Source organism: Argiope bruennichi, chromosome 7 (assembly GCF_947563725.1).
Source record: "Argiope bruennichi chromosome 7, qqArgBrue1.1, whole genome shotgun sequence".
Classification (NCBI taxonomy): Eukaryota; Metazoa; Arthropoda; class Arachnida; order Araneae; family Araneidae; genus Argiope; species Argiope bruennichi.
Window position 1 is genome coordinate 34342252 of NC_079157.1, and position 144179 is coordinate 34486430.

At 30.4% G+C, this 144179-nt stretch overlaps 2 protein-coding genes across 8 annotated transcripts; both read left to right on the plus strand.

Moving 5' to 3' along the window:
* The first annotated feature begins 10353 nt into the window (after positions 1-10353).
* LOC129974819 (alpha-tocopherol transfer protein-like) lies at positions 10354-35141 on the plus strand. Of its 4 annotated transcripts, none has more exons than XM_056087582.1 (7): positions 10354-10468; positions 16520-16586; positions 17636-17841; positions 20664-20906; positions 21785-21978; positions 30701-30811; positions 34906-35141. In XM_056087582.1, exons 3-7 carry the CDS (start codon positions 17694-17696, stop codon positions 35077-35079), a joined length of 870 nt encoding a protein of 289 aa, XP_055943557.1. In that variant the 5' UTR covers positions 10354-10468; positions 16520-16586; positions 17636-17693; the 3' UTR covers positions 35080-35141. The 4 variants fall into 4 exon arrangements, with proteins under 4 accessions (XP_055943557.1, XP_055943555.1, XP_055943558.1 ...); XM_056087580.1 differs by having other exon boundaries at positions 17684-17841; XM_056087583.1 differs by having other exon boundaries at positions 17687-17841.
* A 6538-nt stretch (positions 35142-41679) lies between these two features.
* Positions 41680-70272, plus strand: LOC129976463 (uncharacterized). 4 transcript variants are annotated; one of them, XM_056090058.1, is made up of 6 exons: positions 41680-41757; positions 49484-49681; positions 54361-54603; positions 58023-58216; positions 60704-60814; positions 70085-70272. In XM_056090058.1, exons 2-6 carry the CDS (start codon positions 49537-49539, stop codon positions 70250-70252), a joined length of 861 nt encoding a protein of 286 aa, XP_055946033.1. In that variant the 5' UTR covers positions 41680-41757; positions 49484-49536; the 3' UTR covers positions 70253-70272. The 4 variants fall into 4 exon arrangements, with proteins under 4 accessions (XP_055946033.1, XP_055946032.1, XP_055946035.1 ...); XM_056090057.1 differs by lacking the exon at positions 41680-41757 and adding an exon at positions 44880-44930; XM_056090059.1 differs by lacking the exon at positions 41680-41757 and adding an exon at positions 44934-44990.
* Positions 70273-144179: the final 73907 nt, after the last annotated feature.

Sequence of the window (144179 nt, forward strand, 5' to 3'; positions counted from 1 at the left end):
AAAATATTGCCTGTGTGTCGTTTTATTTGTGATTGTATGCAAAAGCAGGTGTTTAAAAGGAAGCACACGATTATTTAAAAAGCACAAAAAATAAATAAATCATGATGAACAGCTGCAATGAATGAAAACGATAAAGGTGAACGATTTTAAAATAAGGAAATTTATAGCAGCTACTTTACGAACCTAGAACATAGATAGAGATAAGGAAGTAATTTGTTAACACAATTATGTAAATAATAGAATTTATTCGAAAGGCATAATTTGATAATGTAATAACAAAATTCTTACACAACCATTATATTTTATGATAATCAACTTACTAATTATACATGATTAAATTTTTTTTTAAAAAATAATAAATAAAAAGGGAACTCGTGTTTTTAGTATTATTATTATTAGTAGTAATCTATATACTTATAATAAAGCTCAATGTGTGTGTGTGTGTGTGTGTGTGTGTGTGTGTGTGTGTGTGTGTGTGTGTGTTGGCGCTCTACAGGCCAGACCGTTTGACATACAGCTACCAAATTTGGTACATGTATAACTTGGAGGTTGGGAATGTGCACCTGGGGTTTCTTTTTTCGAATTTTTAATTAGAATTTTAATTATTAATTAAAAACTAACTTTCCCGCCAAAAAAATCTTTCATTATCCCCAGCGCCAAACGAGAAAGGCTTCAGTTTTTTTTTCTCCCAACAGTAATGAGGCTAGGGTTAAAATTTTTCGGCGGATTATTTCAATCGGTTCTGTTTATTTTCTTAATGTTTGATGCATTTAAAATGAAACATTTTTAATGAATCAATCTTTCAGATTCATTCTGAAGTACTTTTGAATTAAAATAAAACAGAATAAAGGAAATTAAAAATTTCTAATCCGCATAGCGTTACCCCAACTGGCGTAGAAAAAAACACGTATTTGCGTTACGTAACCGGCGAAGAAAATTCACGCATGCGCATTCTGTTCTGATTGTTGCCATGACAACGTTATCAATGGATGATTTAAATTATTTTTGGGTTAGTTGCATGCTTTTGTAAGTAAATTGTATTTATGTTAGTTATATATTTTTTGTATATTCTTATAGTTTTAAGTACATCGTTTTTTGAGTAGTTTTTTTAAAACCTGTTTTCAACCGTTTATTTTAAACGATTCGTTTTATTTTCTTAGTGTTTGATGCATTTAAATTTAAACATTGTTAATGAATCGATCTGCTCATAATTAATCGAAGAAAATTTTGTTGACCAACTCTTGAGATATTACATAAATTAAAAAAGATATTCTTTAGTGCCCATAAAGTTTAAACGCTGAGTGACTCTATTTTCAGTAATCAGATTATAAAAAAATGCTTTGTTTCAGTAAAAAATATTATTATATTAATTGAAGATAAATTCTTTCCACTTTAATTTAAAGCATAAATTCTACCGTTTTCAACCGTTTATTTTAAACGATTCGTTTTATTTTCTTAGTGTTTGATGCATTTAAATTTAAACATTGTTAATTAATCGATCTGCTCATAATGAATCTAAGAAAATTTTGTTGACCAACTCTTGAGATATTACATAAATTAAGAAAGATATTCTTTAGTGCCCATAAAGTTTAAACGCTCAGTGACTCTATTATCAGTAATCATATTATTAAAAAAAATGCTTTGTTTCAGTAAAAAATATTATTATATTAATTGCAGATTAATCCTTTACACTTTAATTTAAAGCATAAATTCTACGAGGGGTAACAGAAAATTAGAGAGATACATATCACGTTATGACTGAAGGCCTTTATAATATTATGAATGAATTATATGATAATCAAAATTTGAAGTTTTTAAATATTTTGATGAAGAAGCTATTAAAGTAGAAATTGCATAAAATATTTAATTATTAAAATTTTAACGAACATTAAGATTGGCGAACCGGCTGGTCGCCAAAGGCGGCTAGTAGAAAATAATTTGATAGAAGAACGAGTAAAGAAAAAGATTTATATTGAGGATTGACCTATGTTAATTTTGATATGTGTCCTCAATATAACATATGACCTATGTTATATTGAGGATTGACCTATGTTTTCGCAGCTGTTATTAGAAGAAATAAAGTCTGTTTTGACTTTCTCTTATACGTAATATAGAGAAAGTATAGTAATTGTCAAAAAATTCGAACTCGAGATTTTGACAAATCACCACGTTTCAGACCTTCCGGAGATCGAAAAACATATTATTAGAAAATATCTGTCTATCTGTGACAAAGATAACTTAAAAACGTTTCCAGCTAGACATTTGAAATTTGCAGATTTCTGTCAAGTGTTGAGTAAAATTTGATCAGTGGAAATCCGTCTGTCTTACTTTACGAGCACAATAATTACAAAATGAGGTTATCTAGATATATAAAATTCGATTCACATATTTAATAGCTACAGTTTAGATGTCAGACAAATTTGGAGCCAATCCAATAAAGAACTGACCGTTTGTTAGTCTGTAAGTTCAGAATCATTTAAAGGCGATAACTCGAAAATTCAATTACCAATATGAATCAAATATTATCAAAAACTCCCGTCAATTTTGTGCGGATGTTTTTAACTGCTAAACCTGCTTTTCATCGCTAAGCCTGTGTAAAATTTTGGTTTTATTCGGTTGAGAAAAGCTTGTATAAAACCCAAATTCGTTTCTTCTGTATTATTAACCGCATATTAAGGATTAGCCGCCAAATAACTCGCCAAGGATGACACGATAGATTCAGTCAAAATGCTAAATTCACGCCAAATGCTTATATTTCATATCAAATGTACGCCAATGCATGTAACGGATTCTCAGGGATGATATCTTTATGAGAGAGTAGGCGAGAAAGTTCAGATGATTTAAACCAAGTGCTATCAAATTTTGCATAGTTATAATTTGAGAGTTTAGAATGTGCATATAGGAGTGATATCTTTAAAAAATTCTAATGAGAAATTTATTTGATTAAAAATTAAGTGAAATGTTGAAATTTTTCCTTTATAACTTCTGAAAATATTACAGCACTAACAGAAATTTTACACCATCTTGCACTTTAAAGAAATTATCCTTCCAATGACTCAAATTTTTTACCGTGTAATGTCATTCAATTTTTAATCAATTGAATTATCGAGTTTATTTTTTCTGAAAATAGAGATCAACAGACAGTCAACCCGCTTTTGGCTTCGGCTCAAAATTTGACAGGTGTCTACTCTATAAATATTAAATCTATATACCGAATTTTATCTATCTAGCTCTTTTCATTTTCTAATAATCATGTTCATTTATATTCGAACAGCAAAATCGACAGACTTCCTAGGAACGGATTTTGCTCAAAATTTGAAAGAAATCTGCTCATTTGATGCAAAGATCATTTACCAAATTTCAACCATCTAGCTCAAATCAGTTTTGAGTTGTCTTTGTCACAGATAGACATACGGACATTTCCCAAAAATGGGTTTTTCGAACTCAGGGTGGTCTACAACGTCTAGATTCATCAAAATCTCGAGTTCGAATTTTTTTATGATTATTATACTTAAATAAATAAATAATAAAATAAATAAATAAATAAAATTCAGACTCAAGTATTGGAAAAAAGCCAATTTTTATATACTATTCCTTTTTCCATTAATATAATTTGATTTATAAAGATATAAACAATAAATTATGAAAACATAGCAAAATGAACAAAACGGCATAAGACTTCTAAAATATTATGCGTAATATGCCTATGAAAATTTGAAATTTATAATTATTGTTCCGAGAAAACCATTAAGACATTTTTTTATTCAATATATATTTTCCAAATTATTGGCAACCATTAATCATGGCAAACCAACAGCGTCGTTAAAGGCAGGTGGTTTTTCTTAAAACTAAAACAGGTGATTTTTCATAAAGCTAAAGACAATTTATCATTCAGATTTTAAAGCTCTATTAACATAATGTAAATTTATATTATTAAATATATTTCTGAAATATTTTTGATCAATCGGAGCTTTAAATAAATAACTGGAGAATGAACTGATAAATAATTTTTGTCGTTTGGTTTGGTAAAGGACATTTAAAATCTTTATAAAATATCCAAAGTAGAACAAAAGTGAGGTACAAAGATAATTGTAGCCCATCTCAAAGTTGAAATGGAAAACTGTGTTCCTTGTAAAAAAAGAATGAAAGGATGACACAGGAAAATAATAGTTTAATGGACAAAAAATTATATTACAAGAACGAAATAAACATATTTCGAAACTCCAATTCGAATCAACGCAGTATCATCATGCTGTCAAGTTAAAAAACATTACTTATTTTATCGTCTGCATTTTTATAATATTTTTACAATTTGCAAATTCATTACATTTTATTTAAAATATCTGAAAACCGAGCTTCGCTTGGCAGTTTTTTTTTTCTTTTGCAAAATCCTATTTTTTCGACATACTGATTATATATGACTAGTTTTCAATTTTGCATACATATTAACTGGTTATTTAAATAAAAATATAATTATGAATGCACTTAATTTAACATGTTATTCGAAAACATCCGCTATATTACAGTATTCATTCTACAGTTTATTTATCATTACTTATATGTTTGAACTTACACACAGTTTTACCATGGTGAAATCGGGTCCCAGATGGCGCTATATTCGTTTTAAAAGCACGTGACTATAAGCAAACTCATTCCATTTGTAACTACACAAACATCCAGCAGATTCAAAATTCAGCAAGCGATTCACAGTAAATAGAATTTAAGATATCAAATGGCAAATCAGCATTTTCATCTCGTCATAATAAACAGAGTAAGGCAAATTCAGAAATCAACTACTTTTTTTTTTTTTTTTGCAGAGCAATTGATGATTTACCATTAAAACAAACAAACATTACATGTACTATTCGTTTAAAAAACACGTGCATTCTTCTTTTAGTTATCATTTTTCTCCATGAAAGGAGTGATACTTAAAAAGTGCGAAAAGCGTTTTTTTTTAAATTTTTTTTTTAGAACAACTTAGTAGGGAATGGTTTGCAGTTATTTATTCGTTTCTTAATGGATATTCATTCTCTTTTTGAGTTGAACTCTGTTTAAATTTGAAAAATATATAATGTTGTAGAATGGTGTTTAGTAAACTGAAAATATGTTTTTCAAAATGTTTTTTTCGCCTCACATGGATTTTAATAATAACAAATCCAAAATCGAGCGCATAAAACAGACAATAAAGCGCAGCTGTTTTTTTTTGTTTTTGTTTTTTGTAATGATATAGGATCACGTGAATTTGTAATCAATTATAATTATTCTGTGTACACTTGTATTTAAGTACTTTTCTTTAAAAGTACTGAACTATTCTTATTCATTTAATGCAATTACTTTTTTAAATTTCAAGTGCACCAAATGCAAAAAAATCCTTGACCGCGGCTTTTATTTCTTAAATATTGATCACAGACATATACTGTCAGCTACAAATTTGCATAAAAAAAGGTGCAGAATGTTATGAAATCGATTAAAATTTTCAAGGGATTAAACTTTAAAAAATACAAAAAATTAAAATTTTACGGACCCCGTACAAAAAAAAAATCCCAATAAGTAAAATGTGCCCCATCCTCTAATAAGATAAAAAAAAATTATGAATTTTTTTGTGAAAACTCTCAAAGATATGTTAAAACAAAGTGGGTGAAGGGTCAATCCCAAATTAAAATTCAAATGTTTAAAGCTTCAGTGCAGATAACGCGAAGCAGGAATGCATCCTAAGGAAATAAAATATGCTTTATATCTTTAATTTAAATAGAAATTTTAAAATCTATGCTTCCTGAAAAATGCTTTAAAATTTTATATCATGAATTATAGAATATAACTTAAAAATAGCTCAGTCAATGAACTTGTAAAAAAGCTTATGTAATGTTTCCTTTAAGTAATCTTTCCTTATGTAATCTTTTCTTTATGTAATCTTTCCTTTAAGTTATTATTTCTACAAATTTTTAATACTTTTGAATCAATAAATAGCAAAATTATTATTTATTTATTCAATCATTACTTTCTTTGTTAATCTGTGTACTATCCCTAAAACACGAACATCCGACAAGATTTTTCCTTTTTGTAATCTCATATTCAGGCATCGAGAAGTATTTTAAGTCAGCATATATGTAGTTTCATATCTTTGAGACTTTTTGTGATAAATTGTAGAAATTTTGTACATGACCTTATTAGAGGATTGGGCACATTTTACTTATTGGTAATTGGTAATTTTTACTTATTGGTAAGTTTCATCCCCTGAAAATTTTAATCGATTTCATAATATTTAAAATCTTTTTTTAAGCAACTTTGTTATTTACAGTATATGTTTATGATCAATATTTAAGAAATAAAAGCCGCGCGTCAAGGTTTTTGAGACGCCCTGTATATTTCCAAAATTAACATCTGGAATATATATTTGCATAAAATGTTGATTGAAATCCGTCAAAAATTGACCTATTTTCGATATATACTATTTTAAGAATATAAACACAGTAACTCAAATGCGTTTGTGTTAAATTTTGATGTTAATTGGTCATGAAAAAAGTGTTTAAAATAATCTTTCGATTTCTTTCGGTGCTAGTATATTAAATGCCTCGCCAAAAATATCGCCAAAGATCGTGATTGAATAGGCTCTTTCGAAACTGTTTTCGCCAATGGTATACCATTAATAATAAATAATTACATTTATTAGAAAGTATGTAAGAAAGTTTCTGAACAACTGCTCCTGCTGGTTTAAAAATAAATATAGTTTTAAACAAGCTTACTTGAAGAGAAATAGATAGAAATGTATGTATATAGTCTTTATTTGTAATTATAAAATGTGTTTGCTATGTAGGATGAATAATTAGACATAACAACTACCAAATATTACATAATCCTATTTGGACATATAACTCCCAAACATGGGTAACAGTCCTTGCAAACAAAGCAAGGATCAGTATATTTCCATAAGCTCGTGTATCTATTTCAAAATAATGTGACTGTAATTATTTTACCATATAGTATTCATACGTTTACGTATTGTTTGATAAAAAGCACATCATTAATTATCGACAATAATTTTCCTCAGCATTTTGAGCACATTCATCTTGTAGAATATTGTTACGAATCTATAATGCTGCTTCCCATCATAGTTGGTTCCATCACCGGAAAGAATGTTTTACAGTCATCTGTATTGGACGGAGTCCGTGTGTCGCGTCGGAGGTCCCGGAGCTTAGCTACAAACTTGGCGACCCTTTGGCAACTTGGCGACGAATTTGGCGAATTTGGTGAATTTGGCCCCAAAATAGATTTTACCCGACACATCGAGAATTTTCCCGCTCCGTCCAGTAGGAACCGAGATACGCCTTGAACGTTCCTGATTGAGGGACTTCTACCTCCGCCCCCTGAGACCTATAAAAGGAGGCGGCCGACGGCTGCCAGGGTCGTCGTGGTAGTCGGAATCGACGGTGAAGAACTGTTCTTCCAGGGATTAGCGGAGCAGCGACGGAGTCAAGCTAGTGCTGAACTAAGCTGTGCGCTACTGTCTGCAGTTGTTGTATGCTGCTGTGTATGCTGTTGTATGCTGCATGTCTCGGCTGAAGATAATCGTCTTCTGTGCTGTATATAGTTGTCGTGATTGTGCTGTCCTATGTGACTTCGTGTAAATAAACGTCGTTGTTTTATTTTCTACTGCCACCTGCTGATTGAGCGTTCTCCACACCATATAACTTCCACTATCCAAATGAACCTCGGAAAATTTCGTAACAATATTAAATGTAGATTACTAAATGGACTGTATGCATTACTTTTTCTATAAAGTTTCGACGAGCGCTGGTTCGTTTCTTAAATGATGAAACTAATTTGTAATTAACAATATTTAATTAAGAGTTCCATACTATCCATGACTGAACGCTCACCATAGAACGCCAACCACGAAACGAGACGAAAAAGAATAATAAAGAACAAAAATCAGAATCTATACAGAAGAATGGTTGCCACAATTGGCGCAATATTATCAGACATGGCGATATTAACAACATTTTTGCTTGATATTTAAAACATCTAATAAATTTACTTACGTAAATTAACCTCATACCATTGACTAAAAATACATAGCAAAGAACCTGATAATTTAAGATAAATGTGGTTCCATTTAGCGATTAATTATTTTCTGGGATACAGTTAATATACAAGTAACATGTAAACCTAACATGTATTTCGGATGTCTTTTGTCCAGACAATTATAGCCAAAAATGGACGACTACAGCCAAATCATCACCAAGCATCCGATAACAGCCAAATCATCATCAAGCCAAAAAGAATCTACATGCTAATGGGGGCCGACAAATAATCCACCTTTTGAGGAATTTGGTTCTAAATTTTATACATATCTGCGCTTTAGATGCTACTTTTATACGCATAACAAAATTTATGCATTTTTCTCACATATTTTTGTAGTTATACTCGAATAGTTGGACAGACAGACTTCCCTTAAATGGATTTCGTTGAAAATTTGATGGGAATCTACAAATTCGAAGCAGAAACCAAATGCCATCCGTCTAGTTCAAAACGTTTTTAAGTACGTTATTGTGTATATAAACAGACAGACCGACATTAATCTAAAATTTTTTTTATAAAATTTATATATATTTTATATAAAAAATTTTTATAAAAATCTCTTTATATACTTCAAAATAAAAATGGTTTTAAATGTTAATCACAGCAGAATAATAAACCTATATTTACCACATTTAGTAGTAATTAATTATTTATTATTAGATACATTCTGAAAGGGTTGTTGTTGTTGTTGATGATGATGTCGTGTCCGAGTTACCACGGAAAGGGGGTGCAGTAGCTTCTGAGAGTAAAGACTCTTGAGCACGGAGGGCAAAAATCTGACTTCTAGTAGGGATGACGAATATTTTACGAGCGGTTATTACGTAACCAATATCAAAAAGTCACAAATATAAATGATCAATATTTTTCAAAGAGGGGTGTGATTCAAATCCTTGATACGATCTTACTGGTGATATTTCGATTACAGGTTTTGGATCACGATAGAAACTAACAATCGATACGATATCACTGAAATTTACCGGAGCGGTGACTTCAATAGAAAGTAACAATCGATACGATCTGTCCAATGGAAGTTCTCGAACGTAACAGAAAAGGAGAAATCTGAAAAGTGAACGAACCGGTTATTGGAATCATCGTATCACTGAATTGCATATCACTGAAATTTATCGGAGCGGTGATTTCACTGGAAAGTCGGAAGTCGCCGCTCCACTTCATGAGAGTAACTGGTCTTACTGGTATTCGTATGTGTTGATGCACTGTTCCATACAAATCGTTCTTAATTGCTTTTGATTTGACTTTGCATATATTTCATTTACTGCTGGCGCCATCTATTGGTAGAATATAGAACTAAAGTAAACAATGTAAAGAAATGACATTTATATTTAATTCAAATTTTTCAAAAAATGGTTTACTCCAATACAGAAATTAAGTAAATAGTTTTGAAAAAAAAATCAAATTTAAGAAGTAAGCTGAAATAGGTAAATCAATTCAATGACACGTTACTTAAATTAGTAAATTAAGTATTAATTACAATTAATAAATTTTATATTTAATATTAAATAATAATTTTAAAGTAATAATATGATTGAAATAACAGATATTTGGAACAAATATTTAAAAATAACAATAGCAAAATTATTTGTTATTCAAAAAATCGTGGATTATGCATCTCTAACATCTAGCTCGTACGAAGATGACATTCACACACTCGCTTGCACAACCCCTTTTTAAAGAGGGCTCTTTCACACACCTCACAGATAGAATAAAGGGAAAATAACAACCATGGCCGAACCAGGACTCGAATTCGGAACGCCCACTGAAAAGGGTTCCATTTTTCAATTTTACTCAAATTTCTAATTGCTAATTAAGAAAAAAAAAATATTTTTTCCTGTTTATTTTTGCAATATTTTCCCAATATATATTTTTTGTATTCTTGTTAATCATCACAAAAAAATTAAAAATTAATTTTATATATAAAGATAGTTGAACAACCCTGCAGCATTTTCTAGCATTGATGTTACGGATTGGAGTTCTGATATACTTTTAATTTTTTTTTATTTAATTTTATTTATCTGCCTATAAAAATGTATTAATAACTTACATCTTTCTACAGATTTTGCAAGGTTAACAAACCGCAAAAGTTGTTACCCTACACAAAATGAGGCCATAAGTTGATAACCCTTACTCCTTTAGTACGAGTATTATCAGCAATCTAACACGCACTCATTTCATAAACTTAGTCAGCATTTTTTGAGACATGTTTGTTATAATGAAAGCTGAAACATTTGGAGGTATCTTCTTTAGTGATTCATGCATTTTATTATTAGGATCTGCAATAATTCATTCTAATCTTCTTTAGTGATTCATTTCTTATTATTCGACGATCGCAGTTGTATTTGGATTTCGTCGCTCTTCTCAAGAGAAATTTAAGGTAAAATGACCATACTTATTTTTTGTGGTACTTAAAATTTAAAAATTTCTGAAATATCTTAGCCCTAATTATTAACAAATTTAAATGTCGATTTTTTTTTTAGTATAGTAAAAACTGCCCGATGGAGCGCTGATGTTTCAGCAATTTAGACGGTGATGAATTTAGAAACTTATCTAAATATGAAAAGTATAGTTTTTTAAATTTAAGAAACGATTTTCAGAACTTTGGCAATAATAATGAAAGATTCTATCGCAGATTACCTTTATGATGATATTTTTTTGGAATTCAGAATTTATGTTAAACTTTCGGAAAAAAGGGATATTGAATAGTAGTTTTTATCCCGTATTTTTAATGTTATATACTAGTATAAGAGCATTCATTCATTATATACTAGTATACTAGGTATATACTAGAATACATTCATTTTTCAGCCAGTAAAATGCATCATTTTTTAATTGTATATTTTGTTTAACTTAACATGTTTCATGTTTACAGCAATATAATTTAGTAATTGTTTAATTATCCAATTATTAAAGAACTCCAGTTCTAAAATTTTGTATTCTTGCTCATTTGGAAGTAAATATATAATTTTAATATTTAAAGTAATACATTTTTAGTTAATAGATAGTTTTAAATAAGAACTTTCTTTCATATAAATGGCGCGATTTTGAAATGTTAAGAGGGTACATTGATTTCATAATATTTAAAATCATGATAGTGATATATTAGAAGGAAGATTATATCATAAACATAGATTGATGTATGAAAATCAAAAAATGAGTTCTTAGAAGGTTGGGTTCGAGGTAAGATTTTTTGGTTTTCTCACTATAATAGGAAATTGAACAAATCAATACCATTATTTGTGTACCAACTTGAAATTCAATATATTAGCTTTATGGTGATATCCATTTCAGTATTATACATTTTTTGTTTTTAACCAATTTTTCAAATATAATTTAAACACAGTTTTTTTTATCTATTCTACTTTTGTTTGCAGAACTGTGAGCTGTACGAATTACAAACATTTGTATTTTTCTTTTTTTTATATGCTTGTTTTACACTCTTGTTTTTACATACGAAAAGACGCACTCGAAACCATAGTACAGGTGCTATTCTATAACTTGTATGTTATATTTATTTTTAAAACATAATAAACGTTTAACTTATTCGCTTATAAAATTTTCTTTTAAGAAATAGTTGTGTTAAATTTATTTTTGTACTAATATTGACGATTTTTTTTGAAATTTTATATTTTTTTGTGCATCTTTGAATCTGTAGTAAACACAATTAATAAGACGCTCGTTAGATAGATAATCATTGGCTCAAAGTAAATATTGATACACAGGATATTTACATATTTTTAGAGCGGTCCCGATAAAAAAATTAAGAAATACAAATGTTTTGGAATTAAAATATTTGACAATAATATTCGAAATTAGAATATTATCTATTTCTTTTAAATATATTCTTATTTCAAATTATTGTATAAAATACGCTCAGAATTTTGCACTTTTGGAATAACAATATTCCTATTTCATAATTTAAAAAATGCTGTGAAATGCGTGGTATCAAAGTTTCTAAGTACAAAATAAGCAACATTATTAATGTAAAATGGAAAATTTACATTATTTTTTACTTCTACATAGAATTACATACCCAAAATATTATTATTGTTTCAAATACTTGTTTCTGTTATTGTTAGTTATTTTCTGTAAAGAGAAATCTCCGGAAACAAGAGGTCATCCAACGATGCAGAAATCAATTCGAAAGTTTTAAAAATCATCTATAGCAACAATAAAGAAAATAATAAATCAAGATTTACAACTTTAAAAACTTTTACAAGAATAAAATTCACCAGCCGAAGCAATAGTTTAATCCTGAGCTGTCTGTAGAACTCTGTAAGAAAACTATTTAACAGAAAATAAATGGAAATATATTGTAAACCGTGATGAATAATGGGTAATACAAATGACTATAACTAAAAGAAGTCCATTTACTGCGGAAAATAAAAAGAAAAAAATGTATAGAAAACTCGTTTCTACTAAACTCTTAATTTTGAAATTAAAAATAAAAATAGTAGGAAAAATATTAAAACCAATTCAACATACCATTCAGAGAAAGTGTCATGTTAGATAGTTACAAAAAAAAAAAAATCATATCTTTAACAAAATAATTTTCAAAGAGGGAAAATTTGTCGATAAATTTACTCTCATACTTGGAAATATACCATGGGTTTCTAGACAAAATGCTGATAGAGGTATTGCTTTCATACCTTTTCAACATATTCCTGTAAAGTTCCACACAATTTCGTTAATGCACTGCTGCGATTTTGTTCTGTTGAAAAGAGCTACTCCTAAGCGTAATTCTAAGTGCACTTCTACTTTCATTGAGCACTCGGAAAAGTAGGGAAAATGGAATGCAAATTAATACCCCCAGAAATTTTTCAAAAAAACTCTTCTTTTATAGAATCGAAGATGTTAGCTTCCATTCCAGAAAAATAAGCTACCTATTTGTTGCAAATTTCAAACATTGATGAAACGGCACCGAGATTGTTCTAAAAATTTGGAAACGCTCTCTGTATTTCTTATTATTTCAATGAAATTCTAATTATTTTCGTTGTATTATCAGATATTTAATAGTGCAATTTTTATATTGTTCCAAGCGAAAGAAGATGACGAAACAAGATGAAATAATTTTACCCAAAAAAAAATACAATTTTGGGCTATATTATCCAAACATTTCAGTTTACAATATCACTGGTGTGTCATAGCACCTAGAGTCAATCGATCATGTATGCAATAAATAGAACAAATATAAGCTTGCAAACTTTTGGATCCATTATTGAATAAATTTATTTTCTTGAAATTCTTACATATCTACTGTAATAAATCACCATATTTTCATCTACCATAAGTATTTCATTCAGATATGAATCACAGGGCCTGTTAGAACAGGATATTGTACGATATTCCCACGATGTTAGCCGATGTTCTTAATGCCGGCCAATGTCGGAAAGATAACGTAACAATGTTGCTAGGCATTTTGTGATAATAGATGTACAATGCATCCTGAAACAAAAATGACAGCAAGAAGCAATTATTTATAATCAATCACAGGGTCAATACCACAGGATATTGTACGATATTCCCACAATGTTAGCCCATGTTTTTAATACCGGCCAATGTCGGAAAGATAACGTAACAATGTTGCTAGGCATTTTGTGATAATAGAGGTACAACGCATCCTGAAACAAAAATGACAGCAAGAAGCAATTATTTATGCAACGTTTAAGCCATCAACACACGCAAAGGATCTTTTTTACCCCACCATTTCTCTTTTATTTAGATATTCTAAGAATTATAAAAGTTTATGCATGTTACTTCTTATACCTTCATGGAGAAGCCAGAAAAAGAAGATTAGAACAACACAAATCAATGGAACAATGCATTTCATTTTTTACAAGAGGATTGGGGTCAAACTGATCCCTGCGTGTGCTAGCATTTCAGATTCTTTTAATATTATGAGTATGTCAGTTATCAACATAAATTCAAAGATCTTCTGGAAACTTTTACTACTTATAGACAGAATGGTGGGACTCAGATTCATCATATATTTATGCAATTTTGAAAAATAATCATGATATAGAAGTGAAACAAAACGCAGATTCTGAATACTTCAGAAAACCTGATCGATTTCTTTCCTGTGTAAAAATTTTAACACATCATTGTATAAATTTCATTCTTTTATATTATGAATAAATTATCCTGAAAATTATATTAACAATTAATTTTATTCTGAATGAGAAATAACAAAAGCATTTTTTCAGAATGCATATAAAATGGAAGACAAAAAAAAAAAAAATGTATGAATTTTCCAAGTGGTATGTTTAAGTTTCTTTTTCTATAAAATTTCAAATGTAAATAATATATAAACTGCAGATTCTCCTATTTTTCTAATATTTTTATACAGGAAAAAATATTTATCTTAAAAATAATTTTAATATAAATGGAAAGGGGAAAATGGAAATGAATACAGAAAAAAAAATGGGAAAAAGGGGTTAAGGTACAGTTTTGATTTTTCTCATTAAATATCGAATTTTAATCTTAAAAAAGAAAATATTCTGACTATTTTTTTATTTTTATACAAATATACAATAAGATAATGAGTAAGTGCCGGACTATTTGGGGTCAATTGACCCCGCTCGTGTGCTAATGTTCAAAAAAATGGGTGTACGTATGCTGAAGAGTTAAAATAAATTTGTCATATCCCATTTCAATCTCATGCCGGTCAGCTTGCTTAACACTCATTTACATTGCTTAAATACAATGCAATTATGAAAGAACCTTGTTATTTCAATAACAAAAATTGTTGGAAAAGCATCAATATTTTTAAACTGTTGTCAGACATTTGCTATATGTGCTAGTCTTTATCAAACTCATTCTCTGATAAGAGAAAGGATGAATTACATTGCCTCTGAGGTTTCGTCTTTCTTGAACATATACATTCAAAACAGGTGTTAAAGCAAATTTGCATCGATTAGAAGACGATTATAGCAGACAAGGAAGTTATGCAGTTCAGAAGCCAGATGTTTTTATTAGGCGATGTGGTTTGAATTAAAATGACAAGATACAATCATTAATTGAAGGACTTCCAACTCTGTGAGTATCTGAGGTTTTGAAAAAACAAATCTTTTATCTGTCTTGTTGAACAGAATTATATTTATTCTAGTTCAAATATTTCATCTAAATATGCAATTGAATATAATGATACGCTCGCGTGCTTGATCTCAATTTATTTTGTTCACGTGATCATGTTTAATCAGTTTATTTTAGCTTCACGTTCATGTTCAATAATGTTGAAATTATATCCATTTTACAGCAGTTTATTAAATACGGTTTGTAAAATCTGTAAGTAAATTGATTATATATAACCCAGTCGACATTTAGCTTTGTGTTTTTTATCAATATTAATTGGGAGATTAATTCATCAAACAACAAACAAATACTATATGCTCTTTTAAAAATTATTTTATTTATTTGTATTTTTTTTTTTAATTTCATAAACTGTTAGAAAATTTGAACCTCTTTTCCAGAACGTTGTATCATGATAATGTTATCATATTGTAAACCATAAATTATTTTTTTATTGTTCGCGTTTTGAAAAATATTATGTATTTTTCCTCTTCTAAATCTAGTCTACGAACAAAAGACTGTTTCAGAAGAATACAAAAGGTGATGTATTTATATTAAGGTGTACGTACACACTAGAAGATTTTTATTTAAATTTTAACTTTAAAAATCCAGTTTTTTTCACAGTAGGTTATTAATATATGTTTAAACTCATTTCAGTGAGAAAAGACCATATTACACTAATTACTAATTAATTAAATGATATTTAATGAGCTAATTAGCCTATTTTTTGAAACATGATATCTTAAATTCTAATTTGTAAAGACACACAATTCTAGTTGGAAATGATACCTAATATTAGTTTTCATGTTGTCTGCCTCAAACAAGTTATATAAAAATGTATAGTTTTTTTAAACAATTTTTTAATCAACGATGAATCGGAAAAGCGATATTTTTTCTGTCATTTTAACTTTTAAATAGCTATTAAAAACTTATTTCTAAAAATATAACTTTGATTGAGGCACAAAACATCCGCTATTTCATACAGATTATTTTGATATATAAATACCTGTATTTGGTTCATTTCTTGTTGAGTTATGATTGTTTGAATGAAGCAACCTAGTGGAAAAATATCATTCTTCATAAAATGAGTTTTAAAAACACCGTAACCAGAGTTTTTAATGAAAGCACCTCAAGAAAAATAATTATAACTCGAGAAATATTTCGAATATTAGCAACATCTTGGTATCGTTTGAAAGCTAAAGGATCAGAGAACATTATTAAGCAATAAAAAAAATATTCGATATTTTGAATGATTTTCGAAGTTTCAAGTGTGTACATACACCTTAAATTAAAAATAAACGTATGTTATGAAAATTAGATGCTCTTAAAAGGAAATTCACTTATTACTTTTGAATTTCAGGTTTTACTGCAATAGCCGATTCCATGATTAAGCAGATTGCTGGGAATTTCAAAAATAAATGATAAAGGTAAAATATATTGCATCAATATCTACATAATAACTGTTGAGTATTTATTAAAATTTATTATATTATGAATTTAACTAAATTATTCGAACGTTCAACAAACATTCAATTATCATTATCAGAATTTTTATTTATATTGAAGTCACATAGAAACATTATAAATCGATATAAAAATTAGGCTTAGTTAATAAAATACCTTATATAATCTTTGTAATCTGAATTAAATCAAAATGATATCATGTCCTCAAAAACCGATTTTGACATGTTATTGGAAAGTAAATACAAAACCCAGTTAAGTTTTTAAAAATAATGCAAATATTAAAACTGGTACTAATGAAAAACTATTTTTCCGAATAACAAACAAAATTTAAAATTTATTTTAATGTTTAATTGTTTAAAAATCTAATAAAAAATCTTTCTTTAGGAGTATTTCGTGTTTTTTTTACCACCCAAGAGGGTAACGAAATCTTAATAAGTTTAGTAATTTTTCATAGAACAAGATAATTTCAAAACAGGCTACATATTCAATTCAACCACTCTTTCATATCATTCAACAAAAGTTAACATGGCAAGATTTTTACATAAAGGAAATGCAATATCCATTATGTAATAGGACATCATGCAAGCCTTAATTTTTGCAAAAACATATTCACATTGCAGCTTGCAGATATATTTTTTTTATCTTTATTTGATTAATTAAATAAATAAAATTAAGTTGAAAGCGGTTTTAATGAAATCTATAATTATATTCCTAATTGATCTTAAATACAGTGTTTTCTTTTCTTGGTAGACCTTAATTTTAAATTAAATAAAATAGAAAAATTTAAATTCGGTTTTATAAAGAATTATATAATATTTTCTTATGCCAATTAAATAATTTATATTCAGTTATTACTTTGCAAATTAAATTTATGAAAAATAGAAAATAAAGTAAATTAAAAAAATATATGTATTTAGGAATTTTATATAAATTTATTTTTAAAAAGTTTGTTTTGTTTTTGAAATTGTTTTACATATGTACATTTCTTTTAAAATATTCTCATACTTTTGAGGGTTTTTTTAATTACATCCAAAATAAATTAAAATAATTCGATGTAAAGAAGAAAAAGGATGACTGATAACACTGACGATGAAGATTATTTGCCTTTCAAAATCGATTACGTTCCAGAGAAAATTCTAAGCAACATGATGCTTGATAAAAATCTTGCAATAGAAGAGAAAGAGAACTGTATGGAACGACTGAAGAAATTGTTGCAAGGTAATTTATATTTTTTCAATATTTCTATTAAATATATTTTAATAATTTGGCCTTGAGAGTATTAACTTTTGAGTGAATTTAGTAAAATTTCTTATAGAACAATCTCTACATAATATGAAATGAAATCACTTGAAAGCAAAAAACTCGAGAAATACTTAACTGATATTGGAGATATTTGTACCATTTTGTAAGGGATTTATTGGAGAACATTTTAGTGTATTGAATCTTATCAAAATAAAAAAAGTAGTTTTATAATTATGATTTTAATTATTTTCCTATTACGATTCACGCATGCGTGAACAGTCGTATCTGGGCTCTGCGGTTATCCGCGCATCTGCGAAAACTTCAAACTGCGCATGCGCAAATAGCAAAAGCTGTGGTATGCATATGTAAAACATTTGTTTTTTTACGTCTGATTTTAAACAGCTATTCAAAACTCATTGTGCTCTTAAAAAAGGAAATTCAAACTTGGCCGGAGTCAAGCTTCTTTTGTTGCGCGATAGAAATGTAGAGGAAAGAAACATTAGGTTTGCGAATATCAGAGAAAGAATGTCCACACTTAGGGATGTTATGTCACGGGCAATATTGTGCGGGTCCTGCTAGTATTTAATGAAACAAATTTATTACAAATGGAATCGGAATTAATGTAATAAATTCAAAGCTTTCACGAGATTGATTTATATATTTTTTGAAGATTTTTTATTCTAAATTTCTTTATTGCATTGAGGGACAAGAATATGTTTTTCAGACTGAGGGAGTCTGACACAAAAAGTTTCATTAAAGACTCGAGTTTGGATTTGTTGATGATCACAATGCTTTTTTTATGCTTCGTATACGATGTAAAAATAAATTATTACGTATTGAAGCAAAAAAGTAATGCTTACATTGCTAGAAGCAAAAAAGTAATGCTTATATTGCTATCGAAAAATTCAATATTTATAGAAAAATAAATAATATTATAGTAGAAAATATTATAAAAATTATATACAAATCTAGGCTTGTTAAAAAATTATATTATTATAAAACCTTACTTCCAAATCTATATTATAAAGCCTTGAGAGTTTTTAGCGATGATCGTACTTTACAGTCCACAAGACTTGGAATTTATCTCTGCATTTTAAACATATTAGAAGAAATTAACAATCGTTTGCAAATACTGTTATTTCAATTAAATGCAAACGATAACGTTTTTTGATAGAAAATACGAATTTATAGCTTGATTTTTCATTTATATTGAAGGAAAAAAATTGTCTTCTTTTCATGATTCATTTTGGTATGAAGAGCTTATCTGTCGCACGTTTAAATATTCCAATTACAATTATTATTTGAAGCACAAGGAAATTTATCATCAGTATTATTTTTTTTAAAAAATATTCTTCGGCATTTCCATATTAACTACATGACACTGCCAAGCTTTAGGTTTAATCGTATGTCATTGGCGAACATAGACAATAGATTAACTTGATAACAATATATATATATATATATATATATATATATATATATATATATATATATTGTAAAAATATATATAAATTATTTTCAGTGGCTACTTTCTATTCAAGTCTTATACATTGACGTAATATATATATATAGATAGATAGATAGATATAGAATAGAACGTAGCCACTTAAAATAATTAAATAATTTAATACAAATTAACGCTTCTTATGCGCGTCATTTTATATTTACTAAGTTCCTATTATATATTAGAATCTCATATTCATATAATTAAAATCTTATTGGTAAAAGAAAAAAATATATTCCACGTTTTGAGACAATTAAAAATGGAATCCATATATTTCCTGTTTATAACCCGCATTGACCCTTAGTAACTCAAATAAAGTTACAGATGCAAAATATAACATTAGGTACCTATGACAGAAACCTGTATCTACTACTTACGTTTTAAAATGTAATTATATTATAGAATACTTCATTAAGTCAAGATATATTTATTTTATTTTTGATATTTCTTGTATTTTCTAACACTGTAATATCTGTGCATGACAGACATGAATACTTTCACATTTTCCTTCTAGAGTTTATTATTAATGGTATATACATATGATTGAATATGAAATATATTATTTACAATCGTGGATTACCTTTGCTGTGATAAATAATTAATAGACTCAGAATTGCTACTAAACACGCAGACACTTCCTTCGTTGAAACTCCCTAATATTACTCATGGCTTCTACCCCGCGCAACTGTTCTTCCACTCTTCACTTCACATCCTTTTGAAGACGGCCGCAACAGTTCCGTGGTGGTTAGTGACATGACAAACACGTTGTATCGAATACTCGAAGAGTGACATAGAATTTTTCTGTAAGCTATGGTAAAAATGTTGAAAATATTAGAATTAAAAAAAAAAGACGAATTATGAAATTATTATGTTATTTCACTTTTTCAAACAAAGTATAATAATATATTTTTCTTAATATCTTAGATGTCAAATATCTAAAATATCATAATAATACCTTAGATGTCAAAGTAAGGCATTCTCATTCTACCCTTTTATAAAATAACAAAATTTCCTCATTACATTTCCGCATATTAATACCATCTATAAAACTGAGCATGTTACATTAATGCAGTTTTTTCTGCAAGATATGCTGGAGACATATCCTTGTAATTCATGACACAAATTTTCATTTCTTCTGTTTTATTATTATAATAATAGTTTAAACTTTTGATATGGTATAACTATTAAAAATAAATATCTGTATTCCATAAGGATAATATTCAGAATTATTTTGCAGTTAAATAATACTGCATTTTTTCTATGTTTTTGTGATTTTTTTTTCTTCTAAAAATAGGTGATACGTTATCTAAAGATGTAGCCTTCGAAGAAGATTTTCTTAATGCTTACTTTATTCACTGTAAATGCGATGAAAGAAGAGCCTTTGAGAAGCTTCTAAACTACCTGAATTTCAGAATAAATCACAGTTATTTGTATCAAAACGTCAAATTTGATCTTCCATCGCATCCATCTTGCAGATTTGCCACTTTTCTTCCACGAAGACTTTCAGATGGTTCTGTCGTTGTGCTACTAGAACCAGGTAAATAATGTTTTTTTGGTAGTAAAATCACAAAAAACAAGGAAAAAATGTGAATAGTGAAGGATATGTACCAAATACGGATAAGATATATTTATGGTAGCCATTTTGTTTTAACTTTCTTATCTGCAAACGTTTTATGTATACAGGGTGCCCATAATTAAAAGATTCAAAATATCCTACAGACAATTCAAAATGCAGATATGGTGATATATGTAATACAAGCGGAGAAATGTTGCTTTTGATTTGTTATTACACCAATCATGCAATGTTGCCACCGTAATTGCAATAGGGCAATTATAACAAAGACGGTATATTCAACAATTTTAAACTCATTTTCATGTTAAAAATTAGAATGGAAATGCGGGCAATCAAGAACTCTGTTAAATGCATTTATTTTACACAGCAACAGACATATTAAGACACTACACTAAATTAATTAAAAATATGGAAAATGTAAGGTTACAGACCAGAAGGTATCTAAAGATTAAGAACGAATACATGACGTAAAGGTGATCTTTCCAGCGATGCATGCACAACTTTAACAGCTTACATAGAAGTAGATTCTATTTTAAGCGCAAGGAAAAATGAACATTCATATCCAACAAACTTAAAAGAATGTTTAAATAAAAATCATTTGTTTTTCAAAAACTACAATTTAAATTTACTGGAACCTTTTGATAGATTATACAGTTTTCAGATAGATTATACAGTGTCAAATGCAATATCCTCATTCCAATTTAGCCATCAAATAACATATAAAAAGTTAAAATTAAAATGAACTAAAGTAATCGATTTTTTTAAAAGTCAAATTTTTTCTCTGAAGAGTTGATGTAGTTTCATTTGTAAATCTTACAAACAATCAAACAATTCATTTCTAGCCTACTGGGAGCCTGACGAACTGCCTTTTGAAACAGCGAAGACAATTTTCAACTTGATTTTTCAACAAGCAATACGAAATCCTGTAAATCAAATGAGTGGCTTCCACGTTATCACAGACGTGGCGAATACTGGATTCCGACAGTACAAATTCTGTACTCCATACAATGCATACTTATTGAACCATGCAGCATTCGTAAGTATAATTGATGATTTTAAAAGAATAAAACAAATTATGAGTTATTTTCCCTAAGGATTTCTAAAATGTCTCAAGTTTCTGTGCCTTAGAATATTAAAACTTGGAAATTTCTCTTTCATTCTCTAACCGCCTCAAAAGGTACAATGAGTGCTCTCTTTATTAAGGAGGTAATATAAAGACGAATACATCACTTAGCAACTAACTAGATAAAAATTAGAAAATTAATTAAGATTTTGTTTATATATTAAATAACTTTACTCACGTTCGCGTGAGTAAAGTTATTTAATATATAAACAAACACACACAGAAACACACGCATACACATACATATGCAATATATATATATATATATATATTGTAGAGCTGGTTGTGTGTATTTAAGCCAAGGAAACATGCCTTCTTGTCTCTTTTCTTATTTATTTTGCACACACACACACATATAACAACACATGGACGATGACTTCACACATATAAGGTAACACATAATACTATATACAATTAAAGTAGAAATTGCCGCTAACAAAGAGCGAACGAATACTTCTTTTTGCCGCTAACAAAAGAGCGAGCGGTGCCTACTTGCACCAGTTACACACAAACTCTCAGGGTCAAGTGTTTACAAAAAAACAGCTTAAGTGCGCCTCCCCCACATTCCAAACATACATATGGGTTAGCGCATACTGCGCCATCTATGTTCAGTATTAATCTTTACTGTATGAATAAATATACAAAGAAACAAAAATACAAATAAAGTAATTAAATAAAAACAAAATATTATAAATAATAAAATCACATAAACATACTCCCACCCATCAAGAAGTCATTCTTGATGCACAGGTAAGATACACAGTTTAACTATAGGCCTTTTAAAAAGCCCTTTCAAAAATTTTAATGTAACTACTCTTATGGCCCCATCCTTGCCAGGATGTATAGCTACAACCTTACCAAGAGGCCATGTTGCTGGGGTAATATTGTCTTCTTTAATAATTGCAATATCACCGATTTTAATGTTTGGATAACAATTTTTTCCATTTTCTCCTGTTTTGTTTTGACATATTACTTCAAAATCTACAACATACAACACAATTTAATACACATTTTTTAACTATTCTTTTAACATTTAATTTCTAAAATGTTTGGCGTAAAATACCCATTAACAAATTACCACATGCATGCAAATTTAAAATATGAAAATATTGTACAATCAAAATACTTAATTTATGCTGGTTAGGTAATATGATAGGATGTTTTGCGTTATATTGCAAAGATGCATTTTGAAGACGCCCTACCACTCTGAGCAACCCGTCCTTATCAATGAATGGACAAAGTGCTGATAGTGGGCTTTTCTTTGGCTTTGGTTGGTTTGACCTTATACAATCGATTTCAGCATCAAAAAATACAGTTTGAACATATTTTACAATAATATTACGAGCAAAAATTCTTTCCTTTGAAGTTATAGGTTCAATTATACCTGTAGAATTATTAACTTTACCAGTTTTACAATTATTTATAAATCTAATACAAAAACATAATACATTAATTAACTTAGTATATGACGAGTATTTTTCAATTAATGAATCTATTAAGTCATTTTTCAAAATTGCAGCAAATACACATGCAGTTTTTTTCTTTTCCTTAAGGACAGAGTCATTGTTTTTGAATACTGGTTGCTTTGGCCAGTCAGCCTCTGATGATGTTAGGAAAGTAGGGCCCTCCCACCATAGACGACAGTCTGGCAGATCCTTAGGAGACAAACCTCTGGATCCTATATCTGCTGGATTTTCCTTTGACGGCACATACCTCCATCTATTTTGAGGGATGAGGTCCAAGATCTTTGAAGTCCTGTTGGCAACAAAGGGCTTCCAATTTCGAGGAGGTGAAGACAACCAGGAAAGAACAACTTGAGAATCTGTCCAAGCATATATATTAATAACATGATCATTAAAAGTTTTAATTAGAACAGATAATAATCGGGCTAACAGGAAAGCTCCATTTAACTCCAGCCGTGGAATGGATACAGGCTTTAGCGGAGCTACTTTGCTTTTGGCTGCTAAAATAGTGACTTTAGTAACACCATTATCAGTTCTTTGAACCGCATAAATTACACAGGCATATGCTGATTCCGATGCATCCGAAAATCCATGAAGAGTAATTTCCTTTTCTGTAGTTAGAAGCCATCTCGGAATAGAAATGTGACATATTTGCTGAAATTCCTTTTTGAATTTACGCCACTTAACTGCAAAATGTTCCGGTAAGGCACTGTCCCAATCAAGTTTCAGCAACCATAACTGCTGATAAAAGATTTTTATTAATATTGTGCAGGGTGAAAGAAAACCCAAAGGATCAAATAGCCTTGCTGATTGTGACAGAAAAGATCTTTTGGTGATTTCATTCTCAAAATTAAAGTCAATTTTAAAAACAAAGCAATCAGTAGAAGAGTTCCAAATAAGTCCCAGAGTTTTAGAACAGTTTTCGGGATGAATTTCCACATTAGATTCATTAGCACTCAGGCATTCAGCTAAATTATTTAAGACATGTGGAGAATTAGAACGCCACTTTCTTAAGTGAAATCCTCGGACATCTAGAATTTCCGACAATTTTTGAATTAACGCGATTGCTTCTTCATTAGATTTTGCTCCAGCCATCAAGTCATCCATATAAAAGGAATTTTGAATTATTTTAGATATTTCAGGATTTATAATTTGTGAATCCAAGCCTATTTGATGTAAACATCTAGTAGCTAAAAATGGAGCGGATGAAGTTCCATAAGTTACAGTAGAAAGTTTGTATTCCTTAATAGTGGAATCAGGTGAATTTCTCCACACTATTTTTTGCAAATTTTGATCTTCTGAATCAATTAAAATTTGTCTATACATTTGCTTTATATCGGAAGTGAAAGCAACTTTATTTAGTCTGAATCTGACAAGAATAGTAAATATATCTGGTTGCAATAATTTTCCTACCCCCAAAACTGAATTCAACGAATTAAAGTTAGGCGGTTTGCAGGATCCATCAAACACAACTCGAAATTTGGTTGTAATGCTGTCTTTCTTTTGCACAGCATGATGAGGAAGAAAGCAATCCGGTTTAGAAGAATCAAAATCTTTATTAGGTGACATATGCCCCAATTCTTCATATTCACTCATAAAACTCTTGTATTCCATTTCAAATTCTGAGTCAAATTTAAACTTCTTTTCCATAGCTAGAAGCCTAGAAATAGCCATTCCCTTTGTATCTCCTAACTGATTAATGTCCTTATAAACAGGTAATCTTACAACAAATCGACCCTGATCATTTATTCTGTAAGTCGATTTAAAATGATTTTCACAAAATTCTTCTTCATCTGACATAAGAAACTTTTTATCCGGCAACTCTTCCATTTGCCAAAACTTTTGCAAAACAGATTCAATGTTACAATCACTTTCAACGGAAATCAGATGCGATTGTGTGTACGATGATGAAATAGAATCTCTTCGAATCTGACCTGCGACAACCCATCCAAATATTGTGCTTTGCGCAATTGGTTGTCCTTCAGACCCACTAATTTTTCCATTACGAAGGATTGAGAAAAAGCAATCAGAACCTAAAATTATATCACATACGGATTGCTTTGAAAAATCTTCATCTGACAGAGGGATGCCCTTCAAATAATCTAATTCTTTAATGTTAATATTCTCAACTGGGATTTGAGAAGTAACCTTATTTAAAATAAAAGCATTAACTGTCACACATTCTTCACTAAATCTTGACCCAATTTTTAAATTAACTGAGCCACGTGTGGTTCCTGCTTGAACCCCACTTATCCCACTTAGAGTCACTCTAGCATTCTTTCTTTTTAGTCCTAAAATATTTATTACATTTTCACTGACAAAACTGGACTCCGAACCACTATCTAGTAAAGCTCTGAATAAGAAAGAATCACCCCCACTATTATACAGTAAAACCTTTGCCGTGGGGAGGAAGGTTATAAATTTGGAGTTGTTTAGACATGTGCTAGAACTAACAGGCCTTTGAGGTTCCACTGATTTATTGCGTTGCGTTTCTCCCCCTGGGCGGATGTCGTCTTCGGAGGGGTGTTTTGGGGTTTGATCGTTAGGTTCGGGTTCGGATTCTGAAACACGTGCACTATTTACTACCCTTTTAACATCTTCATGCAAGAGTGAATTATGGTTTCCTTTACATATGGTACACTTTAAATGGCAATTAGTGCAATCCTTAATTTTATGAGAATTCAAACATAAAAAGCAAAGATAGTTTCGCTTTACAAAATTCTTCCGAGCATTCAAATCCATATTTCTAAATTTAATACACTTAAACAATTTATGCATTCCCGAACATTTCAAACAATTTTTATCACTTTTATTTCTTTGAATATTTTCACATGCAACAAAATTAGACTTAGTAGGAATTTTAGCATCAGATTCATTATAAACCATTAATTCAAGAGATGAACATCTGGTATTTAAAAATTCCAAGAATTCTTCCCACGTAGGAAATTCTATTTCTGAAGTTTTCACGGACCAAAGTCTTCTTGTTTCAGGATCTAATTTTTGCAATAACAAATGAATTAGCCATGGATCTCTGCTAGATGCCTCTTCTCCTAAAGATTTTAACCCTCTCAAAACCTCATCACTCGTGTCAACTATATTTCGCAAATTCGTTGAATTGGCTTGAGAGATGCCTTTTTGTTCCAAAAATGTTTTGATTAATGCATTAATAATTTTCTTCTTCTTATCATACCTGTCCATTAATTTTCCCCATGCTTCTTCATAGGAATCATTGGACAACGGTATGTGCTTAATTAAAGAAGCGGGTTCATCAGACAACAAACCCTTTAAATACTGAAATTTTTGGCTATTGCTTAGTGAAAGCTGTGAATGAACTGTGGATACAAATAAATCCTTAAAGTTCATCCAATCTTCAAATTTACCAGAAAACACTGGAATAGTAAGTTTTGGTAAACGAAAATTCGAAATAGATTGAACTGAAGGATTTTGTATTTGAGCAGAAGTAAATTGAGATGTATTAAAGGCATCAATTTTATTTTGAAACTTTAATTTCAAGGAAAAATATCTATTTTCGAATTCCTCTATTTCAGAATCCTCAATAGTTAATTCTGAATCTAATTTTTCGAATTCTTTCAAAAGTTCTTCTAACCTCTGCAAACGAATCACTACTTCATTTTTTGATTCTAATTCATCTGCAGAATGTTCTTATCTAGTTAAGGAGGCCTTAACCTTGCCTCTTGCTACTTTAATTTGCGTTATGTGTTCCTTATATCTTTTCGGATCGTCCATGTTGAAAAGAAATTATATAACAAATCGTTTGCGAAACGGAACCGAAACTAAAGAAAATTATGTTCGCTCGCAATTCGAGAACTTCTTATTAACTCTTCAGATGTTCTTCTCTTTAAAAACATCAAACTAATAATCAATAATAATAAGAAACAAATGAAAGAAACTTATCTGTTTCTCATGCTGAGATCTCGTCGGTGCCTCCAATTTTATATGTAGAGCTGGTTGTGTGTATTTAAGCCAAGGAAAGATGCCTTCTTGTCTCTTTTCTTATTTATTTTGCACACACACACACACATATAACAACACATGGACGATGACTTCACACATATAAGGTAACACATAATACTATATACAATTAAAGTAGAAATTGCCGCTAACAAAGAGCGAACGAATACTTCTTTTTGCCGCTAACAAAAGAGCGAGCGGTGCCTACTTGCACCAGTTTCACACCAACTCTCAGGGTCAAGTGTTTACAAAAAAACAGCTTAAGTGCGCCTCCCCCACATTCCAAACATACATATGGGTTAGCGCATACTGCGCCATCTATGTTCAGTATTAATCTTTACTGTATGAATAAATATACAAAGAAACAAAAATACAAATAAAGTAATTAAATAAAAACAAAATATTAAAAATAATAAAATCACATAAACACACATATATATATATATATATATATATATATATATATATATATATATATATATATATATATATATATATATATATATATATATATATATATATATATATATATATATATATATATATAATATTTTTTGAAAGTCATAGGCAGGAGTGTTCATACACGATATAAATTGTTTGATTTAAGTCAAAGCTAACATACAGATACCAAATATAGTTCAAGTATAATAGGTTGGCCTAATCTTCTTCTTTTACATCCTAAATATATATAGAAATCCTTTCCTTTGAAAAGTATGGCCTTTTATATCCCCTTAATATGAGGCCAAATTAGTAATATATTTTTTTTTGCTGCGTTTAATTATATGAGACTAAACCATAATATCATCTATTCAAATATGCAACTGTTTTTACTATTATTATTTAGGTTTAAACTAATTTTGCTTGCTTCCATTGAGTGTAATTGTTGATTATGATTAGCAATAAAAGGAAAACTTTGACCTATTTTAGCAGAAATAGGTAAAATTTAGGTATTTCTATCAAAGATATATTCGAAGTATAAAATATGCTTTCCCTGGCGCACATGCACATACACACACACACACACACACACACACACACACACACACACACACACACACACACACACACACACATATATATATATATATATATATATAAGAATCAGTTTGCTAAAAAGGAAATGTTTTTAATTTATTCATAGAATTGGAAGTGAAAATTTAATATATAGAATTTTTTTTATCAAACCTGTTCACCCGATATCTTATGGTAAATATTTATGCCAATCTATCTTGAAGCTTATAAGTAGGGATTGCAATACCGGTATACCGGGATACCGAATACCGGTATTTTGAGCCATTTGTACACTTTTGTAATACCGGTATTCACAAGTTTAAATACTGGTTTTTCGGTATTTACTAGAAATTTTTAAAATTGTCTCAGGTATCGCAAACATAGCAAAATAGTATAGTTTTTTGTTTTTATGTCTCCCTAACGGACGAAATTAATTAGCTAATTAATGGCTTAATTAATTGCTTAAATCTAAATGAGCGAAACATGAATTATCCCTGAAAGAAAATATTGTATCCTCAACGGCTGATGGAGCAACAATTATGAAAAAAGTTAGAAAGTTGATTGGTGAAAATCAGCAGTTGTGCTATGCACATGGAATTCAATTAGGAGTAATAGATGTATTATACCAAAAAATAATAAAGAACAGAAGAATCCAAATACAGTGGATATAGAAACTTCGGATTCCAACTTTCAAAAGAGTAAGAGTGAGAGTGATATTGACAATGAAGATAATGACAATGTAATTGTTGAAAAAGATATTGCTAATGAGGATGAAATATTAACCTATCAAGAATTGCTTCCTATAATTTATAAAGTTAAAAAAATGTTAAGATATTTAAATGTTCCCCTATAAAAAATGACATATTACAAAAATATATACTAACTGAAAATAAAACAGAATATATGTTAATATTAGATTCTAAAACACGCTAGTTTACTCCTAATGGTGGAACGTTTTTTGAAACTGACAAATCCAATCCAAAATGCAATAATCCCCTTAAACCTGCAAATTAATTTTTCAGATTGTGAATTCGACTTAATATCCAGAACTATATTAGCTCTACTTTCAATAAAACTGACTATTGAGGCATTATGTCGGAGAGATTCTATTAACAGCTAATGCAACAATAAATTTCATGTTGCAGTCACTGAAAGAACAGCACACATCACTATCTGAAGAATGATATATTTGCATTAAAAAATGGCACAGAAGATAGGCATACCGAAATGGAAAATGTCTTATGGTATTTACATAATTATAATTATTTTAAAAATGAAAATGAAAAAAGAAGAAAAGAAAATAACCAATTCAAATCTGATTAAGTTTAGAATAAATTTTCTTAAAATTTTTTACCCACAAACCTATCCACATTTAGAAAAATTCGGTTCAATTATAGAGGATTATGATGTCACTACTGTCAATAGTGAAAATGAATTGTCTCTTGAACAAAAATTAGAATTAGCGATAAATAAAAAAATTTCAACGAACCAAAATACAATACAGAAATCAGCTATATCCAAAACCATGCGACGTGAAATCGATTTATTTGAAGATGAGGGATTTAGAGGTCAATACTTGGAAAAAGTATATCGCGCATTGCTAACAGTACCACCAACTAGCGTAGATGCCGAAAGAGCGTTTTCGATAGCTGGTCATTTTTACACAAAATTACTTTTCAGGCTTAATGACAGTACAATTGATGCATTATGCTTTTTAAGATCACATTTCAAAAATTTGTAATAGTACCACAGACTGAAAAGTGATATTTACCCCTTTTTTTGTAATTTAAATAAATAAGATGTTTCTTTATTTTTTTGTGATTATATAATTTAAAAGTTACAAATTACTTTTTTGTGATATTTACACTCTCTAACAAAACTGACAAAGAGAACAAAGAAACACCTGTGTTTTCTTTGTTTTTCTAAAATTTCTAATACCGGTATCCCGGTATTAAGATTTAAAAAAATACCGAATACCGATATTGAAATTTTGGTCCGGTATTGCAATCCCTACTTATAAGTATGAATTAACTTTTAAAAAATGATTTTCGATTTTTCTGTTTTTCTCTGCTGTATGTTTCATTCATTAAACAAACTTTTAGAACAAATCTTTTATAAATCTACTTATGATATGTTAATTGCCTTGATTTGGATTTCATGAAGCATTACCTAATATTTTGATTTTATAGGATGTCTTACCCCTAAATATCTTCAGCCTGCATCTCATAAATACGAATTATATCGTGACATCACTGTTCAATATCGCAAAAGCTTTCATGCCGGAGTATTTTAAAAATAAAGTAAGTATGCATTTCTCTAAGCCGCCTTTGGCGACTTGCTTGGATGGGTTTAATGCTTGTTAAAATTTTCCCTTAAATATTTTATACCGCTTGGTCTCTTAATAGATGCTTCAGCTAAATATTTTTAAGCTTCATATTTTGACAGTCACATAACTCATATTATTATAGAAGTTCTTCTGTTCATTGTACAATGTATCTTTAATTTACTGTCAGCTCCCCTTGAAATTTGAACTTTAAATTAAAGTGATTCAACTACAATAAGTACAAAAATATATTTTATTGAAACCAAACATGATTTATATAAATACTAGCCGCCTTTGGTCGGTCCAAGCATGTATTAATGATCGTTAAAATGTTCAATTAATTATTTTGTGTAATTTGTCTTTTAATAACTTCTTCATCAAAATATTTAGAAGCTTCAAATTTTGATAGTCATATAATTCATTCATACTTTTATAAAGTGCTTAAACTCTTATAAATTACTTAAAATATTTAAACTTAGTTGATTTTCGTGCAATATTAGTGTCTCAAAAATATTTTGTTAAATATGATTCACTGAACAGAGGATGTAGATAAAAGCAAAACATTTGTAATTTATTAGAGCATTTATAGACTCAAGATAAATAAAATATAATTATTTACTTCATTTAGACCATTTTTTTCCCAGACAAAATATTTCTATTATTAAAAGTTTACAAATTAGTCGTTATTCCCTTTATTAAAAGGATATATATTGAACAATGTTTACTTTAAAATAGAGCTGATTTTTTAAATTAGTAATACAGATATTGTAAAAAGTCATGGAAAACTTTTCCTTACATTTACCTTTTAGAAAATATATAATTTCATATTTATTTCATTTCATACAGACACATGCTGAAAAGTCGAACGTTTATATGTCAAATTTGCAATAGCAGTTAACCTATTTTTTTTTTTTTTAAATTTGAGCTTTTGTCCATGTAATGGCAACTCGTTTGAAAAACGATTTTTTTTCCCATGCACGTGTAATGTGCTCGTGTAGCTACAATTTTATTTTTATTTTGAGAGAAATAAATTGTTAAAAAATATAATTAAATTAATTTTTAAAAATTCATCAAAAAGAGGAATTTAATTTATAGGTTAACGCATTTGTAACATTAGAAATATTATTTTTTGATCTTCAAATTGTGTTAAAAATCAATTTTGTACTGTAATATTTTCGGAAATTATTCGGAAAAACGCCAAAATTTTGCATTGGCGCTCTACAGGCCAGACTCTTTGCCCTAAAGCCGCCAAATTTAGCATATGTATACCTTGGAGGTTGGGAATGTGCACCTTGGAGTGATATTTTTGAATCTTTAATTATAATTTTAATTAATTAAGAATTAAGCGAAATTTCGACGTTTTCCCGCTATAAAATACTGCAGCAGAAATTTGATTTTTACATCACATTTTAATTCAAAAAATAATCTTTTCAATGTTACTAATATTTTGAAATATATATTTCTATGTTTAATGAATTTAAAAAAGTATAATTTATGCATATTTTTCAACCATTTATTTCCCACAAAATAAAAACAAAATTTTATCTACAAGAGCATGGCAAATATATATATATATATATATATATATATATATATATATATATATATATATATATATATATATATATATATATATATATATATATATATATATATATATCATTTATCAACGTGTTGCCATCCATTTACAAAAGCTCTGATAAAATTAATTAATTCATAAATACTGCAAATTAAATCTAAAAGATGTAACTTTCAGCTCGTGACTGTAAGAAATAAATAAATAGGAAATAGGATATTTTCTAAAAAAAATAATTGGAGTGCAAAGATTTCTATTATCGTTTGCTATATCTATATTATTTATTCTATAAAACAACTTTATTTAAGGTAAAAATGGTTTAATATACACAGGATATTCACTCAAATACGGACCCAACGGTTATTTTGCAAATCTTTAATAATAGACATAGGCGGCTAGTTATAAGTATAAATATAGAGGATTTCAGAAAACATAGTCATCTTATGTATACTACAGAATAAATCAAAGAATTACTCGAAAAATATTGTTTGATTCGTCATAAAATGCAGTTTTTAGTTTTACATTCAAAAGTATTTAAATGACTCGAATAAAAATATTTATTTTTGTTTGTATCTATAAATATACTTCAAAAATATGAAGTATGTATTTTATGCAATCCTTTGTTTTTTAGGAATAATATTCTGTGAAATATTCGTGGCACTCCAAATTTTAAATAAAGAAAAACATAAAATTTCCTATCTTCTGCGATCAAATCTGATCGATTTAATAATTTAATCTGTGATTAAAATAACACAATGTTAGAACAATCAGCATTTTCATAACCTTAGGTAATCAGCATTGGAGAAATTAGGCGTTGATTGGTGTATTTTTCAGACGAAAGATTGAGCATTTTTTTTGAGATAGTTGTATTTCAAATTTTCATATTTCATTTAGTTATAATACAGTGAACCTTTCTTTTCATTTAAAACTTTTTGACTTTGGCTACCAGCTGGTTCACTAAGGATATTGGTTATTTTTAAATTTTTTATAACTCCTGGGTATAATTTCATGTCCTTGATTTCGCCAAATTATAATATACTAAAATTGTGCTATTTTTATTGTCTTTTACATTTGCTCTGCTCATTATATACATGAAATTTTTAATAGAGACCAATCTTATGATAACATGGTGCATCGAGTCATTTGCTCTGCTCATTATATACATGAAATTTTTAATAGAGACCAATCTTATGATAACATGGTGCATCGAGTCATTTGCTCTGCTCATTATATACATGAAATTTTTAATAGAGACCAATCTTATGATAACATGGTGCATCGAGTCATTTGCTCTGCTCATTATATACATGAGATTTTTAATAGAGACCAATCTTATGATAACATGGTGCATCGAGTCATTTGTTCCGCTCATTATATACATGAGATTTTTAATAGAGACCAATCTTATGATAACATGGTGCATCGAGTCATTTGCTCTGCTCATTCTATACATGAAATTTTTAATAGAGACCAATCTTATGATAACATGGTGCATCGAGTCATTTGCTCTGCTCATTCTATACATGAAATTTTTAATAGAGACCAATCTTATGATAACATGGTGCATCGAGTCATTTGCTCTGCTCATTCTATACATGAAATTTTTAATAGAGACCAATCTTATGATAACATGGTGCATCGAGTCATTTGCTCTGCTCATTCTATACATGAAATTTTTAATAGAGACCAATCTTATGATAACATGGTGCATCGAGTCATTTGCTCTGCTCATTCTATACATGAAATTTTTAATAGAGACCAATCTTATGATAACATGGTGCATCGAGTCATTTGCTCTGCTCATTCTATACATGACATTTTTAATAGAGACCAATCTTATGATAACATGGTGCATCGAGTCATTTGCTCTGCTCATTCTATACATGACATTTTTAATAGAGACCAATCTTATGATAACATGGTGCATCGAGTCATTTGCTCTGCTCATTATATACATGAAATTTTTAATAGAGACCAATCTTATGATAACATGGTGCTTTTAGAGGCGTAAATATCCGATGTGTTTAAGTTCAACGATAGTGTTTCGTTTTTTATACGACTGGTAGACTACCATATATTAAACAGAAGCTTTATTCTTTAGCTTTCAACAATACAAAAAAAAATCAATCTATCAGGTACTTGGAAAATAACGTAAACAGTTTGAACGGCTAAAATGCAAAGTATTATATTTATTAAAATTACGAATATAAAACTTATAAACTCTCTCATTTGTAAGATCACTGGACTTAAGTAAGTCAAAATAATCGAATGTTCGAGTTTCGTTTTTAAAGATAAGAAAAATTCTACTCTACTCTCATCAAAAGAAAGAAAAGAAAAAAAAGAATATGCGTAGTGACAGCCAGGTATGGCGGGCGTCCACCGGAATTTCTTCGAATGGATGTTTGGGGCATTTCAGAATTCATAGACTTTGAATATTTGTATATATGAATATAGACTTTTAAGCTGATGAATATTTTTTCACTTTAATATTACAGGCTTATATTCATTCTGCAACAGAGAGATTACTGGACTATTTTCCCAAAGCAACGCTGCCTGTTAAGTACGGAGGGACTTTGAAGGATTACGATTGTGGTATGCCCGATTTTCTCAGGAAAGCAAACGAACAACACGACAATTTTCCTATCGGAGGCCAAAAGAATGTGTTTTAATGGATGTTAATTTTAGTACAACCTCGGTAGTTAATTTATGTAAATAAAATTACTACAACATACATGGATTAAGGCTGTATTTTATTTCACACACTAAAGTGATAAATAATGCAAAATACTTCATATAAGAGGGGGAGATTTGATGTATAAAATAACTCTTCTAAATTCTCAGTTAACCATCAATTCATCACTATACTTTTAGTAAAATTAAGCACTGTATGAAATATGAAAATACTTGCCACCTTTGGCGACCAGTTTGCTCATCTAGATTAGTGGGGTTTTAACCCTTTCGGGACGGGAGTCCTCTATCCTACATGCAGGCACTGAATCATCCCACAAGACGGGGGTTTGCGTCTCTAAACCTAACTTTGAATAAAACATCATAAAAAATAAAGATTAAGTCCTAACGTCGTCATTTTTGCTACCTTTTTAGATAAGTAGTTCATTTATAATACGAGCACTTTCTTTTTCTGACAAATCGTATTTTCTTGCCATAATAAATCGAAACCAAGGTTTTACGTAATAGAAAAAAAAGTGCGCGAATTGTATCTTAAAGCTAGGCAAAAATACAACAGAACTGACGGTAAAATCTGAAAAGACTACAATTATTCAGTAATAACAGAAAATAAAAAAACGATTGAATGCGAATGATTCTGACAAGTGGAAAGTTACACAACCCAGTTCTATTTATTTACATTACTTTTACCCCCCCGCAACATCCGAGGATTTAAATACCAAAGTCAGGTTGAATATGAGCAAACTGAAAGTCAAGATATTAAAACTATATTTATTTCAAAAATATTGAACACAGGGAGTTATCGAGTGGGGATTAAAAATTGTTCCAGTTTAAAATGCATCACCGTCCCATGTGTTCGAATTCCAGAAACGCACGGGTGGTACGCCCGGCTGTGTAGGTGTTCTGGTGTAGGTGTTAGGCTGTGTAGGTGTAGGTAGGCTGTTCGTAGGTGGTGTGTAGATGACTCGATGTATACGTCGCGGTTAAGCTGTTAATTATTAATATGGATTGTATTTCTTTAAAAAAAACATTTTACCTTGTAATTTGATAAGATTAAAACACATGGATTGAATTAAAGTTGTTTACTGCAAACTTAAAAGTGTATTACGAAATAGAAGGGGAAGTGAAAATCCTACTGCTGATTTAAAAATAAGCAATAGCATGAACTTGAATGTTTTGATGGATATTTTGAATTCCATCATAGAATTTAAAAACATTGTTTCACAAAGTGTATCGAATTGAATGAAAAAGAATTATCAAAGTTAGTTGAAAAATTGTACGAAAATGAAATTTATATAATTAAGAAGGTTATTTTTTTGAGTCATAAGGTAAAGCATTTTTATAAGATAAGTTTTTAAAAAGATATGAGTATCAAATTCTATAAGCTAGTCATAACGATTACGGCTATACTTAAGAATAATATATTGGCACCAAAATTGAAACATTTTGGATAGATTCCTTGCCATATATAATCGTAAAAACATTTTAATTGCAATTTTAAAAGCCATTTGTTAGCATTTCTGGTATACATTCAGGATTGCAGACTTTTAGGGAGTTTTTGGACAGGATTTCGACGTACTTGGTGGGAAATCGTACATTTATCTTAAGTCTTACCACCATTACTTATTTGGCAGCGGTTAAGCCTATATTTACACTTGATTAAACTTTTTGTTTGAAACATGTTTCTTTATTTCCTTTACATTTTCTCTCTTCTGACTAAATGTCCCCTTTGCTGACATGATGACTATCTCCAGAATAAGTCTAATTATATTCTCCATTAAATTGTTAAGCGAAACATTTGATTCAGTACAGCTATAAACAGGTTTAATATAAGAAGATAATACAATCTGAAATTCGTATTATGTTTTGTTTATATCTGATTGTTGAAATTTGACAATTAGTAATAAGCTCAATTTCTGTGCTACATTCGTCGGCGTTTTATATGCATAGATATTTATAACATTGTTACAGTTTAGAGGTTGCCATCTACAAAGTGATTAAAACAAAAATACATGTGCCTAGAATCCCATTTCCATAATTTATAAAGAATTATTAAATGAATTTTGTCGCAACGGTATTGTTAAGAAGATACGATGACTTTAATATTGCAAGCTTGATGTTGTTAAGGGATGCTTTGTTCCATGAAATACACGAAAGTATAGACAACAAAAAAACAGCTGATATGTAGACAAAGTACAGAACTAGCACAAGTCAACAATACAAACATTGATAGGGAAAGACAATTTTTAAAACAACAAAACAATAGAGCTCTCCAGATTAGTACGTTATGCGATGGAACTTTAAAACTAAAATCAACTCCCTTGTATAAACATCGCATTTTATAGACTCTGCATTTTATAGACTTACGAATTTTTTTAAAACATACCTAGATTTCATGTTCTAATAAAGTCACAATTCTTCAATTTTCCAGAACCTTTATTTTTGGCCGGAAAATTACCAAAATTCTCATCAAGGTCTGGGATAAATCGCTTATTATCCATAAAGAAGCGTTCTAAATCTTTCTTTCCAATTAAAATTAACAACTTACACAGCTGTTGGTTAAAAAACAGCAACAGCACAGTAGCGCTCGGCGCAACAAATCACAATTTGACAACATTCGAAAGAAAGAATTGACTCTCTTGTGAATATTTCGCCTATTATAGGCTTTCGAAAAGGTACTGGATTTTTTTCAGAAGAATTTATATGTCTCAAGTATAATAAATATGAAGCCAAAATCCTGGAATTTTCCAAAACATTCATTTTTGTCCGAGAGATCACAACGTTTGTTGGCACTTTTTTGGGATCATGATCTGGTAACTATTAGGAAAAACTCTTTCTTTTTTCTTCTATTGCATTAACAAAGGTATTATGCTGCATTATAGATCAGCAACAATGATAAATTATCGGAATTAGGTCATTAGATCATAACTGCAGACCATCGCAATTCTACTGCAATAAAAATCAATAATTAATCATAATAAGTTAGTTATTAAAACAAACTATTGTAGATGACAAAATTATAAACGTAACTCTAAGGCAAATAAATTTCAATACACTATATACAAGATTTTCATTAGAAAAATGTTAAAATATACCCATTTATTTATTTCACGTTAATTGAAATTATATGGATTAAAAGTCAATGTACTGTTTATGCACTTATAAATAGTATTTTATATAATTCCACAATCAAAAGGTACATCTTATGAAGTTGGTAAAAACTATGGCCATTCTAAAATGAATCCTAAATTAAGTATTCAGTTTCTGTGAAATATTCATATATCATCTGTATTGTTATAGCGGATGTCAGAAAGATCCATCATGTATAAAAATTATCATGCTACTCTAATGCTATTGAAACGAAACAATTTCTGAATACGTAATTCAGAAATTCCCTCTGAACGGATTTTGCTCAAAAGTTGCTGACATTTACAGATTTTGAGTAAAGACCGTATACCAAATTTCATATGTCTACCTCAAAGAGTTTTTGAATTATCTTTGCCACATACATACAGACGAACATTTCTCAAAAATGTGTTTTTCAAACAGAGGTAATTCTAAAACATGAAGATTCATCAAATTCTCTGGTTCGATTTTTTTGACGATTACTATTCTTCGTATAATAGAAAGTAAAAAAATGGACGAAAAAGAGGAGTTTGTGGTGTAATGATAGTCATTATGATCCGTGCAGTGGAAGAAAAATGACGTATGTTTTCGGTAATATTTCTTCACTGATCACATTTCACACAAAACAAACATAACAGACAAGATTTTAACTCACGCACCTTCACAGAACAGCATCTCATCTCATTAAAATAATAATCACAATGCATCATGGAATGCATACCTAAACAGTTAACGCCATCTATTATCCAAAAGAGAAGGTAGAGTAATGCAACTGTTACTAGTTATATTAATGTCCTGTTTTAATGCAACACTAGGGCTAACATGGAACGAATCTCGCAATTTTGAACCATGGTCAGAGGACGAGGACCCTACCCTCACCCTACCCTCCAATCTTCCACATCACACCAGAGGGAAGACATTTGATCCCGATTGATACAACGTGCACAAACTAGCTTCATGGCAGCTCTTCCGCGGAATCGGATATCGAACCTACAATCCTCCGGTTTCGAAACTGGGACCTTGCCACCAAGCCACCGCGTCCTGGTTGAAAAGGAGGATTAGGAACTGATACACAGATACTGAAGCAAATAATTTATTTTTGGTTGTTGAGTAGTGCAGCAACTTTAAGACGAACCAGTGGAAGTGGTCTTTCCGAATGTTCCTCGCATGCCCTTCAATAAATATCCTTGTCCTCGCTTAAAATTGCGAACCATGAGTATGATCAGGAATACCTTCCATGACATTATTGAACGATTGTTATGAAATATAGATCTTTTATGTAAATTTAGCATTTTTACTGAACCTATCGTGGGATTTTCTATTATGGACACCCTTAGGACACCTTTTTCACTCTTTTACACCAATCCATGTGTGAATTTTTGCTTTTAATGCAGTGAAATTATAGACCAACAAATGGTGAATTGCTTGAAAACTTACGTTCAAAAATCTATAATTTGCATGGGAAACCTGTGTACCATATTTCATCTACCCAGCCCGCAGGGTTTTGTTACTACTCAGTTCCCCCTTGCACTCAAATAACCAAATAAACAAATTCACTAAAAAGATTTCGGTCAAAATTTGACGACAAACAACCAATTTGTTCTAAAGACCACTTACCAAATTTCATGCACCAAGATTAATGCATTCATAGTCAGACAAAAAGTTTTAATTTCAGAAACTGTTCCCCGGATTCAGGTGTCTGAAATGTGGCGATTCTTCAAGATATGGAGTTTGAATTTCTTGAAGATTTCAGTATTTTCTTTTTGTATACGAGACAATAAAAAAGGGATGCAATGCTAGATTTGCTAAATATGGGCATACATAAAATGCATGAGAGGAAATCACTGCTTTGCGTTAACTACAATTGTGACTGAGATTTACTGCTATGTTGAGTGACTCAATAATCATTTTTTTTATTTCCATTTAAGCCACATCATACCATTCATCACTATGACAAGTAATCGTACTTATTAATTTGTGCTTTATTTATTAAACGAATGGCAGTAGAAAATAATTATAAATATTATCGATTTAATTGCTGTCTTTTGTTTATGACTATTACAAATTTACCTAGGTCCATAAAAATTCTGTTGTTGGTTCTTACGGCACATGTCACAGATAAGCACTATGACGAAGGCAGTGATTTTATGCAGAGATTTGCAGCGTCTTTTGTTTCAGAAGCGCCATCTAGAGCCAAGAGTACGATTTAGCTACTCATGCGTCACAACCCTTTTTACGTGGAGGACTTCATTCATTCATCCACAGATCGTAATTTAGACTTGAATCAGAGAATGATCACCTCTGAATCAGTACCCCCAGGGGTATTGTCTCGACCTAGAGGACTTTGTGACCACTACAGGTTTATACGTGCACCAGTCACCTTATAAACGGAGATTCTTCCGCCGACGGGGTTCGAAATCATTAAGCATGGGATGCGAGTCCAACGCCCTATCAACCAGACTATTCCGGCCTATACGAATAATAATGACCAACAGGTTTTGAAAAATATTTTTGATTTTGAATCAACAAAACAGATCAATGTATTTATTATGTATTTGATAAATAAATATTTAGATTATCAAAACACGCAGTTATAAACAAGGAATCTTAAATACATTAACCCTACAGTACATTACTTATTTTACAAAAAAAATGTGCCTTGAATAAGTGCGTAGAATCAAGAAAATTATTTTTAAAGGTTTTTAATATTTTTTCGTGAAATTTTTTTAAAAAATTAAAATATACTAAATGATTACATTATAAATTAAACAATATCCCAGTGACACAATTCGAATTATAAAAAATCTGCAATTAAAATAAAAGACCCTTTTTACCAGTATGTTTTCAAGAAGCAAGAAAAAAAAATTATTTTGATAGCATTGTTGATGGTAGACCTGTTCATACAAAAATTATTTTTGTATTTTTTCCAAGTTCCTTTAAATCTTATTCTAGCGCCGCAGCTATTATAATCTATCGGTCCGTTTCACAAATTTTTATCATGTGAAGCTAATAAAATAACGTGTAGCCAAATAGGTATACAATGCACTGTGGGGTTAAAATATATACTTTTTAAAAAGTTATTACAGAAAATTCCTAGTTCTTCTATATTTGATAGCATATTTATTTCAAAAACTAGCATTTTTGAAAAATTGGAAACAATAGTATATTATCACGCGACTATTAAAAAGCAAAATTAAATATGCTTATCATCTTCTAACAAGTTGCATGGTGTCTTATGACGTACTGCTGCGTACTTAATCAGATAGCAACGAAAAAGATTCAAATCGGATTTCAAAATGAAACAGACGTACTGTGTTCTATATGTGTCACATGAAAAGGAATTGAACAATCTGAAAAGCACTAGTAACAATCTCGCCAAACTTGGCGACGGATTCATCAAATTTTTAATATCATTGCTTATCTCACACCAAATTTCTGGAATTTTCTTCAAGGAATATCTTCTTTAGGAATCCTTATCTTCCTTAGGAATAATGCAGTACATTCAGCTCACAGCACTGAAACAGATGCGTAGAAAGGTAAGTTAAGTTATTGTTTAGTAATTGACTATTTTTAAATATTCATCAAAAACAATAACATGAAAAATATAAGAAGAATGTTTTGTTTTTTTTTCCTTTCATTTGAATTATTATGTATTTACTGTTAATATGTACTTTTTTTTATTAAACAAAACAAAATTGTCTTACATCAGGCGATATATAATAATATGTTGAGTTAAAGGTCGAATTTATTAGTTTTTAAATTCATGATACCGAAACTTGATTTATATTATAAATACAATGTGAAATTATTATTTGAAGATTTTCAAAGCATTTTTCAAGTAATAATTTTTTTTAAAAAATAGCTTAATTTTTACAAATCATATCTTTCCAGGTTCGAAAACCAAATGATATTAAATATTTTCTTTAATGAAAAAAATTACTTTTGTAAATAGTTAGCAGACATTTTTATTAATCAAAACAAAATTGTCTGCCACCATGCGATATATAATATATTGTACATATCATGTTGAATTCTTTATATTTTCAAAATCTTATTTTTAATGAAACTTTTAATTTCATATGTTCTCTTTCATTATATTTTTATACAGATTGCTGGATATATTCTGAAAGACTTGTAGAATACAAAAACAATAGTCTTAATTTTAAATTTACTTAAATAAATATTATCATTTAAGAATAAAAACTTTCCTTGATATGCTGCCTTTCTCATTATTCTATCAGAATTTATTCAATTAAATAAATTTACAATATACCTATCTTTACTCTGAAAATATAGAAATAAATTCTTAATTTTTAAATATAAAAAAATCGATTAAAATTGGTGGATTATAAAAAGTTATTATCTTCAAGTATATCGGTTTCGATTTTAATGATTCTAAATTGCTAAATCAAAACAAACAGTTGTTAGATATTTCGCTTCTAACAGTTGTTAGAAGCGAAACAGATTTAAAGAAATTTAATTTTCAATTAAATTTAACATAACAAATAAGCAAAGTATCGATTGAAATTAAATTATAAAATAAAAATTATTAGGACATTTGATTCAAATCCTGACCAAAACACAAACCCGAGTTATTGAAAACAATTTTATTTCATGTTTTTCATCTTCTGTTTCTCTGGGTTCATTCTAAGAAGAAGAAAAAATCGATGGCAAGTGATTGACAAAAATTGTATAAATTCTGCTAAAGGCAAAAATTCGGGTATTGAACTTAAATACACACAATATTTTCTAAAATATTTCCCTAGACATTTCACCCTACACAATTTTTCTCCGTTTATAGAAAGAAAATACAGCGAAGTTCAATGGCCTTAAGCAAAGATTAGAGATATTTATTAAAATTCAGTAAAGTATTGTATAATACTCAAATTAAGATATTTTTAAAAAAATGTTTATTTAGCTTTCAAGTTGGTTTATGAATTCGCATTTTTGAAACAATTATTTCAAAATTTACTAGCGAAACATTGAGCAAAACTTCCAAACTCTGGCATAATTTAAGATAACTAATTAGATATTTTTAGAAATACTTCTTTTAACGATTGAAAAATTGCAAAGTTGATATAGAAATGAACTTCAGAAAAGTATGTGCAAATTTTATGTAATAATTATTCGCAATATGGGAGAATTCATGTAATTAGCATACAAGACAGCAGACATGCTTTTTCGTGCCTCTCTGTATATGTACACTAATTAATATATCTGTCGTTGCTGACACGCATAATACTTTTAATTTTAAAATATTGAAATCATTAAATTATTGAAATATCATAATCCTTTTTATCGTCTAGAGACGTCTTTTTAATCCAAATTAAAATATTGATTCAATAAGACGATTTTGAAACGCCAGTGGCTGCTAGATTTCTTATATTTGCCTTCATGCATCTTTAAATATGGCTTTAAAATCTGTATTCGCGTTGCCAAAAGATATGCATTAAAGCTTAAAAGAATTTTTTTAAATTATGTTAGAGTAATTTATAGTCCTAACTTTGCATATCAAAGAGAAAAAAGAAATGGCATAGAAAAAAATATTTTTTTGGAAAGGTAGAACTTTTAGTTTTAAAAAAGATGTAATTTTATTTTTATTTGATAATTTTTTCCAACTATTCAATATAAAAGTACACATTATTTAATACCATTTGAAATAAAATAATTATAAAAATAAAAGCGAAGTCATTGCTTTGTTTCACGTTCATTCTAATATCTGTATATTCAACGAAATTAATGTGAAAGAAAAAATTATGTCTTGAATTTAAAATTCTTAAAAAAATTAATAATTACTTGAATGTAAATATTAAAAAGTGCATATAATAGATTTGCTAAAATTAGAGAAAAATTGTAACAAAAATAAATAATTATTATTACAAACTTTATTTATTGCTCTTTAATATGTTCCAAAAGTTCCATATTAGTTTTTGTTCAATAAATATTTACGAAGTTATTCAGGGAAAACAACAACAGTTATTTTAATTTTCGTAATCTAATTCAAAATTTTATAATTATTTCGCTAATTCAATATTTTATAATTAAGTAATTTTTGTTATTGAAAAGAACCTAGTAAAAAGTTTTTCCAAAATTATGTTCTACAATGTCATGTGCAAATTTAAAAAAGTTCATCGTTTAGGTGGACTTCCTCAGATCGACAGATAAATGAATGCATATTCTGTTATATAAAGTAAAAAATATTCTTTTCCAATTGAATGACCAAAATCCATCACCAAGAAGTAATTTTAAAGCACTGCAGAAAATTCATCATGAGACTTTTGTGTCGATTTATTTTATCAATATGCTGAATTACGCAATCGTTTAATAAAAACAGTTATTCTTAAAAACATGATTTTTGTGTCAAAGATCAACATACTTAATTTCATAATTCATTGAATAACATTTCCAAAAAATATGGCTTATCTGTCTGGTGTTTTGAAAATATTTTCAATATTTGTAATCTGTTCTAATGATAATAAATATAAGCAAGAAATTTCTATTTATACAGTAAGATATTTTATCAGTTTATCACGTCTTTAGAGGTATCAATAATTCGTTCCTAAATAATATTGCTCTCTTTTTTAATCTACGGTTTATAATAACGACAGTTACTATTTCTTTAACACACTGTAATTTTTTTTTTGGTTTTTCTTCATTTTTCAAAGACTAATGTTCGAAATATATACTGTCCTTCTAAGAAACTTCTGAGGTACTGGGATTCATTTTACAACTTTTGAGAATCATATTTCAAAAAGACTTATAAAGAGAAGTATTTTGACATATTCTTAAGTTAATATTAATCAAGATTCTTTAAATAATACTTATTTGACATTTTGCTAACATTTCGTGAGACGGAAACAATGTGTCTTTTATTTGCTGTGCATTACTTCAAACTATCAGATAAAAATATTTTCGTACATTTTTAAATATCATTTGATATCTTCAAAAAATAGGAATAAAAGGAAATGGGGATGCTTTTAATTTCAAAAATTGATATTCCTTTTCAGTTTTAGTGTCATAGTATGTAGATATTTAAAACCGAACAGAAATTGGTCATTATTTACTGAACGCCCTTGGTTATCTGTTGTTCGCCGGGATATTTGTTAAAACTTAATTTCAGTTAAATAATTTAGATAAAACTTCATTTCCATCATTTCATCAAATTGGCAATCATGTTGTTTAATTGTAATTACATACATATGTTAATTGTGAATATAAATTGCTCTAGTGGTGTATATTTCAGTGTGACCATAGTGCTATTAAAAACGCAAATATGCGGTTCATCTATTTTTTAAATTTCTCGATATTGTAAATTTATTTCTTTATTCATCTTTAAACTACAAATATATTAAACTGAACACTTATTCTTTAGCTTTCAAAAATGAAAGAAAATCATACTGTTAAATAGTTAATGAACCAATGAAAACTGTTTGAATTTCAGGGCAATAATGTAATATACTGCTAGTAATAAGGCGAAAAAATATTTTTAAAAATTACTAAAATTGAGAAAAAAAATATGCACTACTATTAAATTAATGAAAGAAATTTTTAAAAAATTTGAAAGGGTGTGAAAACTGAAAGAAAGAACATTTAAAAAATATAAGTATGTCAAAAAGTTATTTTGTGTAGTAATATTTTTAGAAGTTATCACGGAAAAATGCCAAAATTTCGCTTTCTTTTCAATTTATTAAAACTTAAAAAAAAATCAAAAGCGAGTTTCGGAGTATATATTCTCATCTTCTAAGGTACATATGTGTCAAATTTGTTAGCTATAAGGCAAGTGGTTTGGCCTGTATGTGCCAAATTTTATAGCAGTATGGCCAGTAGAAGGCCAAATCTCATGAATTCAACTTTAACGTTAGTGCAGATGCTGTCCTTCCTTAGAAACTATTGCGGTGCAGGAGTTTATTGATATTATGATTTTTAAAAATTAAATTTAAAAGGTCTTAAATGCATCCCAATACACGAATCTAATTGCTATAACAATTGACAGGTACTCTTATTTTAATTCAATAAGAGTTTCTTTATGGTTCTTGATACTTCAAGGACTATTTTTATTAAATAAAATGGGTCCCAAAATTAACACAAGATTTGAGTTCTCCATCATTCGTGAAGTAAAGTGTGGGTAATCCTATTAAAATATCATTTGATAATTGATAGTTTAGGATTAGTAAAAAGGAGCGTTACACGATAGAACAGCGTGTTAACAAAAGATTTGAATTAAATAAAAAACGCAGTTTTTTCCTTTATTTTTTTTATTGAATCGTAAAGATTCAAGATATTGTTATGTATGGAATAACACATAGAGAAAATTGCCTCCACAGCTTTGCTGGCACATACACACTGTTTTGTCGAAATTTTCCATGCATATTTTGCATAAATGTGGCTGAATTTCGTTGATGCAGTGTTGAATTTCTTGCTTGAATGCACTCTTGCTTGTGGGCTTGTTGCAATAGACCTTTTACTTCAAATAACTCCATAAAAAGTAATCCAATGGTGTTAAATCACCCGATCTAGGAGGCTTATTTTCAAACATTCGAACTATGGCCACCAAACTTTCATCACTTTTGAAATATTATTCAACTACGAAAACATGGGTAATGCTTCATTTTTACTAACCCTAAACTATCAGCTGTCAAATGATTTTTTATAGGATTTTCAAAATTTAACTGCACGAATGGTGGCAAATTGAAATCTTGGTTTAATTTTCAGACATCCTTTGCTAACCTTCCGTAAAAAACTAAAGAGGTGTAGAAACTAATTTATTTTACAACTTCAATAAGTTTAAAATAAGAAAAGGTTTGTTTGTTTTTTCCTTTTTAAGACTGATGATTCCTGATGAAGATTCTTTAAATAATATTTACTCTCGTTTTCTGTCAAGATTCCACAAGGCTGAGTAATATCTCTCATAAATTTTGCACCGAACTTCCAGAATGTAATTCTTCTACTATTTTAACTCTGATAAAAAATCACCAAAGAGTAGAAACCAAAGAAACTTCAAACTTTTGTACCTTAAAAAATAACGAGCGTTTTCTTCCTAAAACTTTTTTGTATGCCCTTTCATAAATGCAGATGTGTAATATTAATATTTGTCATTTCGAAAAAAAATTATAAAAGAACCTATTAGATTTATATATTTTATAAATAAATTTCATGAACTTCTTGGAATGCGTCATAAACTTCTTGGAATATGAGATTCATTCAAAAGTAATTTCAGACTTATTGCAATTTATCTATCTTTTATATTTTATAAATAAAACAAATACCAACAAGATATAATATAAATGTGACATAAACTTCTTGGAATATGAGATTCATTCAAAAGTAATTTTCTACTCATTGCAATTTATCTATTTTTTATATTTTATAAATAAAACAAATACCAACAAGATATAATATAAATGTGACATAAACTTCTTGGAATATGAGATTCATTCAAAAGTAATTTTCTACTCATTGCAATTTATCTATCTTTTATATTTTATAAATAAAACAAATACCAACAAGATATAATATAAATGTGACATAAACTTCTTGGAATATGAAATTCATTCAAAAATAATTTCAGACTTATTAAAATTTATCTATCTTTTATATTTCAGAAATAAAACAAATGCCAGTAAGTGATAATATAAATGTTTCATAAATTTATTGGAATATGAGATACGCTTATGGATCTTCTCATATTAAAACGTAGTCTTTCTATATTTCTTTGGATTATTTTAATTAATTAAATAATCTGGATTTAATTCATAGTGAGATTTTTATAAGGCTTACAGCTAAGTAACGGATAAGAATTTTGTCATGAATATGTTCTTAACGTTTCAATCTTTAAAAATATAATTTCCTCATTAAGTGGATCAAAATTGAACACTTATGCATTAAATACTTCAATATAAGTAGTTTAGAAAACAAATTAGCGTGTTTCAAAGAGTTCATAGTTTTTCTTTCTTTATTTTTTTGCATTTAAATGATAAATAATAAATCCAGACATCACTTGGGATGCAATTTCGAGTATTTAATGCGTCTAAATTCATTAAACGAGTTTTTCATCTCAGTGCGTTCAGTTGATTCTCGTTTCTGTTTCTAATGACGTCTGACCGTTCGATTTCCAAGTAAACATATCTTTTTTTTTCCTCCGTTCTTCAAGATTTACAGCAATTCTTGAGATTCAACCCCCCTCTTCCATTAGCCCAGCGATACCAAAAGTTCTTTCTGATCAAGGATTTTATTGTTAAGTCCCGAAGTACCATTTTCTTCTTTTTGGTGTTTGTGCGCTGTTTAGAAAAACACTACGTGTTCTTTTTCATGTTTCACCCAAGATTTTCCATGCAACTAATTAGTATCACTTAAAAAATTGTGAAATTTCAACAAACATCAAATTATAATTAAAGTAACGTTATTGTATTGCTCTTCGTACGTTTTATAAGATGTTCGCACACCGAAATAACAGTAAAATTTAAAAAATAATGTCTTGCATTTAAAATCGAAAAAAATAAATATTTTTATCAGAACTTTCACAACGATAAAAGAAATGAGTGAATTTAATTGCAATAACAAGAAGCATTTTCAAAAATTGTATTTAAAATTTGCACAACAATTTCATTGGTATCATTAAAAACTCTTAAATATTTGTTTAATCATTTTCAAGTGATATTAAAGTTTTTGACAAAAACTGAATACAAACGTCATAGGATAAATTAATGTTTAATATTTAATTAAATATATAAAGAAAAGTTATTTTTTACAAATTTGAAAATTTGAAAATAACACAGTTAACTTAGAAATGGATCTCAGAATTTCTTCTGTTCAAATTTCATATCATTTACTACTATCGCCTGAAGGATGTGCTAGTGGAAAACTAACATATTCCTCAATTATTTTCGTATGTTAAATAGAAACAAATATATAGCATTTGGAATAAAAAGAATTTTTATAAATACTCTTTATAAAACAATAAGAAGATTTAGATAATATCTAAAGAATATTATTGGTACTAAATCTATTTGATTTTAGAAAAACTTATTTTTAATTTTTGAAAAAAAACACACACACACACAAATATTTTATTTCAGATAATACAAATATAATTATTTATTTGGAAGTTATACATGGTCTTGACTTTTTTTATTTGAATAAATATTGGATCTCAAAACTTGCTCCTATAATAAGCATATCTTTTATTTTGAAGTTCAGATTTCCTTTTTAAAATAATTCTGCCAATTGTTTAACATTATTTATTTTTCATTTTAAAATTTGCAGAGGGAATCTGATGACATTTGTATTCAGTTATTTTATATTATTTGTTCAACACGATGGATGAAACTGGAGATGAAAACTATTTGCCTCTGGATATCAATTACTTACCAGAACATATTCTGAAAAACAGAGAAAGAAATGCAAATAAAACCACCGAAGAAAAAGAAAGCAGCATGCAAGAACTGAAGAAATTACTTAAAGGTAAGAAATTTCTCATCTTTGTGTTTGAAGTATATTCTTTTGTTAGCTTAAAAACAATTTTCAAATATAATTTATTAGATAATATTAAAATTTTAATTAATGGAATCGAATATATTACTATTATTAAGGTGAGATAATGAGGATTAAATACTATTCGTTTCAGTATCCTGAGACTACCACTTTTCGACGATTATATCTCACTAAGGGACGAGACACGAAAGGATGTCGGCATTTCTGGAATTAACTTTATTGCTAAATGTAAACATCTTAGTCTATCTTCTTTCCGCTCAACACTATTTTGCCTAATTAAACCTAAACTAATGCATGCGCAAAAGCGCGGAGAGATTTAGAATCTGTTGACAAATAATAGATTCGATTTTCTGTTGAACCTGGAATATCTGAAATTAAGATGAGGATTTTGCACTAGTTTTGAAAAGTCCTTCATGAGTTGACTGGTGGATTAAAAAAAAGACAACTTTAACTTTACCAGTTTTCATTGGATCACATTAAAAAGCATTATTCAGAACAAGTCTAGCCAAATAAAAAAGTAAAGTTAGAGTAAAGATAAAATAAATACTTATACATGCAAATTTTACACAAGATTGGAAAACAGCCAATAAGAATTCGTAATGAATAACCAATAGAAAGTACTGATAAGAAAACCAATCAGTGATTTTGAGCGTGACATTACAATTCTGAAAGTAAAATAGATAATGTCCGATTCATTTCTCTAACAATTAAGGAGGGGATTGTGCACTAACTTTACAAAATCCTGCACGAACGTATTGGTGAATATTAAAAAAAAAATGACAGCATTTATTATTCCTGCATCTATTGGATCGCATTAAATAGTTTTATTTACAGCAAATCTAGCCACGTGAAAAGTAAAGTTACTGTAAAGACCAAATGAAGAACACTCAAACATAAAAATTTCAGTGAGGATTGAAAAGCAATCAATGAGAATTCATGAAGAATAACCAATAGAAAGTACTGATAAAAAAAACAATCAGCGATTTTGAGCAAGACATTATAATTCTGAAAGTAAATAGATAATGTCCTTTTCATTGCTGTAACAATTAAGGTAAGGATTTTGCACTAACTTTGCAGTGTCTTGCTTGCACTTATTGGTGATTTTTTTAAAAAATGACAGCATCTATTATTCCTGTATCCATTGGATCGCATTAAAATTTTTTATTTACAAGTCTAGCTACATGAAAAGTAAAGTTATTGTAAAGATCAAATGAAGGACACTCAAACATAAAAATTTCAGAGAGAATTGAAAAACAGCCAATGAGAATTCGTAATGATTAACCAATAGAAAGTACTTATAAGAAAAACAATCATCAACATTCCATTTGACATTATAATTATGAAAGTAAATAAGGTAATGTCCGATCACATTGTTCAAACAATTAATAATATTTAATATATTTAACTATCTTAATAAACATATTGGATTTAAAAACCTTAAAGAGGAGTGAAAAAAAAACTGAATAAGCTTTAAAACATTCTATTGATGGATTAGTTTCAAAATACGAAGGAACTAGTTAGACAAATGAGATGGATATCATTGTCTTAGATAGACATATAATATGTATGATTCCTAACCTATACCTATACCAATTTTTGGTAGTATCTGAAGATATTTTAACTCATTCTTCTTGCAACACTTGTTTTAAATGGTTTTTATTTTCTTATTTTGTGTTTTTGGACCACTGTTTCGATTGTGGCCCACAGATAGTCAATGCCATTGATGTCTGTGGACTGTGGTAGTGCGTGTAACTGTTGTTTGCGACAAAAAAGGCACCACATTTTGACGTTATATACATTCTGTTTGGGGTCATTGTCCTGCAGGAAAATGAAATTTCCACCTAAACCCAAATGTTCAGCACTTTTCTTTAGATTGCTCCGATCATATGGTTAATCCAACTTCTTGCGAAAATTTCTTAAATCAGAGGCCGAAATGTAAGTGCTGAAACTGTGCAAAATATAATTAGACGAGCTGGATATGAAACTCGAATTTTTAGGGAGAAACCTTTCATCAGCTTGCAAATTCAGAAAAGACGTTTGAAGTTTGCAAAAATCCATCAATTGAAGACCAATAACTTTTGGAAGAGAGTTATATTTAGTGATGAAAGAAAACTATATATTTTTGGCAGTGATAGCCTTCGCACAGTATAAAAAAAGTCTGATACTGCTTTGGATCCAAAAGATTTATGACCTACAGTTAAACATTTTGGTGACACCGTTCATGATTTGGGGTTGTATGGTTTCATCCGGGGTAGGAAATCCAGTTCTTATAGATTGCCTTATAAACCATATGGTTTACTTGGATATACTTCGCAGCAATCTAAAGGAAAGTGCTGAAAATTTAGGTTTAGACGGAAATTTCATTTTCCAGAAGGACAATGACCCAAAACAGATTGCACGTATATTCAAAATGTAGTGTCTTTATCGCCGTAATCAACGGTTACACACACACTACCACAGTCCGCCGACATCAATTCGTTAAATACCTGTGGTCCAAAAACACAAAATTAGGAACAAAATCCATTTAAAACAAGTGTTGCAAGAAGAATGGGGTAAAATATCTTCAGATACCACCACAAATGGGTTGAATCGGTACCACGATGTTTAGAGAATATTATAAAAGCCAAAAGACATGCAACTAAATATTGACGCTTTCTTTCTATTCGTGACATTACAAAAATTTCATTGGTGCATTCTCAATTTTTTGGGACAAAGATCTGATATGATTATTTAAAATGATTCTGAAACTTTTCAATTTAGAAAGTTTTCGTTGATTGTACCTTATTTTTGTTATATATTAAACCATTTTATGAGTCAAAATAAAAACAGGTTTGCACTTCTCAGTAATGTGATACTTGCATTGAAAGTTATATTTATCAAGTAAAAGTAAAGTGTACTCTCAATCGTTTGAGCCACTGTATGTGTAACAAATTTCGTTCTGAAATTCGTAATAGTTCTTCAGATACACTTCATTTTATTTGATAAAAACTCCACCCAAAAAAGAAGCAACCTAATGGGGACTTATATTAGTGTCTCATCTTGTGAATAGAAAAATAAGACTTTTTAACGTGTTTTTATCCCAGGAATTTCGGAGGAACGAACATGACTCAGATGTAACCTAATATATATATATATATATATATATATATATATGCATTTCCAAAAGGAAGAAGTTTAGTCTTCAGTTTGCTTTCAATAGCTATGTTATACCTAAGTGACCACACTTCACTCGGCAGATTTTTTTTTTTTTTTTTTTGTAAAATTGTATTTTTTGGGTAAAAATGTTTAGATATGAACCGCATACTGATTACATATGAGTATTTTTCAATCTCACCTACATATGAACTTTCCATTTAAATAAGAAATCACAAATGCGATTAGTTTATCATGTGATTCGAATTTCGTTAAGACAGTTACTGCATTTTTGCTGTTGGATGTGAGGCGAAAGTATTCGTATTCGGATAATGTCATATAGCGTCGTCTTACCAAATTTTCGGACACCAGTTAATCATCATCCTATGGTAACAATGCAAATAATACAAAAATTTAAATAAGAAATCACAAATGCGATTAGTTTATCATGTGATTCGAATTTCGTTAAGACAGTTACTGCATTTTTGCTGTTGGATGTGAGGCGAACGTATTCGTATTCGGATAATGTCATATAGCATCATCTCACCAAATTTTCGTACACCAGTTAATCCTCATCCTATGGTAACAATGCAAATAATACAAAAATTTAAATAAGAAATCACAAATGCGATTAGTTTATCATATGATTCGAATTTCGTTAAGACAGTTGCTGCATTTTTGCTGTTGGATGTGAGGCGAACGTATTCGTATTAGGATAATGTCATATAGCGTCATCTCACCAAATTTTCGGACACCAGTTAATCATCATCCTATGGTAAAAATGCAAATAATACAAAAATTTATTAGATGGCGCTGTATGACATTGTCAGAATAAGAGATAGAAAAACACTCTAATAGTTAATTATAAAAAAAATGTGTTTTTCAGGGAAGATACCTATATGGATAAATTTAAAAAGCATTATATTATCTAAATATAAAATTTGATCCAGATTGTTATATCTGTGGTGGTAATATTATAAGCCAGTTAACAACTTCCGGAGAAGAGTGTACACTTTTGTCTAGTGGCTTTGTTACTCGGCTATGAACCCTAACGTTGCGAGTTCGAACCTCAAACTACGCATTGGTGACCCTGGTTCTGAATAACCGCATCCTTCGTTCTGCTGTCGTGGCTCCATCTACCGGCAGCAACCACTCACACACGCCTCGGCGTCGCCCGACATAACACTTGGCGCGATAACAACGTTCGTCGCTCGCCATAACTGGCGCGATAAACTCTACCGACTCACTGGTGGGGGACTGTTGTGGTGGTAACATTATAAGCCAGTTAACAACTTCCGGAGAAGAGTGTACACTTTTGTCTAGTGGCTTTGTTACTCGGCTATGAATCCTAACGTTGCGAGTTCGAACCTCAACCTGCACAGATCCGTTTCCGAAATATACGAAATAAATTTCCATTTGTATAAGAATTACTCGTTTAAAGTTATAAGATTCCTCGTCGTGAATTTATAATTGTATACTGCTATTTTTCATTTAATGTTTTTCTTTCCTAAAAACAGGCAACAAGCTATCTAAGGATATAGAGTTTGTGGACGATTTTCTGCAAGCGTACCTTATTTTTACCAAGTACGAGGAAAAGAAGGCTTTTAACCGTCTTCGAAGCTACCTCAACTTGAGAACTAATCACAGCTATATTTTTCAAAGTGTTCCGTTTGACATCGCATCGCATCCTTCCTGCAGATTTGCAACTTTCCTGCCTCGTCGCCTGCCTAATGGTTCCATTATAGTGCTACTTGAACCTGGTAGGAATTGTTTGAGAAAAATGCTATTCATTTAATCGTACTATTCACAGAGAAATATCGGTGTTACCGAATTCGACAAATTCAGAGGGGTAATAGTAGGAAGCAAGAGGATAAAGAATCACCAAACAACATGGAGTCCCAAACGAAGTTTTATAGGTGAAAATCGCAAAAATTTAGGGAGTCGGACTTAGGGAATTTAGGGAGGACTGTTGGAAACAGTAAAAAATTAATAAAAAAATAACAAATGGTATTTCAAGTATGATTTTTTTTAAGTGAAAACATATTTTTTTTCATGTTGGTAACATGCGGATTTGATGGTTTAGTTGGTCGTAAATTATTTAAAACGAAAAAGTAGTTTAGTTTAGAAAAAGTAGTTTAGAAAAGTAGTTAGAAAAAGTAGTTTAGAAAAGTAGTTAGAAAAAGTAGTTTAGAAAAGTAGTTAGTTGCGAAAATATTAAAGCTGGAAATTGTAAGGAATTTTATATTCTATAATTTGACATAAGTGCGTACTGTGAGAACTGGAGAGTTTTAAAGATATTCAAGAAAAACTAAAATGAGAACCAGAAAACATCGCTGCAACGTCAAATTCGAAAGACAAATTCAGAGCAAGGAGAGTAGGCATTAAGTAGATGAAAGAATATCAGAAAACACAGTATCGCAGTTAGTGTTTTTCAATGAAAATTGCAAAAACAGATGTCAATGAGCTTGGCAAATAGAATGACCTTATGAATGCGAGGATTAGGAACAAGGTAATCGAGAAGAAGAAGCCTTCTCGTATGTAAATTTTTCATGCGTTCTAGAAAAATAAAAGCAGCGATCAAATATCCATTAATGAACATTGTATAATTGATGGTCGGTATACTTCGCAAAAAAGTCAGATTTCACGAATGTAACTAAAATGTGCTGGTGCTCCATCATGCATTAACCAAATTGTCGATGTTCCTTGCAGTAAATCCGGAGGAACGTGCGAGTACAAACAAGGTACTTTTTGCCTCTGAGGCGTTCGGTTAGAAGATACGGTCCAAATGGATAACTTTGCCCAGATGTTAATATCAAACTCGTGTTGTGCGTTCGACGAGATAGTTATGTGGGAATTTTTGAATGACTAAGTATTCCCATTGTGCGTGTTGAAGAGACTTTATCTTGTAAAGCAGGCTTCATCTGAGACAAAAATTCTAGCATAAAAGTGTGCATCTTCATGTGGGGTATCAATCATCCAGCGTGCAAAATGCACCCGATTTGTGATTTCCATTGAAAAAAGTTACCTGCGACCCTAGTTTTCTGGTAACTCTTCATCTACTTAATGCCTACTATCTCTGTTCTGAATTTATGTTTCGAATTTGACAATGCTCTCGCGACTATTGGTATTGATGTTGCAGCGATGTTTTCTGGTTTCCATTTTAGCTTTTCTTGAATATCTTTAAAACTCTCCAGTTCTCACAGTACGCACTTATATCAAATTATAGAATATAAAATTCCTTACAATTTCAAGCTCGTATTTTTCTTCCAGTTTTAATATTTTGGCAAATATGGGTTCTAAACTACTTTTTCATTTCCAGTAATTTACAGCCCCCTAGATCCTCGAATCCGCATGTTACCAGCATGAAAAAAATGTGCGTTCATTTAAAAAAGAATTCATAGTTGAAATCCAATTTGTTATTTTTTAAATAATTTTTTACTGTTTCCAACAGTCCTCCGACTCCTTATATTTTTGCGATTTTCACCAATTAACGGTCGTTTGGGACCCCTTGTTGTATGGTGATTCTTTATCCTCTTGATGTTTATTATCATTTCTCTGAACTAGTCGGTCGAATCCGGCAACACCCTATATAAATGAACTTTTGTTTTTTAGCACCTTATGCACTGCCGTACCGTTCAATCGATTGTGATGAACATTGGGCGACTTATTACTTTCACTTGCGCGAGGGTAATAATTTAAAATTGACAACTGACAAAAGACAAACAGTAAACGGCAAACGACACTTTTCATTCGAAGTTAATCGCACATATATAAAATAAAATAAAATTATTATCATTGGTGCCAATCAATGTGATTGAAATAAAATCGAAAATATTTCGTGCAAGCGCTAATTTTTTTTCTTTTCATTAAGGAATTTTCTTCCACACAGGATGATTTATTCAGGGTACCCCAAATTTTTTTTGCGCAAACCGCATATATTCAGAGTTTATTTCACACATCCAAAATGGAATTATTTTTGTGGATGCCCATTCAATTTAAGTTATATATAAAAGACACTTTCCAGAATAAACAGTAAATTTTCTATTCATTCAGAGAATCGACAAACGATATTTCGTTATAGTGTAAGTAGTGTTGATTGCTTCGACAAAAAATATGTCTCCAAACGTTCTTCAATTTATCGATCTACCAGCGTAGCACGTAATAATAAACCAATTCGAGCTTCTCAAACAAATGAGGACTGACAAGCGAACAATAAAGCAAATTGATTACGATTTGCAAATTCACGTGCTTCAGAATCTCAAGATCAACATGCGGCAAAAATCGAAAGACAACATTTATATGCTACCTGATCACACGCATCAGAATAAAGACTAATATGAGGCAAGAATTGAAGCAACTGTTCTTAACGGAAAGTCGAATGGAGATTTGCTCATCCCATACATTCCTACTATCCCCACCGACATTCTTTTTGATTTCAAACGATTGCAGTTCCCCATTCGACTTGCATTCTCGGTGACCATCAACAAAGCGCAAGGTCAATCACTTCAAGTGTGCGGATTGAACCTAGAAAATCCATGCTTTTCCTTTGGCCAGTTCTATGCTAGGTGCTGACGAGTCGGACAGCCAATAAATTTATTTGTTTCTGCTGAAGATGGAAAAAAAAATATATCGTCTGCCCTAAAACACTTGAAAAATAAAGTCAAAAATTAGAATAAATATTATTTATATGTCTGATTTACATATCATTAAATTTCAATGAATGTATTCATTGCCTATAAGGAAATAAATATGATTCTTTCTATCATTCCTAATTAAACAAAGCAGCTATTCTAAATTTCAAACGATATTTCCAAATTTATTTATTTTGCGCCAGCAAAGCGCCGGGAACCAACTAGTATATAATAAAAATCCGTAATGCTTTCATCATTTCCTTTTTCTAAGACTACACATGTCAAAGAAACACAAATCAATATTTCATAGTAAAATCACTGAAGGGAAATATTCCTTTCCTTTTTTGCTCTTGTGTCGCAATATAGGCTGACGCATCTTTTATGATTGCTCGTTTCTTGTACAAATTATAGTTTGGATGATATATATATATATATATATATAATGTTCGATATAGTAAAATGCCGGAAAGGTATCGTCAGTACAGTATCACGCATTTTGTGCTAATACTGTGTTAATAATTCTCGTCTTAAATTCAATGTTATTGTAGGTAATTGGAATCCTGACGAACTTCCATTTGAAACTATGAAGCAAATACTCTGCATGATTTTTCTGCAGGAGCTAAGGAATCCTGTTTCTCAAGCGAGTGGATTCCACCTCATCCAAGATTTCTCGAACACCGGAACACGTTATCTAAAATTCTGCACCCCATATAACATGTATTTATTAAACCATGTGACGTTTGTAAGTATGAATTAAGAAATATTCTTATATAAATAATTATTCCAATGTTATACATTCTGTTATATACTAAATTTCGATGTTATACATTAGAATTTAATGTGCCGGCGTCCTGGCATAGGGGTAGCGCGTCTTCCTCGTGGCCTCAGCGTCCTGGGTTCGAGTCCCGTTTCGGGCATGGTTGTTCTCTCTGAGAGGTGTGTGAATGTTCCCCTTCCCCCCCCTGTAAAAAGGGGTTGTGCAAGCGAATGTGATGCGTGAGTAGCTAAGACGTACACTTCGCCCTAGTTGGCGCTACTAAAACAAGAGACGCTCCCTAGGCTTAAAATCAGTGACTTCGTCAGCGAGCTTGTCCATGGCAAGTGCCATTATAAACAACAAGAATTTAATGTATCCCGATGTCGTACATTGTAAACTCAGAAACGCTTGGAAGAAGAATGGTGAAATTTGGTATGCGATCCTATAAATCTGTGTCTTTCTACCAAATTTTAGGCGAAAAGTAGGTTATTGAATAAGTTGTGGCAGCATAAAGGACAATTTTGCGAGTTTAATCGAGTGTATCATGACAAACATTTTTAAAATTCAAACTTGAATTCAATAAATAATTGACACAATGATCACATATCAAAATATATTATAATCTAACTGAAACTGTTGTTCCGAATCTGCGGCACAAATTTCTCAGCACATTTAGTTCCATCTTCGGAAAGATATTTTTAAGGACAGTTCTATTGAATGCTGATCAGATGCCTTTTGATTGATCCTCGGGCTTGGCGACAAATTTCGCGACATAGTCGCAACTTTGGCGACAAAATGAATGATACTCAAGAATTTTAAACCTCAAGAATTTTGGCAATAAGACTAATTTTAGGCAAATAATGTTGATTTTTCGAAAACTTTCTGTGCCCTACTCCAGAAGCTATAAAAGATTGGCCTACCAAGGCAGATATAGTCATACAGCTAGTTACAGTTATGTCAGTGATGAAATTATTTGTATCATTCCAGCAAAGCTCTAGCTACTAGTGGAGTGAAAAATTGAGCATTGCGACGAGTCTTGGCGGCAAATATTGAACAGCATCGAGTTGTGTGTTGAGTAGCCAGTCGTACAGTTAGTCATTTGGGTTCAGATCATGTTTTAGGCTGAACGAGTTCTCCTTTTCTGAGCTCATTATTTTGCTGCTTGCGTTTTGCTGCTTGCGTGCTAGAAGTGCTGCTGTTTATTTCTTGCTACATTTCGACTGTGTATTTGTTGTCAGTTTATTCGTGCTAACAAATGTCGGTATTCGTTATCGAGAGCTGTTGACTGCGTCACCATACACCCACTACAGCGGACCCGTTGGCTTTACGGACTTTGTGGAGGAAACAACGCAACAATATGCAGAGCTGCCGGAACGTGCTTAACATTTTATTCTTGTAATCAAAAACATAAATTTTCGAATTTCCTTTAAAAGCGCTAATAAAGGCCAATCTTTTTTTTTTTTTTTCAAGAACAAGAGTGTAATGTTGTTTTGCTTAGGCACTCGTCAGGGACAAAACCACTGACCAAGTTAGTGATTTTAAGTCGAGATTTAATGTCTTTTGTTAGTTGTTTGTTTATAGGCCAAGTTTCTAGGGCCAAGATTACGTTTTAACTACTAATGCGTTACAGTCGTTTTCAAGAGGCGGACTTCATTCACGCATTCACACATTTCATTCACTCATCCACGGACCATAATTTAGACCTGAATTCAGAGAACGATTACCTCTCATCCAATACCCCCAATGGTATTATGGTATTGTCTCGACTTAAAGGACTTTTTGTCTATGACAGATTTATACGTAAACCAGCCACCATGTACACGGAGAGCCTACATCCGGGGTCTGGGGGGGGGGTGAACTCTCAATTTAAGCGATGCGAATCCAACTCTCTATCAACCAGGCTATCCAGCCTAAAAATCGAAAGTTTAAAATGCTAATTTTCAATAAAATAAAATTATTTTTATTATTTCAATAAAATAATTTCTGCGAAATGTAAAATATAGGTACATAAGATTATCATTAAAATCATCTTTTTCCCCAAACAAAAGCAATGGCTAATAATTACATATTTGATTACTGCCAATTGCTATAATTCTATATTTTTTTTATTTTTAAATTGGCTTAATGCATAATAGGAATCACAGTGGCATAATTAAAAAAAAAAGAAATATGCCATGTTTTATATAATCAAAACTATTTTCTGCTAAACGATACAAACCTCTCATTCGTGTTAGAACGCTTAAAAATAACAATTTTTGGTAATATACATAAAACATAGAAAATGTTTTAAATGTAAACGCTTCATATACTTCCGAAAAGTTTCAGACATTCTATAGAATATGAGATTTTAATTTTTGATGATAACATACATAAATATTTCTTCAATAAAATTGATTACATAATTTGTCAACCTTCTGCAGAATACAGAAATTTATTTTGTCATTTGATGTGTAATAAATGTCTTTTTTACAGGATATATTACCAGGAAATTTCTTTGGGGTACACATATTAAATGCAAATTTCTTGATGAAGATATTGCTGAATCTGTCAATGCCTTTCTTACCAGAATACGTTAAAACTAATGTAAGTGTGACTCTGCTTATAAATTTTTGCATAACAATCTAAAATAAATATTTTTCTGTATCTTTTTTATGAAATTGTTGAGAGAATAGCATTTTTACTGGAAATAAAATAAGCGGAACTTTCCAGAATTTGAATAATTACAAAGATTGAAAATATATCGCAAAATCAATTGAATCAATGATTCCACATAAATCAATAATAACAAGGCGTTAATAGCTTTAACAAATTGAATACTTTCAAAAAATCTTTGGAAAAAAATAATGCTTCTTTTTTGCAAGAAATGAAATAAGTGAACCTTTCAAAAATGTAACAAATCCATCTAATAATAAAATTTTGTTTGGTATTTATTTCTAGGAATTTTCTGTTCATTTATTTATTTTCCGATTTTAAATAATCGCCAAGATTGAAAATATGTCGTAAAATCAATGAATTACGATTCCAAGAAAAACATAAATAAATAATGTCAAGACGTTAATAGCTTTAACAAACTGATTAATTATAAAAAAAAATCTCTGAAAAAATATTGGTGTTTTTTTGCAACTAAATTGAAATTATGTTTCTTACTCATTTTAAATTCGTTTAATCTTTCTTCTAGTGTGTCAAATTGTTCACTAATTTCTGATTTTATAAAAGCTTGTTTCAAAATTGAAGATAAAGTGATTATAAATTACACCAGACTAATATCGTTGAATAGATATAATAACATATAATATTCCATAAAATATTTTTTTTACTGAACAAGCAATAAAAATATAGAAATTTGAGATAATACGGAAAGAGGAAGAAAATGAATTTCAAGGAAATATACAGCAGCTTCTCATAATTTCAAGTATATTCTCTGTAATACATTCATTACTGTAATCAAATGCCAACCCACTAGTTTTGAATTACCTCATAATCTCTGAGACAATTGAGAACACATGGTGATTATAAACATTCTTGTAACGGAGCCTGGATAATTTGCAAATTAATTTTGAAAAGTGGCATTAATTATTTTGCTCCCAATAAACACGATTATGTTTTCATTAACGTCATAAGTTTTTTTCCCCATCTCATACCATCACTTTAAATAGAAAAGAAAGATATTTTCTGCAAATTCGTCCCAAATATTTTAACTATAATTATTAGCAATTTGATTTTAATTGAATTGTTTATTTATTTTATATGAAATTTTATGTTCATGATTAAAATGTGAAAACCACATAAACACACTTTTCAAAAATAAAATTGACTTGTGTGTTACGGAATCGGTGATTCAATTCTGTTAAATCCTAACTGCTTTTGGCAACTAACTAAATTGGCAGTAATACTATTTACATTTTATTTTGTTAGAATGCTTACATATAATTTTATGTTCATGATTGTCAGACAATAAAGTAATAATATTTTATTTCCCTTAAATATGATCTGTTTGTTCCGGATGCATGAACTTTTTTATTGCAAACTATTTCCTTGACGTCATAACTTTGGGCCACGGGTTCGACTCAGGTTCGAGAACCATCGTGAACCCCAGAACCATCGTGTAAGTGGGTCTGGTGCACGCTAAATACATCAGGGCTAAATGTTCTCCCGCTGATGTAGTGTGAAAGTTTAGAGAGGGGTGCCAGTTCAGGCGTCGTCCTCGTCATCTGACCTCGGTTCAAAATTACGAGATCCGTCCCAAAATAGCCCTATTGTTGCTTTGAAACTGGACGCTAATATAACTAAAAGGAACTAAACTAAACTGATACAGAGATTTATTACAATCGTATGTGTTCGATTCATCAGATTTCTAAATTTAGTCATATTGTAATTTCACATTTTAATTCGTTCAGTAAACTACCTACTTATTAAACAAAATCCAATTTTTAGTTTTAAGCACAGGATGAATCTTATACTAACTATTATTAAATTCTAATTTCATTATTAAATTTTAGGAGCCCTCTGTCAGTAGTAAGAACCACCAAAAGTTGATAAACTATATTACTTAAAAAAACCCATAAATCATAAAAAAATTATTTAAGTTTTTAAATAAATAGTTGAAAATTCGATTTTGCTTTTTAAAAATGTATTTTTAAAAAAACTGACTAATAAATTCAATATACAGTGGCTCAAAAAATTGAGAGTACCCCTTACTTTTAATTGATTAAGCCGACTTTCAATATAAATAACATATTACCGGGAAGTGCAAACATGTTTATATTTTTACACATAACAAATGGTTTAATTTAGAGTAAAAACAAAGAAAAATCAACGAAAAACTTCTAAATTGAAAAGTTTCTGAAGCATTTTAAATAAACATACGCAGTATTTTGCCTCAAAAAATTGAGAATACACCAATGAAACTTTTCTATTATTTCGCATAGAAACTAGGTATCACTATTAAAATTAATGTATTTTGGCTCTTATAATGGTACCATGGCTACGTCATGGTACCGATTCGACCCATTTTTGGTGCTGTCTTAAGATATTTGACCCCATTCTTCTTGCAACACTTGTTTTAAATGGGTTTTGTTTCTAATTTTATGTTTCTGAGCCACTTTTTCGAGTATGGCCCCCGAATATTCAATGGCATTGATGTCGGGATACTGTGGTGGTGTGTGTAACTGCTATTTACAATGAAAAAGACACCATATTTTGAAGTTAACATGTATTCTGTTTGGGGTCGTTGTTCTACTGGAAAATGAAATTTCCATCTAAACCCAAATTTTTAGCACTTTCCTTTAAATTGCTGTGAATAATATCCAAGTAAACCATATAATTTATAATGTCATCTATAAAAATTAAATTTCCTACCCCGGATGAAGCCATGTAACCTCAAATCAAAAAGAGTCACCATCATGTTTAACTGTAAGTCGTACATTTTTTGGATCCAAAGCAGTATTAGTCTTTCTCCATACAGTACGATGGCGGTCACTGCCAAAAATGTTGAGTTTTCTTTCATTACTAAATATATATTTCTTCCAAAGGTTATTGGTCTTCAATTGGTGAGTGTTTGCAAACTTCAAATGCTTTTTCTGAATTTGCAAGCTGATGAACGGTTTCTCTCTAACAATGCGACTTTTATATCCAGCTTGTCTAATGGCATTTAGCACAGTTTGAGCACTTACACTTCTGCCTATGATTTGAAAAGTTTCTGCAACAAATTGGATGAACCAAATGGTAGCAGCAATCTAAAGAAAAGTGTTAAAAATTTGGGTTTAGAGGGAAATTCCATTTTCCAGCAGGACAACGACCCCAAACAGAATACACGTTAACTTCAAAATATGGTGTCTTTTTTCATAGTAAATAGCAGTTGCACTCACCACCACAGTACCCCGACATCAATGCCATTGAATATTCAGGGGCCATACTCGAAAAAGTGGCTTAAAAATACAAAATTAGAAACAAATCCCATTTAAAACAAGTGGTGCAAGAAGAAAGTGATAAAATATCTTCAGATATCACCAAAAATTGGTCGAATCGATACCATGACGTTTAGAAGCCATTATAAGAGCCCAAAATACATGCAATTCAATAGTGACACTTTGTTTCTATGCGTGATAGCGCAAAAATTTCATTGGTGTATTCTCAATTTTTTGAGGCAAAATTCTGCGTATGTTTATTTAAAATGCTTCTGAAACTTTTCAATTTAGAAATTTTTCGTTCATTTTTCTTTATTTTCACTCTAAATTAAACCATTTTTTATGTGAAAAAATAAAAACATGTTTGCACTTCCCGGTAATGTGTTATTTATATTGAAAGTCGCATTTATCAAGTAAAAGTAAGGTGTACTCTCAATTTTTTGAGCCACTGTAGGTGTTTCTATATTGCAGAAATATCATCAAATAATTGTTATTCTTGATTTTTTTGATATTCTTTTCTAAAGATTTCTCGAAAGCTTTTACGTACTTATGAAATTTAAAAAAAATACGTTTAAACAATAATTTTATTTTATTTCTAAGCTGTTATCATATTCCACTGGAAAAGTTGATTTAGGTAATTAATGAAAACGATGTAGAACTATTCAAATAAAGGGCTGAAAATCAAATGCAAGTTGAAATTTCAAAACACTTTTTAGAGAGTAATAAATTCTCATAATAGTAATAATAATAATAATAATTGTATAAAGTAATTAATGATAAATAACATACAATTGTATGAAAGACAAACAGAATAATAATCTATCTATCTATACTTATAATAAAGCTCAATGTGTGTGTGTGTGTGTGTGTGTTGGCGCTCTACAGACCAGGTCATTTGACCTACAGCTATCAAATTTGGTACATGTATACCTTAGAGGTCGGGAATGTGCACCTAGGGTCCCTTTTTTTGAAATTTTAATTAGAATTTTAATTATTAATTAAAAACTAACATTCCCGCCAAAAAAATCTTCCATTTTCCCCACCGCCAACTTTCCCGCCAAAATAATCTTCCATTTTCCCCACCGCCAAATGAGTAAGGTTTAATTTTTATTTTCTCCCAACAGTAATAAGGCTAGGGTTAACATTTTTCGGCGGATTATTTCAAACGATTCTGTTTATTTTCTTAATGCTTTATGCATCTAAAATTAAACATTGTTAATTAATCCATGTTTCAGATTCATTCTGAAGTACTTTTGAATTAAAATAACACAGAATAAAGGAAATTAAAAATGTATAATCTGCATAGCGTTACCCCAACTGGCGTAGAAAAATTCACGCATTTGCGTTACCGGAGCTGGCGAAGAAAATTCACGCATGCGCATTCTGATTGTTGCCATGACAACCGTTATCAACGGACGATTTAAATTATTTTTAGGTTAGTTGCATGCTTTTGTAAGTAAATTGTATTTATGTTATTTATATATTTTTTGTATATGCTTATAGCTTTAAGTACATCGTTTTTTAAGTAGTTTTTTAAACCTGTTTTCGACCGATTATTTTAAACGATTCATTTTATTTTCTTAAAGTTTGATGCATTTAAAATGAAACATTGTTCATGAATCGATCTGTTCATGATGAATCTGAGAAAATTTTGTTGAGAAATTCTTGAAATATTACACAACTTAAAAAAGATATTCTTTAGTGCCCATAAAGTTTAAACGCTCAGTGACTCTATTATCAGTAATCATATTATTAAAAAAAATGGTTTGTTTCAGAAAAAAATATTATTATATTAATTGCAATTTAGTCATTTCCATTTTAATTTTAAGCATAAATTCTACCGGAACTAACAGAAAATTAGAGAGATACATATTATGTTATGGCTGAAGGACTTTATATTATTATGAGTGAATTACATGACTATCAAAATTTGAAGCTTTAAAATATTTGATGAAGAAGCTATTAAAGTAGGAATTACATAAAATATTTAATTATTAAAATTTTAAAGAGCATTAAGATTGGCGAACCGGCTGGTCGCCAAAGGCGGCTAGTACTTATAATAAAGCTCAATGTGTATGTGTGTGTTGGCGTTCTACAGGTCAGGTCATTTGACATACAGCTATCAAATTTGGTACATGTATACCTTAGAGGTCGGGAATGTGCACCTGGGGTCCCTTTTTTTCAAATTTTAATTATAATTTTAATTATTAGTTAAAAACTAACTTTCCCGCCAAAAAATCTTCCATTTTCCCCACCGCCAACTTTTCCGCCAAAAAAATCTTCCATTTTCCCCACCGCCAACTTTCAGTAATTTTTTTCTCCCAACAGAATTGAGGCTAGGGTTAACATTTTTTGGCGGATTATTTCAAACGATTCTGTTTATTTTCTTAATGTTTTATGCATTTAAAATTAAACATTGTTAATTAATCCATGTTTAAGATTCATTCTGAAGTACTTTTGAATTAAAATAACACAGAATAAAGGAAATTAAAAATGTATAATCTGCATAGCGTTACCCCAACTGGCGTAGAAAAATTCACGCACTTGCGTTAACGTAACTGGCGAAGAAAATTCACGCATGCGCATTGTTTTCTGACTGTTGACATGGCAACCAACGGATGATTTAAATTATTTTTAGGTTAGTTGCATGCTTTTTTAAGTAAATTGTATTTATGTTAGTTATATATTTTCTGTATATGCTTATAGTTTTAAGTACATCGTTTTTAAGTATTTTTTTAAACCTGTTTTTGACCGATTATTTTAAACGATTCATTTTATTTTTTTAGTGTTTGATGCATTTAAAATTAAACATTGTTAATGAATCTGAGAAATTTTTGTTGACAATTTCTTGAGATATTACATAAATTAAGAAATATATTGTTTAGTGCCCATAAAGTCTAAACGCTCAGTGACTCTATTATCAGTAATCATAGTATTAAAAAAATGATTTGTTTCAGTAAAAAATATTATTATATTAATTGCAGATTAATCATTTACACTTTAATTTAAAGCATAATTTCTACGAGGGGTAACAGAAAATTAGAAAGATACATATCAGGCTATGACTGAAGGCCCTTATAATATTATGAGTAAATTATATGACTATCAAAATTTGAAGTTTTAAAATATTTTGCCGAAGAATCTATTAAAGTTGGAAGTGCGTAAAATATTTAATGGTACGACCGGAGTTTAACCTCCTGCTTGGAGCAATTTTTAAAAATCGCCAACAACGACCTTGTGAAATGTTCAAAAGCAAAGGAACAGATGTTCAATTATAGTGCATAATAAAGATTGCCAGCTTTGGAGCGTTATCGCAACTTGGCGAAGAAGGGGGTTAAACTCCGGTTCAACCTATTTAATTATTAAAATTTAAACGAACATTAAGATTGGCGAACCGGCTGGTCGCCAAAGGCGGCTAGTACTTATAATAAAGCTCAATGTGTGTGTGTGTGTGTGTGTGTGTGTGTGTGTGTTGGCGCTCTACAGGCCAGACCGTTTGACATACAGCTACCAAATTTGGTACATGTATATCCTGGAGGCTGGGAATGTGCATCTGGGGTTCCTTTTTTCGAATTTTTAATTACAATTTTAATTATTAATTAAAAACTAACTTTCCCGCTAAAAAAATCTTCCATTTTCCCCACCGCCAACTTTTCCGCCAAAAAAATCTTCCATTTTCCCCACCGCCAAACGAGAAAGGCTTCAGTATTTTTTTCTCCCAACAGTAATGAGGCTAGGGTTAAAATTTTTCGGCGGGTTATTTCAATCGATTCTGTTTATTTTCTTAATGTTTGATGCATTTAAAATTAAACATTGTTAATGAATCGATCTTTCAGATTCATTCTGAAGTACTTTTGAATTAAAATAAAACAGAATAAATCAAATTAAAAATTTCTAATCCGCATAGCGTTACCCCAACTGGCGTAGAAAAAATCACGTATTTGCGTTACGTAACCGGCGAAGAAAATTCACGCATGCGCATTCTGTTCTGATTGTTGCCATGACAACCGTTATCAATGGATGATTTAAATTATTTTTGGGTTAGTCGCATGCTTTTGTAAGTAAATTGTATTTATGTTAGTTATATATTTTTTGTATATGCTTATAGTTTTAAGTACATCGTTTTTTAAGTAGTTTTTTTAAAATCTGTTTTCAAGAGTTTATTTTAAACGATTCGTTTTATTTTCTTAGTGTTTGATGCATTTAAATTTAAACATTGTTAATTAATCGATCTGCTCATAATGAATCTAAGAAAATTTTGTTGACCAACTCTTGAGATATTACATAAATTAAAAAAGATATTCTTTAGTGCCCATAAAGTTTAAACGCTGAGTGACTCTATTTTCAGTAATCAGATTATAAAAAAAAATGCTTTGTTTCAGTAAAAAATATTATTATATTAATTGAAGTTTAATCCTTTCCACTTTAATCTAAAGCATAAATTCTACGGGTGATAACAGAAAATGAGAGAGATACATATTACGTTATGACTGAAGGCCTTTATAATATTATGAATGAATTATATGATAATCAAAATTTGAAGTTTTAAAATATTTTGATGAAGAAGCTATTAAAGTAGAAATTGCATAAAATATTTAATTATTAAAATTTTAACGAACATTAAGATTGGCGAACCGGCTGGTCGCCAAAGGCGGCTAGTATATAATAAAGGGAGAATAAAATTGTATCAGAAAGAGAACAATAATCTATAATCGTATAAAAGATTTATATATTACTCTCTTTAAAGAATAAATGTATCAAAGATTTAAATATGTATAAAAAATATCCCTGGCCAACGAAATATGTTGTCAAAGGTGATCTTTTAAACATAAAATTAATTAAGAAGTTATATTTCGATACAAAAATTCTAGCTGTTTTAAATTCTTAAACGATTAATGGTTTTTCTTGATATAAATGTCATTATGAATATGTATGTATGTTCCATCCTTCTGTTAAAAATCCAACTTTATATTACACACTTGATATTTAAGACAAAAAGAAAGATGTGTTTGATTTTCAAATTACAAAAACTAATTAAGTATTGAATTAATTAGAAACTAACAAAGAATTTAGCGTTTTTCTGCACTAACTTCAGAATAGATTATCCCACAAAAAATACTTTATATCAGCTTAAAATTCTATATTATATCATTTCAATGATTTAAATTTCTTTTCCGTGCAATTTCCCCCATCAATTATTATTTTTTAATTAAAATTTAACAAGCGACTGAAAAGATGCAAACGATTTTAAAATAAGATAATTCTTAGATGCATCGTCGCTAGGCAACGCGTTAAGATACTCAAATGTTTTATTTTTTTATATTTCCATTTACTTTTGTAAGCACTTCTATAACTTTTTCATAACTTTTATATTAACGTTGAAATTTATTTTATTAGATTAAAAATTACTGTTATTTAAATACCCAGCCATCTTTACTTGAGTCTTCTGCGAAATAATCCATAATTTCATTCGTGAATTAATAATATAATTTATAATAATGTACCAGTAATATAATATAAATAATTACATAATTTTTAATTAAATGAATGATAATTAATTATATAGTATAATTTGTAATAAATATATATTATTAATTGTCTCAAACGATCATTAAAATCTTTTTTCTACTACGTTATTTATGAATAAAATTAAGTATTTATATAACAAATATTTATAACTTACAGAAAAAAAAATTTAAATACCGACGATCTTTAAAAATCTTCTAATTCAACCGATTTTCTAATTTTAATTTTTTAAAAAACTTTCAAACGATAAATAAATACTTTTGATATTATAATATTTTTTTATGAAGGTAATTTTTACTTTAAAAATAATGGAATCGTAAGTATTTTAATTCCGAATAAAGACGTATATATCAGTTAATTATACAGCTTTGTTAAATGAATTTTATAAAATGTATTAATACAAATTTTATTTCGATTTCAGATTTATATTCATTCATCTCCAGTAGAGCTGTTGAATCATTTTCCTGGTTCGCATTTGCCAACCAAGTATGGAGGTGCTTTAACAAATTATTGCATGTCTGACTATCTCAAAAAAGCCAACGAACAACACAGCAATTTTCCAATCGGAGGCCAGAAGAATGTATTTTGACTGTTTATTTTTATATTTATATTTGATTTTTATATATTTTCAAAAGATATGTAGATAAATAATAAAAATTATCTGAATTTTAGACAGAAAGAAGTTTTTTAATGAGATATTTGAATACTGCGTTTCGTGCATATATATATGTTAAATATCTGGAAATCCAAGTTTCTCACGGCAGTTTTTTTATTTATTTATTGTGAAATCATATTTTTTTGCAGAAAATATTTAAATACGAATCCCATACAGATTGCATGTGGATATATTTCAATTTTATCTATATAAAAACTGGTTATTTAAATAAATAAAATAAATCATGAATGCACTCAGTTTAACTTATTATTCGAAACTATATACTATACCGCAATAATCATTTTACATTTTATCCATTACTACTTATATTTTTGAATTTACTCTCAATTTCACCATTTCGAAATCGTATTCAAGATGGTCGTCCCGATGAAAAAGCGACCTTCAGAGGCTATGGTCAGAATCCGATGTAATGCTGATGCAAAGGCGACATTGGCAAAATACGGACGAGCTATATCAGACGAATGCGAAGATTGGCCAATGGCTTGGCGACCACTTTTGCTGCTTGGGATATGACATTGTCATCATGAGAGCAGATAAAACAAGACTTTAATAGTTAGTTACAAAAATGTTTTTTTTGTATTTGTGTAATAATGTCGTTTTTTTTTCTGGAAGTATACCCATATAATTAAACTTAAAAAGCAAAAATATTAAATATGAATACACAGGTAAAAAATAAAGCAAAAAGCGCTACACGAACCGAGGACCGCGCCATTCATGTTGGCCAGACCACTATAAAGCAATGCACACTCTTCGAAGAAGTACCAAAATCGTTGCAGTTTTTATAATTACTGGGAATTTTCTTACACAAAACTCTACAGCTATAGTGTCTATCTCAAATGCTGACAGAGACGAAAATAAATAAATTCTACGTTTACATGGATTGAAAAATAAATCTTCTAATGGAAATATTCAGCCGTCTAAAATTCAATTAATAAACTAAAAAAATAGAAAAAATTATCCTCCTAATGAATACACAAGTTCGTGGACTAACTAGAAAAACTTGAAGAATATGAATAAATAAAAAATTCATTGAACTCTAATTCTGATTAATTTATTGTTCAAAAACAAAATGCGGAGAATTTTTTGGCCAACTGATTTAGCTTTACATTGACAACAAAATTTTTTTTTATCAATATTTCAATATTTGGCGATATTATTTGAATATATGATATTTCTTACATGCATATACATGCTTCATATATAAACATATATACATTATTGAATTTATATTTAACAGAAGAAGAATCTTTATTGAAATTTATTTATATATTTTTATTTTACTTCATGTTATCACCCGAAAAAAATTATGTTATAAAGCTCTCTTATTGTTTGTTTTTTACACAAATTTTTATTGATTATTATTATCTCCAAAATTATATTTTCTAACATTCAAATCATTTCGAATTGTTGAGGAAAATGTTCCATGCGGGACAGACATGCAAGCAATAACTTTTTTAAGAAGAATTTGATTTTTTTTGTATATAAATATTTGAAAATATCTAAATTCCTAATAATTGTAGGTCGAATTCTAACAGGGAAAATTCAACCCCGATATAGCAATATTAATTTGGCAATACGAATTCACAAATAATCAATTGTTTTAACACGTTACTTCATGTCATCCAGTATTTTAGAGTTGGCATAGTATGTTTCACTTGTGTATTGTGATATATAATATATCAACAGGAGAGATATCTCCAAATACTTTCTAATAACGGACCCTCCCCCCTCCTTATAGTTGTGGACTTTGCCGTCTTATCAACGCAAAGAATACTCTGTTCTGCAGATGAGAGGTTTTTTTTTTTTTTTTGTAAATAAAAATTGAAGAGTATCTGCATTTCTAATAAATATAGATCGAATTCACAGAGGGGAATTTCAGGTCAATCGGAAATTCCGCCACGATGTAACACTATTAAACTGACAGTGCGAATTCACAAATAAACAATCTTTTTAACATATTACTACATAAAATCTCTTTCGTGCTGGCATAAAACCTTTAGATTATGTCTTGGTATATGTATAATAAATCATGAACAGGAATGGCATATACTTTCTAATAAAGGAGCTCCCCCCCCCTTCTCCACAGTATGAAGTTGTGGACTTAGTGTAAGACTCTGAACGCAACGAGTATTCTATTCAACAGATAAAGATTTTGTCTTTCTTTACATCTAATATACATTCTTATTTTTCTTCACTATAATAAGAAGCATAAAATGCGACATTATACTTAGAAGAAAAAAGAGGAACAGTGACAATCCTGCTTTGTGCCTGACAAGCCACTCGTGATTACGTCACTTTCGTATTTCCGCTAATTCAACCTATCATATGTTCATTGGGGTGGGAATAGGATATACGCAGATAAAGCATTAGGCTATCTATGCATTAGGTTAAGCATTAGGCTAAGGTCAAAATATATATCAAAAACTTATTCATTTTATATTCCCAATGGTTGCCTTCGGCTAGCAGCTGGTTCGAAGAGGATATTGTTTTATGTAACTTCAATTCAATCGTCAAGGTCCTTCAAACTGCCAAAAGAATCACGCGGTATTGCACATTTTTGATATCCTTTTAAACGAAAGAGATATTACACAGAGTCATTCTTTTCAAGCTTTCAAAAATACAATAAAATCACTCGATTTGTTGGAATAGTGAAATTGAATTTCAGCTCAACATTATAAATTACTGTATGGGCAAAAAATACATTGCCAAAAAACACTTGCCAAAATGCATGAAACGCTTGCTCAAATGTTCAATTAGAATAATTTAAATTGTAACCCTCTAAATTTTGAAATAGTGTAAAAATTTATTTTTATTCAATAATGAAGTTATTGCAGAAAAACGCAGTCATTTGGCTTAATTTTTAATTTAAAAATTTCAAAAGATCAATTTTAAGTCGATATTTCAGTATTCAAAATACATGTGCCCGAGATTCTGTAGCTGTAGATCAAGAGATCTCGACAACGCCAACATGCACATAGTTGTCTTTATTACTAATAAAAAAATTATATGAGCATATCTTTTCCGATATATAATTCAGTTAAATTATTTTATATATTTATAAAATTATTACCTCTTTCATAAAAAAAAAATATTAAAGTTTCAAATGATTAATCCGACATTCACTTAAACTGAGTTTATCATTTTTTTTTTCCTCTCTAGATGGATATTTTTTTTTCGAAAAAATAATTGAATTATAGTCTTTAGTGATAAGAAATATCTACAAATCAATGTAAAAAATTCAAGTTTCAGAAAAATATGCGTCAATTAAGCTTTACTAAAACGTTGAAAACAATTTATTTTATCTTCCAAATGTCAATAGATTAAGTAAAATTTAAAAAAAAAATTAGTAATTTGAATGAACCAGATTGTCATGAATCATTTTTATCTATAATCTATAAACTTCTCAGATTACATTTTTAAAAGAAGACTTAAGATCACATTTTCTTTTCTGTTATAAACTATTTCAGATTCTTTTTAAATGTCCTTGAAATTTTCTGCATTTTGGATTAATTAGAAACCGAGGTGGATACAGATGAAATAAAAAAATAACGTTTCTAACTGTAAACGTTCAATTTGGACATTTGTTTTGATTTAATAATAATTTTTAACTCACAACTGATATTTTGAAAACTGCGCAATACTCTAACAGTTTTTTTACAATGCCCCAAACCGTTGTAATACTAGATTCCAAATCTTAGATATTATTTTTAAATAATTTTACAATATTTCAAGATTTTTGAATGTTGTCAATTTCAAATGTTCTCCACTGATTGAACTAGCTAATTTCGCTTTATTTTGAAGTACATTTAATTTCTTTTTATCAATTAATTAAAATAATTTTGAATCAATTCTTTAGATGAGATTTTATCAAATTTTTCTAAACAAATCTATCTGATTGTTTACTTTCTGCGTTCTTTCTGTGTTTTCGTTACCACTTAAATTATCTCCATAAAGAAGGCATTTCCAAAGCCAATATTAATCGACTTTCTCTATTTGCCAATTAAAATCAACTAGATTTTCGAAGAAACATACATTTACAGAATTGCCACTCATGATGGAAATTCTTGTACGAAGAATGAATTTCTTTTACCTTTCCAAATATGAAAATATTTAACGTTAATATTTTTTTTTATCTCGATTAAAAGAATATTCTTAAACCAAAATTGCATTTCCCGGAAAAGAAGCATTTCATTTTACCTAATGTAGTATAATATGCGATTTTTTTTAAATGCGGGTAAGTGTGAGCAAAGAATTTTAATTTCTTGCTCAGCATCTCTGTGCTTCTCTGAAACATTTTAAGTTTCTTTTTATATCAGTTGCAGAGATTTTAAAATATTTTATATTTCAATTCGAAGTTTAATATGCCGTATGCTTGGTACAGTATGGTCAAATGTGGCTTTTGTTCCAAAAAGAAACATCATCTACCTACCTATCTACCCAGAAACTTCTTAAATTTCCTTTTCTCAAGTTTTTCATTCTTTTTTTTGTAATTTTAGTATTTTAATTGTCGACCAGAGCAAATGTGATAATAGAAGCTTCTTTGAATTCGAGATGATTTTATGATGTTACAAGATAAATCAGTCGTTCATTTTGAAAGTGGGGAAAGTCCACTTTTGAAAAAAATGGAGATAATGGTAGTTGTATGTAAAACTTGTTACGATCTTTTTATCTTTAAACAATTTAAAGTAAAAAAAAAATCAGATTCTTGTATTTTGGAGATGGAAGTTTTAGCTCTTAACAGTATTGAAAATATGTTTATTTTGAAAGTGGTGCAAGTCCATCTTAGATTGAAATTATTTTTGACCGAATATATTACGGCAAAATTTAACTCCGAATGCTATATGGTGAAGCAAATGTAGCCATTTGATATCATGCCTGAAATCTAGGGTGTTTTTATCTATCTGTCATTGATAATAAAAATCGGTGGTTGTACAGTATTTCATAAATAATAAAAAAGTATATCTTATTTTTGTGTTTCGATAATAATATGTTTACTTCCAACACCGATTGTGCAGTCCAGTGACAATGAAATAAATATTATTGATCATAAATTTTTGTTGTCAAGGCATTCAATTTTACCGAACGATCGTGATTTTGGAGTGATAGAACTGACAATCCCGAAAACCAGTTCCCTGTATATTCACCAGGATTATTATAAAGTAATACGAAATTGTCGAAAACATAATAAACGTTTAATACATGAAATGAAACGTTTATAATTATTTTCAATCCAAATTCGGGAGAAAGCGGTTTTAAACAGAAATAAAAATACCGATGGAGAAACCGTGAATTAACTATATGCTGGATCAGATTTAAAAGGGATGCACCATACAAAATGTTCTACAAAACTTCGATAGAACGAGATGCTGAATTTAAAATGATTGATTTGCCATCACAAAGGGAAAGACAAAATAATTTCAGAAATATAAAATAATCTTTTATGTATGAAAAGAAGTAGATCTATTACATCTGAAAAATACAAGGGCATGATGGATTTATACCTCTTGTTCATACCTCCTATATACCTCTTGTTCATCATAAACATTTTAAAATGTTAAATCCTGAAAAAAATTCAATTTAATTATACCTACGTGTAAACGGAAAATGTATAATGTATAAAACAGTTCTTTATAAAACTGTATCGTTTTTTGTTATGTTATATTTTCTACAAGAATATTCTTTGTTTTGTTTCACTTTTTATCAAATAAATAAATAAATATAAATTTGTGAATAATATTTTTTTGTTATTAAAAAAAAAATTCTATTGCAATTGAAATATTTCCCAATTAAATGAACGTTTACAATAATTCATTAATTTTGAAAGTGAGGCAAATCCATTTAGTTATAATAAAACTCTTATTTGTTAGACAGCACTGTAAACACTATTGGATTATAAATTTACATTATCGGGTTCCACAAAATACAAAAAATATATCTATTAATACTTACCAATATTTTTAAATTTATTGAAATGCAAACTTTTAAATATCTCGCAATAACAAAAAAATGGCCCCATTTTCAAAATAAAGGGCTCAAATGTTGCAATTGTTGTGTCATAGAGTTGGCAGTCAAATTGCCGGTAGTGTCTTTGAATTGAAAAAGATTGCATTTCTGAAATAGGCGTTTTCTTCGAAATTTGTGATTACTATTTCTAAATTTAAGCATATGTCTTCAAATTGTGTATATTGAAATATAGAGCGCCGTTTGTGTTTAGATGGATGCAAAAGAAACCTTTTAATAACCTTACAGTATGGGGGATATAAAAAAGCAATTTTGTAATACTTTTACTGTCAACATTCACAAAAGTTAAAGTATCTTTAAACATGCGATCAATTTATTTAATAAAATATATAATTGATTGCACAGGGCAAATGGTTTTTTTTAAATCCGAATTTATGCCAAAGAAATATTTTCTATTTATATTATTGGCATTTTTTTCTATTCCGCGTCAGACACTTAATGGTTTTTTTCTTTCTAAACATCCCCCCCCGGGGACATCTTGAAATGAGAAAGAGAAGTTTCCGCCATGGCGGTTGGTTCTCACCACTCTGGAGGGTATACGAAAAGGTAGGGTCTGGCTCCTCACATCAATAACGGAACATACTCCCTTTGGGAAGGATTGTACCTTGGCCGGTGATAGCCCTTAGGACTCAAACACAGTTCTCGCCAGTGTTGCTGTAGCGGCGGTCTGGTCATTCAGTTATTTTATCCGTGTGCCTTCAGTCAGGTCGGAGAATCAGTGATATGACTTTCCTTGTTACACAAAGTTTGAGACTCCATAATCAATGGCAATTTTTCTTCGTTTTCTTGTCTTTTCAGAATTTGTCGATCGAATTTGGCAACATTCTATATTCAAGGTGATTTATAAAGTCATTTTAAACCTGTTTAACGCAAAACAGTGTTTCGTATAACCAGGGAATCAACACTTACCTACTGTAAAGTGACTACACTGAATGTAATGAAGCCGATTATAGCATCCCTAGCGGCGAAAGTAAGTACTGATCTGATAAAATAGGTAGAAATTTCAGGGAGTACACTGTTTTCTCCTAGCCAATTAGCATAATAGCAAAGTCGATCTTATTTTAATCTATAAATTTCTAATTATTTTATTAAGTCTATTTACACATTATTTTATTTCATTCGTATATTGTTGCATTTCAAGTTTCACTATCATCTTGTTCTTGTGGACCTATCAGTCATCCACAGAATGACGTGCAATAGCTCTTGACATTTTCCATCTGCATAAAATTTATAAGGAAAACATGTTTAAATTGTGAATGAACTTTCGTACATGTATGACAGCCATGTTTTAATCAGGTTTTATTAGAAATTATACGAAACTTGCATATTCGAATCCTCTGATTCTACCAAGAGAATATTGTTCAGATTATTATTATCGTTGTACATTTCCTTCGCTCTTAATTAGAAAAAAAATGCATAATAATACCAAAGAATACGTTTTTCAATTTTAAGGTGAACCCTTTTTCAAGTCACTACAAGTTCATAATTTTAATTACAAATACATGCGCCAATTTTACAGATAATTCCATGAAACCTTTTCTTATGTTTTTATTATGGGAGAGCATATATTTTTCTAAATAGAATTTTTGGTCAAAATCCTTTACTTTTTATGTTACTTTTTGCAATTTTCTTGTTTCGACCCTAGGGGCACTGTAACCTGCTTCATTATTTTCAGTTTAGTCACTTTATTATGACTACATGTTATCTCCATTGAGGCGTCATTTTAAGTTTCAAGATTCTAAAAGAACTTTTCCAATACCCGTATTTTTACAGATAGTTTAATTTGCCCTCATGCTGATATCAAGTAATATATAATATTATCAACCTAATTATAAATATCAATATTATCAACTCTTCTACCTTATTTGAATTGTGATTCTTTCCATAATGATAACGCTTACTAGAATCATCAATAACTGCTGAAATCTGCAAAATCTATCATTTAATAAAAATTACTCGTCTGACATATTCTATAATGAACGATTTTACCACTTATCTTGTTGTGTACCATTTTTAAAAAATACGATAGTAACGATGCTGTAATGCGTATTTGTGAAAAAAAAACTTTCATTTTAAAGTTATATTTCAGCACTTTCTAAAATTGGTTGACTCAACATTTTTAAGGCATTTTCATTTTCAAACATTTATTTTGAATACTGATCATTGATTTTTTTTCTACTAACAATATATTTGAGCATTTCCTATTTCAATAATCAGATTGGAAAATATAAAAATATATCGAACGGTATCAAAATGGAAAATTTTATTGTTGCACATTTGCACTTCCTTCATGGGCACTTTATATTTATTAAAATTGCTGTTGGAAATATTTTACAAACTACCCAAGACTACAATACGTCCTTCCATGAAGAAGAATCAAAAACTCCCTCAAGAAAGTTTAATTGAAAGGTGAGTTTTAATTTAAAGGTAATTAAAAATGTTTCTCATTTCTCAATTAAATTATTTACAGTTAGATCCATTTGAAATAGAGTTATAACGTACAAAGTAAAATTAACGAATATGTTAATATTACCGTATATCTATACTTATAATAAAGCTCAATGTGTGTGTGTGTGTGTGTGTTGGCGCTCTAGAGGCCAGGTCATTTGACATACAGCTATCAAATTTGGTACATGTGTACCTTAGAGGTCGGGAATGTGCACCTGGAGTCCCTTTTTTTGAAATTTTAATTAGAATTTTAATTATTAATTAAAAACTAACTTTCCCGCCCAAAAAATCTTCCATTTTTCCCACCGCCAACTTTTCCGCCAAAAAAATCTTCCATTTTCGCCACCGCCAAATGAGTAAAGCTTCCGGGTTTTTTTTTCTCCCAACAGTAATGAGGCTAGGGTTAGTATTTTTCGGCGGATTATTTCAAACGATTCTGTTTATTTTCTTAATGTTTGATGCATTTAAAATTAAACATTGTTAATTAATCGATCCTTCAGATTCATTCTGAAGTACTTTTGAATTAAAATAAAACAGAATAAAGGAAATTAAAAATTTCTAATCCGCATAGCGTTACCCCAACTGGCGTAGAAAAAAAATCACGTATTTGCGTTACGTAACTGGCGTTGAAAATTCAAGCATGCGCTTTGTGTTCTGAATTCCGCATTGTGTTGACGAATTATAATCAACGGATGCGGACTGGATTTAAATTTTTTTTAGGTTCGTTGCATGTTTTTGTAATTAAAATGTATTTATGTTAGTTATATATTTTTTTGTATATGCTTATAGTTTTAAGTGCATCGTTTTTTAAGTAGTTTTTTTAAAACCTGTTTTAAACCGTCTATTTTAAACGATTCGTTTCATTTTCTTAGTGTTTGATGCATTTAAAAGTAAACATTGTTAATGAATCGATCTGCTCATGATGAATCTAAGAAAATTTTGTTGACAAATTCTTGAGATAATACGTAAATTGAAAAAGATATTCTTTAGTGCCCATAAAGTTTAAACGCTGAGTGACTCTATTTTCATTAATCAGATTATAAAAAAATTCTTTGTTTCAGTAAAAAATATTATTATATTAATTGCAGATTAATTCTTTCCACTTTAATTTAAAACATAAATTCTACGGGTGCTAACAGAAAATGAGAGAGATACATATTACGTTATGACTGAAGGCCTTTATAATATTATGAGTGAATTATATGACTATCAAAATTTGAAGTTTTAAAATATTTTGATGAAGAAGCTATTAAAGTAGGAATTGCATAAAATATTTAAATATAAAAATTTTAACGAGCATTAAGATTGACGAACCGGTTGCTCGACAAATTCTTGAGATATTACATAAATTAAGAAAGATATTTTTTAGTTCCCATAAGGTTTAAATGCTCAGTGACTCTGTTTTTGTTAATCATGTTATTAAAAAAATTAACATTTATTGACGAACACGAACACACTGATATTCACCGTTAGTCTGATTAGATGTTATAAAATCTGAATAGATAAACATAAACGTGTAAACAGCTGTGCGCCGGTTTCTATGGCAACACAGCTGGAAAGGGAAAAGAAGTTTCGGAAGAAAATTCACGCATGCGCATTGTTCTGATTGTTGCCATGACAACCGATATGAACGTATGATTTAAATTATTTTTAGGTTAGTTGCGTGCTTTTGTAAGTAAATTGTATTTATGTTAGTTATATATTTTTTGTATATGCTTATAGTTTTAAGTACATCGTTTTTTAAGTAGTTTTTTTAAACCTGTTTTCAATGATTTAAATTATTTTTAGGTCAGTTGCATGCTTTTTTTAATTAAATTGTATTTATGTTAGTTATATATATTTTTTGTATATGCTTATAGTTTTAAGTAGTTTTTTTAAATGTGTTTTAGACCGATTATTTTAAACGATTCATTTTATTTTCTTAGTGTTTGATGCATTTAAAATGAAACATTGTTAATGAATCGATCTGTTCATGATGAATCTGAGAAAATTTTGTTGACAAATTCTTGAGATATTACATAAATTAAGAAAGATATTCTTTAGTGCCCATAAAGTTTAAACGCTCAGTGACTCTATTATTAGTAATCATATTATTAAAAAAAATGCTTTGTTTCTGTAAAAAATATTATTATATTAATTGCAGATGAATCATTTACACTTTAATTTAAAGCATAAATTCTACGAGGGGTTAACAGAAAATTAGAGAGATACATGTCACGTTATGACTGAAGGCCTTTATAATATTATGAGTGAATTATATGACTATCAAAATTTGAAGTTTTAAAATATTTTGCTGAAGAATCTATTAAAGTTGGAATTGCATAAAATATTTAATTATTAAAATTTTAACGAACATTAAGAGTGGCGAACCGGCTGGTCGCCAAAGGCGGCTAGTTAACAAATAAAATCAGGAAGAGAATGCACTGACGCTACAACAAACAATTAAAATATTTTTCACATATCTATAGCTTATAAAAGGGAATAACTATTTTAACGTGAGTAAAGTAAAATAAAAGTGATTCACAGTTTCTTTAGTAATCAGGAAATGAGTTTATATCAACCTATCTACAAATAAATAAATAATCATAATTTTTCATAAATAACCCATGTATATTTATGAATAAATGTTAAAAGTGAAACATGAATCTTTTGAATTCATTAGACATCTTGTTTTTAAAATTTACTTAATAATATGTACAACTTTTGAAAATAAAATAAAAATGGTGGGAAATAACTGAATTTTGTAATTAAGAAATCAGCAGATGTTTTCAAATTTTCAGAAAGGTAGTACATAATAGATAATGGAATGATTCTGGACAAATAAACGAAGTCAACATGTTAACCATTCTTTGAATAATTTTTTTCAGTTTTTATGAAATGAATCAGGGTGATATAATTTATGTTCTAGATTAAAGGAAAAATGTTAAAAAAATCCTAGTATAAATATATAATATAAAATAATTAAAAAAATACAATATGATGAAAATATCCATCATCATGCAAATTTGCATGCTAAGCTCAGTACAAAATAATCAATGTTTTTCTCTTTTTAATTTCTCTACTCATTATCGCTTTTATTAGCAAACACATCTGAGATTAGTTATAAAAATTGTTCAAAAAATCGCAAATTTCTTTCTTCGAACCAAAATAGACAGCAGAATGATAAGTTCAAACCTACTATAATCATTGTGATATTTGATTTTTTTTAACCGCTTGCGTTTTTTGTTACACAATAGTCGTGAAAAAAGTTGCCAGCAACAACCAATTTACAATACACCTGTTTTGAGTACGATTTTTTGTTCACTAAATGTTAAGATTAAAATTTCCGTATTCATGCAAAGAATGTTTAAACACGAAGCATTACATATGCGAAAGGATAAAACAATTAAAAGAACGATGTAGCAGTTGCATTACAATATCTTCTCTTCCGGATAATAGATGGCGATGCCTGATTAGAAACGCCTCCCACAGTGCATTGCGATTTTTATTATAATAAGATGAGGTGCTGTTCTGTTAAGGTGTGCGTACGTTAATGTCTTGTCTTTCGTGTTTGCGTTTGTTTTGTGTGAAATGTGATTATTAAAGAAATGTTCCAGAAAATATAGTCCTCTTTTTCCACTGCACGATCATAATGATCTTCATTCCACCACAACATGCATTTTACAGAGCATGTCAGAGTTTTAGCCTTTCATTCACTGACTCCACTGAATGATTTGTTATAGATTTTAAACATTAAATCATTAATATTCAAGCATCTGCTTTTGAAATAAATATTATCAAATAAATAAATGAAAAAATATATAATAATAAATATTATCAATAAATATACACATCACCAGAAACATTAAAAGTGTTATACTACTGAATGGATAGTTTTCTTGGCTATACAAGCAGTGGTTATTTTACATGAATTTATATAAAATATATATCGAGATATAAGACAAAAAAAATAGTCCATTTAAAGTAAAGAAATGAAACCTTTTATATAATATTACTTGACAAGATCCCAATACACAGTGTTATTTAAGAGAAACTTTCACAATCTTAAATGTTGAAAAATGAATGTTTTTTTAAAACTAATATTAATTATGGAACCAATATATAATTGTAAATTGTATGTTTATATTAATATTATTGTGTCTTCTAGCAAACGCTTGAAAATGTCTGGACGCAATAATTTTGTTTTCTCCACTTATTCAGCCGGTCGCTTGAGGTTAATCAGTAAAAGAAGACTTCATAGTCTATGCCAAGTCCATACCAACAATAGAAATGCTTCTCCAAGATTCATTCTAAGAATATTCGCAAAGCACTTTATTTTATTCATATGTTTGGCATGCTTTGCTTACCAATCTATACTTTTCTTCAGATACTATTACACTTTTCCTACCAGAATAAATCTGAAAATTACCAATCCAGAAAGATTCACTATGCCGGCTCTCACATTTTGCAATGATAATCCGTAAGTACATCCATTTCCAATTAGTTTTGAAATCATTATGTTTTGAGACTGATATTCTTTTGTAACTCGAGTAATGTAAAAAAGTGAATTCAGATGGCAGCACTGCACACGACAGAATGATTCAACGTATTTTACTCTCCTGTATAGGAAATATACAAAGAAAAAATGTTGCAAATATCAAACAAAAAATTTGGTAATTTTCCGTTAGCCTGGCGCAAGCGAAAAGTCGCCAAATAATGTAGAATTCCGCCAAATTGCTTACGCCAAATTCTCGTTTGATTCACAATTGGCGACATTTGCGCCCGGCTAACGGAAAGGTACCGAAAATTTTAATGAAACTTTACAATTTAGAAATTGCCGAATCCGAAATCATATTTTATGTTTGTTTATCTTTAAACATTTCAATGTTCACTATAAACCAAATTTGGAAACAAGCTGACCATTTGGTTGTGTATATACTCTCGTATATGTACTTGCTGTAGCTCATAAATACAAACTAATAAATGAAAGAAAATAAATGGAATTCGGTATTTTATCCTTAAATAATATTTTAGACCTAGTTGTGTTGATCTTAGGATTCATTCCATTAAAAAGAGAGCATTCAATATACATAGTGGTTTACACCAATATAATCTATACTTATAATAAAGCTCAATCTGTGTGTGTGTGTGTGTTGGCGCTCTACAGGCCAGACCGTTTGACATACAGCTACCAAATTTGGTACATCTATACCTTGGAGGTTGAGAATGTGCACCTGGGGTTTCTTTTTTTGAATTTTTAATTAGAATTTTAATTATTAATTAAAAACTAACTTTCCCACCAAAAAAATCTTCCATTTTCCCCACCGCCAACTTTTCCGCCAAAAAAATCTTCCATTATCCCCAGCGCCAAACGAGAAAAGCTTCAGTTTTTTTTTTTTCTCCCAACAGTAATGAGGCTAGGGTTAAAATTTTTCGGTGGATTATTTCAATCGGTTCTGTTTATTTTCTTAATGTTTGATGCATTTAAAATTAAAAATTGTTAATGAATCAATCTTTCAGATTCATTCTGAAGTATTTTTGAATTAAAATAAAACAGAATAAAGGAAATTAAAAATTTCTAATCCGCATAGCGTTACCCCAACAGGTGTAGAAAAAATCACGTATTTGCGTTACGTAACCGGCGAAGAAAATTCACGCATGCGCATTCTGTTCTGATTGTTGCCATGACAACGTTATCAATGGATGATTTAAATTATTTTTGGGTTAGTTGCATGCTTTTGTAAGTAAATTGTATTTATGTTAGCTATATATTTTTTGTATATGCTTATAGTTTTAAGTACATCGTTTTTTAAGTAGTTTTTTTAAAACCTGTTTTCAACCGTTTATTTTAAACGATTCGTTTTATTTTCTTAGTGTTTGATGCATTTAAATTTAAACATTGTTAATGAATCGATCTGCTCATAATGAATCTAAGAAAATTTTGTTGACCAACTCTTGAGATATTACATAAATTTAAAAAGATATTCTTTAGTGCCCATAAAGTTTAAACGCTGAGTGACTCTATTTTCAGTAATCAGATTATAAAAAAATGCTTTGTTTCAGTAAAAAATATTATTATATTAATTGAAGATAAATTCTTTCCACTTTAATTTAAAGCATAAATTCTACGGGTGCTAATAGAAAATGAGAGATACATATTACGTTATGACTGAAGGCCTTTATAATATTATGAATGAATTATATGATAATCAAAATTTGAAGTTTTAAAATATTTTGATGAAGAAGCTATTAAAGTAGAAATTGCATAAATTATTTAATTATTAAAATTTTAACGAACATTAAGATTGGCGAACCGGCTGGTCGCCAAAGGCGGCTAGTATAAAAATAAAAATCCGCCATATTGTAACATTTTATGAGAAAGATGTATGGTATTAGGTGATTCTCAAATGTTTGTTCCCATTTCGATGGTAATAAAAATTTGAGTATTCCTGACCAAGTTTAGTAAAATTACACAATCTTCAAAACGGAGGAGTTTCTGCTTTCAGTTTAGTTTTGCTATATTAACTTGCTGTTTGAAAAAATACACAAAAGCACTTTTGTAACCTAATAATTCTGATACACTCTTCAAGTATCTGAACCACAGAACAACAACCACAGACGTTTGGTCCATTATGTTAATGTGAATTAGCCAGTATAAACAGCATATATTTGTTGAATTCGAACCTAGGCCACTTTTATCAGGAATCTCAGGACTTGCGAAAAATTACTGTGGACAGAGCTGGAAAAGAGATGTTAGTTCGATTCAATACTATATGAAAAATCTAGGGTAGAGCATTCAAACATGTTTATACTATTTATTTGAAGATTGCTAACATTTCCGAATCATTAAATTAAATAATATGAAAGATATATTCGATTTCAAGATTTCAGGGGAATATTATGAAATTAATACTGTAAAAGAAACACATATCAAAGTAAAATTTTTAAACTGAGTGGTGTTTAGCTCACGCATTCTAAATTCACCGCAACTTTTCCTTCCTTACAGGATATATAGTTACACCATATAGGAGCAACTTGTTTCAGAGATTCGCCGAATTTGAATTCAAACTTAACGCAGAATCTGAACTCAAATACACAACCTGACTGATTAATTTCAGCGAAACATTCAAAATCACTTTTTTTTTTCTGCAATGCACACAGTTTTATTAGCAAATTTTAAATTGATTGCAAAGAATGAATTAAAATAAATTTATTAGTATTCTTAGAACCTTTTATTAAACGTCTTTAAATTTGTATTTTTTTCGGAATTATCGTAGCAAGTTTGGGCTTCTTTGATTTGTCTGCATTGTCATTGTCGGATTTGATTATTTAAGATCTTGTTTTCTGTGGGTAATAAATCTTATATGCCGAAATTCACAGATAGAGAATGCATCAACAAAGTATCACATCTTAATGAAAACGACAGTGGAAATTTTTTTAGAATTAATGTGAAAAAAAAATCACAAGTTTCAAATATGATGATACAACAAAATTTTATAAAAAAAAATAAACATCAATAAAACTTTTATAATAAATAAACAACAATAAAATCTTATAAAAAATAAACAACAAAAAAATGTTGTAAAAATAAACAGTCACAAAAAATGTTATAAAAATAAGCAACAACAAAATTTTATAAATATAAACAGCTACAAAATTTTATAAAAATAAATAGCAACAAAATTTTATAAAAATAAATAGCAACAAAATTTTATATAAATAAATAGCAACAGAATTGTTATTGCAAAACTGCGGAGCGTTGCAACAAAATTTTTTAAAAATATTTTCATTTTTTTTAAATAGGAAAACGCAACACGCAATAAAACTGCTATTATTGCAAGCACATTTTTAAAAATTTTAAAGTGACGTAAAATTGATTTTTCCTCAAAAATTTACGATAGTAATATTGTGAAACACATTCAGTTTTCTATTTATTATAACGCAAATGAAAATTATAATCACATTTTGAAAATTCCATTTTTCAAAGTGAGGTTTACTATCCAGAAAGTATATACAAAACTGGAAATACATACTGGAAAAATAATAACAACTGGTAAATCCATACTGGAAAGGGCATTAAAAAATTAAGTGGAGTAAAATTAATTTTTTTGCAAAAGTTTACATTAACAACAGTGAGAAACAAGTAAACCTTTCGATTCGTTATTACGTAAATGAAAATGCTAATCATATTTTGAAGCGAGGATGAAAGGATTTCCCAGGAAGTAACAACGTTTACCTCCCAATAAGTAAATATACGCCAAATAGTCCTATAATCAAATGTCATGACTGCAGAATGCTGCTTCTCTTGCATTCTCAAGATATTTGTAGACTTTCAGTGAAATATCATATTTGAGTCATTCATTCATCTACAATATGCTAAATAAGTAACATTATTATATTAATAAAACTAAATCACAATTTTGTTGAATTATTTTATTTGAATAGCACTATAAAATGGTTTTATTTAAATTATTAGATCAGCCATTTTCTTCAAAAAGACTTCAACTTACATACGAATATGTGTTTGATGCGTTATGAAAATACAGCTAATTTCATATTGATGAAATGTAAATTTTTATGCTTATTTTTTTCATTATATATTTTATTGATTTCAGAGTGAAAAGAAGTGAATTTTGTTCTAAATTTCAAAACCTGTGTGAAAATCCAAACAACATAACCGCATTTTGTTCGCGACACTCTTATATGTGTAAGGACAACACAACAAACATCTTGGTAAATATTTTAATTGTTACTAACCAATTTAGTAATTTTTGAGATGCTTTCTTTAATTTATTATTAATCGTGTAAAGACTAATCTGTATATTGTATTGCGAAGTCTTCCGCAAACACGATGGTAAATGACAATGCTTTATTTCACAAGAAACCATAAAAATACAAATGGGCAAAGCATAGACATAAATAGAGTTTGCAGAAATCAGTTATATATTAAGGAAATTCCTTGTTAAACAAGTGCAATAGCAAAAATCACGCAGAGAGAAATCAACGCTGGAAAGAGAGAACTCTCCTTTCTCTTTAATTTTACTTCTTACTCTTAAAATGCTTATTTTTTGTTTGGTCTAAACAAGGATTTCGTTATCAAGGGTTATTTAAATAGGCACTAATTGATCACAAATAGCTTCTAGTCAGAAGTCTGAAGAACTTCCATCAATTGTGAAATCAGGAAATTAAAATACCTTAAAATTTAGGGAAAAATGTAACACACATTTACGTTTTTAAGTGGTTACCTGGATAGCCTAATTGGTTGGGCGTTGAGGCCGGATTCGCATCCCTTGGTTTATGTGCTCCAACCCCGCCGGCCGAAGACCCTCCATGTACATGGTAGCTGGTGCAAATATAAATTTATCGTAGCCAAAAAGTCCTACAAGTTGAGACAATACCGCTAGGGGTACTGGACCAGAGGTGACTGTTGTCTGATTTAGGCCTAAATCATAATCAGTGAATGAAATGTAGGAACGAATTCCGCCCCTTGAAAAGGGCTGTGACGCATGACGCTATGACGTAATCGTGCCCCAGATGGCGTTAATAAAACAAGAGAGGCGCTAAAACTTGGCTTATAACTAATTGCTGTAAGCAACAACAACAATGTTTTTAATAGCATTATGATGTCATGGTCCTAATCTCCATTACGAAGTTCCATGAGCACAATGAAAATAACACGGTTTTACTGTCTGACAACCATGAACATAAAGTTATCTTTATGCAGTTTAATGATATTAAATATAACCAAAGTTCTCAAATAATCTGCTGGTCATAAAAGAGATTACTTATTAGAAATAATCGATTAATACGTACATTGTACAGGAGTAAAATTTTTGAAGGGAATATAGGTCTAAAAATCAATGCTTATTCTTATACGATCATTGAAGATTTTAATTCGGATGCATATAATTATTTTAGAGGAAAGTATCAATGTTTATATTTGGTTCCGAATTTTAAAAAAATTACTAGCTTTATATGAATAGGAAATTAAATGGATCTGATGATAAAAAAAAATAATCTTAGAGAATTAGAATTTACTGAGTTGTTTCAAGAGAATTAAAATCAAAATAATACTTAGTGTTCTAATCAGAGATTCAGTATTCAAATATCGTGCATCAAGAAATAACTGCATTCATTATTTTTTTCCAGATCCCCAAACTTGGTTATTATGCAAGTGATTCAAAGACGGAAGTTGTAAAAGCTCTTCGTAAATTATACATAGGAAACAATATTCCTGACAAATTTTGGAACATTAAGAGTGGCCTACTGAACACAAACAAGTATGGAATGTTTCAAAAAATAAAACATCTTTTAAGCAACCAAGGTTTCATTTATTTTTCACATTGAAAATCCTTAAAACACATTCTTTTATTGTATTTATTTTCTATTCTTTTATCATGCATCCCATTATTATAATTATTATAATAATTAATAATAATTATTATCATTTATCATGATAATAATTATTATCATTTTCTAGGGTAAAATATCAGTTTTAAATTCAATTTTCTCCTCTCTTGTCCGAATACCAACTGCGCAGAAATCATTTGATATTGTAGTGCAATAGTTCCAGATCTGAATGAATAAAAAGAAGTTACGAACATTTTTTGACAATTAAGTATTTTTTTCATTAAATTTGAAATATTTCAAAAAAATGATGTATTCATTGAACTCAAATTTTTACTTCGTATTTCCTCTTGAACAACGCACTGGTAGCGCAAAACTTTGTATCAAATGAAGGAAAAAAAGTTAAGAGAAAATTTAGGAAACAACTTAATTTTTTTCCAAAGTTTCTTTCTTTATTTTGACCTATTGAATAAATGGTAATAAATAAAGTCCATCTATTCATTTTAAAATTATTTATTTATTTATTTATTTATTACATTTTTAACTTCCTAAGTCTAATCTTTACTTTAAGATAAATAGATTTTCGCTTTGAAGAAATATGATTTACGGTTTTTCCATCCTCATAGGTTTCGATATCCACATGCATATTTTAGTGGATTATTTTGGGTGGCTTCTTCGTATCTACTAGCAAAGTGTGTTGCTATGTTTTATTCAATATTTTTGATACTTCTGATGACAATTTCTTTAGAATATCATCTGATATATTAAAATATTAAAAAATAAACATATAGAGGAAGAATCACAATCTAATCTTAAAAATGTAAGATAACTCCAAACAAAGGATTGTTAAACACAGCATGTTCAGGAGGGTGAAATAAATGGCAATTATAAAAATTTTTTTTATCTGTCTGCCTTCATTGCTTATAATTTTAAACTTAAAGCCTTATGTATAATGAATATATTTCAGCCCAACAATAATTAATATTCATTAAGAATTTAATTTAACATTTTATTCCAAGAACAGTTTTCTAACGCATATTTAATTTAAGGTTTTGTTCAAATAAAAAGTTCTAACATATATTTAATTTAACGTTTTGTTCAAATAACAGAATACTAATATATATTTAATTTAACATTTTGTTCAAATTACTGAGTTCTAATATATATTTAATGTAATATTTTGTTCAAATAACAGAGCTCTGATATATACTTGATTTTTATTATCTCATTTAGTGATTTCAAAACAATATACGTTTTCGATACACGCAGAGAAGTATACGTCACCTGCTATGCTCATAATCTGCATCTTAATACTTCATCTGCACCTGAAACTATGAACACAAGTATGTACTTTTGCAATACTAATTCTGAAATATGTATGAATATGAATGCTATCACCATCCTTCACGCCCTTCAATTGTGAACTTTGAAAATTTCGAGAACGCCATGATTGCTCATATTTTTATTTTCCGAGTCAACACATAAAAATCTTGTAATTTTTTTTTTTTTTTTTTTTTTTTTTTTTTTTTGAAATGTGAATTTTGTGAACACCAGAAATAATACCAAATATGCATCTTAGGCACTTTTTTGTTAATTTATTGAAAACAAAATTTTATATAAGATTAGAATTTTAAGAACAAGTTCACATACCAAATTTCATTTATCTAAGTCCTTGAGCTTTTGCATTATCGCGTTTACATGCATGTAAATATGTAGACAGGCAAGCTCTAACCCCGCTTACTGACTAAACTAAATGAATAACAAATTTTAATGTTTCATCTCTTTCTCCCTTTCTCTCTCTGTCTGTCTGTGTGTGCGTGCGTGCGCCCGCTTCAAACACGCTTCCTATGATTGAATTTCTTACAAAATTTGGAGATGTAGGCAATTCAATATAAGGACTAAATAACATGTTCCTTCCTGTCATAATACCGACATTTTTAATTGTCTTATACTTAATAATATATCTAAAAACTGATTTATTTTCTTTTCAAGATGGTCTGAAACGTGCAGATCTGTCAAAAAAATTAAAATTGATTAAAAATTCATCATAAAAAGTAGATTTGATTGCTATATTTTAAAAGACACAGGATTTTTAAACATGTATTTTTTATGTAAAATAATAATTGTGATAATTGCAACAATTCTGTTACCAGTCTTATTTTATAAGGATTTAAAATTATTTTTTTATTTACACAAATTGGTTTAAATTCAATAGAGAACTATCTCTACTACTAATAAAGCTTAATGTGTTGTGTGTGTAACAAACAACAAATTAACCGATTCATTAGTATTAGTGTTATTTAATTTATTTAATGTTATATTATTTGATTGAATAATAATTTTATTTACGTTTCGAAAAGCTTTGATTTTATTATTTGGAGGAAAATTGTTCTGATCTGAATTTGGCTTTTAAATTCTTTTCCATTGACCTGTTCATGGCCTTACACCCCTTAGAGAAACGAAATAACAAGTGAACTCTTTCTCTTTTTATTTATTAACTAATTCTTAATTATTTTATAACAGAATAAATTAATCATTTAGAGTTAATTATTATTAGTATTTTTAATGCACTTACAGAAATTGCTTATTCTTTCTGCATGCATTTTTTATAGATGTGAAATTTCCAGGAGAATTCATTCACGTTTTCAAAATTGATGTGAACAAAAGCGAAACTATTTATCCTTGGAAAATTCCACAAATATTTCTCGCTATCCATTCTCCATTCGTCCCGGTCCATCCGTTATGGGAAGGGATACCGTTAAAATTAGGCCACAACTACATTATAAATCTGCGCTTGGTAAATATATATTAATATTAAAAAATTTTTGTTATTGTAGATGTTGATATAAATATTTAACGCTTACTAATGAAAATTAATACTGACATAGTGCACATGAACTGCAGGGTGTAAATTTATTTTTCGAATATTTTGAATGAAGCCACAAAATCTCACGCGCTATATTGGCGGAATTAAAACAAAATTTCAGTAACTGTCACGGTTCCTGTGGCTTCAACAAAGTTCGTTTGTGCGGGTCGGCATATCTTGGTTGGTAGGACGAACAATCCGCGTCTGTTGGGTTGCAAGTTCGAAACCCGCCGGTTGAAGACTCTCCTTGTGTGCGGTAGCTGGCTCACGTATAAATCTGTTGTGGTTCTAAAGTCTTCCTTGTCGAGAGTAATATCACTGGTGGTACTGGATCAAAGGTGATCGTTCTCTGATTCAGATCTAAATTACCATCTGTGGGTGGGTGAATGAAATGCATGAATTTAGTCCGAACCATAAAAAGGGCTGTGACACTGTACAGCTAATTCGTACTCTTGATCCTAAATGGCGCTACTGAAAAAACAAGAGACGTATCCTTGGCTTAAAATCACTGACTTCTAAAGTCAGTGGGCTTGTCTATGACAAGTTCCATTATCAACAACAACAGCTTCATTTGTTAAAAATGTAATCAAAAACAAAATACTTAGAATTTTCAAATTATAATATTTAACCCATTATATTTTATGAGCTCTCAACCCTAATTAGAATATCAATTAATTAACAATAAAGATTTCGGATATAGGACTCCTCTTTCCGTTTGGACACTATGTGTACTTAATTTTTAAAGGGGAAGAAACGAATTCTATTCTAACTGTATCTAAATTCATTCATTTTGAAAATTTCATTTAAATATTATAAATGAAATTGATATGACTGAAAATGTTGTTGTTTTTTAATTTTTAGTTAGCGAGGGAATAAAGTTTCTGCAATAATATGTTCCGAATTTAAATTAAAATCATTAAACTTAAAATTATTTCATCCTTATTTCACTTCCTTTAGCTGATCTAAGAATTTACCTTTGTTCATATATAGATACAGAGTGTTGCTTAATTCGATAGAAAAATTCAAACGTTCGATATCAAGTATCAAGGGAATAACAAATACCCCAAAACATAAATTCGGCGGCCATATTTAGTTGATCAAAATCTCAAAATTAGAGTGGACAAACGAACGACGGATTAGAAGTCGTACTTCGAGACGTAGACACTTTCTCGTATGCAAATTTCTCATTCGTTTGGGGAACATAAAAGCCGCCAGCTGGTAATATAGAATACGCGGTCGTTAAAGTTCATTTGGAAACAAGACGTTGAATTTTGCGCAAGGAGAAATTGTGGATATATGTCTGGTTTGCATCCGATCAAGTAGCAATGGTTACTTATCACAGATAATGAAAAAAGACTAATATTCGATGAGACATTATCTTTACTGAATTATCTTCAGGAACACCGACTGATGTTAGACTGGACCTTCTAAATAGACCGAATTCTTCTAAATAACAAGGTCATTGCAGTGTAAGAACGCAATGTCTGAAACCGAAAACGGATTATTACAATATTTTCCCAAAACCCTGCCGATAAATGCATTGCAGTTGAATTGGGTATTCTACATGAAATAATGCGACTGTAGTTCTGAGTACTTGAAAGATGCATTCCTTCGACATTCTGACGATCCAACCGTTAGTCGATATCGATTACTTCCTTCAGGTATATCTCAATACCTCTAAATACTTGATACTGCCGAGAATTATTAACAGTATCAAATTACTGTTTTATTCTCTGATGAATCCTGATTTAAGAGAGAAGGCGAGATCCATACATGCACAATGCATTTGTGGTGGTCCAAAATCATCCAAAGTCTCGTCGAAAGCGCAACACAAGTTCATTATTAACATCAGAGCAGGGATTTTTGGATGCCATCTCTTGGTACCGTACATTCTGTCTTAAAGCCTCAATGACAAATTATATAATGCAGAAACTCTTAGGTTTGCAGAAAAGAATATTTGCCACAGTGTGGGGACTCGTAATTCCGCAAAGTGGCCGTTATGTGGTTCACGCAGGATGGTACACCAGCACAATTTCCAGTGCTTTACCACTTAGAAGCAGCTTTGGCATAGGTCGTATTCCAGAAGCTATGAAACTCGGAACTGTTTTACTTCAAGAGAGGAATAATTGTTAGATATCATAGAATTGGCTGATCCTGAAGAGATATATCTAGTGAGTTAAACATTCCAAAATTGACTATGACTTTTGTGATTAGGAAGTGGAAGGTGATTGTTGATTGTCGGAATGTGCTTTGACCCTTCAGACGCACGAAACTAAGAGAGAGAGACCGACGATGGCCGTCCAAAGAAATTCGGAAAAACAGCACCATACCGATACCTCACATACTTCAGGAGTTCCAATAAGATTTCGGAACTGCTATTCCGATAAATACTATCCTCAAGGAAGCATATTGGCTTGGTTTACATGGTCGTGCTGCCGCTCATAAACCTTTAATTACAATATCCAACCTCTTTGCTTGGTTGAGGTGGTGCAAAGCACGCTGAAGTTGGACCGTAGGTGAGTGAAAACAGGTTCTCTGAAGTGATGAATCAAGGATTCAAATCTACCCAAACGTATGGCAGAATCTCAGTTTGGTCTATGCATGGAAAACACCTTCTGCCACAATGTATTGACTCTAAAGTAAAATTTGATAGAAATGAAATTCTGGTTTGGGGCGTTTTCTCATCGTATGGGCTGAGACACTTGATTCCAGTTCATGATAAACTCAGAGGCAACTCATGTTTCATTTTGCTGTATAATAATGGGCTTCTTCCGCTTTGGCAGTTTTGTACGTTATTTCCAGGATGACAACGTCACTTGTCATGTTGTGAGGTCCACTATGGATTGGTATGGTGACAATGGGATGAACCTACTTGACTGGCCTGCCTAGAGTCCAAATTTGGATCTTATAGAAAACCTTTGGGACGAGTTGCATCCGCGAATTAAGAGATGTAGCAACCGTAAAAAACTGTTGAAAGAACTTACGCGTCTTCTCCAAGCTGAATGAAAGAAAGTACCACTGCCAATCATCCGCACACTTACGGATGGTTAAGGCTGTAATTGTCTCATGTAGAAGTTCTACTAAATATTAAAGTCAATAAATTCAATAAATGGCAATAAACAACAGCATATATTTCTGCACAAATATTTTTATAGTTCTTTCTACAATTCATTTATCTCATGTATAATCAAACAAACTATATTTATTGTTTTTTCCTCATTGAATGGTTGAAAAACATCCAATTTTAGGAGGAAGAGTATTTACTGCCTTATCCATATCACACCAACTGCACTGACTATGATGCTTTTTGGAGAAGTAACAACAAAACAGGACCGCGATCTCAAGAGGTATCCTTCTTATACTATATAAAAGCTGAATGTAAGTAGTGTTTTGTTATTAATATTATTAATAAATCTTATTTTGTATTGAATCACAGATGTGTAAGTACTGGTGTGCGTGGACACTTCCTAAAGCATGTTACACGCTTGCACCAAGCATAAAAATGCTTGAAAAACCGATAAGATTTTGTGAAGGTAAGTTTAAAAGACCATCATTCATATTTATTTCACTTGTTATTTTTAAAAATGCATGTTCATCCATTTTCAATAAGGAAATTTGAATCTTTAGTCTTTTGACATTTTTTACCTCAAATGTTGTTTACAGCGTAATACACCACAATGACGTAATACACTTCTGTAGAATTATTTTGTTTTTGGCAGCAATCAAATTTGTAAAAGCTTGTAATAAAAATGCTTTATACAGAAAAATTATAAAATAAAAGTAAAACTTAATTAACAGTTCATTTTTTTATATTTTTATCTTCACGTTAACAACATCAAAATACGTTTACTTAAAAAGAGAGAAAAACAAAAACAATCAACAATAATAACTTTAAAATAAAATTCTTCTCGACAAGCTAGAAGACAAATGTAGATTCCTTTAAATCTAAGTTACTATCTGGAAACATAAATTTTTAATGTTAGAAAAAGTCAATATTAGGGCTTGCAAATCACTTTTGAGTTCCTAACATCTAAGATATCGCAATTATCCGAAACCTTCAAATGCAATAGCGCTTATCATAGCACTAATTTGGCTATTTCGATATCTATTCTATTTTTAATATTAAGAAAATTTTAGCGAAAAGAAAATTTACCCCCCCCCCTCTTCATTTCCACCGACTTTGAGATAGATGGGTCATTTATGAATTCGTCCGAGATTTTGGCATTCAGAACAACCTATTCCAAGTCAGTTAAAATCCAAACAAAATTATTTTAGTTATTAAGTTCACAAGCTAACATGGGCGAAACGTTACACACATATCTATATATAAACTGTTGAATGAAGTTTGGTTTTGGTTTCTAGGGACCATGATCGGTGAAAAACTGAAGAAATTTCCCGAAGTCTTTTCTCGAGAACTATTGCAATAGGTAGTCTTAATAGAAGAATGCATCAAATATAATAATGGAAGCCCCTTTCAATAATTATAGCATTAACGTCATTAAATAAATTAAATTATAATACATGGTCGGTATAATAAAAACCCAGCTTTGAAATAACCATAAAAGAAATATTATAAGACAAAGTACCATCGTATTTGGTAGTAGTATTCAAGAAAAAATAAATTTCATTTTTCAGGAAAAAAAAAAAAGAAATCTAAAAACTCAACTTTTTTAGTAATTGAATATTTTGTACTATTGTTAACGAGCTTCTGCCACGAAGTATTTATAATCTTCTGTTGGGTTTCGAGCCCTGTCGATGTTTTTGGAAATGAGTTGATGGATAAAGCTGCAAAAGAAACTTCTTCTTTTCTGCAGCAATCTCTTGTATATACTGATGCGAAGAGATCATTCTCTGATTTTATTAATCTATTATGGCAAAAAGACTGGGACACACATGTTCATTATAAGCTAAATTCAATCAAAACTTCTGTCGATTTATGGCCTGCTCTACCGTTGCGAGAAATTGATGTAAAACTGATTTTTCTTCGCATAGGACACACCCGTTTACTCACGATCATTTGCTGTTTGGGTATGAGGCACGGATATGTCCGACATGTATAGATTTTACCATTTTGTACATTTTAATACAATGTCCTCTTGTTAATCATCATCGCAACATCTGTTTTCTTCATCATCACCATTGAGGCTTCTAGACTTAGTGGATGAAAATCCCTACTAAAATATATCTCGCTTCTTGAAAAACATTGGTTTTTATAATTTTAGATTTTATTGCCTTTTTAAATCCCCTTTACTCCGATTTCTTGTTTAACTTATCAATTTTATATGTTATATATTAAAAACATTGGAAAAAAACCAGTCTGTTTCTTATCTGGCTAATAAACTGCTATTGAATTGATTTTAACCATTTGTCTGGAGCAACGTAGCCAGAACTTGCCTCTTGCGCCAATAAAATCTAACAACCAATCAACCAACCATCGGCCACGAAATATTTTGTGGATAGATGAGGCCACTTTTACATATCCGCGAATAATAGCATTCCCAGCTGAAGGAATTAGACTACGAAAATCGCTTATATTATACACCCAGTTATATCGGAACCTAAGAGGCCGGTATAACCTGGTTGATAGGGCGTTGGATTCGCGTCCCTTGGGTTGCGAGTTCGAATCCCGCCGTCTGAAGAATCTCCATCAGAGTGTGTGGTGGCTGCCGCACATATAAATCTGTTGTGATCAGAAGGTCCTCCATGTCGAGAGTAATACCCCTGGGGGTACTGGGTGATCGTTCTCGGATTCAGGTATACAATTACGATCTGTGGATGAGTGAAATCCGGCCCGTAAAAGGGATAGTGGCGTGTGTGTAGCTTAGTTGTACATTTGGCTCTAGATGGCGCTACTGAAAAAACAAGCGAAGCCCCATTAGCTTAATTCACTGACTTCTAAAGTCAGTGGGCTTGTTTGTGACCAGTACCATTTGAAACAACAACATCGCATTCTTCTAAAATCACCAGATAATGATTTGTATTACGTAATTCTTGGGAAAATCATGGAAATATTATTTCATTTTTCTTTCAGATTACGATTTTTTTATTCCATTTACTGAGTATCAAAATATATTTTTGTATTTAAATAAATTTTATAATAATTCTCAAAATTTTGAAGCTTTTATTTTAGATAATGAGTTTCGAAATTCTGAAGTGAATATCAACTTTCTTGTTCTTAAAAGCAAATGTAATCCAGAATGCAGGTATGTATAAGAAATTCGATTTAAATTATATAAAAATAAAAATTATGCATACATATTTAAATATGATATGAATTGAAGTAAAAGGAAAAAGTGTGATAAATGAGAATATATTCACAAAAATTTCTGAACAATCTTGTAAAAAAAAGTGAAACACAAATGCAAATTTAATAGTGATCTTCGAGATCTAATTTGAAGAGAAATTGAAGAGTAAATTTTGGAGAGTAAATGAAAATTTTATCTCTTTTGAGAGAAGAATGAAATTATAACTCCATTTCAAAGTTATTTATGGCAACTATGTTCTTTTACTGGCAGTTTTGTTTCACAAAGTGGTAACATTAATTGAGTATTTGTCAGATGAAACCATCAAACTTTAGAAAAGGCCCATAGCAGAACTAGGAGGTTTTGTATTGTAAAATATCTGCATGTCTCTTATTTCTACGCTAATTTACCCCTTTTTATTCAAACTCTTTTGTTCAAAAATGGTTCAAAATGCGTTTATTGAATATTCACTGCAATGTGTAATATCAAAAGGATAAAATTTTGACAAAAGTACCATCTAGTTTATTTAAAAATTCCAGCGGGATTTGTCTCCTAAAAACTTTCTCGGATATTCTCCAATCACAGAGAAGCCTTCCATTGCATTAGCTTCCATTAATTATGAAATACCCACTTTTGGCAAGAATTTATCACTTTGGCGAATTTTTTTGGCGATTACTTCCTGACATGTGATTAATAATATGTGAAAATTGAACTTGTGCTTTAGAAACGATTTTTTTCAATCGATTGAAACACAAATTTAACACGGAAGACATATTTGTAGCTACAAAATGACGTATTAAATTGAATATATTTAAGCCATTGTGCTTTTAAGTTATTTCATTTATATATTTCTGAAAGTATAGACCAACAGACGATTAACGTTTTGTTAGATTTGACTCAAAATCCACAGATATTAGAACAGTTAAAATTCCACAGATGTCAGATAGAAGTTAAATCCATGTACCAAATTTTATCTACCTAATTCTCTTCGTTTTGTTGTTATTGTGTTAACTTATATTGGAACACCTGGGCAGACAGACTAACTCGAAACAGATTTGATCTTAAGATCATATATCTAATTTCATCCGTCTAGCTCAAAGGGTTTTGTCCAAATCTATCATACAGATGGATAGACGGACATGTTTTTAAAAATGTGTTTTTCGAACACAGCAGGGTCTGAAACGTGGACATTCATCAAAGCTATTCCTCTGTACTTCATATACGATAAAATAATAAATCAATATTTATCTGTTGTGTCACCTCATTCGCTACTGATTGGTCTAGTTTCTTTATCTTGGATACTACTTAGTCTGAATTAAGCTCTCTATATGGAGGATACGCAAAATGTGTTGCTTTTCCAGAATATGCAATTCATTAAAAAATTATTGCTGGCAGAAATTAATTGCAGGATGGTTTGATTTAATCTCAGAAGGCTATCAATTTCAATTCAGAAAATCATGTTTGCATATTTAAGTAGAAGGGATTTGCATCCAGTGCTGGTATTGACATTCAGAATCCATCTTCTTACTGTATATCAGAGCATAGTTCATATTTGACAAATACCTGACCTGATCACATTATAGATTTTTGGAAGAAGGTCTGTAGTCTTGAAATATATCTCGAGTTCTGTTAAATGTACTATGAGAGACCGATCTCTCTCTCTTATTGAAAGTACATTGTTACCAATAGGGCTCTAAAATGTGTTCTATTGATCCAAATGAGATAAAATTTGAACTACTAATTATTGAGAAGATGCTCTTTATATTTATTAAATAAAAAAAATAATACAAAAATTCACTGTTAGTTAGTGTTGTAATACACATAAAAACCATTTTATATGGTTTATAATTGTTAAATAAAGTAAAATTAAAATTGCTCAATATGACCTCCTTCATTTTCAACAATATGCCCTAATCGGAGAACCATATTTTCTATAAATGACCAGAATAAGTCTGCCTGAATATTAAGAATGTGGCGCCGAATATTGTCCATCAGATCTAGTAGAGATGATGACCTTTGACGTTAGATATTGTCCTTCAAATAACCCCACAACCAAAAGTCGCAAGAAGTAACGTCCGGCTAGCGAAGAGGCCATGCTATTGGGAAATGACGGTTGATAACTCGTGCTTCTGTGAAATGCTGTATTAACAATCGTTTTACAGGACGATAAATATGTGGTGGTGCACCATCCTGCATTGAAATGATGTCTTGAAAGCATTCCCGCTGTAGAAGGGTTGGGATTACAAAATATCTAAGCATATCATGGAACCGTTATCCTGTGACGAAATAGGTTTGGATTCTACTTGAAGTTATTTCTTCAATGAAATATGGGCTAATGATAAAGGCAGCTGAAACCTCACCACGCTGTCACTCTTTCAGGATGGAAGGGTTGTTCTTGGAAAACGTGAGGGTTTCCCTCTGCCCAAATTCGACTGTTGTTGGTGTTAATTTGCCCATTGAGGCAAAAGTGGAACTCCCCAGAATGTTCCATGGCCAAGTTGCATCAACCACCATTCGAGCAAGGAACTGAAGAGCAAAAGTTTTAAGGACCTCAAAGTCCCCGTCCTGCAACAGGTGCACATACTTCATTTTGCATGGATAAAAATGCAAAATCTGCCGTACGATTTTTTTGTACAATTGAATACGGCATATCCAGAACACTGGAAACAACTGGTAAACTTACACTATTATGCAGCTACTGACAGCATGCTTCACAGAGGGCGGGCTCAATATTTTCGGGGCTGGAAGACGGGTTTTTTTTCGTCCTCAACCTGGAAGAATGCCAAGTTACCCAGTTTTTTTTTTTTTTTTTTTTTTTTTTCTTTTTTGCATTATCTTGCGTAGAGCTCCTGGAGACATCGGACCTCTTCGTGTCTGCTTCATAGAACGAAATTCCTTTAGAGCTACAACGGAATGTTGTTGATTCTGGTAGAACAATTTCAGTAGTAGCGCTTTAACTTGTATCGTAGGCATGACGAACAGAGAAGAATCTAATGTTTGTACAGAATCCGAATTCTTTTTATCCAAAGATAAATGGTAATAGACATGTGTGGTAACGCAAATTATGTTTCACATTTTCAATATATGCAAATAAATGCCATTTGCGTTACAGCGCCATCTATTGGTGAATTTTTGCACTAAAGTTTTTAAATTAATAAATGTAAAGCGATCATCTGAAGAATATGTAGTTCAAATATTATCTTATTTGGACCAATAGAACGCATTGAGCCCTCTGAAGTGGGTAACTTATTTCTTACAAATCATGTACATGCCAGATTACAGATTCAATTAAATCTGCATTACGTGCAGTTTAACTCATCCTCTTATCTTAAAATATTGAGTTTACAAAATTTTGATGAAATCAATTGAGGTTAAACATTTTTATTTGGACTATTTTAAAACTTTACTTTTTATTTATAAGAAGATGAGAGCTATATGTAAAAAGACCAATATGTGTTCTCTCTGTTAGGCCCTTTTTGGTTTACGAGTGTTCAATGTTATCAAGTACAGTTCGATCCTTCGTGCTAGGTGGGGTTCTTAGGCGGTCCCATTAAGTTTCCCGCAGCTCCTGTGGCTAGGTCGGGGAATTTTTTCCATATAGCATGGTAGCAAAACGTATTTTATACTTTTCTTTCAGGCTGTGTAACAAATTGTTTCATTTCAGGAACACTAAAAGATTCAAAATTGAATTTTTTTATACTCGTAGACTTCTTAATGTTTCAAGTTTTGAAATGACTTCAGAAGAGGTTCTTAAGAGATTCCATCTAGGGCAAAGATAATACATCCATTTTATTAGTTAAATGATTCCTTTATATCTTGCTTGGTTTATTTTTTTTTTCAATTTTTGACCTACGATCCATTTTTGGTTATATTGCGCCATGGATATGATTAATATTTTTAAAAAATCTAATGAAATAAAGGGTTAGAAAGCAACAAAAGCTGCTAAAATCAAGCGCTGAAGCAAGTATTAAAATAAGGATATTTTGTCAAAAATATACAAAATGGAAACAGATTAAAATGTAAAAAAGAAAAAGAAGTATCAAATATGTGAAGAGGCGAATGGCTTTTAAGAAGTAAAAAAGATTTGAATTGTATGTTCCATCCATCAAGTCCCTCAAAGTTACAGATGCGGAATTAAGAAAGTGCTGACTATAAGAATTAAAAGCAGGACATTCGATCAGAGTGTGGTTAATGATAAAATCAGCATGGCAAGTGGGACATATGGGCGCTGTCTCGAAAATGGAGATATCTATGGGTGAAGCGCATTTATATCTTGCAGCAACCCTTATTTATTTAAATAAGGGTTGCTCTATGCTCTTAAATAAATTTATATCAATTGAAGCCTATAAATTTTATAAGATATAGCAATATTTGTTCGGATGATATGTCTATTTTAATATTTTAATAAAATCCAAAAATTATGATCATTAATAAACTTTATAATTTCTTATTACTTTTAGGAAATTAAAATACAGTTACACAATAGCTGGAAATAAATTTGACGAAACATGGGTAAGCTTATTTATCTTTTAATATAGCGAAAAATCACAAAATTATAATCGAATTTTAAATCATACATCATTTAATAAACAACGTCAATATAATCTGGCTCATTTCACATTTTTTTTGGCATGAATAACCTATGCTTCAAAATCTTCCGTATAGACTCTCAGTTGTCTATACGGAAGATTAGTTCTGAACATAAACGCTTGAACATATCACTATCACAGAGCAAAACCTCCCAAAGATTTGAAAAAAAGATTGGCAAAATGTTCGTTCTTGCCAATCAAAAGCAAAACAGTCCCCGTTCTATATGCCTTACTTCAAGGAAAATAATTGGTCGTCTAGGCGTTTTATTCATTTGAAGATTTATCCGTCCAAGGCTGAATATGCTGATGTCTCACCCTCATTTGCTTCATATATCCTTGAGAGCGATGGCTTCAACGAAGTGAAATAAACAAAGAAAACGTCATTTTCATGGATAGTTTAAGTGAATGACAGGATTACAATAAGTTATATTATTAAAACTATTACACATTATAGAGATATTAACATATAAAATAAAGAAAAGCGTCACAAATTTTGATCTTTAACATTATTCAAAAAGTGGCACTTGCATATTATAAATATGGTTATTTTCGAAAATACATGAGGAAACTTCGAAGGTTTTCTTTGAGCAAGATGGTCTCCATCGCATTACGCCTTTATATTTCAAAGTTTACCTAAAAGATGAGTTTTCACAATGGTGGTCTAGACGTGTAGGTACCACTGATTTGTATTTCTTCATAAGGCCATCAATATCTTTCGAATGTATTTAAAACTATTTATTTTTATAAAGATTATACTAAAGACGTTGTTCACTAGCCACCATTCCAAAAACAGTCATTGAACTTAAAGAACATGTCAGTGTTGCGTTAACCCTTAACTATGGAAGTGAAAATTTAGGTCTTAACTAGGGAGGTGTGGTCTACGAGACCGAATTTTCTTTACACGCAAATTAAATGTTCTAATGAAAGTTATTGTATGAAAATCCACCAATATATCTTGCAGATATTTTTCTTGATATATAAATGAATTTCAGAAATTTTTAAAAACATATTGTTTATTGAAAAAAGGACTGCGTTTGAATATACATTTTCTTCTCATGTTACAAGAAATAATATTCTTTGAAAAAACATATTACGTTTTACTTTTTAAATCATATTTAGTTCCCCTGTATAGAAAAATATATAAAAAACAATGTACTGAAAAATTTAACAATTGTGTGAAAAATTTTTTAAAAACATAATAAAATCCTGAAAATGGGTAAAATTTACCCTTTTATTTATCAGCTTCATTTCTACTCAGAAACTTGTAAACATTCGTAGCATGGTTTTCGAGAGCATTTTAAACATACAGCCTGTAAATTCCGTTGATATTTCTCTTAGTATATTAATATATTTTAAAAATTTTTCAAAGTACATTATCACAAGAAAAATTAATTATATTTGAACAAACATTTAAGAATCAGCTGAATGCGAACATTCATTGAAAAAGTCTTCTGTACAATTATCCTCATCACTAAAATCACTTTCTGGTTCATTTAAAAGTCAGTGGAGCTCTGCTTCAAAACGAGGATCAGAAGATTGGATGATATTTCGAGGACCAAGTTTTAGAGTCATCTGCTATGCCTTATATAATACTGGAACACTAAAAGGGAGGTGCGGTCTCACAAATATAGAGCAAAGAAATAGCTGAAGTATTTAAAAAATGCATCCGCTGAAACTGTTTGAAAAATTGCATGTTCAATGAAGATCAATAAACAGGAAGCTACAGGGTCAATCAATTCGATTGAGCTAAAAATATAATAGGGGTGACCGAACGTTATAGTCGTTATGTTGAGATTTCTGGCTTCCTTTGCTAATTTATCTGCATTTTCATTGCCTGCAATGGCAACGTGTGCAGGTATCCCCTGAAGAGTACAAGTTTTGTTTAAATCCTGAAGATCATGAAGATTTGAGATGATTTCTTGAGTGATAGAAGAGTCCCCTTTTAAAATTGCTTGGAGGGCAGCCTTTGAGTCGCAGAATATAACAAGGCCCTTTGCTTTTGGGATTTGTTAATAATTGGTATAATCTCATTTTTTTAATAATTTTATTTCTTTTAATGTATTGTTGGTTTGGTACAGTGCGAAATATAAAGGAAAAAAGAATTGCCTAAATAAAAATTTTATATATACTGTTAATTTGTAGCTTTGTTCCAAAGTACAATAATTCCCATTTGGCTATCAGATGACTTCCAAGCATAATTATTACAAATTGTTGAAATTCATTTATTTTCACTTTGGCGTATTTTGCAAATTCTTATATTTTATTTTATTTTGTAGGGTAATGACACTTCATCAAGTGAGAAAAGGTAAATTTAATATATTTAGCTCAGTTTTAAAAGAAATTTGAATATGGATATCTTATTTTAGTTCATTAATCATAGCACAATCTTTATCCTTATATTTAGGTTTACTTAAAGTGTTGAATTTTAAAAATGAAATTTTGACTTTCAGTTCTTAGAATTATTTCGTTAAGTTGTGTTTTTATATTTGTTTGATCATTTGTATTTTATATGCATAGTTCCTACTTACATACGTTTCACATCTCTTAACTTCTAAGCAGTGACAGCTTAAAACACAAAGTTGGTGTCTAGGCGTAATAAAACGGCTATATGCTGCTCAATGTAACAACTTCCAATGCCATCTATCGGCAAAATTTGAAGTTAGATATATTTTTTTCATAAATGGAGAAAAAAATCAGTTATAAAAACGTAGTAGAACATTTTCGATTTACCACGAAAAGGTACCTTGTGCACATTAATACTCCAAAGAGAATACGATAAAAATGACCATTTGTTTCACTGTAACTTTCAAATCTACAGTATCGTGAAACACGAATGAATCTTGAAAATGCCACTGAAGTAACTAGATATGAGTCTATGCTGTGGCGTAGGAGAAACATACAGTATTTGCGTTGTTGTTATTGCTTATCCCCCTTGGATTCAACACCAATTCAATCCAAGATCAGATTGGGGAAAGAGTGGTGCAGTAGCGTCTGAAGGTAGGGACTCCGGAGCACCCGAGGGCAGAAGTCTGACCTTAGCTCATATGAAGATGACATTCACACACTCGATTGCTGGCACAACTCTTTTTTACAGGGGTGCTTTTTTACACATCTCACAGATAGATCACAGGGTAGAGAACAACCATGCCCGAATAAAAACTCGAACTCAGGACTCTGATATCACGGAGAAAACGCGCTATCCCTAAACTAGGACGCCGGCACAGTATTTGCGTTCTTGAGGATTATGCCTTTCTCCTACAAGTTGCTCGTTTTACTGAATGTCTCTACAAATCATGTTTATGCTGATCTTCCGAACTATCTTCTTCGAACATACATCTGAACTCAAACATGTCTGGTATAAAAATCACTCCAATCCCTTAACATACGCAAATTTTAGTGGAATGTCAAACCTTTTCATCAGAGACTAGTACTATAAAAAAGATGTGTCTGCTGGGTTGTGTGTTAAATCTGAACCATACAGCAAAACTTGGCACTAACTAGTATTGCGAGATGTTGTTGCGATTAATTTATGGTGAATGTGAGAGTAAACAAAATGAGTTGCAACGGCTGTATCATGAACGTTTTCCTCAAAGCTGTCGTCCAACACGGCATACCATTTAAAAGTAGTAAAACGTTTTATTGAGACAGTCTGCGTGATCAACTGACGTCGAGTTGTGCAACTTGTAATGTAGGACGCATAATGCAATCTGCAGATGTACTTACATACGCTCTCGTCGTCTATGCTCAGAGCAGTATAGAACAGCACAAACTGTGGCCTCTCAAAATGCCACATCTGGAAAATCTTGAATGAATCAGATGTTTGTTCATATTTATTTACATTTGTGTAGGAATTGCAATAAGAAATACTGAGGATCATTACAAGTGGTGCAACTTTATGACAAATAACTCAGACGGCAGACTCCTGGCAGGCATAATATGGATGGATTTGGCATAGTTTTTAAAAAGAAACGAAAAAGATTCATATCTGGTCTATGGAAAATTCGAGATATACGCTAGCTGCTCGATTAATGTTCAGTGCAGAAATTTAATGATATAATCATTGCACCAGCTTTATTACGACGGAGCCTTAACTGGACATTGATACTTGATGCTCCTTCAGCTTGTAATAACGTACTGTGTTAAAAATTTTCCAATGCACCAAATTTGAAAGTTATGGTTCTCTACATAAGATTTCAAACATTAGGCAGTATCTAACGGATACATTCCTGCATCAAGTAATCGGGTAAGGTAGATGCCCCAACCCCCTCCTCGTTTCCTGACTTGACCTTATTGAGCATATTATTAGAGGTTTACATGAAAGAACGGGTATGTTCGACGCATTCTCTAACATCGAAAAATCTCCAAGAAAATGTGTACAGTGGTTAAAGGAGAATAATTTGAGCATTACTTATAAATAATCATGAAGATAGATAAGTGTATCAGTTTCTTTTCATCTCTTTATGACTGGACAAATTTGGAGATCATGAAAAAATATCAACCGAGTATTCACCTGTTTGCGTTCTATTTTCAGTATTAATATGCGCAAGGTATGCTTTCGTGCTAAATGAAGAGTTCTGTAAAACTGTTTAATTGATATTGTTCTCGTATCTTTCATCATTTCAGAGACAGGATAACTAATTTTAAAAATATTTTTGGTAGACGACGTTGTAAGTTGTCTCTTTGAGTAGCGAATAGCCACTTTGCAAAACTAGATATCAAATATATAGAGAGAGATTATTTTTATTTAAGATTTTGAAGATTTATTTAAGATATAGAACCCTTTCCCCCTAATTAACAACAATTAATCCTTTCTTTAAAGTTTTGGGAAACTGGAAGAGCACTTTAGTTTCTTCATTTGAACTATTTAAGAATTAAACCTAACAAGCTTGATAAATAAATTGAAATCGCATCCAGTGAACACAAACTGGACATACAGAAGAAGAAGATAGTCTAAATACCAGTTGTACGCATTAAAAGTTTTAAAAATACTGATATATGAGATAAAATTAAATCAAGCAGTTAAAAAAAATTGCAACAATTTTAAAAACAAAGTATAATTATTACACTTCAATTAAATTAAGATAAAAAAATTTACATTTTTAACTCACTTTCACTTTTCTTTATATTAAAATTAGCGGATTAAACTACCCAGCATTAAACGCATAAGTAAAAATGTCGGTAGAAACCAGTTTAACATTAACAGAAGCGCGAGAAGAAATTAAATTAATATTTTGATAAAAAAAAAAAGATAGAACCTATAAAAACTGCGCTTATATTAACTTCGAAAATATTATTAAAACCAAATGAAAGCAGAAAAACAATGAAACATATCTTTACGCTGCTTACATTTTTGTTCGAATTCATCAAGGAGTGTGAAATCCCACAAGGTTTAAAGAATTAAATACATATTCAATTTTCATATATATATTATTTCTTTATAAAAATACACACTTTAATATAATCATTGTTAATTCCCCCCCCCCCCCACCAAAAAAAACTAACTTTAATATGTTGGCTGTATACAATATAAATATCGCCCTGTTTTTAGATAAACTTATTAATGTATAAAAAAATCATTTCATTAAAAGTTAATTCTCCTTCGTTAAGTAAACTCTATACATACGTTTAGTGTTTTATTTTCAAAAATAAGTTGCATAAGTAATCTCAATTCGAAAATCCTGAAAGGAAAGCAAGCTATAAAAAAGAAACTTGTCATATTTTAACTTTGTATTTTTAAATTTATTTTTAGATAAAATATTTTCTTATGTTTGAAAGCTTTAAAATCCTCAAATTATTAATAATAATACGGATATGTGTACATTCCAGATATATATTTTCATACGTTGAATTGTATTCCTGTTATTTGAAACTCATTTTAGATACGCATTTATTTTCAAAAATCAAAAGTAACGACTCAGAACGTAAGCGAAGTTTATAAGTGCTTAAAAGGACACGAGCAGGAAGACATCAATCATATCTTCCATTGATAACGATTCACTTTTCCTTATCTCACATTCTCATCTCATTATCTCACAGCTTGAGATTGGGGGAAGAGAAATACAGTAACCCGAAAAAATACGGGCAACGACAGTTTTAAGGGAATTTTCGTTTACGTGAACTTATGGGTCCGCCATTTTGAAGGGAGGAAAGATTCCGTGTTTTCCCGAGCTTGCCACTTGGAGGGTTAAGAAGAGGTGCTGTCATTGTGATTTTAGAGTAGAAAAGGGGATTTTTCTTATCTTTGAGATAGAAACAGGGGCGTTCTTGTATCCGGTGATACCCGAGTTTTAATGACATTAGGAATGAGAGGATTATTTAAAACTATTAAAAATTGCTGAAAAATAGTTTCTTAGTGATCAATTAAAAGCGAGAAATAATGTCCCACCAAAGTTTTAGAACAAGAATCCAAGAAATGGACCCCCTCAGGGGCTCACCTTCTTTAGGTGAGTACGGGTGTCCCAACCCCGAGGTACCCAGGGATCTTTTCCTATCTCAAAGGATTTACTGTCTTTAGTAGATACGGGAGTCGCGACCCCGGGATACCTTAGCGATCTTTTCCTTTTTAATTTCAATTTCCTCACGTCTAGACTACAGACCGTCTTTTTGCATTTCCTTGTTTTAAATTAGTTTTTTTCCAACTTTTCTAAATTTACTTTTTTTAATCATTTTGTATTTTGGGTGGCTATTTTTTTCCTTTCCTCATTAAGATTTGGTTTGCATATATTAATTAATTGTACCTTGTGTTGTGTTTCTTTCCCTCGACGGTAAGCGAGGGAGCTCTCCATGAGAAGCTGTTGCCTTTTCATTGCTTCTTGCTTCTCATGGACAGCCAAAAACCCCACGTGTTAGCCGTGCGTGGCGACCCATAGGACGGGTGGTACATTTCGGTCCCCGGTGTATCAATCGGCCGGTATCCTAGACACTTGACTGGGCTGCTCAAGGGGATCAAGCGAAGGGGTCACTCCTTGGGCTTGGCGTTAAGGGTGGTCACTGTCCCCGGGAGTGACTCCCAGCGTATAGGTTCCGGCTAGCACCATGGTAAGCGCCGAGGCTGGAAATGGCCAGAGCCGGTGGCTGCCATCCCTTGTTGGGCTCCGTGGTGGGCGGTGCCGTCGGGCCTGAATCTTTTCTAATATCATATGGGCTCTTCTCATCACGATTCACCGACATTTACCGTTGACGAACTTTCTTCTTACACTCGTTTTTTAATAATTTCTTTTGAAGATAAATTACAAAACAAATCACCATTTGCTATTGAGAAAGCTATCAAAAGCATAGGTGGCGAACCTAAATCTGTAAAAAAGTTGCGATCTGGTGACCTCTTAATTGAAACTGTCTCATATCTGCAAACGAAATCTTTCCTTCTGGCTAAAACCTTTCTAGATCATCCAATTAATGTTACACCACATAATACGTTGAATACTTCCAGAGGAGTTATATCAGAAACTGAGTTGTTGGGCACTTCCGAAGCGGAAATCCTCCAAGGTTTATCGAAACAAGGAGTACAACACGTTAGACGCATAAAAATTAAAAAAGGCACTGAAATTTTTGACACCAAACATTTAATTCTAACATTCCGTACGACTAATCTTCCAACCTCTATCAAAGCGGGATATCTAAATTGTAAAGTCCGTCCATATGTCCCAAATCCTCTACGTTGCTTTAAATGCCAGAGGTTCGGACATTCGAAAACTAGCTGTCGATCTACTACTGTGAACTGTGCCCGTTGCTCAGAACCTGGTCACGAGGATGCGTCATGCACGAATATCGAATTGTGTTTTAACTGTAAAGGAAATCACTCAGCATACTCAAAGAATTGCCCCAAATGGACAATAGAAAAACAAATTCAATCCATCCGTGTTCATCAAAAATTATCCTATCAAGAAGCGAGAAAAGTCGTTGAAGCTCGAACTCCTGCATCAAAGTATCCATTATTTTCTTCAGCTATAAAAACTCCAACCATAAACAGTTTTCAGCAACCGATTTCAACAGTAAATAAACTTCCTGAAACTTCCACTTCTACAATTTATCCCTCTGAAGAAAAGGAAAAAACAATTACCGTTAAGATGAGCGAATGGTTAGCGCTATTGGAAATTAAAAAGTCATGGGAAGAAACATCTTCCACCTCCTCTAAAAAACAGAAAAGAAAGAAAAACCCGCAAAAAGATAAGATGAATCTAAAATCTGTTAATAAAAATAAAGAAATAAATAAAACTGATGAAAAAGAAAAATTCACCGGTCTTACAATTCATCCATCAGATGACACTTTAAGTGACATGGATCAAGACCGAGAAAGCTCGGACTCGAAGAAACCTTCACCGAAGTCTTATAAATCAAAGTTCTTTAAGAAACCGAAGTGAAATCCTTTTCCTTTTTTTCCCTTTTTAATGTCTCTTTGCATTTCTTGGAACTGCCGCGGTTGCCGGTCTAAAATTGAGGATATTAAGTCAATTATTAATATGTACCAGCCTGTTTGCATTTGTCTTCAGGAAACCTTTTTGAAGGAAACAGTTTCGTTTAAATTACGTGGATATAATTGTACTCGAAAAGATGTAGATACAGGAATTGGCTCCTCTGGGGGAGTTTGCATCCTAACATCAAACCTTTATCCGAGTAATGCTCTTCCACTGCACACGTCATTGCAAGCTGTTGCTATACAAGTACATTTTAAATCTTTAGTTACCATTTGCAACATATACATTCCACCACATGATAAAATTAATCAACATGATCTTAATTTATTAGTAGATCAGCTGCCAGAGCCATTTGTGTTGGTAGGAGATTTCAATGGACATAGCAGTTTGTGGGGTAGTGATGATACAAACCTCCGAGGACGACAGATTGAAAAATTGATTTCAGATTATTGTCTCTGTCTCCTTAATAAAGATGAGAAAACTTATTTTCACGAACCAACACGGACATTTCATTCACTAGATTTGGCAATTTGTTCTCCTTCTCTGTTTACGCTGTTAGATTTTAATATTGTAAGTGACCTATATGGTAGCGATCACTATCCATTGCATCTCTCCTACGCTGATAATATTTGTGTGACTGAACGACCACATAGTTTCATATACCAACGAGCGGACTGGAACAATTTCACGCAGTTGTCAGTGATTACTAATGCAGTGGTACAGACTGCAAATATTAATGATGCAGTAAAAGACATCACGAAAACTATAATCGAGGCTGCTGATTCTTCGATTCCGAAACGTTCTTCAAAACCTCATCGTTTTCGCAAACCATGGTGGAATGATGCATGCCGTGAGGCGTACAAGAAACAGAAAAAATTTTGGAACATATTCCGCCGTTATCCTACAACGTCAAACCTCATCGCCTTTAAAAAGGCTCGGGCATTTGCACGTCGAGTGCGGCGGCAGAGTCAAAGAGAATCTTTCATACGCTATGTCTCTTCAATCACCTCTTTAACATCAAGTAAACAACTATGGAGGAAAGTTAAAGCAATCAATGGTATCTATAGAGATTTCACTTTTCCCATATTGAAGATTGGGACAGACGTTTTTTCGTCACCAGAAGATATAGCTCGTGTTATTGGACACTCATTTGCTAAAGCATCTGGTGTGAGCTCCTATTCCTCTATCTTCCAAGTAATTAAGAATAATGCTGAAAAAACGCCTATCGATTTTAATACTAAGAGACATTTTTTATATAACTGCGACTTTCAAATGTTTGAATTGAAGAAAGCCTTATCTCAGTGTCGAAATACTTCACCTGGGCCAGACGGTATTTCATATCATATGCTTCGTCATTTAAATGAAGATTCACTCTGTAATGTCCTTCGTTTATTCAATCGTATTTGGAAAGAGAGAGTATACCCTACACAATGGAGAGAAGCTATTGTAATCCCTATTCTAAAACCGGGAAAGGAGAGTACAAACCCTATGAATTACCGTCCCATTGCACTTACCAGCTGTTTATCCAAAACCATGGAACGAATGGTGAATGCAAGATTGATTTATATCCTGGAGACCCAAAATTTGCTTCCACCTCATCAATGTGGATTTCGTAAGAAACGCTCGACTGTTGATAATGCTATTTATCTGGAGACACAAATTCGCAATGCCTTCCTTCAAAGAAACCATTTGGTCTCGGTTTTCTTTGATATTGAGAAAGCCTATGACCGAACATGGCGTCATGGCATTTTGCAAATATTGAAGAGTTTTGGTTTTAGTGGTAACTTACCTATTTTTATACAAAATTTTCTATCTTTTCGTAATTTTAAAGTTCGCATCGGATGTACATTGTCCGATTCTTTTATCCAATCAGAGGGGGTTCCCCAAGGCAGTGTTTTGAGTGTAACATTATTTATTCTCCATATATCTAATATACTTTTAGAATTGCCTCATTCTGTCAAAGGTACTCTCTATGTGGACGACCTGCAGATCTCTTGTCAGGGATCATCTATACAATTAATCGAAAGGCAACTTCAAATCGCTATTAATAGCATTCTTGCATGGTGTGAAAAGAATGGCCATACCATATCACCTACCAAAAGTTACGTTGTACATTTTTGTAGGAGAAGAGGCTTGCATCCAGACCCTGATCTTCGCATTCGCAATCATTCCATACCAGTTATGAATGAAGTACGATTTCTTGGGATAATCTTTGATCGCAGGCTGACCTTCCTTTCGCACATCTTGTGTTTGCGTAAGAGGTGTGAAAAATTATTAAACATATTAAAAGTATTATCTAACACCTCATGGGGAGCAGACCGTACTTCTCTCCTTAAAGTTTATGAATCTGTAATTCTTTCTCGTATTGATTATGGTTGTACTGTGTATGGTTCTGCATGTGCTTCTAATCTGAAAAAACTCGACCCTATCCATCATTCTGCCTTAAGAATTTGTTCGGGTGCCTTCCGCACATCTCCTGTTGATAGCCTTTATGTGGAGTGTCATCAAACTCCTCTCCTTCTCAGACGGCAGAAATTATCAATTCATTACTACTTGAAAATCTTGTCAATACCCAACCATCCTTTGAGATCTCAGTTTGTAAACCAGTCTCTCGACAGACTTTATAATGCCCGTCCTTCTAGAATACGTCCCTTCCTCGATCGCACCAAAAAAATGCTGCTAGACACGTGTTTTAATAGTTTACAAATCCAGCAGGATACTATTCATCACTATCCACCTTGGAATGTACCCTCTGTCCGACTCTTGAATCCATTTGACTATTTCAATAAGAATACCACTAATCCAGTTGTTCTACAACAAATCTTTTATTATCATCGTTCTCAATATTCTGACTATAGAGCTGTTTTTACAGATGGTTCAAAAGCAGATGAACATGTGGGTTTTGGAGTCATTATTGATGATGTCAGTTATAGTCGCAAACTTTCTCCCTTGTGTTCAATTTATAGTGCAGAAGCAATGGCGATCCTCCATGCTCTGCAACGTATATCTTGTAGTCAATATAAAAGATTTTGTATTTATAGCGACAGTATGAGTGTATTACAGCAATTAAAAAACATTGAAAATGCCACTCACCCTATTTTATTCAATATCATCGATACAATCTCCTCATTGATAGACAGAGGCTATAATATTCTCTTCTGTTGGATTCCCAGCCATGTCGGTATTCTAGGCAATGAGAAGGCAGATACTGAAGCCAGAACAGCTTCTGTTGCTTTGGACCATTCTGTCCCCCTAGCAGATATACGCAATTCCGTGAAGAAATATATCCTAGCAAAATGGCAGGAAAGATGGGATTTGCAAATTAACAACAAGCTGCATCGTATTAAGCCTATTATTGCACTGTGGCCCATTCTTCCTAATCGAAGATTCGATGTTAAATTGACGCGTCTTCGAATTGGACACACCCATTATACTCATAGACACTTACTCTCTAGGGATTCTGCACTAATGTGTTCAACGTGCAACGAAAGTCAAACTGTAGACCATATTTTAACAAAATGCCCTGATTTTAACTCTTCACGTTTACACTATTTTAAAACAGACGTTTTAGACTTGAAAGACTTAGTGGGTGAAAGACCCCACCCAAATTTATTTCTTTTCCTGAGAAATATAGGTATCTTACCTCTAATTTAAGTTTTAATCAATGTTTTACTGTTTTTTTGAGATTTTACCTGTTTTTAACGCTTTGTAACAGTATGGCTTCATTCGATTTTTTAAAAAAAAGCTGCAACATTATTTAAAATCTTCGATTAATATTAATTTATATTACTTATTTTTGTACTTTTAAATTGTTTCATACATTAACCGTGTGTTTGGCGCAGCATAGCCGACACCGGCTTTTGTGCCATAAAACGCCAAAATCCAATCCAATCCAATCCAAGAAATGGACCTCTTGCACGACTTTCAATAATACTTGATACATGACAACATTTACAAAGACTATACCAACGTTGCATACGAATTACAATGTTAAAAAGATTGATTACACTTAATGCATAGTCGTTAAATTGATGCAATGGTTCTTATTGAATCGCTATCAAAATTTCTATTTTTCTTAGTGATGAAATTGTTGTCGAACTCCGTGTACCAGATCCCGAAGTTATTGTAACATCCCATGAACCTGTATACAGAGTGAGTGCATTTTTATTATAACTTGCAAAATATATCATAACAACATTTTATCATATATTCCATATAGCACAATCTGTTTCAAAATATTTTACAATATTTTATATTTAATATGATATTAATTAATATTCTACAATTTTACGCAATATTGCGAATATTGATCTGTGTCATACAACATTGTTCATAATTTGTGTGCTACTAGTGATATATGGTGTCTACTCGAATGTAGACCTATATTCCAAAGGGTTTATATATGTATATATATATATATATATTTTCAGGTTGAAAAATGCTTTAAATATATATATTACATTGAACAATAGAACAATATTATAGAACAATATATTACGTTAAGTTGTTGAAGAAAGCTGTGCAGTCTAAAGATTTGCTAATTCTATTGGTCACATTTATTACTAACCATCTATGGCTGCCATATGTTCCTCTGGATTAAAAGTTGCTAAAATTTCAATTAAATATTTTGTGTGACCACATTTAATAATTTCCTTTGAAAATTTTTAAAACATATTTAAATTAAATTTATTAGACATATAATTCATAATATTGCCCCATAGATGCTATAGTATAGAACTCAAAGGCACACACAAGAGGTAGGGCTAAACCAGTTTATTAACTGAACTCTGAATACAGTCACTGACAAATCTTCTGCTTTTATACTAGCAGAGAAAGTTCCAGAATACTCTTCCGGAGACAGTAAGAGAAGTCCAGAACACTTGTCTGGTAAACTAAAGAAATGTCCAGTATCTTCTGGAACATGAAATAAAGGAAAATATAAAATCGAGGAATTAAGTATTTACATATACTATTAATCGCATTGTCTCTAGCGGGATTCGAACTCAGGTCTCTTGATCATGTGACCAGTGCTATGACCATTCGGCCATGGAGATTCGACTGTCTTTCTTCAATGTGGCAATATTTCGCAAGGCTTACACCATTCTGCTATGCATTTCCAGATTTTTCAATCTATATTTTTATACATTCTTTTATATCAGAAGAAAAATCAGTAGTATTTGAAAAAAGTGCACTTTAAAAACTTTCCATCTTTGTTTGGTTTTGAAGTTAGCTTTAATTGTTAATATAATGAAATTTAAATATATATATATATATATATTAAAATCACATCTTGTCCCGAAATATTAACGTATAAAAATAAGCCGAACATCTTATTTTCATCATGTAACCAGTGCTATGACCATTCGGCCATGGAGATTCGACTGTCTTCCTTCAATGTGGCAATATTTCGCAAGGCTTACACCATTCTGCTATGCATTTCCAGATTTTTCAATCTATATTTTTATACATTCTTTTATATCAGAAGAAAAATCAGTAGTATTTGAAAAAAGTGCACTTTAAAAACTTTCCATCTTTGTTTGGTTTTGAAGTTAGCTTTAATTGTTAATATAATGAAATTTAAATATATATATATATATATATATATATATATATATATATATTAAAATCACATCTTGTCCCGAAATATTAACGTATAAAAATAAGCCTAATCATGTTATTTTTGTCATAAAACATTGGAAAAAAAACCAAGAAGGTATATTAATTGTAGCAATGAAAGTAGCCTCATCAATGAATCACATTATTATATAGTGTAGTTAAAATATATTTAAATACATTAACAATAGAAAAAATGTAAAAATTAATATAATTCAAAAGATAATTTCTTCCATTTCAAAACAGAGCAATAAAATTAAATTTGTTCAGTAATATTTGGAAGTTAAATCGGAAAAATGTCAAAATATCGCTTCCTTTTTAATTAGTTACAATTTCAAAAATACACTCTTTGGTGTCCTAACTCTCCAAAGTAAATTATTTACCGATTGCAGCATCTCTATATGAAACAGCTTGATGTGTAGAGCGCTAAATACATTTTTAGTATTGCAATATTTATAGATGATTCAGAGAAAATGAAAATATCCAACATTTTAAAGAAAAGAAATTGCTCTTTTCCATGCCAAATTTGAACAAAATATAAGACATTTATAATTACATTTTAGACCATTTCTTTGGTCAACCAGAAAATGAGCCGCCAATTAATAGAAAAAGCTTTCTAAAAGTGGCTTTTTACTGTCCTGATTAAATAAATTCAGAGATTCATAACCTGGCCAGATTTAATGTAAACCATGACACTCTCACACTCGCTTTCACAATCTCTTTTTACATGGTGGCGTTTTCACACACCTCGATACAACACAGAATAAGGAACAACCATGCACGAACCTGGGACGCCAAGATCACGGGGAAGACGCGCTACCCCTAGCCAGGACGACAGCGCTTTGATAAAATAGATTTAATATGTGATCACGTTATTAATTTACAATTCTGCACCAAAATTTAATTTTAATCGAATCGATTGGAAAAAGGGTATTTAATTTCATATTCGAATTTTAACATCACTTTTATCTTCATTTCAATGCGCTTAACCCGTAACTGATTATAGGAGTCAAAATATCCTCCGCGTTGTTCATTAGCTCTGATTCTCACGTGGTATTTTGTCCTTCAATACAATCATACCCTCAGTACCTTCAAGTTGTTCTTTCCACAGTGAAGTCGTAAAAATCTAAATATGAACACGTGCGAGTTATTCTTTTTCAAAGTGTTTTTCGTTGCTTATGTAGTTATTGACTCCATGCCTCTGAAACTGCTTCTAATTTGAAGAATGCAAAACGAATAAAGAATTATTCTTCAAATAATATTTTAAAATATTTTATTTTTTCATTTTTGTTTGTTAATTTCCAATAGTTATTAAGATTAGTGTCATTCCGTAATATCTAAAGGAAGTATATACTATTTAAAAGATTTATTAAGTTTTCTTTATAATATCTTTTCAATATTATAGCATTTTACATTTTTAATATTTTTTCTAATTACACAATTTCCAGAATGTACTTATTATGTTTCCAAAATGAATTCCAATGCTGTTCACAAAAGAGGAAAAAGAAAAACAACAAAGGAGTTATTTTGACGCCATGTCCCTGGCCGCTGAGGCAATTCATGTCTAAATCAATCAAATGAAAATTAACGCAGTTACGGGGTAATTGTCATCCGATTAATTCTGAAAATAAAAAAATCTAAGCATTCTTGGCATTCACAGATTTAATGGAATGTGTACTTGTATCAAATAAACTTCGTACACGTACAGTGCACATGGATAATGAGAGAAAGTCGGATATTAACTATTCTAAAGAGAATGCCAAAAAAAAAAAAACTATAGAGAAATTAGTCAGTTAGTTTATAGTCTCTAAATGCATTTTCCATTAGGCAACCAAAACATAAGTAAAAGAATGTTGGACTTATTTATTATTATTGTACATTATTTATTATACATTATCTTTTTCTAATAAATGAGCTTTGGACATGAAGGCTTTATCACTGTGCGTATGATTATGAAATAATTGATTTTGATTTTGAAATTTAGAGAGAAGACATTTTCAGCTATTTCGGAGGTCTCATGGGGTGCTGGCTGGGAATCTCCGTCTGGGGATGTGCAAACGTCATACCAAAAACATTCCAGAAAATCAAGGAATCGTCTTTTTTCAAACGATTAGTTTAATACCATCTCGATAAATGTTGTATTTATTGTTTATTTACCAGTAATAATAATAACTAAAAATGCACACAAACTTGATAAAGAATTTATGAACATTTTGTCATACATTATGAATGACTGAGCACATTTATTTTTAATCTTTAAGTATGTAAATTGAAGCAATGCAACAAAATGAACTTCATACACTACAAACTGCTGTTGGAATTTTGATATGACACTAAAAGTCTATGTAATTCAATATTGTCGATGTGTTGAAACGACGAAAAACACATAATTTGAATGATATGCAAATTTCTTATTTCCATGCTAATAAAAGTAAACATGAATTTGTTTTATTTCTTTGTATTTCTTTTGTAAAATTAACACGCATTAGAAATGATTCTATCTTGTGCTAGTCACCTTTGGCGACCAGCTATTTCATCGGGGATGTTCCATTTCCGTTAATCGTTCAGTGACATATTGTCCATGAAACCGTCAAATTGCCGCACATGAAATACACATTTGTTTTAACGATTACATATGTTTTGCTCATTGTTTATAGAAACCTTTCTTATAGAGGCCAATTCGACATCAAAGTACTATTAAAATCAGAAATGTCCGGGTTTTTTTTATCTTAAAACATTCGCGGTATGGTTTGTTTCTAAAATATTTTTTTTATTTATTTTATTTTTATGTTTATTTATTTATTTCTATTTTTTTTACTTCTATTTTTTTATTTTTTATTTTAATTAATTAATTTATTTATTGTATATAAAACAGATATTAAATCTTTGAAGGTCAGTACATTTAAAAAAAATATCGCCCCGATAAAATACATAGGTGAAGTTGTATATCCTGACAATAAAATATTTTACACCCCAAATAAATATTTTTGCCTTCAGTTTTCTCACAAGGGGTTGGAGATATATGTGTGAATATACCTCAATGGATTTGAATATTCCCTGAAACACGCTTTGGACTCACATCGGTATTTGTTGCCTCTTGTTTATACTGGGAACATGAAACTTATTTCCTGGCACATTTTCTTCAAATCCATAGTGACTAAATTCAGTTGTGATACTATACGAAAGATTTCCCCTCAATCAACTTTTGAAAAACATGACACTTTTCTTTAGTATCTTAAAGAGTATCTATTTTAAAAGCATGGTGGAAAAAAAATACAGTCACCCACATATTATTAAAAAATATTATATCATTCTCCAGGGACTTTTCTTTATTACCAAGTGTATTTGCAGATATTGATTTCTGACAAAAAAAAACATAAAGCCCATTTGTGGACACTCAGTTCAGCGGAAGGCATCATTCGAACTAAATACATCCTTAATTGTGAATTATGTTCAAGGAAAAGCAATGCGAACTAACCCTTAAATGTATTCAGCCAATCACATATGCCCTGGACAATAGAGTGCATCATGGTAAAAAGGGGACAAGCTCTCAAACGTAGCAGAGAATGGCAAACTAAAAGGGATATCATTTCGAGAAAACGGGGCAATTTTCGTTCAAGCAAAAAATAATGAATTATTAAGGAATATACAGGGTGTTCTCAAAACCCTTGACCGCGGCATTTATTAATTTAATATTGATCATAGACATATACTGTTAATTACAAAGTTTCGTTTCGTAAAAAAAAAAAAAAAAAAAGTGTAAAATGTTATGAAATCGATTAAAATTTTCAGGGGATTAAACTTCAAAAGATACAAAATTTAAATTTTTATACAGACCCTGTACAAAAAAAAATTTACATATCACAAAAAGGCTCAAAGATATAAAATTACACAAATGCTGACTTAAATAAATTTTTGATGCCTAGATATGAGTTCCCAAAGAGGAAAAATCATGTCGGATACTCGTGTTCTAGGGGTCGTACATAAATTAACAAAGAAAATAATAATTGAATATATAAATTATAATTTTCCTATTTATTGGTTCAAAAGTTTAAAAAGAAAATTGTAAAAATGATAACAGAAAGGAAAGATTACACATAGAAATATTACTTAATGGAAATATTACATAAGTTTTTTTACAAGTTCATTGACTGTGCTATTTTTAAGTTATATTTTGTAATTCATGATATAAAATTTTAAAGTATTTTTCAGGAAGCATAGATTTTAAAATTTGTATTTAAAACTGAAGGTATGAAGCATATTTTCTTTTCTTATGATGCATTTGCTGACTCGCGTCATCGGCACTGAATCTGTAAACATTTGTATTTTAATTTGTGATTGACCCTTCACAAACTTTGTCTTAACATATCTTTGAGAGTATACATGAAAAATTCTGAAATTTTGCACATGGTCTTATTAAAGATTGGAGCACATTTTACTCGGTTGGAATTTTTTTGTATGGGTTCTGTATGAAAATTTAAATTTTGTATTTTTTAAAGTTTAATCTCCTAAAATTTTTAATCGTTTTCATAAGCTGTCACAAATTTGTTTTTAAACAAATTTGTAATTTACAGTATATGTCTACGACAAGTATATAAGGAATAAAAGCCGAGATCAAGGTTTTTGATACACCCTGTACATTTATGTATGTTGTGTTAATTTTTCCAATTTGTGTTTGCTAATGTATTATACGTCACTCAGAGGGCATTACAAATCCGTATGCTAAAATTGTCAATTGTGCAGGTCTGTGCGTCTGGATGTGCAGAAATTCGACGAGGAAAAGCACTATATGTTTGGTTGCCATTCTGTAAGGATGCTTTAAAATGTTTCTGAATGAAGTAAAAAGGACTAGGGTTTGGCCAGTCGCCTTTAACTATCCCTATCTGGTCAGCGATATTGGCACATTGATCTTTTAATGATTGATCATTCAGTTAAATCGTTTAATAACATAATGCACCTGATTTTAAAAAAAATTGCTGTATATTATAGTTGTGTTATTTTAATTTTCTAACTTGTGCTTAGTTTATTCTATGCATGAATCCATGTAATTCAAACCCGTCCTATTGCTTCAAAGTTCTATTAAAAATATTAACGTCCCATTCGTCTATCTTTTAAATTTCGAGTTATTGTAAGTTTACCTTTTTTTTTTATTCGACAGGTTTTTATTTTTATAATACTGGTTTTTTTTTGGAGAAAATATTTAGATGCGAACCACATACTGATTACAAATGAATATTTTTCAATCTTATCTGCATATGAACTGACCATTTAAATAAAAAAAAAGTTACGAATGAACTCAGTTTAACATGTTGTTCGAAACAATATGCTATAATATAGCATTCCTTTTACAGTTTATCTATCACTACTTATATTTCTGAACTTAAGGCTCAGTTTTCTCATGATAAAATCGGACCCGAGATGGCGCTATATGACATTGTCAGCATGAGAACCTATAAGACATTGCTGACCGCTATAAGACATTGTCAGCATACGAACTGACCATTTAAGTAAAAAAAAAAAAAAAATCACGAATGAACTCAGTTTATCATGTTGTCCGAAACAATATGCTACATTACAGTATTCCTTTTACAGTTTATCTATCATTACTTATATTTCTGAACTTAACGCTCAGTTTTTTCATGATAAAATCGGTCCCAAGATGGCGCTTTATGACATTGTCAGCATGAGAGCAAGTAGCAGAAGACTCTAATAGTAGTTATAAAAAAAAGTTTATATATGTGTACAATCTGATCTTTTCAGGAAATACATCAATACAAAAATAATAAATATAAATATTTATGTTGAAAAAAAAGCAAAAATCGCAACTAGAACCTAGGACTCGCCACACACGCTTCATTCATGTTGTTCTGATTACGATACAGTACTGTCCGCTCGTTGAATTGGAAGTTGAATATACTTATTCTAATAGTTCTTTACAATAAAAAAAATGTGTAAAATCACGTGCGCTTTATAGACAGCTCACCTACCATAGTACAATCGTAGGTCAGCTGTCTATAGAGCGCACCAAGTAGGCACGCTTGCACACACATACATAAATAGGACACACATACACTTACAATTTTTATTAGAGGAGGTTTATAGGATTGTTATCTGTTATATAATTTACTAGCAATACCCGCTCAGAGTTGCCCGTGGCATAGCCTCCAAGAGAAAAATTTAGCTTTAAACTTAAGTAGCCTCCACCCGATATGACATGGACATGTCACGCAACATCAAACTAACATAAAAATATATTTAGAAATCATCAAAAATAAATACAAAACAATTTTTATAGCATTCATTCAGAAATATTTAGATTACTAAAAAGGTAAAAATATGATATGTTCAAAGACAAACCAATTCACTAAAAATATACAATAGAAAATCCGTTTTAAAATTTTAAAATATACATATCAATCATTGAACCCACTGTTCCACACTTGTTTATCAACTCTGTGTTATCTGATATGAAAATAAAATTTATAATATTTCTTTGTAAACTATATTGGTTGTTTTTCCTCTTGGGGCCAAGACAAAAAGATTTTGTTTGGATGTAACTCTAGAAAGTGTCACATAAAGTTGTCCATGAGAAAAACATTCTTCTCTTAAGTCAATTCCATTTGAATTTCCTTTTTTTTGCACATAATGAGTTTTGAATCTCTGTTTAAAAACATACGTAAACAAAGAAATGTATCGCATAAGCATACCACAGCTTGCTATTTGCGCATGCGCAGTTTGAGGTTTTCACACATGCACAGATAAGTGCAAAGCATACATACTGCTATTTTACGCATGCGCGAATCGTGGTAGGAAAATAATTAAAACCGTAATTATAAACTCTTTTTTTTATTTTGACATGATTTCAATATATTATAATCTTCCCCAATAAATAACCCTGCAAAATGGTACAAATATCTTCAGTATCAGTTACGTATTTCTCGAGTTGTTCTCTTTCAAATACAAACGCTTTCAGGAGATTTCATTTTATACTTGTATAAATTTATGCATCATTAGTCAACCTATAGAAGATCAGTTAAGGTTACATATATCATAAAAAGTTGATAAAAGATTAGAATAATTAATTTATCACTCATTTAAATAAAATTTATCTATTATTTCGAGAAACAAATATTTCTTTCTGTGAAATAACTTTCTTTAACCTATACACATTAATGATAAAAGATATATACAACTTAATGTTAACATCTATTTTTTTTATTCATTTCTGAAAAGATACGTTGATTAAGCAGAAATAAAATGCTTAAGTGAGTTAGTTTTATCTTTCAGCTGTCAGCAGTTTGCGTAAGATAAAAGGGAGAGAAATTTGTAATTTCAATAAAGTTCTTCTAGAAGGTCATACGTTATTCTTATCTGCGCTCTTCTGAAATAAAATTTTGAATTAGAAATGGAAGTTCAAATTTTTCTTTCTTCTTAAAGGGGACAGTAGACTTTGAAATAAGCAAAAATCGACAGAAACATGAAATTATATTTTCATCATTTCCTCACATAAATATATGTTTATACTCAACTAAAATAGTGTTATAAAATATATTGTTCAATGAAATGAGTATTTCAATGGTAAAAATAAATAAAAAATACATTTTAATTACTTTCCTCAAAATGATATTGTAATTGATTTAAATATCTTTGAAATGTTCCAGGTCTCTTAATTTTTGAAGAAATTAAATGAAATCCATAATTGATTTCTTTTAAACACTAAAATAATCTAAGGAATGCATTTTATATTTCGAGGTATTTTTTTAGATAGTTAAAAGTCAATTTTAATTTCAAAAAACATAAAATTCTTATGAAAATTCAGTAGGTGTAGATAAAAATATTTGTAAAAAAATTAGCGTTTACTTGTAATTACAAAATCGTACCCAATTTTATTCTAAATAAATTTATATTGGGTCATATGGAAAAAATACTTAAAAAAAATTTGAGTCGCCTGGAATATTTTGAATTTTTAAAAAAAATTATACATCTTTCAGTTTTTTAAAAAATAATACTCTATTTCAATTTTTTATTAAATTGACTTATTTATACTTTAATACATATACCAAAAAATTCGCAAAACTGCCTAACAGAGTCCATTGTCAGCTAAAATTGTTTTCGATTCAGAGGAAAAAAAATCTGTCTAGAGAATTTCAGCAATTTGGAATGATTAGAAGCAAAGGAAAACATTTATGTACTAGATTTTTTTAAAAAGCTTTATTGCCATAAAGATTTTTTTTTATTTCAGTCTAGTAATAATAATGTCCAATTTTAAAGCAACACTAGGACTATTTTGAGATGGACCTCGTCATGTTGAACCGCGGTCATTTGACGAAGACGACACCAGAACTGGCACCTCCCTCTCTTCACCACTCCACACCAACGGGAGGACGTTTAGCCAGGACTAGGAATTGCAATATCGGAGCAAAACTTCAATACCGGTATTCGGTATTTTTTACATCTTAATACCGAGATACCGGTTTTAATACCGATTTTAGAAATTTTAGAAAAAGAAAGAAAACACAGGTTTTATTTGCCTGTTTTATTAGAGAATGTAAATATCACAAAAAATAATTTGTAACTTATAAATTATAACAGTATATAAAGAATCACAAAAAAAGTAAAGGAACATCTTATTTATTTAAATCAGAAAAATCTGTAAATATCACTATTCAGTCTATACTACTATTACAAATTTTTAAAAAGTGTTCATAAAAAATATAATGCATCCATTGTACTGTCATTAAGCCTGAAAAGTAATTTTGTGCAAAAATGAGCAGCTGTCGAAAACGCTCTTTCGCCATCTACGATAGTTAGTGGTACTGTTAGCAATGCGAGATATACTTTTTCCAAGAGTTTGCCTCTAAATCCTTCATCTTCAAATAAATCGATTTCTCGTCGGATGGTTTTGGATATAGCTGATTTCTGTATTGTATTTTGGTTTGTTGATTTTTTTTTTATTTATCTCTAATTCCAATTTTTGTTCAAGAGACAAATCCTTTCACATCCGACATTAGTGTCCTCATAGTCTTCGATAACTGTACAGAATTCTTCTGAATGTAGATAGATTTGTGGGTAAAAAATGTTAAGAAAATTTACTATAAACGATCAGATTTGAATTGGTTAGTCTCTTTTCTTCTTTTTCATTTTCATTTTTAAAAGCATTATAATTATGTAAATACCGTAAGACATTATCTTTTTCGGTATGCCTTTCTTCTGTGCGATTTTTCAATGTAATATATATTTCTTCAGAGAGTGATGCGTGCTGTTCTTTCAGTGACTGCAACATGAAATTTAATATAGCATTAGCGGTTAATAAATTAGAATTTCCCCGATATAATGCCTCAACAGATAGTTTTATTGGAAGTAGAGCTGATACAGTTCTGGATATTAAGTCGAATTCACTATCTGAAAAATTTATTTGCCGGTTTAAGTCGATTATTGCTTTTTGGATAGGATTTCTCAGTTTCAAAATCGTTCCATCATTAGGAGTAAACTGTTTCAACGTGTTTTAAAATCTAATATTAACTTATGTTCTGTTTTATTTTCAGTTAGTATATATTTTTGTAATACGGCATTTTTTTGTAACGGAACGTACAATTTTTCGAACTTTATAAATTATAGGAATTCTTGATGGGTTAATATTTCATCCTCAGTAGCAATATCTTCTTCAATAATTACATTGTCATTATCTTCATTGCCAATATCACTCTCACTCCTTCAAAGTCGGAATCCGAAGTTTCTATATCCACAGTATTTGCATTCTTCTGTTCTTCATTTTTTTGGTATAATAAATCCCTTACCCCTAATTGAACAATTGCTGATTTGCACCAATCAACTTTATCAACCTAAAGTATGATATGCAAATGCAATGTGAATAACAAACTCACTAATTTAAAAAATATCGAAATATTACGCACTTTCTTCACAACTACAACCTTGTTTTCACAGATACGAATATCAGATTGCGAATCCTGCGCGTGTTTAATATCGCTGGGAGCTGTAATAGGAGAGTTTAGACTCGCCTCCTTGGATGATTCACATATTAATATTTTATCACTTCTCTTGATTATACGATGCAACTTTGTATTCACAGTCTAATTAATTTAGCCCGTCAGGTAGACATAAAAACAAAAACGTATACTACTTTGCTATGTTGGCGATCCCTGAACATAGACAATTAAAAAAATTTCTTGCAAATACCGAAAAAACGGTATTTAAACTTGTGAATACTGGTATTACAAAATTGTACAAATGGCTCAAAATACCGGTATTCGGTATCCCAGTATTGCAATCCCTAGCCAGGACGTTTAACTTGCACCAGACCCCCTTACACGACGGTTCATGGGTGGAATCAGGTCTCGTATCTGAAACTCTACGGTTCCGAAGCTGAGACCTTACCACCAGGCTACCGTAACCCTTTTACAGCTATAAAAATTCAATAAAAAATTAGTTTCTATTAAAAAAAAATTCAACAAAGAGTTATACTTTTATAGCTTTGCGATATTTTAAAAAGAACAAATATTTGGATAACAATTTCCACAAGCTGTACCTTTCAGAAGTTTAACTTCAAATTTTAGATTTCATATCTATGAAACTTTAAAGATTTTTGAATATTTTGGGTCATTGCATGCTTCAAAAATTGACAGCTGAAGATGTGTTATTAATTTTAATTCCATTTAGAAGCCTTTTTTTTATTCTTAAAGTTAACTAGTTTTAAATGCTTTTTTAAAAATTCAGCTGCTGAAATGAAATCTTAGCATCTTTCGCAACATAAATGTTTTATTGTTTACGCTCCTTATTTTTTGTAAGTTTCCATTATATATAACTAATATTCAAAAAATGACTTTTTCGAAGTCCAATATTACAATTTTCACTCAAAACTGTTTATAATTATAAATTCGGTGTTCAATGTTTTGCTCTTTTTTTATTATTCTCCTACGGTGTAAATATCACAGCCGAAGTGTTTTCAGTATATTACAATATATACTGTTTAGAACAGATGATATACTAAAGGGTTAATTCTACAAAAAGCTTCATGTAGATGCAGGCATGAGATTTCAGAATACATGTGTTTAATACAAGTTAAAAAATTGATGAGATAATTTTTTTCAGATTTAAAAGTGAAAAAAAATCAGTCGGTGTTATTTCTAAAACTGTTTATTTTTTCCCCTCGTATACGTAGTATAGAGCAAAACTAATCGTGAAAATATTCGAAACACCAGATTGTGATGAATCGCCACGTTTTAGACCTCCCTGTATTCGAAACACCAATTTTTTTTAGAATATCCATCCGTCTGTCTGTGACAAAGATAATACAAAAACGCTTTGAGCTAGACAGTTGAAATTCGGTATACAGTCTTTCCGAGAAATTTGCAGATTTCTATTAAATTTTGAGTAAAACGTGATAAGAGAAAACCATCTGATCTGGCTGTTCCAATATAAGTTATCTCTAAGAGAGCTAGATAGATTAAATTCGGTCACAGATTTAACATCTATAGCGATTCGAGCAAAACCAATCAAATTTCGAGCAAAATCCAACTACAGGTTGACAATCTGTCGGTTTGTATTTTCAGATAATTGTAAATGCGATAATTAAAAAAGCAATAACTTAAATACTTCAAAATTGACTTAATATTTCGTGACTGCAAATGCAGCATTGTATCAAGTTTTGGTCTCAAACGGTTGAGAAGAGCGCATCTAAAACACAAATTTGGTTTTTGGATACTATTAATTGCCTGCAGAGATGAATCGCCTAAAACTTCGTCAAAGATGACACAACAGATTCAGTAAAAATACTAAATTCACGCCAAAAGTTAGTATTTTGTACCAGTGCCATGTATGGCGTTTCCAGGGGTGACACCTTTATGAGACGGTAAACCTTTATGAGTATCTGTATTCAAATAAGGTTATTGTGTTCAAACATTGTATGTTTTGGGATTTCTAGGCCCCAAATTTAAATTTATCGAAATGTAAAAAAAAAAATTCACTCCTACTTTGTCATTCAGGGATCTTCTAAAGGATATAGAATCGAGGGGTTCCAAGGTGAATTAGTTCACATAAACATTGACATCATTAATCCAAGTGTTTTCAATTTTATCATCACTTTTATTTTGTTTTATTTGTTACCTCTGAAAATTCCAATTTTGTAAACATTATTGTAAAATTGATCTTTAACGTTATCTGAAAATGTTTTTAATATTATCTACTAGTATTCAACATTTATTTTGATTCATAGCTATAAATTAATTTTAATTACATTAAAACCAATTAGATAAATGTATATTAATTATAAATACAATAAAATACATCCCATAACGGATTAATTGATATTTTAAGAGAAATCAAACTTTGCAAAACTAAACGTTTAAAATGATATTAATTTATCTGAACTGAAGATTATACATAAATAAATTTCATTACCTCAGTGTCATAAATTACAATTTATTCTTATAAAAGAAAGTATTTGTGAGAAGAGGTGATGTTTTAGAAGATAAATCATTAAATCCCTAGCTAAAAAAAATTGACACGTTTATGTATTAACACATTTATAATTATTAACATTTTTATAATTATTATAATTATTAATACCTTTATAAAGGGCAAAATTATCTGAAGATTTGAATTCGCCACTATTCGTGCAGTGAAGTTTTGAAAACCAAATTAAAAAACCATTTGACACTTGTTAGTTTAAATTTAGTTAAACTGGTGCGTTACACGATAGAACATCGTGTTAAAGAAAGATTTCAATTAAATAAAATCACAGTTTTTCTCTTTAAACTATTTATACTTTTATTGAATCGTAAAGCACACAGGATAGGGTGATGTATGGAATAACATATAGGGCAAATGTCCTCTCCGGATTTGCTGGCATATATGCCATTTTTTGTCGAAATTTCCCATGACTATTTTACATAATAGAGGTTGATTTTTGTTGAAGCATCGTTGCATTTCCTACTTCAATGTACGCATGCTAGTGGACTAGTTGGCATAAACCATTGACTTGAAATAACCACATAAAAAGAAATGGTGTTCAGTCACGCTATCTAGGGGGTCGATTCTCAAATTTTAGAACTGTGGCCTCTAGATTTTCATTATGATTTAAATAGTGTTTAACAATAAAAACTCGTTGTTCTATCGAGTAACGTTTCATTTTTAGTAACCTTAAACTATCAGTTGCCAAATGTTGTTTTTAGTAGAGTTGCAAGCACTTTACTGCACGAATGGTGGCAAATTGAAATCACGCTATCTAGAGGGTCGATTCTCAAATTTTAGAATTGTGGCCTCTAGATTTTCATTATGATTTAAATAGGGTTTAACAATAAAAACTCGTTGTTCTATCGAGTAACGTTTCATTTTTAGTAACCTTAAACTATCAGTTGCCAAATGTTGTTTTTAGTAGAGTTGCAAGCACTTTACTGCACGAATGGTGGCAAATTGAAATCACGCTATCTAGGGGGTCGATTCTCAAATTTTAGAATTGTGGCCTCTAGATTTTCATTATGATTTAAATAGTGTTTAACAATAAAAACTCGTTGTTCTATCGAGTAACGTTTCATTTTTAGTAACCTTAAACTATCAGTTGCCAAATGTTGTTTTTAGTAGAGTTGCAAGCACTTTACTGCACGAATGGTGGCAAATTGAAATCACGCTATCTAGGGGGTCGATTCTCAAATTTTAGAATTGTGGCCTCTAGATTTTCATTATGATTTAAATAGGGTTTAACAATAAAAACTCGTTGTTCTATCGAGTAACGTTTCATTTTTAGTAACCTTAAACTATCAGTTGCCAAATGTTGTTTTTAGTAGAGTTGCAAGCACTTTACTGCGCGAATGGTGGCAAATTGAAATCACGCTATCTAGGGGGTCGATTCTCAAATTTTAGAATTGTGGCCTCTAGATTTTCATTATGATTTAAATAGGGTTTAACAATAAAAACTCGTTGTTCTATCGAGTAACGTTTCATTTTTAGTAACCTTAAACTATCAGTTGCCAAATGTTGTTTTTAGTAGAGTTGCAAGCACTTTACTGCGCGAATGGTGGCAAATTGAAATCACGCTATCTAGGGGGTCGATTCTCAAATTTTAGAATTGTGGCCTCTAGATTTTCATTATGATTTAAATAGGGTTTAACAATAAAAACTCGTTGTTCTATCGAGTAACGTTTCATTTTTAGTAACCTTAAACTATCAGTTGCCAAATGTTGTTTTTAGTAGAGTTGCAAGCACTTTACTGCACGAATGGTGGCAAATTGAAATCACGCTATCTAGGGGGTCGATTCTCAAATTTTAGAATTGTGGCCTCTAGATTTTCATTATGATTTAAATAGTGTTTAACAATAAAAACTCGTTGTTCTATCGAGTAACGTTTCATTTTTAGTAACCTTAAACTATCAGTTGCCAAATGTTGTTTTTAGTAGAGTTGCAAGCACTTTACTGCACGAATGGTGGCAAATTGAAATCACGCTATCTAGGGGGTCGATTCTCAAATTTTAGAATTGTGGCCTCTAGATTTTCATTATGATTTAAATAGGGTTTAACAATAAAAACTCGTTGTTCTATCGAGTAACGTTTCATTTTTAGTAACCTTAAACTATCAGTTGCCAAATGTTGTTTTTAGTAGAGTTGCAAGCACTTTACTGCGCGAATGGTGGCAAATTGAAATCACGCTATCTAGGGGGTCGATTCTCAAATTTTAGAATTGTGGCCTCTAGATTTTCATTATGATTTAAATAGGGTTTAACAATAAAAACTCGTTGTTCTATCGAGTAACGTTTCATTTTTAGTAACCTTAAACTATCAGTTGCCAAATGTTGTTTTTAGTAGAGTTGCAAGCACTTTACTGCACGGATGGTGGCAAATTGAAATCTTGCGTTAATTTTGGAACAATATTTACTATAGAAAGTGCGAAATACGAAATTTGAAGCCATTATTTTGAATTATATTTGAATAAAGTAAATATTATGAAGTTTTTCTGCAGTAATTTTTCTGAATATTGTGCTTTAAATTCGATTTTTACAACATTTTAAAATTAAAAAACGGTCTTATTAATGATTGCAATTTAACTTTCAAACATTTTTTATCCTGAAAGTAAATTTAACAAATGATTTTTTTCTTAATTTTTGTCAATATATTTCATTGTTGTTGAAAAATTCAAACAGCTTTTATTGTTTCATCAAATATTTTTATCACGTGATTTTCTGCCATTGTTGAAAGAAAAAAGAAAGATTCTGCTCTCTTTCTGAGACGGTTAACCTGGGAAATCTGAAAGTGAAATTAATTTACCATAACAGGCTGACAGAATTTTTAATTAAATTACCGAAACATTTAAGGTTTAAATAGCAATATGATGTCTTTGTCTTTAACTTTACGATCTTAATTTCTCTACTTTTGAAAAAAAAATCATGGATTTCAAGCTATGCATAAGAGTCTTAATTTAAATTAAATGCAATTAAATTTCCCAACTAAAAATTTACAACAAATGGTGGTTAATTTTAATGGTTTTTCTTCGTTCTATCTTGTTGGAAAATCTTGCATTTAAGAGTTTACATTAGTTTAAACCAAATTCATCATGACTATTAAGTTCATTTCACGTTTATTCCTAAATAACTTCATCGAATTATTCAACCAAAAATTGCAAACTTAATATATAAAATAAGGTAAAAAAATTCTATCAACTTTTCTAATTGTGAAATTTACTATGCATTAAATAGGTTATAAATTAATAAATATTTTCAGTTTTTCTGCAGAAATAGTAGAGCAGTATATCCTCATGTATTTTTATAGTATCATAGAATGCAAACTTTTATCAATTCAAATCTATCAAGTTTATTATCGTGCAGTTTTCTATAAATTTTTATTTTTTTCGACATTTTATAAATAATCAAATCGAGCCAGATGATTTTGGAATAAGTGAATTTATAGATACATTGAGAATCTGAATTTTAGTCTTCAGTTTTTGATACTTTTGTTTTATCTTTCAATTTTTTGTACGTTTTTATTGGCTTAGATAGAAAATATGCACAATATTTTCAAATGTATTTTTATGCGAGTTCGCAAATTGTACAGACTAAGTCTATGGCAAAGGATACCGACGTGCTCTGATTGGTTTAAGCCTTGGCATCTTTTTTGGCAATGTATGGCCAAAAAGATGCCATACCGAAATATATTTTTATAAAAATAAATAAAATCTGTAAATTTATTTCCCCCCCCCCCTATTTTTTACGGTTTGCATGTAATATAAATCTGGAACACATATACAGCAGAAAAGATTAAATCCTGAAACCTAAATTCAGGAAATATAAAAATTACAATTATTAAAAATATTTTTTTGCGTGTTTCTTCTTAATATCACTTTGCAATAACTAAAAAAATTAGCTATGAAATCACATATTCCGTTAAAGCTTACATATTTATACGTTTTGGGCATTAAGTAATCATCTCCCCATATGTACGTAGTTCATGGGAAAGTAACAAACGTTCAGCAACAACTTTCAATGACTGCATAAATCATCTAGTAAAGGCACGAAAATCATAGAAAAATAAGAATGATTTAATTGCTGCATCATATGTTGAGTAATTACTTTTATATAGATTTTATATTTCTGTGCATAAACAACATTAGTTACTTGTATTACTAGTATTATTAGTAATATTTTTTTATTATTATTTATTAGTATTAGTAGCATTACTAGTAATATTTAGAGGAAGCAATTATATTAATAAAAATTAGATCGTGTTGATATTCACTCGTATCTTCCATAACACTAATGAAAGGTACAAGGTTTGAGCCAAATAAGCGAAAACTACACTATTATGAGTGCAAAACATTGCCAAAAAAGATGCCAAGGCTTAAACCAATCAGAGCACGTCGGTATCCTTTGCCATAGACTTAGTCTGTACAATTTGCGAACTCGCTATTTTTATTGTTAAAAAACAAAAATAAAATAAAAAAAAAACTGTTGCCCAGGGCATATTGGCGGAGTTGTAGAAAAATACTAAAATAAAATTTAGAAGCAGAGTTTAAGAATTTAAATCTGGAACAACTATTAATATCGTTTATTTGATATGGAAAATTTATGATTATTAAATAAAAATATCGTCTGGCTCTTTCATCATTGTGTTTTTCACTAAAAGTATGTATCAGGCTGTAAAAGGATTTCATGTATTAATTTTATGCGTAAAAATATATTTACTTTGATAATATTAAACGTAAAATTATTTTTATCCTGAGAAATGCTGGGTTATCTACTAATCATTTAGTTATATTATGTACTATCAACTAATATTTCCACTCTAATATTTTAATTATATATGAAACAATAAGAAGCTTATTGATCATCTCATTAGAAAAGCGCACATCATAACCAAATAGCAAAGCGGTTATTACATAAAGTGGGCGTGCTCCAATTCTGAATCCATGATTGTGTTTCAAATTCATGATCTTGATGACCTTCAATCTCTTGTCTTTAATAACTAATGTGGGTGTATGGAAGCACCTCACTTATTTGAATTCTAAGTACAGAGAACTGGGTGTTATGAAACAATTCAAGCGCATTAAAAAATTTTGTATATAAATAACTAATGGCGAATTTTTCAAATTATTTTTAAGCGATATCAGTTGAAAATTTCATAGGCTAATGATAAATGATTTGTCTCGAAACAGATATTGTTTTTGCACCTTTTTAGGCCTGAATAACGAGAAAACCTTTTTTTAAAAGCCTCATTTGCACTTTTATTTTAAATTCTGTGGAAATTAAGTAAATATGACATAATAAACTAGCCAGAAAATGGTTTGAATTTGAAGTCATCAATGTATCATGCAACAATTTATTATAATATTGGAAGTGAAACCAAAAGCATTTTTAAAAAGTGCCATAATTTATGAAAATTTTTCACTACTTTTAAATTTGTATCATAAAGAAGGCTATTTTTGAAAGTTTGAAACAATGTAAACTGCAATTTTGTGCAGTAATACTTTCGGCAAAACAATAAAATTTATTTTAATTTTTAATTAATTAAAATCTTATTTAAAATTTCAAAATAAATTGCTCTGATGTGCACACTCAGACTCTCCAAAGTAGAAATGTGCCAAATTTGGTAGCTGTTTATTAAGCATTCTAGCTTGTAGAGCACCAAAGCACACACACACACATTTTTCTTTATTTGCAGTTATATACCAAATAAACAAAGAAAAAGATATTGTAATTGCCGAAAATTTAAAATTATCTCTATGTCGAGTCTTCCAGTGCCCTCCTTGATTAAAAAAATTTTTTTGGAATTATGTCTATCTGCTTATCTATTGATGGATAATGGATGCTGTTTAAATTGGATGTTAGAGCTGATTACAGAAGTTTTGCATTGCATGAGGGTAGGAATAAAGATGATTTTAAAAAAATAAATGATACTTTCAATTTTCGCAACGTTTTTACATTTTTTTTTAATGTTGTTTTTACCCTATTGATGTTTAGTAGCATAATTAATCACTGCTGACATCGTTGCAAAAGAATGCGTAATAAAAATAAATTAAGTGCCTCGCATATAACGTTATGAATGTTTTTATGGCTTTGTTGGTATTTGCATTTCGAAAATGCCATAGTAACAATGCAAAATTACATACATATTTTTTTTATTTTAAGGAAGCATTTGAGTAGTATATAAAGTTGCTCAAAAATTCGTTGTTTCTTGGTAAATTTCTTGTCAATTTATATTTTCTAACATGATTTTAAATATTGATAGGTGATTTCTATGATATATTTCATATTTTCCTGTATGAAGTTTTCGTTTGAGGAATGAAACATATAGTAAATTGTATCGCTGCAAAAAATTTCAATCTTTCGTCTTTTCCTTTCTTTATAGGCAATTTCTGTTTTATTGATATAAAATGTTGTTTTAATTATTCAGTATCTGAAAAATTGCAAAAACATAACAATGTTAAGATAATTTTTCCATCTTTTTACTGCGTGATTTTCAAGTAATTATCGCTTTTGAAGATACCGAACAGTTTTCCGTTAATTATATTAAATTTTGACACATTAAAAATGTATAAAATACATTAAATGTACATTAACTTTTTACCTTAGGTCAGTTATTTTCTAGCCAATATCCAATAGTCAAGAGCGTTCTCAAAATGTCTCGAATAGAAGAGTTTTTATATATTTTTTTTTCTGTGCCAATATGCGTTTTCTCTAGAGCGTTCTTTGTTGTTTACAAATGTCCGATGTCAATAAATGTTGTTTGTTCCTCCGTACAAGATGGGGTTGCTCATCTGTGGCCCCATGAAGTTTCCCGCGTGGCCTCCGGCAAGGTCGGGCTATTGCTTCCATATCTTTCCGTTAATTATTCCTAAAAAAATTGTTTAATGCCCTTGGAAGAGAGAGACACTTTTGAATTTTTGAAACTTTGCTTTATTCTATCCCATGTGGCACAGTTTATGTACAAGCAAGGAGCGATGAAATACGCCAATCTACAGCACAGCACAAGAGCGAAAAGAGAAAAGAGCAAACGAAATATTTATCCCCATGATTATAAACTGTGAGATTCGGATAGAGATTTCTTTACACGTGTGGAATTTAACTAAGGGTATTATAGGGATATCTTAAACGAATTTATTTACATCGACATATTGTTATCCCTTCTCTCGGAGTGTGGGAACCGGTCATTTAAGCATTTTTACAGATTTAAACATTTTACGAGCGTGTGCGTGTGTGTGGTTTCTTTGATTATATCTAGGGAAAATACTGTTTATTGAAGATTTAAAAAAATTGCTGTATTTTACACAAGAATATTTACAGTTGAAGGAGATTAAAGATTAAAGAAATTGATTAAATGAGTGGCCACACCCTAGTCCTTCTTCCTTCATTCAGAATCATCTTTACTAGGGATTGCAATACCGGTAATTTGAGCCTTTAGCGATATGTGAATGCGCGAGGATAGGACCTGGGTCTCGTGGTTTGCAATCCAGTAACATAACCATTATACCAAATCAATTGTTCGGGTAGAAGAGCTGTTAACTGGCTTATATGCTATTCACCACATACTCTCCCTCCAGTGAGTCGGAGATGATACGAACGATACTGTTGTTGAGTGGTGATGTATTAAGTTATTAGCTATTGTCTAATGGGCCTGTACCCAGTTGAGTAGAGCCAAGCGTTATGGCGAGCGTTTTGTGGTTGGTGATGCGTCAAGTGAGTCTGACGACTTTGGTTTGCTGCGTCAAGTGAATCTGATGGTTCTGAATCAAGTGAATTTTAAGTGTTCAAGTGAATCTGAAGGTTCATTGTCCGAGGTCACCAATTTAGCGATATGAGATGCGCGAGGATAGAACCTGGGAACTTGTGGTTAACAGTTCAGTAACATAACCATTATACCAAAACAATTGTTCGGGTAGAAGAGCTGTTAACTGGCTTATATGCTATTCACCACAAGCCATTTGTACAATTTTGTAATACCGGTATTCACAAGTTTAAATACCGTTCTTTCTGTATTTACTAGAAATGTTTAAAATTGTCTCCGCTATACGTTCAGGGATCGCCAACATAGAAAAATAGTATACGTTTTTATTTTTATGTCTCCCTAACGGGCGAAATTAATTAGACTATGAATAAAAAGTTGCATCGTGCAATCAAGTGAAATGATAAAATACTATTTGACAACGGATTGTAAAACCCTCCGCGCTTTTGAGCATGCGTTAGAATGGGTTTAATTCGACAAAAATAAGGGTGAGAGAAAAGATGAAAGGAGATGTTTACACTTAATAATGAAGACTCGCAGTTTTATGTGACGTAAACATTACAGATAATTAGTAATACAGAATGTCTTACGGTATTTACATAATTATTATGATAATGAAAATTAAAAAGAAGAAACTAGACTAACCAATTTAAACCTGATCATGTTTATAGTAAATTTTCTTAAAATTTTTTACCCACAAACCCATTCACATTCAGAAGAATTCAGTACAGTTATCGAAAATTATGATGACGCTAATGTCGATAGTGAAAAGGAATTGTCTCTTGAACAAAAATTAGAATTAGCGATAGATAAAAGAATTTCAACAAAATAAAATGCAATAGAGAAATCAGCTATATCGAAAACCATCCGACGAGAAATCGATTTATTTGAAAATGAGGAATTTAGAGGTAAATACTTGGAAAAAGTATATCGCGCATTGCTAACAATTCCACCAACTAGCGTAGATGCCGAAAGAGCGTTTTCGACAGCTGGTCATTTTTGCATAAAATTACGTCCCAGGCTTAATGACAGTACAATGGATGCTTTATGTTTTTTAAGATCACATTTCAAAAATTTGTCATAATACCACAGACTGAATAGTGATATTTACACCTTTTTTGTGTATTAAATAAATAAGATGTTCCTTTACTTGTTTGTGATTCTTTATATACTGTTATAATTTATAAGTTACAAATTATTTTTTGCGATATTTACACTTTCTAATAAAACTGGCAAATAAACAAATGACCTGTGTTTTCCTTCTTTTTCCAAAATTTCTTATACTGGTATTAAAACCAGTATCCCGGTATTAAGATCTAAAATATACCGAATACCGGTATAGAACTTTTGGTCCGATGTTGCAATCCCTAATCCTTACGGAACTGCAGCCGAATATCAAGTGCTTTCTCTCATCGAATTTCTGCGCATCCAGACGCACAGACCTGCACAATTGACAATTTTAGCATACGGATTTGTACTGCTCTCTGAGTGAAGTAGAATACATTAGCAAGCACAAATTGGAAAAAATTAACATTACATACATATCAAAAACATACATCAGGGGTCATATCAAAAACCTTGAACGCTGTTTTTATTCCTTAAATATTTATCGTAGACATATACTGTAAATAACAAAGTTGTTTAAAAAAAAAGGTGCAAAATGTTATGAAAGTGATTAAAATGTTCAGAGGATTAAACTAAAGAAAATACAAAATTAAAATTTCTATACGGACCCCATACAAAAAAAAAAAAAAAAAAAAAATCCCAGTGAGTAAAATGTGCCCCATTCTTTAATAAGGTCATGTGCAAAATTTCAGAATTTTATCATGGAAACTCTCAAAGATATGTTAAAACAAATTTGGTGAAGTGTCAATCACAAAATAAAATGCAAATGTTTACAGCTTCAGTGCAGATGACGCGACGCAGTAAATGCATCATAAGGAAATAAAATATGCTTCATACCTTCAGTTTTAAATACAAATTTAAAAGCTATGTTTCCTGAAAAATACTTTAAAATTTTATATCATGAAATACAGAAAATAAATGAAAAATAGTACAGTCAATGAACTTGTAACAAAACTTGCGTAATCTTTGCTTTAAGAAATTTTTTCTTTATGTAATCTTCTCTTTAAGTTATGTTTTCTGCAAAATTTTAATACTTTTGAACCAATAAATAGGAAAATTATTATTTATTTATTCAATCATTACTTTCTTCGTTAATTTGTATACGCCCCCTAGAACACGAGTATCCGACATGATTTTTCCTCTTTGCGAACTCATAGCCAGGTATCGAAAATTGCTTTAAGTCAGCATTTATGTAGTTTTATATCTTTGAGACATTGTGATATGAGATTTTTTTTTTTTTTTTTTTTTTTTTTTTTGTGCAAGGTCCGTATCAGAATTTTAATTTTGTATTTTTTTGAAATTTAATCCCCTTAAAATATTAATCGATTTCATAACATTTTACACCATTTTTTAACGAAACTTTCTCTCTATATATTTATTACAGTCTATGATCAATATTTAAGCAATAAAAACCACGGACAAGGGTTTTGAGGTACCCTGTATATTCACTAATAATTCATTATTTTTTATTTGAGCGAAAATTGCTTCGTTTTCTCGAAATGATGTCCCTTTCAGTTTGCCATTCCCTGCTACGTTTGAGAGCTTGTCCCCTTTTTACCATGATGCACTCTATTGCCCATGGTTTATGTGATTGGTTGAATACATTTAAGGGTGAGTTCGCATTGAACATAATTCACAACTAAGGATGTATTTAGTTCGAAGGATGCTTTCCGCTGAAATGGTGTCTACAAATGGACTTTCTCTTTCTTTGTCGCAAATCAATATCTGCAAATACATTTGGTCATAACGAAAAGTCCCTGGAGAATGATAAAAAATTTTTTTTGATAATATGTGGGGGACCGTGCTTAGTTTTTTATTTCTTCAGGCTTTCAAAATTTCTCTTTAAGATGCTAAAGAAAAGTATCACATTTTTCAAAAGTTGATTGTGGGAATAGTATCACAACTGAATTTAGTCACCAGGAATATGAAGAAAATGTGCGAGGGAAGAAGTTTCATGTTCCCAGTATTAACAAGAGGCAACGGATACTGATATGAGTCACAAGCGTGTTTCAGGGAATATTCAAATCCATTGAGGTATATTCACACATATATCTCCAACCCCTTGTGAGAAAACTGAATTCAGAAATATTTTTTAGGGGTGTAAAACATTTTATTGTCAGGATATACAAATTCAACTATACATTTTTTCGGGGCGATATTATTTTTTAATGTACTGACCTTCAAAGGTTTAATATCTGCGTTATATACAATAAATAAATTAATTAATTAAAATAAAAAACAGAATTAAGAAATAACAATAAAAAAAAATAAATATTTTTAAAACAATACCGTGAATGTTATAAGATAAAAGAACCGGACATTTCTGATTTTAATAGTGTTTTGATGTGGGACTGGCCTGCATAAGAAAGGTTTGCATACACAATGAGCAAAACATATGTAAATCGTTTAAAATAAAACAAATGTGTATTTCATGTGCGGCAATTTGACGGTTTCATGGACAATATGTCACTGAACGATTAACGGAAATGAAACATCCTCGATGAAATAGCTGGTCACCAAAGGTGACTAGCACACGATTTTATGTGTGTTAATTTTACAAAAGAAATACAAAGAAATGAAACAAATTCATGTTTATTTTTATTAGCATGGAAAGGAAGAAATTTGCATAACATTCAAATTACGTGTTTTTCGTCGTTTGAACACATCAACAATATTGAGTTACATAGTTCAGACTCTTGGTGCCATATCAAAAATCCAACAGTAGTTTTTAGTGTATGAAGTTCATTCTGTTGCATTGCTCCAATTTACATACTTAAAGATTAAGAATGAATGTGCTCAATCATTCATAATATATGACAAAATGTTCATAAATTCTTAATCAAGTTTGCGTGCATTTTTAGTTATTATTATTACTGATAAATAAACAATAAATACAACATTTATCGAGATGGTATTAAAATAATCGTTTGAAAAAAGACGATTCCTTGATTTTCTGGAATAGTTTTGGTATGAGCTTTGCAAATCCCCAGACGGAGATTCCCAGCCAGCACCCCATGAGACCTCCGAAATAGCTGAAAATGTCTTCTCTCTAAATATCAAAATCAAAATCAATTATTTCATAATCATACTCACAATAATAAAGCATTCATGTCCAAAGCTCATTTATCAGAAAAAGGGTAATGTACAATAAATAATGGCCAAATCCAATATTCTTTTATTTATGTTTTGGTTACCCAGTGGAAAATGCATTTAGAGACTAAAAACTAACTGACTAATTTCTCTAAATCTTTTTTTTGCATTCTCTTTATAATAGTTAATATCTGACCTCTCTTTATGCATATAAACTGCACGTTTAAGAAGTTTATTTGATGCAAGTACACTTTCCACCAAATCTGTGAATGCCAAGACTACTTTATATATATATATATATATATATATATATATATATATTATTTTCAGAATCAATCGGATGACAATTACCCTGTAACTGGGTTTATTGTCATCTGATTGATTTAGACATAAATTGCCTCAGCGGCCAGGGACATCATGGAGTCAAAATGACTCCATTGTTGTTTTTCTTTTTCGTCTTTTGTAAACAGCATTAAAATTAATTTTGAAAGCAGAATACATTCTGGTAATCATGTAATTACCAAAAATATTAAAAATATTATTATTAAGAAATGCCAAATGTTATAATATTAAATGTTGAAAAGATGCTATAAGAAAAACCTAATAAATCTTTTAAAGAGTATTTTCTTCGTTTAGATAATACGGAATGACACTAATGTTAATTACTATTGTAATTTTACAAACAAAAATGAAGAACACATTATTTTAAAATATTATTTGAAAAAAATTTCTTTTTCTTTTTGCATTATTGAAATTAAAATCAGTTTCAGAGGCATGGAGTCAATGACTACATGAACAGCAACAAAAACTTTGAAAAAGAATAACTCGCACATGTTCAGTCTTAGATTTTTACCAATATACTGTTGGAAGAATAACTTTCAGGTACTGAGGGTATGATTGTACTGAAGGACAAAATACCACATGAAAATCAGAGCTAATGAACAACGCGAAGGATATTTTGACTTCCATCACCAATTACGGATTAAGCGCATTGAAATGATGATAAAAGTAGTGTTAAAATTCGAATATGAAATTAAATACCCTTTTTTCCAATCGATTCGATTAAAATTAAATTTTGGCACAGAATTGTAAATAAATAACGCTATCACATACTAAATCTATTTTATCAAAGCAATGACGTTCTGGCTAGGGGTAGCGCGTCTTCCCCGTGACTTGGGCGTCCCAGGTTGGAGCGTGGTTGTTCCTTATTCTGTACTGTATCGAGGTGTGTGAAAACGCCCCCATGTAAAAAGAGATTGTGCAAGCAAGTATCAAAGTATTATCTTCATATGAGCTAGAAGTCAGACTTCTGCCCTCGGTCTCTCAAGGACAGCTTACCCTCAAAAGCTATTGCACAAACTCAGCTTAATTTGGTGACTTTGTCTGCGGGCTTGTCTAAGTGCCATAAGTAACAACAGCAACATTTTGTTAAAGTTGCTACGTTTTTATGGTATGGTATTTGCATACATAGAAGCATGAAAAACAACGCATATTCATCCGTCGGCAGATTCTGATCACATTCTTCAAGCTTTTGATTTAGATTTTCAAACTATTAACTAAATGTTATCACTCTCGCTCTACGCATTTGGTTGGTGGTGGTCTAACTGGCATTAGGAGAGAAATATATTCAAATTTCCTTTCAATGGATTCAGTCCTAATTTCGCAACTGTCTAAAACTTTGATGTGAAAGCAACATACCAAGTTTTTTCCTCTAGCTCTAAATAATTTTGTGATATGCTGTTCAAAATTAAACAGGTGTAGTTCTGAAAAGGTATCAGGGAGTTCAGAAACGAGGAGATTTGTCAAGATCTCAAGTACTTTTTTTTTTTTTTTGTATACATGGTATAGAAAAAGTATAGTAATTGTCAAAATATTCGAACTCAAGACTTTGACGAATATTCTCGTTTTAGGGTTCGAAAAACGTATTTTTCAAAAATACCTATATGTCTGTTGTTGACAAAAATCGTTCAAACATTTAAATTAGGCGGATGAATTTTGACCTATTATCTTTACATTAAATTAGTGGATTTCTATCCCATTTTGAGGAAAATCTGTTCATAGGAACTCTGTTTGTCCGCCTGGTCCAATATAAGTTAACACGGTGACTATAAAATGAAGAGAGCTAGATGCATGAAATTCATCACGCAATTTAACTTGTACAGTGTTGATACTTATCGAATTTTGAGCCAACTCGAACAAGGGGTTGATTGTCTTTCAGTCTGTACTTTCAAAATCATATAAAACTATAACTTACAAACGCAAAGAAATAAATCAGAACTGTTATGCGATTTTGTGGCAACAAATTGATTTCTGTGCCAAATTTTAATTTCAATCGGTTGTAAAAAAGAATCTACAAAACAAATTCCAGTTTCGGATACTATTAACAGCATGCCAAGATGAACCGGCAAAGAAGTCTCCAAGGGTCACCCGAAAGATTCAGTAAATATGCTAAACTCACTCCAAAGTTTAATATTTCATAACTATTGTAAGCCAATGCAGTAGAAAGAGTTCTCTGGTATTTAATGTTTTATTAAGAAATATATGAGAACGCTTTGTGGAAACCTCTCCCTCTGGTTTATGATTAGATTGATTCAACTTTGCATTCTCCGTATTAGAGAACGTATAAGTATGGTAATGTAATATGTAGATAATTGTAAGCTATTTCATACACGTATTATTTTAGCTCGAAAAACTGGATTTATAAAGGAAAAAAAGTTCACAGTTACTGTACTGGAGGAAACTGACTTTGAAGTTTAATTTAGGGTCGTGGAATAAGCAATATAAACTAAAGGATGCACATTTTACATGACATATAATTATCTAATGGATAATTTAACTCAAAAATATCTTCTGTCAGTGACAAAATGTGTTATGCTTCTGTCA

Excerpts from the sequence above, each read along its gene's own strand:
- LOC129974819 (XM_056087582.1), top strand. The coding sequence starts at position 17,694 with ATGACTGATAACACTGACGATGAAGATTATTTGCCTTTCAAAATCGAT. Across the intron at positions 17,842-20,663 it reads ACTGAAGAAATTGTTGCAAG|GTGATACGTTATCTAAAGAT; the intron begins GTAATTTATATT and ends TTCTAAAAATAG. Across the intron at positions 30,812-34,905 it reads CGGAGTATTTTAAAAATAAA|GCTTATATTCATTCTGCAAC; the intron begins GTAAGTATGCAT and ends TTAATATTACAG.
- LOC129976463 (XM_056090058.1), top strand. The coding sequence starts at position 49,537 with ATGGATGAAACTGGAGATGAAAACTATTTGCCTCTGGATATCAATTAC. Across the intron at positions 49,682-54,360 it reads ACTGAAGAAATTACTTAAAG|GCAACAAGCTATCTAAGGAT; the intron begins GTAAGAAATTTC and ends TCCTAAAAACAG. Across the intron at positions 60,815-70,084 it reads CAGAATACGTTAAAACTAAT|ATTTATATTCATTCATCTCC; the intron begins GTAAGTGTGACT and ends TTTCGATTTCAG.